Raw genomic sequence first — 144,179 nt, 5'->3', positions numbered from 1 at the left:
AGGCAAACATACAAAATCAGTAGGGGATCGAATACTTTTCCCCACTCACTGTAGGCTGTCAGATCAGCCTCTACATTTTCTGCACATTGCCAATAGAGTACAACGGAGAATGTGCAGAGCAGGGTGAGACAGCATTACTGGATTTTAAACAGTAGAAGCACTTTTTTGTTTTTCATAGCTATACTGATAGGACAAAGTGATCTTCATTTTCCACTTTAATATCCATTGCAAAAGGGGCAGGGATGGTGCATTAGATCGCAGAAGAGGTCGGAGGGGGATTATCTCCACCCTGGTGTAATCCCGGCCTCAGACAGTGCAGAATATACCAGTAACATGGAACGCATTAAATACTAAACAATAAAACCCCAATGTTTCCCAGATGAGCAATATAAATTAGACAAAGTGGTTCTAAATGGGAAGTAAAAACAGTACTTTAGTGTCGAAGTACCCGGTAATGTATCTTGGGCACCACAGGCGGAGTGAAGATCCCCCCTGTGGTCATCCAGACAGCAGAGAAGATCATAGAATGTATATATTCAAGTGTCAATAAGGGACTTTCATAATCCAAACACCAAACTATGGAGTGCGATTCCACCCATTGGTCACTAATGCAGGAGGAATATTTCACCCCAGACTAATGCCGGGCATTTTTCTCAATCGTTGACAACAAAATGTAATTTCTACTCCCACTGATGCCGAGTCATTTTGTTACTCCCACTTTCCACCATTAGAAAGGGCATTTTTTAAGTTTTTTGCTACCACCAACCACAGTGAGAACAAACTGCAGTTTCAGGACCCCAGTCCACAGCAAAGCATACCGCTCACTTGTGAAAAGATCATCCGTAATCAAAAGAAGGGGCAGAACTTACTTGGAACACTTGGAAGAACGGAAGTCTTCATTTCCTCCCACATTGAGGCCTGAATAGGAACCTTGTAAGCATCTTGGCTCAGCTCCTTGTCAATGACGGTGTTCCCAGGTGACAAAGCCTCTTTCTTCTGATCCTGACACCTGAAAGAAAAGGGGAAAAGGGCTTTATAGAAGGTGTTAATCGGTATAGGGGGTGTGGAGATATATACATAAAACAAGAAAAAGGGCGCACCACCATAAACCTTTAAAGTAGGTAGAGAAAAGAAACACCCCCTTTAAAATAATCACATTTTGTTGCTTTGTAGCCTGAAATGAAGAGACAGTTTTTGCTTTATCCTGCTGCATTTACGCTGCAACTTATAAGTAGCACTGGTGTCCTGCTATGTCTAGCTGTCGGTATAACCACAAAGCAAAGAATGATGTGAGCATGTGAATAAATAAATGAGTGAGTGAAGTGCTGCTACCACCAAATCAAGTACTCAAACTTTGAAAAAAAACAAAACAAATAGTGTTACTCTGTTCACACTGGGGCGGCACGACTCCTTCCTACCGGGGGGCGACTTGTGCATTACATTGCACTACGACTTTGGCGCGACTTGCATGGACTTCACATAATGGAAGTCTATGCAAGTCGCTCCGAGGTCGCCCCGAAGTAGTACAGGAAACTTTTTCTAAGTCGGGGCGACTTGTGTCGCTCCTATTAGAACGGGTCCTGTAGCAGTCGATGGACCGCGAGGGAGCGCAACTTGTCAGGCTGACAAGTCGCCTGACAAGTCACGGTAGTGTGAATCGAGTCTTATAGTGGTGTGCTATTCTGTGTAAGCAACAATGTAGGACAGTGGTCCTCAACCCTGGCCTACAGGGCCCACTAACAGGCCAGATTTTAGGTATTACCTTGGGGAGATGCAGACTAGAGTACTGCAATCACTGAGCAGCAACTTATATCACCTGGGATGTATTTCAGTTATCTTGCAAATCTGGCCTGTTAGTGGGCCCTGTAGGTCAGGGTTGAGGACCACTGATGTAGGATATTTATAAACCCATGATGGGGTTACAAATACAAACATTAATGAAAGACCGAATACAATAAGAATGAAGAAATAAAGGGCGGGTTGGTGCTCAACGTGTACCGTGGAACAAAAATACCAAAAACAATGTGAAAAGATAATCTCAAAAAAAAAAAATATGAACTATATTTAAAAATAGTGAAAAAATATGAGAAAATGTTCTTCCAGTGATAAAAATGATAAATCCCTGAGTCTTTTTAACATGCAGTGCTTCTTCAATCAACTTCAGTGCTCCATATCAAGGATCTATCCACCGGCTATCCACATTTGAGTGCAATGCACGCTCACCTGCAGCACATTGGTATTGTACAGTACATAATTAACCAATCCACCTGGTGGAGTCCAACAGCTTCCTTTGAATTCTACTTTATTCAGAGTGTAAAATCTCCACATTTGTACTGTATGCGGACAAACTAAGGGATTTCATGGTGCAGTATGTTTAAAAACACATTAATTAAAAAACAACTTCATCCGATACACTCACATTGAGAGAAAAATTGCCCCTCACAGCACCAAATAGGATTTATCCGATTGGATTCCATGCGATTATTATACTGCACAAAACATTGTGCTGCAGGTGAGCGCGCATTGCACTAAAAAGGTGGATAGCAGGTGGATGGATCTTGCATATGGAGCACTGGAGTTTATTGAAGAAGCACTGCTTGTGCAAAGACTCACGGATTTATCATTTATCACTGGAAGAACATTTCTTCTCTACATACATTTATATATACACACACGCATGCATACGCGCGCACGCACGATCTCCCTGGGAAGACAGTATACCTTCCTGTCACCTTTGGTTGGATCGCTTTGATGTGAAGTATCAATTACTCAAAATTGTTATTCAAATGTTGTGTACCTGTTCATTATTCCACTAGTAATGTAACTGCCAGAATCGTTTACTCTGTACCAATATGTCTCCCTCTTTGAATGTGATGGTACATTGTTTTGTTCTTTTTTCTTGATGTTTTTATACATACTATTTAATAAAAATGTTATATTTTTAAGTACCCAGTGCCTCTAAAGTCCACGTTTCTTTCCATTTAGTTTTTTTTCAAATCTTCCAATAGGATGTGTCATTTATTACGCTAGACGCCCAGGATACCGCTACCTGGGAGCGTACTTAGTCCATTTTTTTCATTGAAGGGTACACATCTTCATTCAAATGAAAAATCAGAAACCAACTTGGGAACGAATGACGGACAGGGGTGGAGGGGGGTGAACGAAAGGATAAGGCCGTCAGGTCCGGCACCTTGCGTGCAGAGGTGATCGCCACCAAAAGGCCACCTTCTGGGACAGCGTAAGCAGGGGAAACTCCCAAAGATTCTCAAAGGGAGACTCCTGAAGAACCGAAAGAACCAAATTGAGGTCCGAAGGCGGCAGAGGAGACCACACTGGAGGGACCAAGTGCCGAACACCCTGAAGAGAGGTACGCACCAAAACTGTAGCCGAGGGTCATTGGAAAATGACCGCCAAGGTTGACACCAGGCCCTTGATAGTACTCAAGGCCAACTTCTGCTCAACCCCCTCGTTGAAGGAAGGTCAAGATCTGAGCCGCTGATCGCTCGGTTCTCACAGCTGCCCAAGCAGAAAGTTGGTGAATGTCAGTCACCGCTGTCTGCTCTGCTCCCTGCATCGCTTACTGGAGTGCTGGGTTTGGAGGGGGCGGTAGCAGCTGGCTCAGGCTCTGTGGCTCACTGGGAGGCTGAGCTGGGTTGCACGTCCAGGCGTGTGGGCGAAACCAGATTTTTTTTTTTTTAGGCAAAGTTAGTTTCAAAGCACATCAAGAACTAGTATAGTAAGAGTAGACTTTAAATCAGTATTGCTCCCGACAGGATTCAAAGCAAACATTACCTTTTTACTTTGAGTTTTAGAGAGCTTTATTATACCCCCCTGTGTTGGCCACTTAAAGAACAGGACACCTTAAAGTGGGCAAAGCTGAAAAGGGGATGAAACCAGATTTTATTATAGCAATCTTGCTCAAGCCTAGGCCGGCTCTGTGACTTCAGCTCGCCGTCAGCTGAAAACAGCTCAGAACGAACTGTACTCCTGTGATCCACAGAAGTACAGGTAAACAAGCTTTGGCTGTACTTGTCCTTTGATAGCATTAGTAAATAGAAAGGTCTATCACATCCTATTTACTCTTTTTAAATGTTTTTATTTTTTTTTTACATTTTAGTTACTTCCTGGTTTCCAGGTCTAAGCAAATTACGTCATTCATCCCAGGAGTCTTCTGGAGGGAAGGTGGGGATTGCTGAGCTAAGCACACCCCCCCTGCCTGAGCTAAGAGCAGGTGGATTTCAGAATGTAAATGCTACATAAATCATTTGTTCTTATCAAAGATGATCGCAGCCTGAAATGCTAGGGGGGTATTATTCAAAGTGATTTCTCAGCAAAATAAAGCATGGGGACATGGATGGAGGAGTTTGCCATTAATAACAAAAATTTATTAAATAAGGCTTTTGATTTGTGGTGCTCAAATACAATGTAGTTCGCTTTAAGACATAGCAAATAGTTGCTGCCCTACTTCAGGCTGAATAATCATCATCTACCCCTATTCTTGAGCCCAGGGAAGCAGACACTGCTTAAACTGAGCTTTATATGGGTCCAATTTTTTTTTTTCCCCCTGGGAGTTTGACTTAATAAAAAGAAAAGTTATTTCAAAATCTAATATTCCGTTTTAACATCTACCATGTCTGGTTATGATGCTCAGGATGTTCTCAGAGGCTCCTGTGCACATCACTGGATCACGATAACGCTCAGGCAAGTATTGGGGGGAGGATTGCGGCACACAAGATATTTTACCTTCATGAATATAATGCACGAATGTAAAAAAAATAAACTTGAGACTTTACACTTTAAAGAACATTTTTTTTTATCAAGTTGTAATGGGTAAAATTCCACTTTAAAAGTAGAAGTTCACCCGAATACGAATATCTCTAAATCTACAAGCATCCACAATCTAAAACTAACCCATCTAGCCCTGTAAAGAAGAAATCACTATGGTTTCCTTTACTGAAAAACACACAACCAAGTGCTGAAAATGTGATGCCCTTCCTTAGCTACTAGAGGAAGTGGTGTGCACAAATAGATATGCAAGATGCAAATATGAAATAAATGAATGGGTGATTTTGTAAAGTGCCAATGTGCTATTAAATGGAATAACTCTAAAATCTATTAATCCACTGGCATTTTAAAGGTGCTTATATAAATAAAAATAACCAATACTATACACTTAAAGTGACCTATATGAAATAAATAGTGCTGGTTCGTGATGGTGTTAAAACAGTCCACACAATGGTAATCCTGTGTAAATTGCTGCTGATTCCAAATAGCTGTAAAGTGCCTGTGCTTCTTTAATCCTTATACGAGTGCTCGAGACCAATGTGGAGCCTTCCCCGTGATCCTCTGCTGTGAAATGTATTCAAACTTGTGGTGATAGAGCTTTCATCCTCAATGCATCAAGGCTCGTGCAGGTGCTTATCCCCTATGGTTATGCACTCACCACAGATCCTTACCCCTGCATGGGGTATGTAGCCTTTGCTGCAGTAAGGATGTATCCCTGGACTTCCCACCTTTCCTACCGACTTCCTATATAGCCATCGCTCACATAAGGAGAAAATATAGTGATACGCACATAGCTTAGTATGTTAAATTTTTTAACTACAAGACAAAAATCCACTCAGATTAGCAACGAAAGATGCGATTCAGCAGACATCTGGGTCCATGCATTGCATGGCTCTCAATACCCTTTAGCAGAAGTGAGGCAACTGGGTAGAAATTCCCACAACTGGGTAGAAGATCCCGTGATGGCTACACAGGAAGTCGGTAGGAAAGTTGGGAAGTCCAGGGATACATGTGATGTTCTCCTCAGTTATTTGTACATTGCATTATTTATCTTTGTTTCTCCATGTTGTTCCTATGCATTGTTGTACTGCTGCCATCTGCTGGCCAGAATTTGCATGCCGCACGCCTTGTTCTTGTCAGTAAAGTTTATTGTATAATGGGCGTGGTTTTTTCACACTGTTTCACCACACGCAGCAGCCATCTTCAGTTCATTAAGTGTGACTGGAAAACTCTCCTCATTTTTGGACTTGTGAAAAGGCATCAGTTTTTGACCAGCAGTTAGCCTCAGGATAGACACCAACAGGACAATATTGATACCACTACTACAGGACAGTATTGTATCACCGTTTATTTCTGTATCTGGATTGAATAAACCCACGTTTGATTTCATCCTCATGCCTAAGTCTGGATTCATCTAACCTGAGCCGGTCCGGTCTGCCCCACTGCTTGGATACGAAGGTAGGAAGTCACACAGCTATTATCAATTATACCTTCAATCGCCTTCATGTGGGGACAGAACAATACATCCTTACTGCAACAAAGGCTACATACCCCTGCAGGGGTAAGGATATGTGGCGAGTGCATTACCATAGGGGATAAGCACCTGCACAAGCCTTGATGCCCTAAGAAAGCACTATCACCACAAGTTTGGATACATTTCACAGCAGAGGATCACGGGGAAGGCTCCACATTGGTCTTGAGCACTCATAAGGATTAAAGAAGCACAGGCACTTTACAGCTATTTGGAATCAGCAGCAATGTACACAGAATTACCATTGTATGGACTGTTTAAACACCATCACGAACCAGCACTATTTATTTCATATAGGTCACTTTAAGTGTATGTTATTGGTTATTTATTTATACAAGCACCTATAAAATGCCCGTGGATTAATTGATCATAGAGGTATTCCATTTAATAGCACATTGGCACTTTACAAAATCACCTATTCATTTATTTCATATTGGCATCTTGCATATCTATTTGTGCACGCTACTCCCTCAAGTGGCTAAAGGGCATCACATTTTCAGCACTTGGTTGTGTTTTTTTACTCAGCACCATGCACTCATCAATGTATGAATATTTATTGATTGGTACTCAATGGTATTGCATTCATTTTTTGACTTCGGTTTACCATTTCAAAGAAAACACACCAGAGAGGCGCCAACCCCACCCCCCTCTTTAATCATTTTAATATTTCCATTGGAAATATAGAGGTGGCAGCACACTTCAACACATTGGATATCACACATACCTACAGAATTTCCAGAGCGCGGGATAGGCCCAGACCTTTTCTTCTAACCAGACACTGATAGAAGTCACAAGACTGCTATATACTGCTGATGAGATAATGGGATTTCTGTACTTACCATAAAATCCATTTCTCTGAGTTTGGACACAGCGCTCCATAAATCCTAAATACTGGGTTCTATTGCCTCCTCCAGGATTAGGACTAGCCAGAACAAAAACACCTGGCTTTGCCCATGGACCGTCCTCAGCTAGTATATAACCCCGTTCTCTACTCTAGGTAATCAGATTAGTAGCAAGCAGAATTAAAAGTATCAAAACTCCTTAGAGGGTGGGTGCTGTGTCCATCTATGAACTCAGACATGGATTTTACGGTAAGTACAAAAATCACATTCTCTTTCATTCTAAGGACACAGCACTCCATAAATCATAACTAGTGGGACAGCCAAAAGCAGTGCCAAAGGGAAAATGAGGGGTGGGGAAAATATTTCAAGGCTAAACATAAGCGCCCATATCCGGGTCACAGGAGCCCCGTGTGAAGAAATAAAGTTTAACCACTTGCCGACTGCCGCACGACTATTTACGTCGGCAGTCAGCCCCTCACAGGCAAAGCGACGTAGGGCTACGTCGATAGCCTGTAAGGGTGTGGGGAGCGAGTGTGCGCCGCCAGAGGCACGCTCCCGCTCTGTCATGGACCCCCCACGCGTGTGCCCAGTGGACCCGATGTCCGCCGGGCACTTGCGATCGTCTGTGACAGCGGGAGAAAGGCAGCCGGCTAATGTAAACAAAGCCGCCTGTCATTCTCCCCTGTGTAAGTATGGAGATCATACGGTTCTACTATGTAGGACCGTTGATCACTGTTCTTGCACTAGTAGCCACATCCAATCACAGTTAGAAGCACGCCCCTAGGACACACTTAACCCCTCCCTCTCCAATACAGTTAACTCCTTCACTGCCAGTGTCATTTTTACAGTAAGAGTGCATATATGTAGCACTGATTACTGCAGTAATGTCACTGGTAACCCCAAGTGTCAAAAATGTCAGTCAAGGGTCCGATCTGTCCGCCCCAAATTCGCAGATCGCCACCATTACGCGTTAAAAAAAAAAAAAAAAAAAAGGACAAAAATCTTTCCCTTTGTTAATAAACGCAATAACTTTTGAGCAAACATGGTAAAAAAAAAAATTGGCCTAAAATGTTAAAAATATTTTGCTTTTTACATTTTTTGGGGGGGGAAAAATTTCATAAAATGTGAAAAATATTGTTATTTTTGCAAAATTGACACTTTTTGTTTATAGCGCATGATCAAAAAAAAAAAAAATCGCACAGGTTATCAAATACCACCAAAAGAAAGCTCCGTTTGTGGGAAAAAAAAAGGATGTCAAATTCGTTTAGGTACAGCGTTGCACGACCGCGCAATTGTCCGTTAAAGTCACGCAGTACCGAATCGCAAAATAGGCCCTGGTCAGGAAGAGGGTAAAATCTACTGGGCTTAATTGGTTAAAAAAAAAGTTTGAAGGAAAAAAAAAAAAACACCCCTCAAGAGGGAACATCCCCCTCTTTAAACAGCAGCCTGCAAAACTTTGCGGCCAAAAGAAGCAACAGATGCCAAAGTATCCCCCTTATAGAATTTTGTGAAGGAATGCACCGATGACCAAGTGGCCGCCTTGCAAACTTGCGCTCATGAAGCCTGATGACGGAAGGCCAAGCAGCACTCAGCGCCCGAAGAGAATGCGCCGTGACAGGGAAAGGTAGAACCTGACCTTTAAAGGAAAAGGCCTGAGACACCCTCTGTCTGATCCATCTGGAGATGGAAGCCGAAGAAGCAGCCAGCCCATTTCTTGGTCCATCCGTAACCACAAAAAGCGAGTCTGACCTCCAAAAAGACTCAGTAGCTGCCAGATACACCCGAATCGCACGAACCACATCCAAGGTACGCAAAAGCAAATTCCTTGTGATGACCCGGCTTGGGACACAAGGAAGGCAAACACAATGTCCTCATTCAAATGGAAGTCAGAAAACTCTGGGCAGGAATGGACAGGGACAAAGAACCACTTTACCCCTATGGACCACTAAATAGGGACTGAGAGAGGATAATGCCGCCAATTCTGATACCCTGCGAGCTGAGGTAATAGCCACCAAGAATGTCACCTTCTGAAACGTAGGCAAAGGAATCTCACAAATATTCTCAAATGGAGGTTTCTTTAGAACCAAAAGCACTCAATTTGAATCCAACGGCGGCAAAAAGAGACCGTACAGGTGGAGCCGTGTCGAACCCCCTAAACAATGGTACGAAACTAAAGAGTGCGTGGCTCAGCTTAGACATGCCTTTCACGCCCAAATCCCGCTAGCTATGTCCCCATTGGAGTCCCTTCCAGTTTTTGAGATAGTTAAGAGCACTGAACCTAGCCACCTGACTTACATACTCTACTAAGAGCTGCACTCGCCCTCCTCCACTTCTATAGCGTATGCTCTTAAGGCTGGCTGGGAACTGGAGGTGGGCGACATTGAAGACGAGGACTGGAGTGATGTTCTGTAGATATGTCAGAAGGTGTCTCCCAAACTGTCTGACAGACTAACACAGCTGTTTATAGTCCACCGTACCTACCTCACCCCAGTTAGGCTAGCGAGATACAGACCTAACCTCTCTCAGGATTGCCCTACGTGTCATTCCTCCCTGGGCACGTTTTACCATCTACTCTGGCTCTGCCCCCAAATTCAGATCTACTGGCAGCAGATAGTGGCCTTTCTGCAGGACACTATGGGGTCCCCCCTCCAGTAAGACCCTAAGCAGTGCTTACTGGGCATATACCCAGAGGAAGACATGAATAAAGTTTACGAAAGTCTTTCTACAACACTTTTTGTAGCCAGGCAATGGATGAGGGAAAACCCCCCAGATTCTCAACACTGGCTGACAGAAGTTCACGCCGTTTTGCCGTATCATAGAATCATGTATATGAACCGGGGATGCCCCACAAAATACAATAAGATATGGGACAGGTGGCTTCAGAACTCGGCCACCTGTGACTAGCAGTTCCACCACTCAATACTATGTATGCGCCTTGTACCTTGTTGGGACTGCATTGCCTGTACTGCTCGCTCCCTCTGCGTTTGTAATCTGTTATTTTTTGATTGCAACGTACAGAATGTTTTCATCTACAATTGAATCTCTGTCTGTAAAACGTTGGTTTATTTTTTCACAATAAAATCTGTTTAAAAAAAAAAAGTGCATGGCTAGGGGGGGGGGGGGGGGTCGCTGAAAGAAGATTGCCAAGGCAGACACCTGGCTCTTGAAGGTAATCAAGGCCAACTTTTGATCAACTCCCTGTTGAAGGTTAAGATCCGAGCCACAGAAAGGATCGAGGATGAGCGCCAATCGACTCGCACCAAGAAATGTACACTTTCCACGTACGATGGTATATCTTGCTGGAAGACGACTTCCTCCCCTTCACTATAGTAGGGATCACTGATCCAGACAGACTTCTATCCCTCAGTACCTGGCTTTCCACAGCTAAGCCATTAAAGCCAAAGAAGGATGGTAGATCAGCCCTTGGGACAACTTGTCTTTTCTAAGAGGAAGTCCCCCAAGGGACGTTTACAGTCATCAGGATGATTGGAAAATCCTCGCTCTTGATTCCTCGCAGGAACTGCAGAAGAAGACTTAGCCGAGGAGGATACTGACCTCACCGTGCCCCTTAGACGAGTGCGGCGTCTGTCGGAGGACCCCCCCCCCCGACCTCGTCACAAACCTTGGTATCCTCCTGTGGAGCCCAACCTGTTTAAGGAGCTGCATGTAGGACTGTGCAAACAGAATTGTCTTGACGGTGGATACCACCAGACACAGAACCTGTATGCAAATCGGGAGAGAACCAATTGTGTGTAAGCAGCCGGTGAATCACCTGTGGTTCCTGAAATTTGTCCAGAGGAAGGACCACCCTTGTCAGAATTAAAATCAGACCTAGGTAAGGGCAGGGATAGGGGGGAACGTTAGATAGTTCGGACATTACCTGAACCTTTCCCGAAATTAAATCCGCACAAAGACTCAGGACCTGAAAAGAACAAGCTTTGCCCACCATTCTGGATACCCCCAAAATACATTTTGCGAATCTCAACGCTCAAAAAACAAGTCCACGGGGCTGGAAACCAATAATGGGTGAGGGCAGACCTTCATGCTGAAGGGTCTTGTCTGCAGGTCCAGAGAAGCTAGCTCTACCAGACCAAGGTTCCTTGTAAAACTCCCAGGAAATATTTAAAAAATCTATTTCCCTTAATCTCGGTCCCAGAAGCACAAAATCATTTTCTATGGGGTGAGATGGAGAGCTCCCATCCGCAACGAGGCTTCTTCCCTTTCCTGAATTGTGGCAGGAAAGTACTCTAGCCCCCTCCCCCCTAGTTACTAAAATAATTGCATTTCCATGTTCTGTGGGAGACTAGATATAGTCAAAGCAGGTTCCTGGGTTTGGAAACACTTTAAGGCTGACAGAAGCTTCACAGTGCAGGAGTTAGAAAGCTACTGGAGAGAATATCAGGGAGAGAAGATAACAAATCTCTTCAGTGTTTCCCTAGCAGCAGTTTATCCTGTCACCTCTCCTGCTTTTCTTTTTTCCTTCCTAATCTGTTCTCTTTGAAAATTCTGTTATTTCTTCCCCCTTTAGCAACACTAAACCCTAAAAAGCTGTCAGCTGCCTCTAGTGCATGGGTGTCCAACCTTTTGGCTTTTCTGGGCCACAGTGAGTGTAGAGAAATTTTCTCGGGTATATAAGTAATAAAATGCCGCCGCGCCCCTTCCCGCCCTGCCGCACCCCCCGCACTAATTTAACACAACTAGAGGATGATCAAATGAAATGGAATCAGTATACAGAGGTTTACTTCTTCTGAAGAATAATAAAGGAACACTTTAACCACCATGACCTCTTCAGTGATTTGAAGTGGACATTGTGGTAGGAGTCAAACACTGCACATGCTCCTCTCCCCACTCTGAGGCAGCCTCTGCCTACCGTTAGTTGGAAGCTGCTGTGGGGCAGTGGGCCGCATTGCCTGAGGTTCCGGGCCGCAGGTTTGACATGCCTGCTCTAGTGGCTCAAATTTTAGGCAGAGTGACTAAAAATGAAAAGCAACCAGGCATGTGCAGAGCAGGGTGAGACCATATTACTGAGTTGTAAACAGTATAAGCACCTAATGTTTTACATAGCTATACCTACAAAAAAGGGACAAGCCTGAAGAGATCAGGACTTAATTTTTTTGACTAAAGTTACACTTTAAGGAGCTCTGTATGCAAACGCGGACTGCCAAGGAATGCAAATTCCTCCAGACTGACACCCGCCCATTAGGGTATTTTGGTATAACTCTTTCCAAAGCCAGACGACTCTACTGTCTTCATCAGGGATGATGGCTCTTGAAAGGCAGGGTGCTGAGACATTTACCAAGAAGTTATGTATGTGGGCAGAAGAATGGCTAAATGGTTATTTCCGCATGGCAGCACTAGGATTGTAGTGTCGAATCCCAACCACAGAACTACCTGCCTGGAGTTGGCACGTTCTCCCAGTCCCCACATGGGTTTCCTCCAGGTACTCCCGTTTCATTCCACACTTCAATTGACCTACCAGCATGTCCTTGACCCTAGTATGTTTATGAATGCGAGATAGGGAATGTGAGATGTGTAAAGCGCTGTGTAAATTGACAGCGCTATTAAAGTAAATGTTATATAGCACCAATTCAGCAGCCATGACCTACCTGCACAGGGAGAAGCACAGAGATCCAGTGATAAAATGCATGGGTATAAAATATCACTAATCTGTCTACCTAAATAAACGATTTAAAGACAGAATAGGAAAAAGGATAGAAAAAGAAAAAAAAAAAAAAGCACTTACTTCTTAATGAATGATTTGATATCCTGCGAGGGAAAAAAAAAAAAAAAAAAGAAACCCATCATGGTTAGATTCAAAGAGAAGAAATGATAAACATTCCAATTCAAAGTAGCTGCAGCACTTACCGTCAAGAAAGAAATGGAGTCTCCGTCGTTTATTTTTTCGCTGGCTGTAGCAATGCTCTCTTTGATGCTGTCTATATTCTCTTGTATCTTGGCGATATTGGCCTCCATTTCAGACAGCAGACTTTCACCTTCATCCTGGAGTTTACTCAGCAGTTTCTCCTCTCGCTCCTTCAGGAAATTGTGCAGCTTCACAAATTCAGATTCAATGTGCTCCCGGTACTCCTTCATGGTGCTCTGCGAAGGAGAAGAAATGTTACAGTTTAGTAAAAGAAAAAACAGGACTGGTTATGAGCACGCAACATTCGTGTCTAAATGGTTTGACTGCTTCCCGTCCGGTGTATAGTGAAATGACGGACAGGCGAAAGCACCCGCGTTCTGGGAGGACGTCATATGACGTTCTCCAATTCTTGCCGCGCATGCACACCCGCAGCGATCAGGGGTGCGTTGTGTCCCTCTGAGCATATGACGTAGGCTCTTTACTATGTGATCAGCCATGTCCAATAACAGCTGATAAGAGTAAAAAAGGAAACACGGGCTATTCACATTCCTCAGCGGGGACATCTGCACTGCCAATTAGGGCCATCAGCACCCATCAGTAAAAGGAGAAAAATTTTATTTACAAAATTTATAACTAAAAAATTGTCCCACCGAAATTAAGTCCGTTTAGCAAGAAAAAAAATTAATAAAAAAAACCCCAGTGGCGATTACCACCAAAAGAAATCTCAGTCACAAAAACAATAAAAATTTTGCTTTGGTAAAGCGTTTGACCGCGCAATTATGACAGCACTGAAAGCTGAAAATTCGCCTGGACAGGAAGGGGGTGAAAGTTTCCTGCAGACAAGTGGTTAGAGTGGAAGTTTTATCATACAGGTGCATGCCTGACATACCAATATACAAAATGCCAGGGTGTCCTTTACTTACTCTGTGCTTCACAATCTTCTCGTTCTGCTGTTTGGACATCTGTTCAGCCACCTTCAAGGCTTCCTCCAGTGGAGTTACCATAGAAGACAGCTCTGTCTGTAGAGAACAAAAGGTTAACGAGTTAAACAGGTTATAGCAACCATAGTTGACCAAATAAACTTCAACATATCAAACAATATACAGTGAACCCCCACTCCATCGCGGTTCAGTTTTTGCGGTCCCGGTATATTGCGTTTTGTAATGTTATTTTACTATATAAATCATTAAAAATGAAATATTTTTGTGTTTTCCATAGCTCTTGCTCTGTCTCTCAGTATCTTTTATGTGTTTAAATGAGTTTCTATCGTTTTAAAAGTGTGTTTAAAGACCTTAAAATGCTTTTACACGTACAGTGACAGTAAAAAAAATCATGCCTACAATGCATTTTAATAGGGTTTTTCTATTTCGCAGATTTTCACTTTTCGCAGCTGGGTCCGGAACGTAACCCCCGCAATGGAGGGGGGTTTACTGTATAGCCAAAATTATGTGGACATCCCTCCAAATTACTGTACTGGTGTTCCCAGTAAAGGGTACAGTTAATGCTACAGCACACAAAAATATCTTCGCCAACTGTACGATTTCAACCTTGTGGAAAGGGTTTGAGGAAGGGTATAATCTGTTCCATCCTGACTCTACCCCTGTGCAAAAAAAAGTAAACTCCATAAGAAATGGGAGTAAAATCCATTTCTCTGAGTTCGACACCGCTCTCCAGGATTGTGAACCATTGGGTTATATTGGCCCCTACAGAAGTGGGACACTAGGCAGAAAAAATACTTGCCTACGCCTATGGGCAGTCCTGGGTGGTATACTCCCTCTCTCAGCTACTGATCTTAAGTTACGTAACAAGCAATGTCAGAAGTAATACACTCCATAGAGGGGTGGGTACTGTGCCTGACAAGTCTGTCAAAATAGGAGGGATAAGGAAATACCTTTGCCGCGCGAGACAGCTTGTGAGTTATAAAGAGGACAGCCACCTCCACCGCAGCTTCATCCTCCATTTTTAGAGTTTCACACAAAGGTACAATCAGTGCATACACCAGCGCCTTATCGTGCGCAGCTACAGGTGTGGAGGAATCATCCTCACTATCTGATAATTAAGGGCACGTGGCCACAGACACCATAGGGTGGGTCACATCGGTGGCAGCAGAGTTAGATTTAGGATCTGATGAGACAGATGAGGCAAGGGGGCTTTTTGCTACCCTCGCCGCCCAAGCGCCACCTCCACTCAGGACACAACTCCAGAACCACCGTCAGTGCATCAATAGATGGTTGGGACACCGAGGGACCTGCAGCCTCAGAGGGGGTCATGCTCCAAAGACTTCATCATTAAAGAGGGGGACCCCCACAAAAATGTCTAGAACTGCAAATTGATTATCGAAATTGACAGCCAGAAGGAACGCTGCGACTCAGGCCTAGACCGGGTCTGATTGCGATCTCGCGAGGCGTTTAACTCCCAGGCCAGCCACCATCCAGTGGGGCTATATCGTAGCCGACCTAGTGCGGAAGTGCTGAGCTGTGGTTTGCGTGGGCCAGACTGGGGTGACCAATGGATCTAGCTTATACAGCCAGTTGCCCAGTCCGGCAGTTGATTGTAGAACTCACAGGAAGGAAAAAAAAAAAAAAAAACATTTAAAAAAGGAAAAAATTGCCAGGACAGAGATCCCGCCAGGGAATTAAATAGAAAAACCTGAAGACATAGCAGGGAGGGGAGTATACCACCTAGGACTGCCCATAGGCGGGAGCAAAGTTTTTTTCCCTACTGTCCTACTCCTGTAGGGGGAAACTTAACCCAATGGTTCAGAATCCTGGAGAGCTGTGGCCCTCAATGAACAAAAGAAAATCTGGTTTGGCCCATTCAAGGTTGAAGAAAGCGAGCGGCCTGCACAAAGCAATGACCTCAGCCCTACTGAACATCTTTGGGATAAGCTGAAATGCTGATTGCCATCCAGATCATTTCATTCAACATCACTACCTAACCTCCCAAATGTTCTTTTCCAAAGTCTTGTAGAAAGCCCTCAAAGAAGGGCTGACCCCATTAGACTCAAAGGGTGTGGGAATTCCATATGACAGCCTGATGGTCAGGTACACAAACTTTTGGCCATATAGTACATGTAAAGATTATTAGTACCAGAATACATCTTACCTTGTAAACACCCATTGCATCCAGGATGGGAAGGAAGTTGTGGTTGGCATGTTTCAGAGACTCTCTACAGATAACACATCCCAAGTCTCCATCATCCTTACAAAAAAGTTTCAGCCTCTCCTCATGCACATGACAGTTCTCAGGAGGTACAACCTTTTCTTTCACTATGGTCTTTCCCGGAGTCGTTAAGGGAGACAACAAGCCAGCGGAAGCACCACCAGCAGTCTTCTTCACAAGGTTGGCCAGGGCTCGGTTGCTAGTGTATCTCTTCTCAGTTATTTCTTCCTCACAGTCGGGGCATGTGAAGGAATCCTGACCCTCCCAAGCCTTGTCGATGCAGTTGCGGCAGAAGTTGTGACCACATTCGACCACGACGGGGTCTTTGAAGATCTCTTTGCACAGCAGACAGGTCAACTCCTCAGCCAAATCCTCAGAGACCACAACTGAGCTGTTTGCTGGAGCTTCGTGAACCTCCACTTTGATTTTCTTGGAGAGAAAGAAGAGAATGACCATGGTTATTATGTGTGATAAACAAGCCTTTTCGTAATCCAGGGTTAAAGTGGAACTTAACCCATGACAACCTGATCTAAAAAAAAAAATAAAATGTTTAGCAAGAAGATGCATTCCACAATAATTATGCTACCAAAAATTAGTGTGTGCTGTAAATTGCCATCAGCAGTGTTGCTGCTTCTTTTTGCTGGAGCCAGCCATTTTGTTGAAGCCCAGAGCTACTGAGCAGCAGTAAGTCTTTAGAGCGTCAGCAGATCAGCCTCTAGTGGCTCTAAATTTAGGTACAGTGCTGAAAAATAGAGAGAAACTGAGCAAGCAGATAGTACTGCGATATGCGATCAAACTGGGGGTGTTAACATTTAATTGACACCCCCTGCGTATCGCATAATGCAGTGTGAACTGCCAGATGCGATGATGGATCACGCTGCATATTCGCAGCCTTGCCGCATCGCACAAGTGTGAAACGAGCCTTAGGTGCTTTGGTGTTTTTTGTTGCCCAAGCCTCTGAACTGAACTCAGTAAAACGCTGTGTGTCCATGTACAGTGCGCCTGGAAAGTATTCACAGCGCTTCCCTTATTCCACATTTTATGTTACAGCCTTATTCCACAATTTATAAATTCATCGTTTTCCTCAAAATTCTACAAACAATACCCCATAATGACAATGTTAAAGAAATCTTTGCAACTTTTTTTAAAAGAAAAGGAAAAAAAACACATGTACCATGAGATAAGTATTCATACCCTTTGCCATGACACTCAAAATTGAGCTCAGGTGCATCCCGTTTCCACTGATTATCCTTAAGGGCTCTTTCACACAGCCCGTCCATCGGACGGATTCCGTTTATCTCAGCGGGGGGATCAATCCGCGGATCCCCCACTGAGAAGGAGGATGACAGCTGTGTCTCCGTGCTGTGTGCAGAGACACAGCTGTCAGTTCCCCATACATCTCTATGGGGAAATCGATGGAAACGGACCATCGGTCCGGACGGAAACCACTCTGTAAAAAGCACATGACAGCCCACCTGGAGTTTGCCAAAAAGGCACCTGAAGGCGATGAGAAACAAAATTCTCTGGTCTGATGAAACAAAGGTGAGAAACTCCAAAAAGGGAAATCACGTCTAAAGGGACACAGATCCTGCCACTTTCCTCACTCGAAACCTTGCAGGTACAGCAGCTAATTATAAAATCACTTCCATACAGATCCCTCTGCACATAGACACAAAACGCTATTTCTTCAGAACCCAAAAAAAAAGGAATCTGCAACAAAGTATGTTAAAATCCCTGCAATGCACATAGCGCGCCCAGATGGAAATTTTTTATATTTTTTTTTTCCAACAAAAGTGGAGTTATTCTTTAGGACCATTAAATAATTCCCAGCTGTGATCAGAGCTACCTGGATGGATAGACAGGATTCATGTTTTGTATTACCTTCGGTTGAGGCTCATCCTCCTCTTTTTCAAGCTCATCCTCATTTTCAGGCTCATCCTCTTTTTGGGGCTCATTTCCATTTTTAGAGGTCTCCTGATTGTTTTCATCTGCTGCGTCCTCTTCCTCATTCGCTGCATCATCTTCCTCATTTGCTGCATCTTCTTCCTCTTTCTTGTCTACTGGCTTGACCAGCACCAAACGGGTTTTATCCACCCACTCATTTTGGCGGCAGTTCACTGTAAAGTTAGCAGATAGTTTTATAATGAGACGAGGAAAAGGCTACAACCGGATGTTATACAAAAATAGAAAAATCGAAATTCAATGAAATGAAAACAATTTAATATTTACTTTTTAATCCTTAGGGTTAATGCACACTGCAGCTCAAAGAAGCGGCTCTTACAGGCTTTTAGGAGCTTATTTGGTTTGCTTGGAAAAAATCCTCCATGTTAGCCAATGTGTCCATGCACACTATGGGCATTTTCAGGAGTTTACCCGCACATGCTCTTACAAGCAGTAAGGGAAAAAAAAAAAAATTGCGAGGAGCTTTCGAGAAGAAAAGACACCCAAGTGGCCAATAACGCGCGAATGAGCATGAAAAAGCTCAAAGAAGCTCAAAAACACACAAAAAAATAAGAAAATTGGCTGGGGAGAGGGTTTGTGCAAAAACGCTCACGCTCAAAAAATCTCAATAAAAACATGCAAAAAAGTAAAAGCTTCTTAAGCTGAAATAAAAGCTCAAAGCAGCTTTTTCATTAGACTGCATTGTGCATGAGCCCTTATGCTGCTAGCATTTGTCAACACATCAACTAGATCATATTGACTTAATATTTTACATTTCTTCAGTATCTTCCTGGTTTCTGCCCTAGGCAAATGATATCGTACATCTCAAGGCTTTAGGTGGGGCTATCAGTTAAGCACAGCCTCTTGCCTGCATGTGTGAGCTAAGGGCAGATGGATTCCAGGAAGTAAATGCTACATGAATCTAGGGATGCACCGATCCGATATTTGGATCGGATATCGGCGCCGATATGGCCATTTTAGATGGATCGGGGGATCGGTAACATTGACCGATCCACTGGCCGACCTGGTTTTTGCTTGGTAACGGCTCAGCCATCCCTTACTTGGTGCAGTAATAGTATGGGATGGGAGCCGCTACTTCCTGTATAGTCCAGCTCACAGGCAGAGTGATATCAGATGCACTGCGCCTGTGAATGGAGGAGCCGTACACATGAAGCAGCGGCTTTGCCCTGTACTGCAGGCCGCTTGCTTTGTGTGTAGCTCCGGATCGGTTCCGGTATCGACGATTTCACAACGCCAGATATCGATATCAGTATCGGGTCCAATAAAGTTGGATCGGTGCATCCCTACATGAATCTGCCTTTACTCAAGATGGCCATGGCCAAGAACGTAAGGGAGGTGTTTTTCAAAGTGAATTCTCAACAAAGCAGAGACATGGATGGATGGATGGGGACTGGGTGGAAGCTTTCTTTGAAAATTAAAAACGAAATAGTGTTTTTAGTTTGTGGTGCTCAGATGCAGCATAGTTCCACTTTAACCTCTGCCGAGAACTCCAACTATGCCACTTTCGGTGACTGTACAGGAGGAATGATTGGAGATTTCGACCACTTGATGTTTTCACAGAACATGCGGCAGCGTATAGACGGTTCACGCTATAATGAGTGGACATTTTCAGTCTGCCCAGTAGTAACCAACAAGGCTGCCTGCAAGGCGGGGATAATTAACGGACAGACCAACCACGTCCACTCCTAGCGTGTTCCGGAGTGTAAAGGCTGCCATGTTCTGTAAAAACACCAACTGGTCAAAATGATTCCTGGTGTAGAGTCACCAGAAGTGAAGTGGTTGGGAGTTTCCGGCAGAACACCGACTGCATGCAAATATGCAGCCTCTCTATGGGTGGGCCTTTACGGTGAGCAGCCGTATATTTGTGTGCATCAGTGCAAATACAGATGTGCTGAGAGCATGCGCTCCCGGCAGTCACCAGCAGCGGAAAGCTCAAGATCACTGCTTGCAATCAGAAGCTTTCCAATCATGTGACCACCATGACAGTAAATCTTGGCGGTCACCTGGTCATAAAGCCCGTCTCGCCTCCCGGCGTCCTAAAACCCTAAAGGCTCAGGAGGCGCCGGCTCCAAGGGGTTAAGCATGTCCATTCCATAGCTTTAACATACCACTTTGAAAAATGTATCTTTTTTTTTTCACAACGGGCATTAAAAAAGGTTTTAAACCAAAAAAAAAAAAAAAACCCCACATTATAAATAATTTGTCTTTCACATTGCACAGTGGATGTGCAGGTGATGATTTAAGGACACCCAAAGACTGAAAAGAACTTTACTTTTTGGCTTCGAAGTGCAACTCTGTTTTCATATTACTTATCTTGGCTAGCAGAGGGTGTACTGACTCTTCTCTGCATGGCAAGCCTTTTCTATTACATGCAGAGATCCTCTAAAATTCTCCCCAGCTACAGCCGTTTTCTGTCCTGGCAGACTGTCTTTTTGACACCCTCTATGCTTCTACAGGCCACAGGGGTCACAACACCCCAAACTCTGCTAGCGGGTGTTACTAATTGCTGGAGAAACGTTCCTGTTGCCCACTAACACTCACAGGAGAGGTAAATAAATGTTTGATGGTGCTTATGTTAGGTCTTTACTTACAGCCAACGTAATGGACGTAATATTCCTCCCTTCCGGCACGCTTATTCATTCTGGTCTTCACCACTTCAGCATCATCTACAAGACAAAGAACAATGGGCATTAATAGGACTCCTGATAAATGGGTTGAAGGGAAGGTGTAATAGGTTGTTTGCATGTTGTATTTTATTTATTATAGTCAGGATTAAAGCTGTATTTACTTTGGTTAATTGGGAGGGGGGGGGGGGGACTTCAATACTAGCATTCTATTAACCCTTTTGATGCCATATGTTTTTTTACACACTTAAAAAAAATTGGATTTTTGTCTTACCGTAAAATCCTCTTTGCTGATGTTCATTGACATAGCTGCAAAATCTTCTAGACCATTGGGTTATGCTGCCCCCTACAGGAGTAGGACACTAGGCAGTAAAAAGCTTTACCACGCCTATGGGGCAGTCCCATGGGATATACTCCCACTTCCTGCAATAGGCACACTCAGATGGTCTGGAGAGGTAGGGCAAATGTGCTAGTAGGTAGTGTGGGCCTACCCTGAATGCAATCCCCCGGGGGGCATACTTATTTCTCTGGTCTTGCATGAATATTGTACTTTTGAACGGCCTATGTTATGTTCAACTCACACATGTTGCTTACATCTTCCACGCCTTAAGCGCAAGTTTGTTACGGTTACCTTTTTTTTTTTTTATTTGTTATCTTTTCCTTCATGCAAATGTTGTGTACTACGCTGTATGCTTGAATAATTCTTCAATAAAAACTGTTTTGCTGCAAGCAGTGACAGAAGAAATATAACCCAACTCAACAGGGGGGTGGGTGCTGTGTCGGTCAATGAACAGAGAAAAGGGTTTTACGGTAAGAAAAAAAAAAAAAAAAAATCGAATTTTCTCTTTCATTCATTGACGGACACAGCTCCAGAATCTTGACCATTGGGACGTCCCAATGCAGTAACAAAACATAAGCGGTAGGAAAAAAAAAACAAAGCAGAAATAAATTCCCAAAGGCTAAACCTAGCCAACCAGGCAACACGGAGCTCAACCAGTAACAACTGGAGCTCACCTGAAACATACACCCTCAAAGAGGACTGGTCCTCTCAAAGAGCAGCCAGCAAAACCTTACGGCCAAACCAGCATCCGCAGATGCCAGCAAATCCACTTTGTAAAAATTTTGTGAAAGTGTGCACAGACGACCAGTGGCCACCTTTCAAACCTGCATCACTGAGGCCTGAAGGCCCAGGAGGCACTAAGCACCCACATAAAATGCGCCTTAACAGGGAAAGAGAACCTGACCCTTGATTAAATAGGCCTGCACCACAATCTGTCTGATCCATTTGGAAATGGTTGCGGCAAATGCAGCCAAAACCCTTGGAAGGTACATCCATATGGACAAATAGCGAGTCTGATTTCCTAATCGACTCAGTCACCGCAGGTATATCCCGGACGCTCGAACCACAGCCAGAGAATGCAAAGCAATCTCCTTAGTATGCCTAAGCTTAGGACACAGGGAAGGCAATACCATGTCTTCATTCAAAAGGAAACCAGAAACAAGCTTAGAAAGGAACGACTGACAAGGACGAAGCACCACTTTATCTCCAGGAACCACCAAGAAAGGTAGGACAAGACCAAAGCTGCCAGCTCCGACACCTTACGTGCAGAAGAAAAATCCACCAAGGCGGCTACCTTCTGGGACAATGCAAGGAGAGAAATTTCGAGAATATTTGTTCCTGAAGTACCGACAGCACCAAGTTGAGATCCCACGAGGGCAATGGAGACCACACACTGGGGGAGCCAAGTGGCGAACCCCCTGTACACAGGTAGGTAGGGGAGAACCTTTCTGGAGGAGTAGCCTTGAAACTCGATCTTGTAGCTGGACCGAATCAGCTCGTGGACCCACTTGTCTTGAATCAGGGAGGTCCCCGGTCCCAGGGACTCACTGTTCTAGTCTCCAGGCCCTATATTTTCTATAGGTGATGCCTCAATTGCCCCCCTATAGGTCATCAGTTACAGAGGTGTTCTTGTGCTAGTATTATTGCTCTCAGTCGTGCGCCAGGATATGCTACATGCATTGCAATCAATGATTTTACCTGGCGACACCCCCGATGCATGCATTTACATTTGTACATGCATATGTGGTGGGGGGGGGGGGCCTTAGACTTATTTTTTTTTTGGGGGGGGGGGGGGAGAGAGAATCATGTGCTTGGGTGTAACTTTGCAAAATATATACATTATATATATATATATATATATATATATATATATATATATATATATATATATATATATATATATATATATATATATATATATATATATATATATATATATATATATATACCAGGGCTTGACAAATTTGCCTGAAATCTAGGAGCCAGCTAAAAAAGTTAGGAGCCAGTTTTTTTTTTTGTTTTTTTTTTTAAACTAACAACCAAGCTTTATTTAATAAAACGGATACTAAATTTACACATAAATAGGACTAGAACCCCACTCTCCTCTATAGCGCAATTGGATGGAAACAGACTGTCGGTCTCTTTCCATCCGATGCCATCTGATCCGATCCACGGGATGGATAGAAAATAGAACCACCATCCGTCTGTTTTTGGCGGGCAGAGTCAGATGGCGGCAGATTACTGCTCCATAGAGGAGACTGAACGGTCCGATCAGGTCTGCCTGAAAAACTGACAGGCGGACCTGATCAGACAGCCCGTGTGAAAGGGGCCTTCGGCTGTGGCACGGCGATGAGGAAAAAAAATTAAAAAAAAAAAAAGAAAAAATTATTATTTATTTTTTTACATTTAAAAAATAAAATAATAATAACCACACTCCCTGTCCACTTACCTTTAAGCAAAGGTAACTGGACAGAGAGATGAAGCCTTAAAAAAATTCCCTCTCTTCTCCTCTTTGGCATTGAGAACATGCATTACTCCCGGCCACCACAAGAGGGCGCCAGTTCCCATAGCTTCTCATCTCACAGAAGAAAGCCGAAAAGCCGGGGACTAAATTTTTGGACGCCGCGGAAGTCCGTGAACTCGAAGAGGAGGTGGGGGGTGCAAAAGGGACAGGACACATCCTGCAGGGCACCCCAGGCGCCAGGTCGCTAATTCTAGTCGCAAATGCGACCTGGCGCCCGGGATTTGTCGAGGCCTGATATATACACATTTTTTTTTTTTTTTTTTTTTAGATCACATAGGGGACAGTTTCTCTTTAAATGACAAGCAGGATCTAAAAGACCCTGCATGTCTCCCTTTGGGCTCCACTGAACGTTTAGCAGTGCAGATCGTGGTACCAGGGGTGTGTGGAGGGAATCAGGCGGCTGCCTGTCAGTTTCACACAATCCTGGTGTTTGCACCCAACGGATTGTGTGTGAAACCCCCCTGCTGTCAGGTCTATAAAGACCCAGCAGTAAAATGGTTAAGCCAGTAGGCAGAATTTTGGGCTCTTTCACGTTTTCTTTATCTGTGCCTCAGTGAGAAAGCCTGTTTGAAAGCACGCATTGTTCAGGATGAATGTTAAAGAGGAACTGCAGTCTGCTCACATAATTTGTAATAAAAACTTTTTCCATTCTGAAGCTTCCCTCCAACCACTTTGCATATTATATACTGATTCTGTACTTGCCATATATGCTGTAGTAATCTCCCTCCACAAAGTCTGGCGGCAGCCATTTTAACTGTGGGCAGCTGAAGCTGCTGCCTGTTCACTTCCTGGATTACACACAACTGCTTGCCTGCACATTCCTCTTCTCTCGATAATTCCACATGGATCTCTGCAGTCTCCTGTTATAACCGCCCTCATTCAGCCCCCTCCAGCTCTGCAGCTCTCATTGGGCCCTTCTATGACTCACCCCTCCTCCCTTGCTGGCAAACTCACAAAACAGAGCTGTGCATGATGTCTTTAGCCTAGGCTAATTACTCCTATGGAGAGGAAGTCAATACCCATTGGTGAAGACTTAATTAGTGGGCGGCGACTGTCTGAGGACGTAAGAGAAAAGGGGTTTTACTTTCCAAAGTTAAAACAAGGGCAGCAGATTTAATAGTGGAAAGAAAAAATACGACTGAAGGTCCGCTTTAATGCACAGGTGAATGAGCTAATTGGAACAGATCAGTCTGCGGTTTCCATGAGTGCCATTCGGCCTAAAAAAATGCATACCAAGATGTCTTCTCAATTACAGCCAACACTAAAGTAGGCCATAGGTGGATTGAATCGGCTGGTTCATCGTCATCGCTCAACTATAGTAAAACCATCCTGTCTGTCCGTAAATCTAACCCAAGGAGGAGAACAAAGGGGTTTGTATTCAATGTTATATGGGATAAAAGCATACACTGGGATAACTTTCCTGATACCGCCCCCTCCCCACATCAAAGGCCACACAAAATTTAAAGTAGAACTATGGGCAAAACTTAATTTTGGACAGAGTAAAGACGCGTTCCAACCCGTCAGTTTTTTTCGCCATGGGTGTCCTACTGCAGAGGTTTTGCATCACTTCCTGTCCCACAGCCAAACAGGAAGTGAGAGGAAATCCCTGCAAATTAAGGGAATTCCTTAGGGACACCCAGATCTAGTGTCCCCATTGGAAAATTTCCACTTACTTTTTGGGGATAACCCAAAATTAAGGATTTGCTTTTACTTTCAATGATTATAGTAAATAAGAACAACAGAGAGGCTAAAACTTCTTAAAGGGGGCACAGAGAGCAATAAAAGACACGTGTTCTACGCTCTCCACTATCAAAAGCAAAAAAAAAAAACTGGATTTTTGACATGCCGTAAAATCCTTTTCTCTGAAGTTCATTGACAGATGCAGCAGCATATCTTGACTATTGGGTTATGCTGCCCCCTACAGGAGTAGGACTAGGCAGGAAAAAGCTACCACAGACACCTATGGGGCAGTCGCTGCAGGAATACACCCACACTCTGCTACAGCCCTCAGTTTCATTGCAAGCAGTGAAAAAAACCCATCGCACTCATAATTAGAGAAGCAGGTGCTGCGTCTGCCAATGAACTTCAGAGAAAAGGATTTTACGGTAAGCCAAAAATCCAGTTTTCTATACCATTCATTGACAGATGCAGCTCCATATCTTCTTGACCATTGGGACATCAAAGCAGTATTTGCATGAGGGGTGGGAAAAAACACAAGAAATAAATGTAATTCCAAGGCTAAAATTAGCCAACCAGGTAGCATGGAGCTCAACCAGGAACAACTGGAGCTCACCCAGTAAAAAAAAAAAAAAACAAAAAAAAAAACCTACACCCTCAAAAGAGAAAAAAGTTATTTTAGACAGCAGCCTGCAAAACCTTGCAGCCAAAAGAGGCATCCAAAGATGCCAACACATCTACCTTGGAGAATTTTGTTAACGTGTGCACAGACAACCAACTTGCCGCCTTGCAGCACTGACGCCTGATGGCGAAAAGCCCAAGAGGCACTCAGTGCTCTAGTAGAATCCGCCTTCATAGGGAAAGGAGGAACATGACTCTTCACAAGACCAAAGAGCTGTCCAAGGAGGTCAGGAACAAGATTGTATACTTACACAAGGCTGGAATGGGCCTACAAGACCATCGCGAAGCAGCTTGGTGAGAGGGTGACAACAGTCGGTGCGGTTATTTCCAAATGGAAGAAACATACAATAACAATCAATGTCCCTCGGTCTTGGACTCCATGCAAGATCTCACCGCGTGGAGTTTCAATGATCATGAGAACGGTTTGGAATCAGCCCAGAACTACATGGGGGAATCTCATCAATGGTCTAAAAGGCAGCTGAGATCATAGCCACCAAGAAAACAATTGGTAACACTACGCTGTGAAGGACTGAAATCCTGCATAGCCCACAAGGTTCCCCTGCTCAAGAAAGCACATGTACCGTCTGAAGTTTGCTAATGAAAATCTGAATTATTCAGAGAACTGGGTGAAAGTGTTGTGGTCAGATGAGACAAAAAACAAGCTCTTTGGTATCAACCCAACTCTTGAAGGAGGAATGCTGCCGATGACCCCAAGAGGGGGGAAACATAATGCTGGGGGATGTTTTTATGCTAAGAGGGCAACTTCACAGCATGAAAGGGGCGATGGGACGGGACCATGTCCTGACAAATCTTAAGTGAGAACCTCCTTCCCTCAGCCAGGGCACTAAAAACAGGTCATGAATGGGTATTCCAACATCACATGGCCAAGGCAACAAAGGAGTGGTTCAAGTACAAATCACATTAAGGTCCTGGAGTGGCCTAGCCAGTCTCTAGATCCTAATCCCATAGAAAATATGTTGAAGGAGCTGAAAGTTAAAGTTACCATACGTCAGCCTCAGGAGAGGAAAAAAGAATAAATCAAGCTCAAGAAATTGTCTTGTGCCTGAATTCTCTCCATTTGGTTCTTTTTTCTATGTGCTAGTAACTACCTTGATTGTTTTTTATTTTAACACCGCCTCCCTTCCCTTTTTGGGGATGCATGTTAGAAGAAAAAGTATATATACACACACACATTATATTATATATATATATATATATATATATATATATATATATATATATTACACACATACATACATACACAGTAAAACCTTGGTTTGAGAGTAACTTGGTTTAAGAGCGCTTTGCAAGACAAGCAAAATTTTCAAATAAATTTTGACTTGATATACAAGCGATGTCTTGATATACAAGTAGCCTCAAGTCACAGCTGAGTATAAAAGAAGAAGAGAGGCGCTTCTAAGTGTAGCAATATGGTTACATTTAATGAAGGTACAACATTTAGCAAATCACGTGGTTGATGATTAAAACAGGCACATCTAAGTATGCAGGCATCCGGGGTAAAGCTGTCCACATAGACCATCCTCCGCACCACCATCTACGTCATCCCTTCCATGCTGCCCCTCGCTATCAGATCGCTTTACTCCAGGGTGGTCTTCCCAGTCAGGATTACAGACTAGCAGCCGGTGGTTCAGAAGATGGTCTATGTGGAGAGCTTTACCCCGGGTGCCTGCATCCTTAGATGTGCCTGTTTTATTCATCAACCATGTGAGTTGCTAAATGTTGTACCTTCATTAAATGGAACCATTTTGCTACACTTAGAGGCGCCTCTCTTTTTTGATACTCTGTAGCTCCTGCTGGATTTTGCTTCCAATCCCCTTGTGGAAGCGGCTATTTGTGGATGGACATTTTATGGTTACACCACCTATCACATTGCTATAATCTTTTTATATGGACTATAAATTGAAGGATTTATGAATAAATGGTTGTGGAACGAATCATCTGAGTTTCCATTATTTCTTATGGGGAAACTTGCTTTGATATAAGAGTGCTTTGGATTACAAGCATGCTTCCGGAACGAATTATGCTCGCAATCCAAGGTTTTACTGTGTGTGTGTATATATATATATATATATATATATATATATATATATATATATACACACACACACACACACACACACACATATACACATATACACACACACCCCATCATTTTAAAGATTTTTGTATGCTATTGGGAAGGCTGCAAAAGCAGCAACAGCTATAATTCTAATATCTACTACCTTGGGAGTTGAACGCCCCAGCCAGAGCACTGAACTCCAGCTCCTGGATATAATATATAGCGGCTGAGCTTGGGTTAAAAAAAAAACTTTTATAATAGACTGAAGAGGAAGTACTCATACGCAGACTGATCTGCAGGCAGAGGATACTAAAACCCAGTCAGTGGTGGTGTTGTCATTAGAAGTGACAAGGCCCAGCCCAATACACAGAGACAGAAGCTTGCGCATCCAAAGGGCTCATGATGTACACTGCAACTTGTAAACGGCCGTTTAGGAGCAGTTGGGCGTTTTTTTTTCAGAAGCCCCTGAACCCTACTGCATGTTATCTTATCTGTCCATGTACACTGAGTCGTTTAGTCATTTACAGGCAGTTGAGTTGAGGGACGTTTTTTGGAAAGCAATTTGCGTTCGAACGTGTGATTCTCTGCGTTTCAAACGCAAAAATGCGTTCACCCGCGTTTAGCGCTTGCGTTTTCAGGAGGCCTTTTTATATATGTACAATATATATATATATATATATACACACATACACACACACACGCACACAGTAAACCCCCCTCCATTGCGGGGGGTTACGTTCCGGACCCAGCCGCGAAAAGTGAAATTCCGCGAAATAGAAAAACCCTATTAAAATGCATTGTAGCCATGATTTTTTTTTACTGTCACTGTACGTGTAAAAGCATTTTAAGGTCTTTAAACACACTTAAAACAATAGAAACTCATTTAAACACATAAAAGATACTTAGAGACAGAGCAAGAGCTATGGAAAACACAAAAATCTTTCATTTTTAATGATTTATATAGTAAAATAACATTACAAAAAAAAACGCGAATTACCGGGACCGCAAAAACTGAACCGCGATGTAGCGGGGGGATTACTATATATATATATATATATATATATATATATATATATATATATATATACACACACACACACATACACACACATATACATAAACACGCACACACCACATACACCCTAGCATGTACCTGGGAGCTTGCCAGGGGTCTGCACAGTACAGGGACCACTCCAGGAGAGAGTCAGTGGACAGAAGGTCAGCACACAGAGTGAGAAATGGGTGCCAAGTTAAACCCTGAAGCGTAATTAAAGTGCAAGTCCATATTCTTTGCTTCACCTTGCCAATGAAGTGAAGATAGAGGCCTTGCAGCATTTTGCAGTCAGTTGTCCTTAGAAACTATGCATAGTTCATAGTTTAAGCATCCCACTCAAGTTCTAAAATAAAATACCAAAAAAAAAACACATCCCTTGGACTGTTCATTGTCTAAGCCAAGAGTTAGTGATAAGTTTTAACGGACTGTTGCTATGGGTAACCCAGGGGAATCCAATCTCAGCAGCTCCCTAGGGGCAGTGCTACATTCTGTATCTATTTACCTGGTGTTATATCATCTTTACCCCATATTAAAAAAAAAATATGGCTGTATTTTTTTTTAAATGCATTGAAATTTATTTTTTCCCCAAAAAAATGCATTTGAACGACTGCTGCACAAATACCACGAGACAAAGAAATATTTCAATGACCGCGATTTTATTTTCCAGAGTCTTTGCTTAAAAATTATATCTCTATCTTCCAATCTCCATCCATCCATCTATATATATATATATATATATATATCTTTCATTAAGGTGTCTTCCTGTTCGATAATCTATGACATGGTATTCTATCATTTTTACAGAAAAACAAAAACAATATTCAATGTTTTCTATTTTTTTCCAGGCCTTTCCATCTCTACTCCAAACAGAGAACAAAATCTTGATATCAAAATTCAGCTGTCTTCTTACCAATTAAAAGGAAGAATTTGAAACCAGTGAGGAGCACATTTTGGGAGTAGAGCACAACTGGAGTGAAAGAGACCATCTACAGCAAACTGGAACAACAACTAATAAGCACAAGTGCAAGACCGTTTATCACACACACACAATGTGTTTTCACATCTCTACACCAGCATTTCGACAATTCACACATTCAACCATGTAAAGTTAAGGAATAAACAATAAAAAAAAGGTAAAAGTTTTTAATTAAAGTAATAATTGATTAAAAGTATAAAAGAGATTAGAAGAGCATTTTCAACCATGACACCTTGCAGTGCCTTCTGGATTCTTTAAGGGAACCTTGCCCCTGAAAATGCCTAAACTTCCCAAACATCAACAAACCAGCAGGCGGATTAAGCCTGTTTTTTTTTTTTTTTTTTTTTTTTACACAAAGCTGCAGGTTTTTAACGTGCAGCATTAGAACCTTGGGCATTGTGCCAGCCAACTGCTGTTGTCCTAACAACCAATGACATCACAGGCTGATTAGAAGGACATTGGATGCCTGAAGATGTACCTCCTCCCTCAGCACTGGAGTCACGGTTAGATGAACGATGAGGAGAAAAGCTGGAATACTAGTCAGTACCAGTGTGCCAAGATAGATTTCCTTGGTAGGAATAAATCACCTGCAGTGTTGGGTCTTCTACTTGTGTAGATGCTTCTGCATCATGTAAAACTATTAGTTTCATCTTAGAATGGGGCGATTTAAGATTGAGCATCATTATGAAGGGTGCATATTTTTATTGCTGGCCTCATAAGGGAGATTCACCCTTGTGTACTGCTAGAAAAGTGAAACAAAATCCCAAATTTTGGGTTGTCCCTAGAACAAGACTAGAGGGGAATCTACCAATGAAGACAGTTCTGAAGGTCTGGTGAAAACCAGGGATCCTCGCTTCCTGTGGTTGATATGGGACAGAAGTGAAAGGCCTTCTCCGCAATAGGAGATACAGTGCATCCGTAAAGTATTCCCAGCGCTTCACGTTTTCCACATTTTGTTATATTACAGCCTTATTTCAAAATGGATTAAATTAGGAATGCACCGATCCGACTTTTTTGGACCCAATACTGATATCTGGTGTTGTGAAATCACCGATACCGGAACACAAAGCAAGCGGCTGCAGTACAGAGCAAAGCCGCATGTGTACGGCTCCTCCATTAAAGAGGAAGTAAACCCTCCTCAGGAAGTTGTACCTATAGGTAAGCCTATGTTAAGGCTTACCTATAGGTACTGTAAATATCTCCTAAACATGTACCGTTTAGGAGATATTTACATTTGATGCAGCCAGTGAGGTCACTGGCGCATGCGCTCTGAAGGAACGGCAGATCGTGCCGTTCCTTCAGAGCCCTGTGCCGTGACCGTCTGCTCCCGCGCACGTGCGCGGGAGTGACGTCACCGCGGCTCCGGCCAATCAGATGGCCGGATGCCGCGATCCCGATAGACGGGCGACTGTACATGTCGCCCGTCAGAGGTGAGAGCGGCGCGGCAAGGGCTCGTTCTAAGGTAAGTATTTGATAATGAGCTAGTATGCGATGCATACTAGCTAATTATGTCTTTATCTTTCAGGATGTAAAGAAAAGAAAAAAAAAATTATCCGTTTACAACCTCTTTAACAGATTGAGTGTATCTGATATCACTCCGCCTGTGAGCCAGGACTATACAGGATCACTCCGCCTGTGAGCCAGGACTATATAGGATCACTCCGCCTGTGAGCCAGGACTATATAGGATCACTCCGCCTGTGAGCCAGGACTATATAGGATCACTCTACGCCTGTGAGCCAGGACTATATAGGATCACTCTACGCCTGTGAGCCAGGACTATACAGGAAGTAGCGGCTCCCATCCCATACTACTACTGCAGCAAAAAACAGATCACCAGTGGATCGGTCAAGGTTACCGATCCCCCCAAACCAGCTATAATGGCCATATCGGCGCCGATATCCGATCCGAATATTGGATCGGTGTATCCCTAGATTAAACGCATTATTTTCCTCAAAATTCTTCACACAAGACCCCATAATGACAACGTGAAAGAAGTTTGTTTGAAATCTTTGCAAATGGGATTTTTTTTTTTTAAACACATGTACATAAAGCCCCATACACACGATAAGAAAATCTGAAGGGAAATTTCATCCGACGACCAATCTGCCGATTTTTGGATTGTTAGTATGGTGCTTTCAACAGCCAAATCAGACTTAATCGGCAGAAAAAATCCTGATGTGCAGGCTATAAAATTTATCGTCCGTCAACACAACGTTCGATTTCCGTCTCATTAGTACAGTTCTCAACATAAAAAAAATTTAAGAGCAAGACTAGGCATGCTCAGAGATGAAAGAAGACATACAAAACAATCCAACACATGACATCACTTCTGAAGTAGAATTCTGTCGTACGGGTAAATTTGTATGAAAAAAAACCTCTTCACTTTCCACATCAGACTAGCATGCCACAAAAAACGGATGACAGATCGTTCGATAATCTGATTGTGTGCTTTTGCCATGACACTCAAGATTGAGCTCAGGTGCATACTGTTTCCACTGATCATCATTGAGATGTTTCTACAACTTGGAGTCCACCTGTGGAAAATCCCGTTGATTGGACATATGGAAAGGCACACACCTGTCTAAAGGTCCCACAGTTACCGATGCATGTCAGCACAAACCAAGCCATGAAGTCCACGGAATAGACTGTAGACCTCAGACAGGATTGTATGGAGGCACAGATCTGGGGAAGGGTATAGAAAAATTTCTGCAGCATTGAAGGTCCCAATGAGCACAGTGGCCTCCATCATCCGTAAATGGAAGAAGTTTGTAACCACCAGGACTCTTCCTAGAGCGGGCTGCCTGGCCAAACTGAGTGATTGGGAGAGAAGGGCTTTAGTCAGGGAGGTCATCAAGAACCCGATGGTCACTGACAGAGCTCCAGCTTTTCTCTGTGGAAAGATGAGAACCTTCCAAAAGTAAAAACCATCTCTGCAGCGCTCCACCAATCAGGCCTGTATGGTAGAGCCGCCAGACGGAAGCCACTCCTCAGTAAAAGGCAGGTGCATCCCGCCTGGAGTTTGCCAAAAGGCACCTGAAGGACTCTCAGACCATGAGATACAATTCTCTGGTATGATAAAACAGATTGAAGTCTTTGGCCTGAATGGCAAGCGTCATGTGTGGAGGAAACCAGGCACCACTCATCACCTGGCCAATACCATCCCTACAGAGAAGCATGGCGGTGGCAGCATCATGATGCTGAAGGGATGTTTTTTCTACGGCAGAAACTGGGAGAGTAGCCAGGATCCAGGGGAAGATGAATGCAGCAATGTACAGAGACATCCTTGATGAAAACCTGCTCCAGAGTGCTCTGGACCTGGGGGCAAAAGGTTCATCTTCCAACAGGACAACAACCCTAAGCACACAGCCAAGATAAAGGAGTGGCTACGGGATGTGAATGTCATTGAGTGGCCCAGCCAGAGCCCAGACTTGAACATCTCTGGAGAGATCTGAAAATGGCTGTGCACTGAGCCCCCCCCCATCCATCCATCCAACCTGATACGGCTTGAGAAACCCTGCAAAGAATGGGAGAAACTGTCCAAAAAAAGACTTATAATGCAAGATAATTATGTACATGGGATGATTTTCATTTTTTTTATTTTTTAATAAATTTGAAAAGATTTCAAACAAACTTCTTTCATGTTGTCATTATGTGATACTGTTAGTAGAGATGAGGAAAACAATTAATTTAACCACTTGCCGACCGGTCACATTGACTGTACTGCGGCAAAGTGGCTCGATTCCGTCCAGCGACCTACGTCGCTGGACTCCTCCCCCTGTAGGCGGCGCTCGCGCGCCGCTGGAGGCGCGCTCCCGCCGCTGCTCTTCCCCGATCGTCGGGGAATCAAATTTGGAGATCCGCCCGCTTGTGTAAACAGAGCGGGCGGATCTCCTAAGTGACAGGCAGGGTCAGATTGCAGGGTTCAGCATAGCTGAACATCCGATCTGTCCCTGACTCACTCAGTCATCTCCCCCCACACACGTTAGTAAGCACCAGGCATACATTAACCCCTCCCTCTCCAATAAAATTAACCCCTTCCCTGCCAGTGTCATTTTTACAGTAACAGTGCATATGTATAGCACTGATTACCGCAGTAATGTCACTGGTACCCCCAAAAGTGTCAAAAATGTCAGTCAAGGGTCCGATCTGTCTGACGCAATCCAGAAAAAAAAAAAAAGAAAAAAAAAAAAAAAATCGCAGATCGCCGCCATTACGTGTTAAAAAAAAAAAAAAAAAAAATACCAAAAATGACAGAAATCTTTCCCGTAGTTAGTAAACGCAATAATTTTTGTGCAAACCAATCAAAATACGTTTATTGTGATTTTTTTTACCAAACATATGTAGCAGAAAACAAATTGGCCAAAAACGTAAAAAAAATTTGATTTTTAGATTTTTTTGGGGGGAATTTCATATAAAAATGTTTTAAAAATATTGTTATTTTTTCAAAATAAACGCTCTTTTTTGTTTATAGCGCAAAGAAAAAAAAAAATAATAAAAAAAAAAAATCGCACAGGTGATCAAATACCACCAAAAGAAAGCTCTGTTTGTGGGAAAAAAAAAGGACGTAAATTTTGTTTGGGTACAGCATCGCACGACCGCGCAATTGTCAGTTAAAGTCGCACAGTGCTGAATCGCAAAAAGTGGCCTGGACGCAATACAGTAAAATCCTCCGGTGGTAAAGTGGTTAAACAATTTTGGAATAAAGGCTGTAACATAAGAAAATGTGGAAACAGTGAAGCGCTGTAAATACTTTCCGGATGCACTGTACGTGGCAGCTAAAAATAAAATGCTCTCCATTACTCAAAAATAAAAAAAGGTTTTGCCCTCAGTCCTACATGTTAATATAAAAAGGAGGACTGAGTCCACTTAAAAAAAAAAAAAAACCTACATCCTGCTCAATTATAAAAATTGTAATTATAAATCCCACAGCTCATTGCACAATAAACCATTTCCGGCAGTAACAAAACCTGTTTTAATCCTAAAATGTCATTCAAAATCTTCAACATGAATCCAAAGGATTAAAAACCACCAATAAAATTGGAGAAGAGAGGCAAGAGGATACAATAGTGTACACAGTACAATATATATGGTGTATACTCCCATTTACAGTACATAAACAGATTTGTGGAGGGTTTACATATTACATGAAATACAGACAGATCTGTAGAAGGTGCGTATATTACATGAAATACAATATACAGACAGATCTGTAGAAGGTGCGTATATTACACTGCTCAAAAAAAAAAAAAAAAAAATGAAAGGCGCACTTTTTATTCATTAACCACTTAAGCCCCAGCCCCATTTCGGACACTTTTTGTTCACAAGTTAAAATCAGTATTTTTTCCTAGAAAACTACTTAGAACCCCCAAACATATATATTCTTTTAGCAAAGACTCTGGAGAATAAAATGGTGGTCATTGCAATATTTTTTGTCACGCGGCATTTGCACAGCGGTCTTTAAAACGCCATTTTTTTTGGAAAAAATTAGAAAAATCACATTTCACTGCATTTAAAAAATACTAAACAGTAAAGTTAGCCCATTTTTTTTGTATATTGTGAAATATAAAACTACGGTCAATAGAGATCTCAATCTGCGACGCTTTAAATTTATTTAACGGTTTCCAGTTTAGAGTTAGAGTGTAGCTCTTTTTTTTTTTAATTATTGCTCACGCTCTGGCGATCGCGGCGATACCTCACATGTGTGGTTTGAACGACGATTTCATTCACAGCTCGACTTCCGTATAAGTTTTCTTTTGTGCGCAGGCTAACGGTGACGGCTAATTTTTTATTTTTTTTCCTATTTTTTCCTTTAAAAAAATAATAAAAATCTGATCACTTTTATTGCTGTCACAAGCAATGTAAACATCCCTTGTGACACCAATATGTAGTGACAGGTACTCTTTATGGAGGGATCGAGGGTCTAAAAGACCCAAAACCCCTCCACTACATTTCCCTGTATGTAAAACGCCGAAAACTGCGTTTTTGCATACAGCCGTTTTTTCAAATCTGCTGCCTTTTGTAGCACAGTAACCCGGAAGTGACGTCATGGACGCCTCCGGGTTACGTCAACTGAGACCCGATCGATGCCGTTTCCGGCATTCATCGGGACTCCATCCAGCCGGCGGACGTGTCGACTGGGTGCCCGGGGCTCCCGGTGGGACGAGGGCCCTGAGCAAAGCCACGGAAGGCGGCGGGAGGGGGGGAGGGACGTCCCCTCGGCGGGAGGGGGGGAGGGACGTCCCCTCCCACTCACCCGGGTAACGATCGAGCGGCTCCCGAGCCGCATCGGTCATTACAGACGGAAAGCCGACCGTCGGCTTCAAACCACAGTACCGGGATGATGCCTCTAACTAGAGGCATCATCCCGGTATGACCCCGCAAAGTTACCCGACGTACCGGTACGTTAGTATGCGGTAAGTGGTTATAGTTTTAAGTCAAATAAACTGCTGGGATATTGATCTGATCAGTTAAGTAGCAGAGGGGGTTGTTATTCAGTTTCAGCTGTTTTGGTGTTCGATTAGCAACAGGCACTAACGATGGGCAACAATGAAACAACCTCCAAAACCGGAATGGTTTTACAGGTGGAGGCCGCTGCCATTTTTTCCTCTAACAGTTTTTCATTAGTTTTGCACTTGGCTAAGGTCAAATGGCCCGATATCCTCTTAGGCACCCCTGTGCTCACTGCCCGGCACCGCAGGGAGCAATTGGAATTTGCCACTGAACACCAGAATTGGCAGGCCCTCCACTGGCACCTTGTGCTTTTTACAGATGAGAGCAGGTTCACCCTGAGCACATATGACAGACGTGAAAGAGTCTGGAGAACGTTATCGGGATGAAACAATTGAACCCATTGTCAGACCCTACGCTGGTGCATTGGGCCCTGGGTTCCACCTGGTGCATGAGAATGCCCGGCCTCGTGGTGAGAGTGTTCAGTCAGTTCCTGGAGGATGAAGGAATTTATACCATTGAATGGCCCCCCACACTCGCCTGACCTAAATCCAACAGAACACCTCTGGGACCTCCATCTGATGCCTCCAGGTTGCACCTCAGTCTGTTCAGGGCCTCTGGGATGCGCTGGTCCACATCCCATGACGCCGCCCGTCCTCTCATGAAGAGCATGCCCTGATATTATCAGTCATGCATACAAGCACGTGGGGGGGGGGGGGGGGGGTCACACAAACTACTGAGGACCATATAGAGTTGCTGCAATGAAATTTCAGCAAAATAGACTCCGGGGTGTCTTTGAATTCTGCCCTCTGTAGGGTGATAATTTTCATTTCCATCAACCGATGTGGCATCCTTTCCTTCCTAACACATTACCCAGTCCATACCAGTATAGATCCTAACACAATACCCAGTCCATACCAGTATAGATCCTAACACAATACCCAGTCCATACCAGTATAGATCCTAACACATTACCCAGTCCATACCAGTATAGATCCTAACACAATACCCAGTCCATACCAGTATAGATCCTAACACAATACCCAGTCCATACCAGTATAGATCCTAACACATTACCCAGTCCATACCAGTATAGATCCTAACACAATACCCAGTCCATACTAGTATAGATCCTAACATTACCCAGTCCATACCAGTATAGATCCTAACATATTACCCAGTCCATACCAGTATAGATCCTAACACATTACCCAGTCCATACCAGTATAGATCCTAACATTACCCAGTCCATACCAGTATAGATCCTAACATATTACCCAGTCCATACCAGTATAGATCCTAACACATTACCCAGTCCATACCAGTATAGATCCTAACACATTACCCAGTCCATACCAGTATAGATCCTAACACATTACCCAGTCCATACCAGTATAGATCCTAACACATTACCCAGTCCATACCAGTATAGATCCTAACATTACCCAGTCCATACCAGTATAGATCCTAACATTACCCAGTCCATACCAGTATAGATCCTAACATTACCCAGTCCATACCAGTATAGATCCTAACATTACCCAGTCCATCTTGGACGGGGCGGAGTTGGAAAAAGGTAAGTTTGGTCAGTAGCAAGAAGGGTGAAGGTGTATTTTTTGCTAAATACATGTAAAAAATTTTAAAGAATGATGAGGCCGCCCCTTGTAAGGCGCAGATGAGACTGCCCCTCCCCACTTAACACATCAACAAAGAAAACCAACCTGGCAGCGCGAGTTGGTAGGTACTTGGGGGGAGGGGTGGTGTATAGACATACATGGGGAGAGTACTCACGGTAGGTATAGAGATGAGGGTAGGTGGTGGGCACCACTTCCTGCCTCCATGGAACACACTTCCAGTACGTGGAACACACTACCTACCGGAAGAGCTTTACCACTACGGCGGACCCTGACTGGACACTTGCCTTACTGTTCTTTTATCTGCTTTGTTAGCGAGTACCTTTTCATTTATTATTGATTTTAAAATGGTACTACCCCCCCCCCACAGATTCCACACACACCCCCCTCCTCCTACACACACTCCTACACCCCCCCTACACACACTCCTCCTACACACACCCCCACAGATTCCACACACACCCCCCCTCTTCCTACACACCCCCCCCCACAGATTCCACACACACACACACCCCCCCCCACACACACACACCCCCACAGATTCCACACACACACCCCCCCCCCCCTACACACACACACCCCCACAGATTCCACACACACTCCTCATACACCCCCCCTACACACACCCCCCTCCTCCTCCTACACACACCCCCCCTCTCCTCCTCCTTCTACACCCCCCCTCCTACACACACCCCCCCTCCTCCTCCTCCTACACCCCCCCTCCTCCTCCTCCTCCTACACACACCCCCCCCTCCTCCTCCTACACACACCCCCCCCCCTCCTCCTACACACACCCCCCCCCCCCTCCTCCTACACACAACCCCCCTCCTCCTCCTCCTACACACACCCCCCCCCTCCTCCTCCTACACACACCCCCCCCCCTCCTCCTCCTACACACACCCCCCCCCTCCTCCTCCTACACACACCCCCCCCCCCTCCTCCTACACACACCCCCCCCTCCTCCTCCTCCTACACACACCCCCCCTCCTCCTCCTCCTACACACACCCCCCCCCTCCTCCTACACACACCCCCCCTCCTCCTCCTCCTACACACACCCCCCCTCCTCCTCCTCCTACACACACCCCCCCTCCTCCTCCTCCTACACACACCCCCCCTCCTCCTCCTCCTACACACACCCCCCCTCCTCCTCCTCCTACACACACCCCCCCTCTCCTACACACACCCCCCCTCTCCTACACACACCCCCCCTCTCCTACACACACCCCCCCCTCCTCCTCCTACACACCCCCCCCTCCTCCTCCTACACACCCCCCCTCCTCCTCCTACACACCCCCCCCCTCCTCCTCCTACACACACCCCCCCTCCTCCTCCTACACACACCCCCCCTCCTCCTCCTACACACACCCCCCCTCCTCCTCCACACCCCCCCCTCCTCCTCCACACCCCCCCCTCCTCCTCCTACACACCCCCCTCCTCCTCCTACACACCCCCCCCTCCTCCTCCTCCTACACACCCCCCCCTCCTCCTCCTCCTCCTCCTACACACCCCCCCCTCCTCCTCCTCCTACACACCCCCCCACACACACACCCCCCCCTCCTCCTCGGATGATTGGACTGTTCATCTTGTGCAATTCCATAAGCACTGATTACTTTATATGGTTTTTTGGTCATCATTTACACCATTGTATTAATCTTTTACCTTGCGTCATCACCAAGCCTTCTTCTGAGTGCAATTCATAGAATTCTCACATTTCATGTTAGACACGCCCACAACTTCATTTACCAACACTTCACTTCTTATACCTGGGATCCGCACATCACTATGGGGTACAAACACTTCACCTCCTCCATATCCCCTTATTATACTGGTATGAGGTATTCATGCCGTCCTGCTTCTTAAAGGAGTGGGGGGGGGAGATGATGGAGGGGTGAGGTAGGTAGGTGGTGGGGGAGGGGTAATATTATAGAGATATGAGGTAAGTACTCACAGTAGGTGGGGTGAGGTAGGTAGTAGGTGGGGGGAGGGGTAATATTATAGAGATATGAGGTAAGTACTCACGGTAGGTGGGGGGAGGGGTGAGGTAGGTAGATGGGGGAGGGGTAATATAGAGATATGAGGTAAGTACTCACGGTAGGTGGGGGGAGGGGTGAGGTAGGTAGGTGGGGGGAGGGGTAATATTATAGAGATATATGAGGTAAGTACTCACAGTAGGTGGGGAGGGGTGAGGTAGGTAGATGGGGGGAGGGATAATATTATAGAGATATATGAGGTAAGTACTCACGGTAGGTGGGGGGAGGGGTGAGGTAGGTAGATGGGGGAGGGGTAATATATAGAGATATGAGGTAAGTACTCACGGTAGGTGGGGGGAGGGGTGAGGTAGGTAGATGGGGGAGGGGTAATATATAGAGATATGAGGTAAGTACTCACGGTAGGTGGGGAGGGGTGAGGTAGGTAGATGGGGGAGGGGTAATATATAGAGATATGAGGTAAGTACTCACGGTAGGTGGGGGGAGGGGTGAGGTAGGTAGATGGGGGAGGGGTAGAATTATAGAGATATGAGGTAAGTACTCACGGTAGGTGGGGGGAGGGGTGAGGTAGGTAGATGGGGGAGGGGTAGAATTATAGAGATATGAGGTAAGTACTCACGGTAGGTGCCGTCGCTCCTCTTACAGGAGTAGGTGGCCCCGATCTGTACGGTGAATTCCTCCTCCATGGTCTCCTCTTCTTCTTCCTCCTCCTCCTCCTCGGGGAAGCTCCCCTCCTCCTCCTCCATGCTCTCTGGCTCTTTCGCTGGGCTCAGGGCGGCCATGTTGGAGGGGTCACGTGGTGTGTGTGAGGCAGAAGAGCGGGAAAAGTGTTCCGTACGGCGGGGAAGGTTCTCCTCAGACAGAGGTCGGTGGTGGAAGGGTAGCGGTAGAGAGGTCGGAGGTGATCGGTATCCGGGGAAGGAAGAAGCTCGGACTTCTCACACAGAACAACGCAGACAACCGACACACAGCTCCGCTCTCAGCGACCACACCGGAACACACCACACACAGCCGGAAGTGAGGTCAGCTAAGGGGGCGGGGAATAGCATATGGTGCGTTCTCATTTCCCCCGCCTCTCGTGACATCACTTCCGGTCTTTGTTCGGAATCGTTAGGAGGACGTTTACATCCGCCTCCGGGTTCAACGTCCTCTTTGTCCCGACTCCCAACCATGTCGATATAAAGGAAGTTTAGGGACAGGGAGCGGGGGCAGGGCGCCAACCGCTTCCCTCTTTTGTAAAGTATTAAGAAAGTTTTTTTTTTTATTCACAAATGCTGGGAGCCGCCATTTTCTTGGAGACCAATTAACATTTTTAGATATAGGGGGTGTTTATGACGAAACTGTGCCCCCATTGTGGGGGGGGGGTCACAGGGGATGGGCGTGTTTCAGTCCACTTGCAACCAGGGTACATTATTACTTATAGGGATGGGCACCGGTAGTGATGGGATGAATGCTCTGTGTTTCCAGCAATCTGGCTCCTTATCTTTCCAATTCAGGCCAGTGCTGGTTGCGGATTGGAAGCAGTTGGTCATGTGATCCTTTGCGTCTCTAATTGGTTGGAGTAGAAGCTAGGGATCCACCGATATCAGTTTTTCATTGTCGATACTGATATTTTGGTCATCGCGTATCAGTGTCGGCCAATAATGGCCAATTTCTTTTGTACATTTAAAAAATATATATATATTTTACTTGGCATGTACTCTTGTGGAGGGATCTGGGGTCCTAAAAGACCCCAAACCCCTCCTCTGCACTTAAAAGCATTAAAAACGCCAAGTTTGGCTGTTTTGAATGCTGTGTTTTTTTTAAATCTGGCGCCGAGTACTCGGAAGTGAGGTCATGACATCACTTCCGGGTTTTTGCATGGAGATCCGATCAGAGCCGAATGTGGCTTTGACCGGGGCTTCTCTTCGGCGGCAGTGCAGGCTGGTTGCCCGGGTCTCCTGGTGGGACGGGAGACCCGGGCGAGCCAGGGAAGGGGGGGGGGGGCGTCCCCTCCCGCTCCTTGTAATGACAGCTGAGCGGCTTCTTAGCCTCATCGGTTGTCATTACAAGACAGCCGACCGTCGGCTATGGACGCCGGTACCAGGGTGATGCCTCTAGCTACAGGCAGCACTTTCCCGAAAAATGGGTAACCTCAGGTGCCGATTCCGATATATCGGGGAAAGTGCATATCGACTTTGCCGATAATCGGTTGATCCCTAATAGGAGCAGCTGTCTGTGTGCTTATTATTAGTGATGGGCTCCGGCGTGTTCGGATTAAACCCACCAGGAAGCCCTCACTGCACACTAGTGATGGGAAGTTTGTATCTTTTATGTGAATCCGTTCATTTCAAGCTACTCATTGAAATGAAAATGGCAGAAGTGCTGCGCCAAAATACATGGTATACAATATGTGAACTAATATAATGCAAATGTGAATAAACTAATTTAAACCCGCGCTACTGGATAAATATAGTGAATAAATGAATAAAGTGCAAGGAGTGTGTGCAGCTGCTGCAACACTAAGTAAACCTTAGGAAAAAACAATGAAAATCAAATTTATGCAGCGCTAGCATCAGTGACATTAATCAAGTGAGAATAAATAATGATAAATATTTAAAGCGGAGTTCCACCCTATTTTTATACTTACCTCCATCTTCTCGCTCCGGGTCACCTGAAAAAGAAATGGATAATTGCATATTTTTTTTTTTTTTACTTACCTCGTAGCGAAGAAAATATACTTACCTTACTTCCTTCTTCCTCCTTCCTCGGCCGCGGCCCGTCGTCACTTCCTGGCTCTGCAATGATTCCTGGGAGCTGGACGTCATAGCTCCCAGGAATCATTGCGCCTGCACCGGCCCCGACGTCAGTTCCGGGTCGCGCGCGTCATCCCCTTCTAAACAGCTTCTGGGCATGCCCAGAAGCTGTGGAGGGATGACGCGCGCGACCCGGAAGTGACGTCGGGGCCGGCGCAGAGCATCGTGGGACCAAAGAAGGCGGAAGAAGACGCCGAAGAGGACGCGCTGGCTTCAAGCTGCCCACATCTGAGATGGCAGCGCTGGACAAGACGTTTGCAAGGTAAGTATTTGTCCTAACAGGTAAGTGCAACCCGGGACAGATCAGAGGCTAGCCATTGTGGAATGCACTAGCCCTGACTGTCCCGGGGGTATTAAAAAAAAAAAAAAAAAAAATCCAGGGTGGAACTCCGCTTTAATTCATCACACACAAACTAAATAAATAAACTCTAAAAGTGATCAAAGTAAAGTGCTCAAGTGCTGTAAATTATTATAAAAGTCCATATAAAAATTGCTGCCACGTGAATATATAAACAAATAGTCCTTAATCATGATCCAAAATAAGGTGCTGAGGTGCTGAAATATATAAAGTGCTTCAAAGTGATAGGTGCCCCTCTCGGTTCCCCACTCACCAAATTGCCAATAATTAGAAGCCTTGAATAATATTGCACAGAAGCCTTGAATAATATTGCACAGTAGCCCTTGTTGCCAGGATCTTTAAGGAAAATTCTCCATACAACCTTCAATGTAAGTAAATGGGTCCGCTTCCACCATTAAATAAAAGAGAGGCCGTACATGGTGAAGTAAGTATGAACTATTTTATTCCAACCACACAGCCAAAGGACTACTTACAAACGAATAGATCGTTAAGGCATATACAGAAAATCTCGTGTTCGCAGCGCTCGGCGTGCGTTCCACGAGCAGGAAGTTCCTGACTGGAAGTGACGTTCCGTCCTGTCCGTAACCGGAAATACATCAACGCGTTTCGCCATCAACCACAGCGTTTTTATTTATTCTCACTTGATTAATGTCACTGATGCTAGCGCTGCATAAATTAGATTTTCAATATAATGCAAATGATGAATATATCAACTAAAAAGTTCAGAAAATAAACCGTGCTATATCAACTCTAATATATAAAGTACAAGTGTCTCTGCGTCCAGTCCCTGTGTCCGTGGGATTGCGCTACTGCGCATGTGCCCCACGGACAGCCGTTGGGACTTGGAGCGCAGAGACTTCTGGCGGCCGGGCAAAACTGTTGAAGCGGCGGGTGTGCGCGGGCACGCGGAGGGTGCGCGCTCGCGTTGACTTCTAAGCGGCATCGGCCATTACAAGTGGTGGTGAGCGAGCGATGTCAAGCGAGAGCCGCTCGGTCAGCTTTGCGCGTGTCCCCGATGTTGCTAGGGCAACAGGGACGCTATGCGCAGAGCTGGCTACGTCATGCGGCTCTCGCGTTGTTATAAAAAAAAAACGAGATAAGCGAGAGCCGCTCAGTCAGCTCTGCGCATGTCCCCAACATTGCTAGGGGATGCAGAGCTGACAAAGTCATGCGGCTCTCACGTGATTTAAAAAAAAAATGTTGCAAGGGAGAGTGGCTCAGTAAGAACTGCGCATGTTACCGAGGTTGCTAGAGCAACAGGGACGCAGTGCACAGTGCGTGACAGGTCGGACAAGGAGGCTGATGAGGGAGAAACCTAAAGATATTAACCGGTTGCCGACTGCGCACAGTATATTTACTGCGGCAGTCGGCCCCGGCCAGGCAGAGTGACGTAGGTCTACGTCGCTCGCCTGTCACTCCTTCTAGAGCCAATAGCGGGCGGGCGCGCGCCCGCTGAGGCGCGCGCCCGCCTCGGCTCGTTCACGGAGGAGTGCGGGAGTGTGACTAGCGGACCCGATGTCCGCCGGTCACACTACGATCGCCGGTACAGCGGGAGAAAGACAGAGCGGCTTATGTAAACAAGCCGCCTGTCAGTTCTCCCTGTGTAAAAGTGAAGATCAGACAGTTCTACTATGTAGAACTGTTGATCTTTGTTTTTACACTAGTAGACCTGTCCCTGCACAGTTAGAATCACGCCCCTAGGACACACTTAACCCCTCCCTGTCCAATACTGTTAACCCCTTCCCTGCCAGTGTCATTTTTGCAGTAACAGTGCATATATATAGCACTGATTACTGCAGTAATGTCACTGGTACCCCCAAAAGTGTCAAAAATGTCAGTCAAGGGTCCGATCTGTCCGCCGCAATGTCGCAGTACCGCAAAAAAAATCGCAGATCGCCGCCATTACTCGTTAAAAAAAAACCACCAAAAATGACAAAAATCTTTCCCTTTGTTAGTAAACGCGATAACTTTTGCGCAAACCAATCAAAATATGCTTTTTGCGATTTTTTTTACCAAACATAGGCAGCGTAAAACAAATTGGCCGAAAATGTTAAAAAATTTTGATTTTTACATTTTTTTGGGGGGGAATTTCATATAAAAAAAAGTGAAAAATATTGTTGTTTTTGCAAAAATTACGCTCTTTTTTTGTTTATAGCGCGTGATCAAAAAATCGCACAGGTGATCAAATACCACCAAAAGAAAGCTCTGTTTGTGGGAAAAAAAGGACGTGAAATTCGTTTAGGTACAGCGTCGCACGACTGCGCAATTGTCCGTTAAAGTCACGCAGTAAAAAATCGCAAAAAACCCCCTGGTCTTTTAGCAGGAAAATCCTCCGGTGGTAAAGTGGTTAAAAGGACATTGTATGAGGAAACTTATATTTGGAATTGCATGAGGAAACTTATACTTGATAAACCCTTTGACTGTAAATATTTTGGTGAAAAAAGCGAATAGAGCCATGATTAAGTTTTAAAGGAAAAAAGCTGTTGCTGTCAGGAAAAGGATCATTTAACCTGTCACACTCAGCAAAGCAAATCTGCGACTGTAGAAATGCTGCTAAAGGGACATTGCCTGATTGAAATCTGCGACTGTAAGTACATTACTGTAAAAAAAAATAAAATAAATAAATCGCAGAACATAGACACGCTACTAAAGGGACATTTATAAGCAAACTGACTTTAGTAGCAAAGTACGTCTTACTGGCACAAGTCTGTTTTTACAAATGTTTGACCACACATGTTCTAGCGCCCGTTAATTTAACTGGGCTTAATGTCTAGTAAGTCCATAAAGTGCAAAAGCAATAATAAAAAAAAAAAATGTAATACACGGTGAGTGAACTAATATACTGATAGTGAATAAACTCAGCACAAAAAATGCATATGATTAAAGATGCATAACCAAAGAAAGTGCAAAATAAGCAATGTGTGCTAAAGGTGCAATATACAGTACATAACCCAATATAATGCTATTGATAAAAAAAAAAAAAAACAACAGTAAAATTTCACATAATAAACCAAGCAATATCAAAAGAGTCCATAAAATGCAAAATCAGCAAGATATGTAGTATGCAGTAAGTAAACGAGTATAATTGCTGATAGTGGATGAACTCAACTAAGGAAATTCATAAGATGAAACGTGAATAGTCAGAAAAGTCCATAAAGTGCAACAATGAGCAACTTGTGCATAAGGTGCAAAAACAAGGTGCTGTTCAGTGCTGGACAAAAAGTGCTTGTGCTATCCATGAGAGGCACATAAGCTGTACAGGCTGGAAAGGCGAACTAAGACTGGGTGTCCGTGAGGTGCATGTGATGTAAGGCTCCGCCCCCTATACACGTTGCATCACACGTTAACTTTTCAGTAGGGGTGGAGTCTACCCCTACTGAAGAAGTCAACGTGTGATGCAATGCTTATTGAGGGCGGAGCCTTACATCCAATGCACCTTGTGGACACCCAGTCTTAGTTCGCCTTTCCAGCCTGTACAGCTTATGTGCCTCTCATGTAAGTGCATCACTGTTTTACTTTGGTCGAATACAGAGGCGTAACTAGAACCTCCAGGGCCCCGGTGCAAGAAACCATGAAGGCCCCCAGGATCCCTAGCCGGGGCCCTTCCCTTTCAGCCTGGGGCTCTTCCCACTGAACCTGGGGCCCTTTACTCTCATTGTGGGGCCCTTTATTATGGTTCCGCAGCGGGAACCTTTAACAAGTTCTGCCGTGGGCCCCCTTCCTGCCATCTTGGGGCCTCCCCACAGTGGTAGATGGCCAAGGCCCGGTCGCAAGTGTGACCTTTGTGATCCTGGAAGTTCACCCACTGCTGTGAGTAGTTTTTATTTTTTGGTATTTTAATTGTATTATTTTTTATCGTTTTATTTTATTTTTTATTCAATGTCACTGACTATGACTCTGTCCATTCAGAAAAGGAAGGAGCTGGTAAATAACATATTTACATATCCCCTGCAGCAGACGGCAGGAGAGGGGAGGGAGCACAGTGGGGGTGGGGGACCAGGGGAGAACACAGGGGCCTAGAGACAGTAGGACACAAGTGAACTGGATAGGAGGAGTGGCGGGGGCAGCATACAGAGGAACCAATCTCCTCCATTTTCCTCCTGCAGCTACAGGAGGAAAAAGGAGGAAAGTGATTTCTCTACATGCTGCCCCTCCAATCCAGGTGTACCGGGGAGCCGCAAAGGGCCTGGAGCTTGGGGCTAGGTTGCATTTGCAACCCCTGTAGTTACGCCCCTGATCAAATACATTTTTTAACTGAGAGCACTAGATCTTGTTATTATTTTCCCTATACCCACACTGAGGACTTTGAGAAATGGAGAAGACAGATCTGCCTTTGGTTTCCTTCAATTTAAGGATATTGGATCACTTTCATCCCTTGCAGGAAAATGCTGGTTCTTACCCGCTGGTAGGACGGGAGGAGAGCGGCCATTTTTTCCAGTGGAGGATAGCACAAGCACTTTTTGTCCAGCACTGAACAGCACCTTGTTTTTGCACCTTATGCACAAATTGCTCATTGTTGCACTTTATGGACTTTTCTGACTATTCACATTTCATCTAATGAATTTCCATAGTTTAGTTCATCTACTATCAGCAATTATACTCGTTTACTTACTGCATACTACATATCTTGCTGATTTTGCACTTTATGGACTCTTTTGATATTGCTTGGTTTATTATATGAAATTTTACTGTTTTTTTTTTATCAATAGCATTATATTGGGTTATGTATTGTATATTGCACCTTTTGCACAAATTGCTTTGATTCTTTGATTATGAATCTTTAATCGTATGCATTTTCTGTGCTGAGGGTATTCACTATCAGCATTTATATTAGTTCACTCACTGTGTATTACATTTTTTTATTGCTTTTGCACTTTTTGGACTTTTTTTGATATAGCACGGTTTATTTTATGAACTTTTTAGTTGATATTTTCATCAATAGCATTATATTAGTTCGCTCATATCATGTATTTTGACACAGCACTGCTGTTGTTTTGATTTTCTACCTGCTGCATGCAGGGAAAGCATAATTATTGGCTGCAGCCTTGTTTATCAGTTAGATTTTATTATTGGTGTTGGTTGCGCTGATTTTTATAGTTTTGATTTATTTACTCATTGAAATGAACCGATTCATGAATCTATTCTTCAGTTCGCTTGCTGAGTCTGCCGACAAGCAAGTTAACCGAAGCTCTGGATCTGACCCAACCTTTTTAAATGATCTTAATCAGAAGACTATGATTCACAGAAGGTTGCCAGATCTTTGTTAAAGTGATTGTAAAGTTTTTTTTTTTTCTTAAATAACAAACATGTTATACTTACCTGCTCTGTGCAGTTGGTTTTACACAAAGCAGCCCGGATCCTCCTCTTCTCGGGTCCCTCGTTGCTGCTCCTGGCCCCTCCCTCCTGTTGAGTGCCCCCATAGCTTGCTATGAGGGCACCCGAGCCAGGTCGCTGCTCCCTGTGTCCATTCAGACACAGAGCTGCCATTGAGCCCTGCCCCCTCTCTCTCCTGATTGGCTAACTGACTTTGATTGACAGCCACAGGAGCCAAGGGCTGTGTCCCAGCTAATCAGAAGGGAGAGTCCCCAACGGCGGAGGGACTCATGGACATCGCTGAACTGAGAAGGACCTCAGGTAAGTATTAGGGGGTGCTGCTACACATGGAAGGCTTTTTATCCTAATACAAAGATTGCATTAAGATTAAAAACCTTCTGACTTTACAACTCCCTTTAGTGAAGAAAAAGAAAACAGTGATAAAAAAGAAAAAAATTATAAAATAAAATCTAAAACAATCCCCATCGACCCCAATATCTGCATGTGAATAAACGTGCATAGGAAATGCACGTGTACATAAACGACGATTGCTTCACACGTTAGGTGTCGCTACAAACGTCAGGGTGAGAGCAATAATTCTAGAAATATAATTCATGGGTAATTCTAAACTGATGTCCTGTACATGCTTTTAAATCGTCACCTATGGAGTGTTTAACCCTTTCCTTTTTTGATCAGTACGATCAGAGTTGTAAACAATCAGATGATAGGGTTCTGTGTTATAACTAGTGCTAATGCCTCGTACACACGTGCAGATTGTCGGCCGAAAATGTTCGGCCGCCGAACGATCGACCGATTTTCGGCTTGTTAGTATGATGCTTCCGACAGCCGACAGCTTACTTTCGGCCGAACAGAATCTGTCGTGCAAGCATTAAAATTTTTGTATGCCGACACCAGAGCGGCCGATTGTTCGCCAGTCAATACAGAATTCGGCCGACAGACAGCAGATTTGCAAGACTGGGCATGCTCAGAAAAGAAAAAACACAGGGAAAGTTAACCATCACATGACATCACTTCTGCAGTCGGCTGTAGTCGGCGGACAAAATTCTTGTGCAGTCTTTTGCACTTTTCAACAGACACGACAGCCCGGGGACAAAAGACGGCCGATCGTTCGGCCGACGATCTGCACGTGTGTACGGGGCATAAGTGTCCCATAAGGGCCCTTTCACACGGGCTTTCCAATCAGTTTTTCAGGTGGACCTGATCGGATGCTCCATGCAGCCCTATGGAGCGGCGGATGTCAGTGGTCACATCTCCGCTGACACCCGCTGCTATCCAATCCGATCCTGTCTGTGAAATCCAGACAGATGGAAACCCTTTTTTCCTTCTGTCTGGAGGATCAGATGAAAATGGACAGGTGGTCCGTTTTTATCCGATCTCCCATAGAGGACAGCGGGGCTCTGACAGGTCCATCTCTGCACACAGAGCGGCAGATCGATCCTCGCTGAGCAAAACGGAGTCCGCCGCGGGGAAAGCCCGTGTGAAAGGACTCAAAGGATTTATTTACTGTTTAATTAAAAAAAAGAAAACCCTCACTTTTTAAAACAAAGGGTGAAAGAATTAATCTGAATGAGGATCTCCTCTCATCCAGACTCTGCATCTCCGCGTCTTTAAGGCTCCGTTCACACCATGTCGTTCCGGATCGTGGGTGGAAGTTCTCTTTTGGGCGACAGGCATTCCGCAATTCTGTTTGCGGAATTTTACCGCGATCCGTCAGGCAGCAAAATTGCGCTGCGATTAGGGTTCCATTGAAAGTAATGGGGATCACAAGTGCATCCCGCAATTTTGCGATGATTTGTGATCTGGAACGCCATGGTGTAAATGGAGCCTAATGCCTCGTACACACGAATCGATTATTGGCTGGGAATTTTCGGCCAACGTCCGATCGGCCGATTTTCGGCTTGTTAGTATGATGCTTTCGACAACCGACTTTTCGGCCAAATAAAATCTGGTGTGCAGGCTTTAAAATTTTTGTTGACTGTCAACACAACAGCCGATTTTTCGTGCAGTCAGTACAGATTTCGGCAGACAAAAATCTGATGAGCAAGACTGGGCATGCTCAGAGGAGAAAAAACACAGGGAAAGTAAAGCAGCACATGACATCACTTCTGAAGTAGATTTTTGTTGACCGAGAAAATTCGTGTGCAGTCTAGGCACATTCCAACCAACAAAACACCACTCTGGACAAAAGTCGGACGATCGGTCGGCCGATAATCGTTGCGTGTGTACGAGGCATAAGGCTGTCTGTACCTTATCACTGCTGCTACCTGATCATTGATTTATTGTATTGTTTTACAGTTGGATTCATGATTCTTTGATTCAGTGAACTGTGTTCTGACTGAGACTCAAGATTCTGTGACTCAGTGTACTGGTGTACTCTAGACTGTTGTAAGTTTGAGTCAATTCAAATTAATTCGTTCAGTCAGGTGAATCGATTCATCCAGTTCACTGAAAATAATCAATTCAAAGGAACGATTTGTTCATGAACTGGACATCACCACTGCACACCGCCAATCACGGGCAGTGAGGCCTCCCCCAACCGGCAGCTTCACATACACACGCTGCCTATGATTGGTGGTGTGCAGTGCCGGTGTTTCGTGAAAAAACCCTACCCGTGAAAATTCCCTACCCTCCTCATTTCCTGTGCATCTACGTCATGGAACAGCTGAGCAGCCTACCACTGCGCATGCTCATAGCTCCGGAGGGTTGGGAATTTTCACTGGGTACTGTTTTGTAACGTTACACCGCATCAGCTGTTGCCGCGGGTACATTAAATCATCTCCACTGCAACATTAAATCATCTCCGCTCCAACCTGTCACACTTCCCTGATCACGGAGCCGAGATCTCCGTGATTTATATTTTCATAGACCCACCGCCGCTTTTATATTTTGGAGCCGAGATCAGGGAAGTCACAGGGGTAGGAGCGGAGATGATTTAGTGTTGAAGCGGAGATGATTTAATGTACCCACGGCAACAGCTGATGCGGTGTAACGTTAAAAAACACTACCCTGTGAAAATTCCCTACCGTCCGGAGCTATGAGCATGCACAGTGGGAAGCTGCTCAGCTGTTCCATGACGTACGTGCACAGGAAGTGACGAGGGTAGGGAATTTTCACGAGGTAGGGTTTTTTAACGTTACACCGGCTTCCTGGTGGGCAAGATGTGAACCTGCAAGGGCCCTTTGGTATCTGTCATTTTTTTTTTTTTTTACCAGAAATAGTGATACTACGTCTTTCTCCAAAGTTCAATTTTAAAGTGGTATACAGTTTCCAGCAAAACTGGAAAGTAGTCCCTCCGATTTTTCGCACAAGAGTCACTGGATGCACAGCAGAAAGACTTCAGTTCCTTACACATGGTCAAGTTACTAACAGTTTACTTGGTCAAAAAGGAAAGCGGACAATCTTTTCATTTAGCCATCAGGTCCTCAAGATGGACTGTTGGATTTCCAGGGTGATTAGATTGGCATGTAGGAAGTAGGCCTTTTTGACTAGATGGGTGGAAGCCTTTGGGGCGAATATGCCAGGATTGCTTGAAAGATCTATTTAAGACAGCTAGTTTGAAGTTCTTATGCGGCCTTCATTCAACCTTACAAACTAGATGTGCAGTCAGCAAGTTTTGGACAAGAGAGATCAATTCTTTTTGGCTTTAGCAGCTTTTTCTTTGATGGTCATTGTCTCTTTTCATGTGTTGTCTCCCGCCCTATATTTAGCTATGGTATATCCCGTTGTGTGCTGACTTGAGTGGGCCAGGAAAACTGAAAATTCTTATCAGATACTTGCCATTATTTTTCTTTCCTGGCCTATCCTCATGTCAGCACAGGACTCCCTCTCTTGTGGCATGTTGCAGGCTACATTATCAAACACTTCAGTTGGGGGAGGGGCTGTCTTTTATTTAGCTGGGAAGAGGTACTCCTGTGGGCTCCAGAGGAGGTGTTAACCCATTGTGTGCTGACGTGAGGATAGGCCAGGAAAGGAAAATTACAGTAAGTATCTGATAACAATTTTACGTTATCTGGTAAATAAAACTACAAAACTAGTACGGAAATGCAGTTTGGGTTTTTAGGGTTTTTAAGGTGCTATCACAAAAATTTCCTTACAAACAGTTTGAAAATTCAGAATTTTTTTTATTTATTAATCAACATATTAACCACTTTACCACCGGAGGATTTTGCTGTCTTACGTCTGGGACACTTTTTGCGATTCGGCACTGTGCGACTTTAACTGACAATTGCGCGGTCGTGCAACGCCGTACCCAAACGAAATTTACGTCCTTTTTTTCCCACAAGCAGAACTTTATTTTGGTGGTATTTGATCACCTGTGCGATTTTTACTTTTTGCGCTATAAACAAAAAAAAAACGACAATTTTGAAAAAATAACAATATTTTTCACATTTTTTTATATGAAATTCCCCCCCCCCCCAAAAAAAATGTAAAAATCAAAATGTTTTATCATTTTTGGCCAATTTGTTTTCTGCTACATATTTTTGGTAAAAAAAATAGCAATAAGCGTATTTTGATTGGTTTGCGCAAAAGTTATTGTGTTTACTAATTAAGGGAAAGATTTCTGTCATTTTGGTGGGGTTTTTTTTAACGAGTAATGGCGGCGATCTGCGATTTTTTTTTTTGCGGGACATTGGGGCAGACAGATCGGACCCTTGACTGACATTTTTGACACTTTTGGGGGTACCAGTGACATTACTACGGTAATCAGTGCTATAAATATGCACTATTACTGTAAAAATGACACTAGGCAGGGAAGGGGTTAATTTTATTGGAGAGGGAGGGGTTAATGTATGCCTGGTGCTTACTAACGTGTGTGGGGGGAGGTGACTGAGTGACACAGGGACAGATCGCAGGTTCAGCTATGCTGAACCCTGCAATCTTTCCCTGCCTGTCACTTAGGAGATTCCCCGACGATCGGGGAAGAGCGGCGGTGATCACCGCCACTCCTCCCCTGGCCCGACTCCCGCTGTGACTGAATACAGCGGGAGCAAGTCTCCGGTGGCGTGTACGTGCCGCCGAGAAAGGGGAGTGTCTGGCGATGTAGGTCTACGTCGCCAGACGATAACGAACCACTTTGCCGCAGTAGAGCTCTAGTGAGCAGCGGTAAAGTGGTTAAAATTCAACATAAAATGATTCTTATGCATATGTCAATAAACCAAACTTTTCTCGACATGTTTCGCTAGCAAGTCATAGTTTCTTCAGGAGACTTTGTCTGGATATTATCCGCATAAGATCTATTGGATTTACCCACAGAACATTGCATTCCGCTCAGTCAACTGCACCTTCAAATTTGCAGGAAAAGGCCCCCTGAGGACCACAAAGACCCAAGAAAAGGACAACTAGGGGTTTTGACCCAATTAAGTGCCTATTTGGATATCAGTGTACCATAAGAAGCACTGGGAGTCAGATTCTGAACACCTTTAATTGCTAATGCCCACTCAACAGGATTGCACAAGCATCTCTCTGGTCCGCCTCAGAACAACAGCAAAAACAACAGCTGACTTTTAATTATTAGAGAGGTATCTTTTCCTTCTATAATGGAGGGCCAAAAAGCCCTTCCAAGCACCTAGATTGTCCTTTCCTTTAGCACAAGCATTTCCCCAGGTGCTACTAGTTAAAAGTAGTACGATATTTGGCAGTTTTTGATAAATTAAAACATCAATATCTGGTTGGATGGAAGTAGTAGCAACTCTCACTGAATTCTCAAGGCGTTTATCAGATATTTTGGTCTTCGTATGCTCCATCCTTAAAAATAGTTGCTCAGAAATATAGGTGCTGATTGTGAATCAGTGTGGGAGATTTTTCTTTGGGAGGATAAAACGTATATAAAAGTCCAGTAAAGAGCCTGTCACATTTTTCTTTGGCTGCATGTGTTCACTAAGTGTAAATTAATTTTTACAAAAAAAAAATAAAAAAAAAGAAAATCAACATTTTTAAGAAAGTTTACACTTTTGTATTGGGGCTGCATTCATAGCCATCATGGGCCGCAATTTGGACATACCTGTTTTAGAATGTTCCTATGTTTTTTCTCCATGGTTCCACTGTTTATTGAAACATAGCTACCTTCACTCACACTTGTATAAAGTACTCGAAACCCATACTTGAGTAAAAGTATAAGTGCTCGATCAAAAAGTGACTTGAGTAGAAGTGGAAGCGCTATATCAAAAAGTGACTTGAGTAGAAGTACTAAAGTATTCAACATTTTTTGTACTTAAGTATTGCAAGTAGTTTTTTTTTTTAATTTTGCTACTCAAGTACTGAAAGTAAAAGTAGCAGTAGTTTTTTTTAAAAAAAATGCTACTCAAGTACTGAAAGTAAAAGTACAAGTACTGTGTTATTTAGTTATTAAAGAAAGAAGTCAAACGTTTGAACATCATATTGTTTTTTATTATTGCAAATGATTAACCTAAAGGAGAATCACAATCACAATTTTCAAAGGTGCAGGAATCAAACAGGTGCTATTCCAAATAATAGGTGCAGACTCCCACCACCTTGTGGATTTCCCCCTTCCCCGGGGGATGAAGGTAAGTGCAAAATAATCCAAATAGACTATTCCAGTGAAACAAAACTGCAAAACCTGTGCTCTCAACTTCCAGTGAAAAAAGCAAAATCAGCCTCTTACCAGAAAAAAGGTCTATGTACGCTTGTGACTCTCCTTGGTTGGGGGAGGTTCTCTTTCCCCTTAACAGCAGATTTGTAGACCATTTTATTTATACATACAGTAGCATTTATTTTCGTATGCGCTGATTTACACATGACATTATACACATTTTTTTGAACTTCATGAAACCTGCCATCTACTGTTCTGGCAGTGGTAATTTTTATAATTGTAACGAGTAACTATGCAGCACAAAAAAAAAAATATCGGAGTAGAAGTATTGAAATCATCGAAAAAATGTAGTGAAGTAAAAGTGGAAGTAGGAGAAAAAAAATTCTACTCCAGGAAAGTACAGATACCGCCTTTCGGTACTTAAGTACAGTAGTGAAATAGTGCGTGGGAATCTTCGCCTTTAAGTACGGGCGTACGCCACATGGAGGGCATGTTCTAACGCAATTGCCGTGCACGTGGATGCCACGTGCCACTCCGCACATGCATAATTGGGCGCGTTCTGCAAGGAACTGTCTCCAACACACTAGCCTCTGTCACAGGCTGAAAGGGACACAGAGCAGCAGCAGCTGGGTTGCGTGAGTCACTGTGGGTGTATGTTACTGCCACAAACAGGTCCTGTATATGGGGATAATCAGTGCTGTGTGCATTAGGCTGTATAAGCCTGGCACTAGCCTTGAGTACACTTCAAGATAGTACCTCAAGTTTGTCTTGCCCAAAAAAGGGTCAGGGGGGCACAATTGGAAAAGGCACTGTGATGCCACCTTCAGGCCTTGAAGGTCCTAGCCGTATTTCCACTGTGTCTACTCCTCCTGAAGAGCCAGAGGCATCTTGCCAATCTGAGCCTTTACGGTTGTCAGGCATAGTAGCTACTCCTACTGTAGTACTTCTGCCGCAACCTACGTTACTAAGGACGATTTGGCTGTGGCATTGGCCAGCCTTGAGAGTAGGATTGCTGGTATCATTCCAGTATCTCAAGGGAAGAAACGTGATAGATCTCCCTCACCTGAGCCACCCCCTGAGTCAGTTCAGGATTGGGCAGAGGATGTGGAAGAAGTAGCTGATGGTGACCCTATGGAAGGTCAAGCTGAGGTTTCCACTTCTGGGGAGTCAGGGTCAGAGGAGTCTCTATCTACCCCTCAGACTCAGAGATTGTTTATTCAGTCTCTTACTGAAATGGTCCGGTCTGGATACAAATTTCCTCCCCTAGAGGCAGCTGAAGTCTCTTTTTCTTCTCTAGGCTCATTGTGTCTTACTCATAGTTCTCAGACATTTCCCATACATCTGCTCTTGGAACAAGAAATGTATAAAGATTTGGACCATCCTGATAGGATTTTTGTTCCTCCCAAAAAGGTTTTCATTATTGTATCCTATGGATGAAAAGTTTACTAAGAAATGAAATATACCCTCTGTGGATGCTCCTATTTACATAGTTACATAGTTAGTGAGGTTGAAAAAAGACATCAGTCCATTCAGTTCAACCTATGATGTGTGTGTGTTTGCTTTTAACCGTACATTGTATACCCCTGTATGTTGTGATCTCTAAGGTTTTTTGAAACTATCAATGCTCCCTGCTGATACAACTGCTTGTGGAAGAGAATTCCACATCCTTACCGCTCTTACAGTGAAGAACCCCTTACGCATTTTAAAGGTTAAACCGCCTTTCCTCTAGTTTTAGTGAGTGGCCACGTGTCTTATTGTATCTCCTTTCTCTGAATAGTTTGTTCCTTATGCTAGGGTCGCCAGTACAGTATTTGTACATTGATATCATATCCCCCCCCCTCAATCGTCTCTTCTCCAGAGAGAATAGGTTCAATGCTTGTAGTCTTTCCTCATAACTGATGTCCTCCATTCCCCTAATTATTTTTGTTGCCCTTCTCTGGACTCTTTCCAATTCCAGCACATCCTTCCTGAGGACCGGTGCCCAGAACTGGACAGCATACTCCAGATGTGGCCGGACCAGAGTCTTGTAGAGCGGGAGAATAATCTCTTTATTTCTGGAGTGAATCCCCTTTTTTATACATCCCAGTATTCTGTTGGCTTTGCTTGCAGCTGCTTGGCATTGCATGCCACTGCCAAGCCTGTTGTCTACCAGTACCCCCAAGTCTTTTTCCATCCTAGACTCCCCCAGAGGTTCCCCCCCCCTATTGAGTAGCTTGCTTTCTGGTTTCTGGCCCCCAAGTGCATTACTTTACATTTGTAGTTGCCCACCCCGTTATTTTGTTCAGGTCCGCTTGTAAGGTTTCCACATCCTGCATAGAAGATAATGGCATGCTTAGTTTAGTATCATCCGCAAATACTGAGATTGAACTAGATATCCCCTCCTCTAGATCATTTATGAATAAATTAAACAGGATTGCTCCCAGGACCGAACCCTGGGGGACCCCACTTTCCACACCCGCCCAGTCCGAGTACTCCCCATTAATCATCACCCTCTGGACTCTCCCCTGGAGCCAGTTCTCTATCCAGGTACTCACATTATGGTCCATACCTACCTTCCTTAGTTTGTACAGTAAGCGTTTGTGGGGAACGGTGAGGTGTCAAAGGCCTTTGCAAAGTCCAGATACACCACATCCACAGGCTTACCTTTATCTAGGTGGCAGCTCACTTCATCGTAGAAGGTTAACAGATTGGTTTGGCAAGAACGATTTTTTATAAATCCATGCTGATTACTACTAATAATACTGTTTTCATTACTAAAGTCTTGTATGTGGTCCCTTAACATCCCCTCCAAAATCTTGCAGACTACAGATGTTAGGCTGACAGGTCTATAGTTACCCGGGATACACCTCGGCCCCTTTTTAAATATTTGTACTACGTTGGCCTTTTTCCAATCGGCTGGCACCATACCCGTCTGTAAACTATCCTTAAATTTCTGTGGTTAACAATAGTTTAACCTGTCCTGGGGATAATGCCCAGGTTTTTAAAGATCCAGCAGATAAGAAGTTGGAATCTTTATTTAAAAGCCTCCTTTTCAGTTGCAGGTTCTGCGATACAACCAGCAGTAGCAGCCATAGAAGTTTGTCAGTCTTTGAAAGACTGTATGAAGCGAGTGGTCAAGGAGAGTCTGTGGAAGATTTGTTAGATCTACCTCTCACTTTATGTTTTACAGTGGATGCTCTTACGGACTTCATAAGGCAAATGTCACGATTTGCTCTGATATCAGTGCATATGTGCAGAATCCTTTGGTTAAAAAAATTGGTCTGCGGAAATACCATGTAAGAAATTACTGGCTGGCTTCCCTTTTTAGGGAGAACGCCTTTTTGGTGATGATCTGGATAAGTATATCCAAAAGATCTGGGGGGGGGGGGGGAGACTACGTGAAGGGGAAGAGCAAGTGTCCTTCTTTCAAAATCCCCAGCACTCAGAATATCAGTGCTTCTACTTCCAGACAGTGGCGACGGCCTCAACCATCTGGATCTGGAACCAAGCCTTCAGGGCAGGGTCAGAAAAATCCCTGGACCCAGAAATCAGCCAAGTCTTCTACTAAGCCTTCTCTGTGAAGAGGCGCCCCCACTCACGTGGGTGGGAGGAAGGCTGCGGCAGTTTTCAAAGGTTTGGGTGGAATTGATCCAAGACAACTGGGTTATCTCCACCATTTCACAGGGGTACAAACTGGAATTTTGGGTGTTCCCGTATCCCCAGTTTATAAAGTCAAGTTTACCGATAGATCCCCTAAAAAGAAGGTCTCTCTTTCTGGCATTGGACCAGCTGAAGGCTCAAAAAGTGATAATAGAGGTTCCGGAGGACGAAAAGTTCAAGGGTTTTTACTCAAACCTGTTCGTAGTCCCCAAACCAAACGAGGATGTGAGACCTATTCTGGATCTCAAAGCTTTAAACCAGTTTCTGAACGTTCGTACTTTCCGGATGGAGTCAATTCGTTCAGTCGTAGCCTCCCTGCAGGGGGAGGAATTTCTAGCATCCATAGACATCAAGGATGCATATTTTCACGTGCCTATATTCCAGGCTCATCAAAGGTTCCTACACTTTGCAATAGAGAACCATAATTTTCAGTTTGTGGCCCTGCCCTTCGGGTTAGCACAGCTCCAAAAGTTTTCACAAAGATCCTAGCTCCAGTATAGGCTGTTCTAAGGTCTCAAGGGATATCTATAATAGGATATCTGGACAATCTATTACTAATAGATCAATCTTTTTCTGCTCTAAACCAAAGTGTCCATCAGACAGTACAGTTCTTGGAACATCTGGGTTGGATACTGAACTTGGTAAAGTCAGCATTACAGCTGGTCCAGCGTCTGGAATATCTGGGTCTTCTTGTGAACACAGCACAGGCAAAGATAGGAAGGTTTGTTCCGTAGTAAGGCTGAGATATCCTTCTATACATCTTTGCATGAGATTATTGGGGAAGATGGTGTCCACATTCGAGGCAATTCCCTATGCCCAATTCCATGCCAGACCCTTACAGAACAACATTCTGTCTGCCTGGACCAGAAAGGTTCAGTTTCAGGACAGATCCATGTCTCTGGTACCAAGAGTACGTCAGAGTCTAAATTGGTGATTGTTGACCAGAAATCTGGAGAAAGGGAAATCCTTTCTTCCAGGGACTTGGAAATTAGTCACTACAAATGCCAGTCTCTCTGGCTGGGGAGCGGTTCTGGAGGAAGCCACTGTCCAGGGGAAATGGTCTTGGGTAGAGAAAAGTCTCCCCATCAACATTTTGGACGTCCAGGCTTTGTGGTCACCCTGTCATGGTACAATCCGGCAATGCTAAGGCTTTGGCTTATATCAACCATCAAGAAGGCACAAAGAGTCGGTCAGCCCAGAAAGAGGTGGACTTCATCCTGCCTTGGGCAGAGAAATTTGTGTCATGCCTGACAGCAGTTTTTATTCCGGGAATAGAGAACTGGCAGGCAGACTTTTTGAGTCGTCAACAGATGTTTCCGGGAGAATGGTCCTTACACTCCGAGATTTTTCAATCAATTTGCCTACACTGGGGGGTCCCAGACGTAGATCTGTTGGCATCCAGGTTCATCAACAAGATGAAGAAATTTGTGTCCAGGACCAGGGATCCACTCGCAGTCGGAGTGGATGCTTTGATGACTCCTTGGCTGGAGTATTGCCTGATATATGCCTTTCCTCCGATGCAGCTGATACCGCGTCTGTTGCACAGAATCCAGCTAGAGGGCAAACCAGTGATTCTGGTAGCTCCGGAATGGCCGAGAAGGGCCATCCAATCGGTAGGGTGAGTACTTGGGAGTCCCTGTTATCTCTTTGCCGATAGGTCTCCTGAGCCTTAAGGGGATCCTTTTGTGGTGCCAAAAGATAGTTTTTGTACGGCAAGGTCTTCCTTTCCTTATGGAGCCTCAGGTTCACATCTCCCCCACTGACCCCCTCATGGAGGTGGTAGGTCCCTCTGAATCCCAGCTTCCCATGGTTGCACTGACAGCATTGCTGCAGTCCTTAGTGTCCCGGGTGGAAGTGGCGTGTGGACAAAGGCCCAGGAGGAAGCGTCCCCCACCTTTACCTTTCGTGCCTTATTTTGACAGGTTTTCCTGTAAGGAACGGGAACAACCAAAATTATCCTTTGTAGTGCCCAAACATTTTTCTATACGTTACCTGTTTTGAGGAGTCCCTTTAAAAAAAGTGGATTAGTTCACCAGTGGTGGACCCTCCTGTTTTCAGGTTGAATAAAGCAACCATGATCCCAGTAGAGGAATCCCCATCCTTTAAGGACCCGGCTGACAGGAAAGCGGAGGCTGTTGCACGCAGCATTTTTACTATGGCTGGTTCGGCATTGCGGCCAGTCTTTGCCTAAGCCTGTCTCAGACCCTAACTGAATGTGTCAAACTTTTGCTCCAGGGACTGGGGAGTGAGCAGGTCCCCACTGCTTATGTTGATTTAGCGGACCAGTTGGTCCATGGGCTGCAGTTTATTTGTGATGCAGCTTTGGATACAGCTCTTGTGCTGTCCAAATTTTCTGTTTCAGCGGTGGTGATTAGGCACGTTCTGTGGCTTAAGTATTGGTCCGTAGACCAAGCCTCTAAGAAAGCTCTCATTGATCTGCCCTTTCAAGGCGACTGCCTGTTTGGGGCTACCCTGGATGACATCATTAAGGGTATCACGGAGGGGAAGAGTACCGTCCTGCCACTGTCCAGGAAAGGGAAGGAGCCTCATTGCAAACCGGGGCCCTCCTTCTCAGCCCACAGAAAATAAATTTGTGCTTCTGGGACGAAGAAGGAAATTAGATCTTTTAAATCTTTCCTGGGAGGTTCCAAGCAACCTTGGTCTGGTAAGCCTAGAGCTAGCTTCCCTGGACCAGCAGACAAGACCCCTTCAGCATGAAGGTCTGCCCTCACCCGTTATTAGGGTGGGGGGCATCTTCGCTGGTTTCCAGCCCCGTGGACTTCTTTTGTGAGCGTAAAGGAGATCCACAAAATGTTTCTGTTGGGGGGTACCCAGAAAGGGGGCAAAGTTTGTTCTTTTCAGGTTTTTTAGGTCCTGAGTCTCTTTGTGCAGATTTAGTTCCTGCAAAGGTTCAGGTGATGTCCGAACTACCTAAGGTTCCCCCTGTCCCTGTCAAGGGAATTGATTTACCTAGGTCTGATTTAAATTGTGACCAGGATGGTTCTTCCTATGGACAAATTTCAGGAACCACAGGCCGTGATTCACCGGCTGCTGTCACATACACAGTTCTCTCTCCCAATTTGCACACAGGTTCGGAGTCTGGTGGTATCCACCTTTACGACAGTTCTGTTTGCACAGTCCTACATGCAGCTCCTTTAGCAGGTTCGGCTATACAGGAGGATACCCAAGTTTGTGACAAAAGTCCTCTGACAGACGCTGCAGGCGTCCAAGGGCCACGATAAGGCCAGTATAAGGCTTCTTCCGCAGTTCCTGCAAAGAATCAAGAGCAAGGATCTTCCAATCATCCTAGTGGCTGCAAACGTACCTTGGGGGCTTCTTCTCAGAGAAGACCAGTTGTCCCAAGGGCTGATCTACCTTCCTGCTTTATAGTTACAGGTTTTATTGGCCTAGCTGTTGAAAGCCAGGTACTGAGGGATAGAGGACTGTCTGGATCAGTGATCCCTACTATAGTGAAGGCGGGGAAGTCATCATCCAGCAAGATTTCCAATCGTACGCGGAAAGCGTACATTTCTTGGTGTGAGTCGTTTGGCGTTCATCCTCGATCCTTTTTTGTGGTTCGGATCTTAATCTTTCTTCAACAGGGCGTTGATCAGAAGTTGGCCTTAAGTACCATCAAGGGCCAGGTGTCTGCCTTAGCAATCTTTTTTCAGCGACCCTGAGCCACGCACTTTTTAGTTTGTGCCTTAATTCAGGGGGTTCGACATGTGGCTCCATCTGTACGGTCTCTTTTGCAGCCATGGGTTTTAAATTTAGTACTTTCGGTTCTTAAGAAACCTCCATTTGAGAATATTCAGGAGATTTCCTTGCCTACCCTATCCCAGAAGGTGACATTCTTGGTGGCTATTCCCTTGGCCCCCAGGGTATCGGAATTGGCAGCATTATCCTGTCGCAGTCCCTATTTAGTGGTCCATAGGGATAAAGTGGTTCTTTGTCCCTGTCCATCATTCCTGCCCAAAGTTTTCTCTGACTTCCGTTTGAATGAGGACATTGTGTCCCAAGCTGGCTCATCACAAGGAATTTGCTTTGCATACCTTGGGTATGGTTCGTGCGATTCTCGTGTATCTGGCAACTACTGAGTCCTTTTGGAGGTCAGACTTGCTTTTTGTGATTACAGTCAGACCAAGAAAAGGGCTAGCTGCTTCTTCTGCTACCATTTCCAGATGGATCAGACAGAGGGTGACTCAGGCCTATTCCATTAAAGGTTAGGTTCCACCTTTTCCTGTCACAGCGCATTCTACTCGGGTGCTGAGTGCTTCTTGGGCCTTCCGTCATCAGGCTTCAATATCGCAAGTTTGCAAGGTGACCACTTGGTCGTCTGTGCCTACCTTCACAAAATTCTTTAAGATAGATACTTCAGCATCTGCGGATGCCTCTTTTGGCCGCAAAGTTGTGCAGGCTGCCGTTTAAGAGGGGCTGTTTCCTATTGAGGGGTGTTTTTTCTTGAAAACTTTATTTTTAAGATGGGGCTCCTGTGACCCGGTTAAAGCTCCTGTGTCTGGGTTAAGGGCTCCTATGTTTAGCCTTGGGTTGTTTTCCCCACCCCTCATTTTGCTAGTTACGATTTATGGAGTGCTGTGTCTGTCGATGAACAAAAGAGAAAATGGGATTTTTGTACTTACCCTAAAATCCATTTCTCTGAGTTCATCCACGGACAGAGCACCCACCCCTCTATGGAGTTCTGATACTTCTAACACTGCTTGCTACTAAACTGATTACCTACAGCAGAGAGGGGGGTTATATACCAAGCTGAGGATGCCCATGGGCGTAGCTAGGTGTTTTTTTTGTTCTGTTTAGTTCTACTCCTGGAGGAGGCAATATAACCCAGTAGTTATGATTTATGGAGTGCTGTGTCCGTCAATGAACTCTGGAATGGATGTTTACGGTAAGTACAAAAATACAATTTTTTGTTTATCAAAGACATGTAGCTAAATACATTTAGGCCGAAATGTATGACAAAAATTTAGTTTATTGGATATTTTTTTATAAGGAAAAGTAGAAAATTTTATTTTTTTCTCAAAATTTTCAGTCTTTTTTTGTTTATATCGCAAAAAAATAAATAAATTCCAGTGGTGATCAAATACCACCAAAACAAAGCTCCATCTGTGGGGAAAGAAAGGACATAAATTTAATTTGGGTACAGCATTGCATGACTGCGCAATTACCAGTTAAAATTACTAAGTGCTAAATTGCAAAAAATGGCTTGGTCATTAGGGGGTGAAACCTTCCAGTCCTTAAGTGGTTAAATATCTCAGAAACATTAAAAAAAGCATGTTGAGGTGATAGGCACTTTACCACACATTAAAGTGGAAGCAATTGTAAACAAGCCCTTAAAAACAATTTAATGAACAATAGATTACAGGGCCATTAAGTAGAGAATGTGTATACATTATTTTTTGGGTGCGAACAGTTGCAGCTGTCAGATTTGGACTCTGTATAAATCAATGGCCAGAACCCCTGCCAAGCAGTTACATGCAAACAGATTCTACAACTAAGGACACCGACAGTGAGTTTTAGCACGAATACAAGCTGCTAACATCAGCCCTAAATGTGTTTTGGTATTGCAGGCAATGTACCTTAGTCCCCTTTCTCAAGGACTTTCCGATCAGGTCCGCTTGTCAGATTTTCAGGCAGGCATGATCGGACACTCTATGCACCTCTAAGGAGCAGAGGTGACATGTCTGCTGACACCCGCTGCTATCCAATCCGATCCTGTCTGTGAAATCAAGACGGATGGTAACCCTATTTTCCATCCATCTGGAGGATCGGATCAGATGAAAACGGACAAGCGGAGAGCGGGGATCTGACAGGTCCGTCTCAGCACAGAGACGGACCGGACCTGTCATCCACCTGCTCAGTGGGGATTGATCCCGTCTGAGCAAAACGGAGTCGGCCGGGCGGAAAGCCCCTGTGAAAGGACCCTTAATTTTGTAGCACTACTCCCTGGGGAGCTGCTGGTGAAGGGTTCCCCTGGGTTACCCATAGCAACAGTACAATAGTTCAGCGACTTTAAAGTGCCTGGCTCAGTCAAGAAACAGTCCAGGGGTTTTGTTTTTTGTGGTTTTATTGAGAACTTGGATAGGAGAAGGGAATGAGTGGGATACTCCAACTTGAATAAACTATGCACAATTTGCTGGGACGTTCAACTGTACTTGAGTGCGGCAAGGCCGCTACTTCACCTTGTCAACAACAGCGATGAAGTAGTAATAAATGAACCGCTTTAGATAAGCTGTACTGTACTGCAGAACACTCTTCAGGGCCCTTCCTGGCACCCCCTTTGTTCCTACTCTTCAAGGCTTTCTACATGGCACCCCCTTTAGTGAAATACTCTCCGTGTGAGCTAGCTCGTTGATCCCCTGACTTCACTGGAGTGGTCCCCCTTCCCAGGCCAGACCCTTTTGCAGGTCCCTCAGTACTCAGGGACACTGTTTTTCCCAAAAGACTCTGCCAGCAGCTCCACCGTCAGTTACACCGGATCCTCTGCAGCTCAGCTCCACACTTGGTTCACTAGACCGACCGCTTAAGACCACTTTCCTCACACACTACAGGAGAAGAGACAGCCGTCCACCTCCTCCCGGGACTCTGCTTCCCGCCAAAGACACCCTGTCACATGCCCCCTCCGCTTCTATGAGCAATCTCAGTATGCTTTGCAAGAATGCCTTCCCACTGGGACTCCCATAACAGCTAATATGTCACTGGCTGGGTTTCCTCCACTGTCCAACAAGCTCCCTCATAGAACACAGTGGGGACACTCCCTCAGACCCAGTGAATCACACCTGGAAACATGTGACAAGCAACCCAATAGATCAGGCTCCCCTGATAAGCAGGAGTATGTATGCATTTACCTAGCACCTACCTAACTAGGATGGTGCTACAATTTTTTTTCCTGGCGCATTATGGTTGCATACAATGGGTTGTGGTTCGGCCCCCCACAACCTGATAGGACTGGTTAACTATAAATCAAAGACAGACCCAGCTCGCAGCATTCTCCTTTTTGTCCTCACCTGATCAGGACTGGAGTTGCGAGGTATCCCTTCCTTTACCGTTTGTCGCCCCAGCCAGGTTTAGCCTCTCCTGGGTGGAAGTCCTTCCTGTACAGTCTCTAAATGAGCTATATGGTTGGAGCCCCATTCTGGTGCTCTGGGGGGCATAGTTCATCCTCTCCTGGGTGGAAATCCTTCCTGTACAGTCTCTAAATGAGCTATATGGTTGGAGCCCTATTCTGGCAGAGCAGGCCTGTCAATGAAAGCTTTAAACAAGCTTTGACTTAAGTGGCAGCGTTTTCCATTTGCTTTCTACCTTTTTTTTGTGGGCATGCTCAGGCACTGATATCATCACTAATGGCAAAATGTGATAGTTTTAAATGGTTTTATGGCCTTTTTGGGCAACACATGGTGGAGCGCTCTACTCATGCATGCTGGATGCTTATGTGGTCATTGTTTGCAGGTATGTTTTAATTTTTTTGGCATTCACCTGGGCTTCTGCTTTCTCTCAGTGTTGCTCTAGGATCACTGTGCTGTTTATGGCATTTTACCTTGGCTCTTCCTATCCCCTTCTCAATGCTTGCTCACTGTGTCATGCTGTTTTTCATTTCAGTCTGCTGCCTTGTTCTGTTTCTATGGGAACGCTGCTCCGTCAGACCACCCATTGAATTTAAGGTACAGGGATTAGGTCAGTAGTGAAGATTGAGAAAAAGAGAGCCAATATCTACAGCCCTGTAAGGACCTCAAGATGAAGGAAGCCCTCTAAAGGTCAAGACAAGTCACCATCTAAGAGCAGACATCCAGGCAATGTTGATCAAGGTTATCATCTCGCCACTCATCATTGCTCCGCATTTACAAACATCACAGGCTACCAGCCCTAATAGTTGCTGCATTTGTGGTGGAGAGTCATTGCCCGCCAAGCTAATATGTCAAGTCTGCTTGGAACAAGCAGGATACAGCCCTGCAAGGGCCTCAAGATGGAGGGCGCTTTCTAAAAGCCAGAACATTTACCATTTAGGTGCAGACATCCAGGCAACATTGATCAAGGTCAGCATCTCGCCCTACATTATTATTGCTCCCCATACCACAGGTTACCAGCCCTAATGGTTGTGGCGTTTGTGGTGGAAAGTCATTGCCTGACAAGCTAGTATGTCAAGTCTGCTTGGAGGAAGCAACAATTGACAAAGAAGGGGATGTCTGGAAAGTAGCCGTCTTGATTAAAGAATCAGCCAAGGAGTTGATACATGAAGCCTGTACTTCCTAGTCAGTGGCTGAATTGCCTAGCACTTTCAACAAGAGCAAGTAGGTGGTGTTCAAATTGGAAAGCTTGTCGGAAGAAGGCATTAAAGGGGCCACGGGTTTTAACGATTGCCCAATAGAGCCTTTTGCATGGGAAGTTAAGGACACAATTGCCTGGAGTGAATCCAGGAAGAATGTAAAGGGGTCAGACAAAAAGACCTGTATAAACAGGTTGTCAAAACTGTATACCCAGATAAAGCTAAAGGTCAGCCGGCTGCGGTCTCCTCCGATGGTGGATGCATCATTAATGGAGCTGGCGAGACACGTCACCTTGCGGTTTTGTTTAAAGCGGAGTTCCGGGCAGAGAAACGATTTTTTTCTGAACATACCCCCGGGACAGTCAGGGCTAGCACATTCCACAATGGCTAGCCTCTGATCTGTCCCGGTTCGCACTTACCTGTAAGAAGAAATACTTACTTAGAAATTTTCTTCCACAGCGTTTCCATCTCGGTTGTGGGCAGCTGAAGCCGGCGCGGTCCTCTTCTCTGTCTTCTTCCGCGTCTTCGTGTTCCAGAATGCACTGCACCGACCCCTCTCGTCACTTCCGGTGCGGCGCCGCATTCCTAAACAGCTTCTGGGCATGCCCAGAAGCTGTTTAGCAGGGGAATGCGGCGTCGCCCGGAAATGACGAGCGGGGCCGGTGCGGCGCATTGATTCCTGGGAGCTATGACGTTTAGCTCCCAGGAATCATCGCGAGGCAGGAAGTGACGGGGTGAGCCTCGGCGCTGGAGGAGGAAGCTGTCATAGGTGAGTATTTACGATCTTCAATAAAAAGGTGAGTAAACAAAAAAAAAAAAAAATAACTATCCAATTCCTTTTCAGGTGAGGCATACCTAGCGGAGGGGCACAAAAAAAAAAAAATCTTTTTTTTGCCCGGAACTCCGCTTTAAGGAGGCTCTAGTCCAAAAATTAGACCCAGCTCTGAAGTGCTCCTACGTACTGTAGCATCTGCAGACCAACAATAACCAGTCCATGTGCTTAGTGAGTCTAGTGGAATTGGTTTCATAATTATCAACCAGCTGCTGCACCTGCAAGGACTCTGAGGAAAGTGACAGGGTCTGCATCCCTTTAGAAGTGATTTCCTATTGGGAGTATCTTACCAAAAATTACATTTTTGTTGCAGTGGATGCCAGAAATCGAACCTGTATCTTCGGGCAGACTTCTGGAAAAATCAGTTCGCTAATCACTCAAGCAGGAAATGATGTTTCTGTATACAGAACACTTCCAGATAGCCTTATTGTCTTGCATATTACAGAAAATGACAGTGAAGTGAGACAAGGTGGTAACAGCTTTGTAAGAGCTGAAATTCACGGGAGACTCTGCGGCAGATGTGTCAGTAGACGTCAATTGATGTTTTTCAAGAGCTGTGTTCCCCGCGTTCATGACAAGGACGGCATTATGGCTGAAGCCATGGTCAGCGGATCCCACCTTAAAAATAAAACTGGTGCAAGATACCAGAAAACAGATCCAATCTATTTGGGAGTAGACAGGATACAGCCATCTCAAGGGTGACAACGACTAGCAGGTCAGGGTGAATATCATCAGACAAAAAACAGAAACAAATCAGAAAAGGTCCAGCATACAGGTGGCAACTCCCACAGACCAGGAAAAGGATTAGTAAAAGAACTGGATAAGTACCCAATCTTCATTGTTGAAGCCTTAAAATTCTAAGTCATCTGTCCTGGGAGAACAGCAAAAGTCCTTTTAAGGGTGCAACCATCCAAGGGGTGACTGTGTAAAGTTTTGCAAACAAACCTGGATGGAAAATATTCAGGATCAGTGGGCCACATCAGCTATATTGGTGTGACCTTGGTGGAAGTTTAAGGGCTGTACACCTTTTGATCTCTTCCAGTCACCCAAGCTACCAGATTTGATGGAAAAGTGTAACACTGGGATACTCAAACTACAGCTCTCCAGTAGAGATGTATAGAACTGTTTGCCGGCGAACAGTTCCCGGCGAACTTCGCATTTTCGCGTTCGCCGCTGCGGGCGAACATATGCGATGTTCGGTCCGCCCCCCATAATACATCATTGAGGCAAACTTTGACCCTGAACCTCACAGTCAGCAGACACATTTCCAGCCAATCAGCATACCTCCCTCCCACACCCTCCCTGTCATTTTTGATAGAGAGCCAATTATTGAAAAAAAAAAAAAAATAAAAAAAATAAAAAATTTCTTTGGATTTATTGTCTGGGGGGTCTAAAAAGTGTACCTGTGAAGTTTCAGCTCTGTAGCATGTCCAGAACCAGAAAAAAAATAGAATTAGGGTTAGGGTTAGGGTCAGGGCTAAGGTTAGGGCTAGGGTTAGGGTCAGGGCTAAGGTTAGGGTTCTTTTTGGTGCTTAGGGTTAGAGTTAGAGGGGTAGGGCTACTAACTCTAACCCTAAGTATCTCACCGTAACCCTAACCCTAGCCCCTAACACTAAACCCTAACCCTAACCCTCTAACCTTAACCCTAAGCCTAGCCATAAAAATAACCCAAACCCTAAACCTAACCCTAACCCTAGCCCTAACCCTGATTCTATTTTTTTTCTGGTTCTGGACATGCTACAGAGCTGAAACTTCACAGGTACACTTTTTAGACCCCCCAGATGCTAAATCCAAAGAAATTTTTTATTTTTATTTTTTTTTTAATTTTTCCAATAATTGGCTCTCTATCAAAAAATTACAATTTTTAAGAACTTTTTTTTGTGTGATCCCTCTCCGGCATGCCACAGTCCAGGTGTTTGTCCCCTTGAAACAACTTTTCCATTACTATTGTGGCCAGAAAGAGTCCCTGTGGGTTTTAAAATTCGCCTGCCTATTAAAGTCTATGGCGGTTCGCGAACATTTGCCGATGTTCGCGTTCGCGAACGGCGAATTTTAGGTTCGCGACATCACTACTCTCCAGCTGTTGCGGAACTACACATCCCTATGAGGCATTGTAAAACTCTGATATTCACAGACATGTCTAGGCATGATGGGAATTGTAGTTACCAAACTGGAGGGCCATAGTTTGAAGACCCCTGGGTAACATTTTGGTCCAGCTTGTAGCTGGATTAAATGAAAAAATTAGCAATTGTGAAGGTTCCAAGTGCCCAGAGGAGATGAGGATTAGGTTCACCCTCTGTTCTTGGCAAATAAATAAAATCAGGTAATCTGTACCCAGTGCTAAACTTGAAAAAACTCAAAAACAGAAAGCTGGAGTCGTGTAAGATAGAGAACCTCCAATCAATTATATTATTGATAAATCTGGGAGACTGGATGCTCTGTAGGTTTATCAGGCACCTACTCACTTGTCCACTAATCCATCCTAAATTCCTCTACCAGTTTCAGTGCTTCCCCCTCGGTCTATACACCTCTCCAAGGGCATTTACAAAGCTCTTACTGTCTGCAATAGCGACAAAAATCAGTAGAACTTCTACAAGGGAAGATCCGTCCTCTGATAGAGAAAGTCAAAGGTGATTTGGGAGCGAAGTCTCTTCCAGCAAAACAGTGCCTGAGTATCCTTGGTTCTTTTTAACTGACCAATTGTGGTTTTCGAATGGAACATTATCACATCAGACCCCAGCCAAAAAGGTTGGGGGACGCATTTCAAAGAGCAGGCTGCTCAAGGTCATGGGATGTTCAGCTTATGAGGCAAAGTATGCTCTCAAACTGAGCGCAGTGTTCAAAGTCCTTGTCATTAACTCCTTTTATAAGAGAAGCAAGAGTTGTACTGTGCATATACAGCAGTGGAACGGTATAATTCTTAGGCTGTCAGTGGAACTGCCTGTATCAATAATTGCAATTATACCATTTTAGCTTAGGAGGCTCTAATAGTGTCTCTCTCTCCTACAGTTAAGCACTCTGCCAGTCATGACGGATCTGCTCTCTCTTGGCCAGTTTTGCAATCCAGCTCCAAGAGACTATTTTTGATGGCAGGGCAGTTGAGAGGCAGAGACTACCAACTGAGAGTGGGTTCACACTGGGGCGACACGACTCTGCACGACTTGGGGAGGCGACTTGTCAGTCCCGAGCAACACGACTTTGGAGCGACTTGCTGGGACTTCACATAATGGAAGCCTATGTAAGTCGCTCCGAGGTCGCACCAAAGTAGTACAAGACCCTTTTTCTAAGTCGGAGCAACTTGTGTCACTCCTATTAGAACGGGTCCTGTGCTAATCAATGGACCGCGACCGAACGCGACTTGTCAGGCTGACAAGTCCCGCTAATGTGAACGGGGTCTAAAGGGTGCTCAGTGCAGGTAGTGGCTACCTTGTATCAAGCCAGAAAAGTTTCCATAATACTTACCAGAGAATAAGGGTAAATTATGCAGATTTCACACAGCAAAAGCTTGGAGTCCTTTATTATCTAAACCAGCCAAGGTTCTGCAGTTCTTACACCTGGGACAGAACAGGGGCCTAGGTTCAAATAGGATAAATGTTCAGCCTTGTCTGCACTTACAGAGGTTTAAGGATTCCTTAATCCTTTAGTGATGCAATTCCTAAAAGGCTTGCATTAGGTTATAGACCTGCCTGGAAACCATTGTTCCCTATGTGGGACATGCTTATAGTCCTCAGCTCTATCAAAGCCTCATTTCTATCCTACATAATTGATTACACTCTGCAATCTAACCCTGAAGACCATATTTCTGGTTGCTACAACCTCTGTGAAAAGGGTGTCAGAGCTGCAGGCTTTGTACTGGAGCCTCACCTAACGTTTTACCCAGATCGAACAGTCCTAAAACCCGACTGCTTTTTATCCATGGGGTATCTTTCTCCTTCCACTGTAACCAGGAAATCAATTTAACATCTTTCTTGGATAAGTGAAAGAACCACATCCCCTGGATGTTGATCTAACTCTGATGGCCTGCTTGGCAGCTACCTTTTCATTCAGTAAAGCTGAAATCTGTGCTTGGTTCCAGCACGGATTAAGGCAGGGTCAGTCAGCATAAACACGTAGTCATTTCCTTGTTAATACAATTAAAGGAGCCTACTCTTCACAAGACCCTCCTGTTTCGGATGACTTAGGAGCACATTCAACTAGGGCAGTGCCGAGTGTCTCGTGAGGTGATTTGCAAGTCAGCAATATGGTCCTTCTAGGACACCTTCTTTACACTTTATTAGGTGAAACCAGCTCACGACAGTAAAATTTGGAAAATGCACACTTGCGCTACTGACCATTCCAAAATTTTTTTTTCATCCTCCCGTATGGCAAGTTAGTTGCCATTATATGCTGCCATGCTACGCTAGGAAAAGTGAAAATTGTATGCTCACCTTTCCATAATTTTCCTTTTCTGGTGCATCTTCATGACAGCATACAGATTCCCACCCCAATGGTGAGAGTTACTGAGAAGGCTGCGAGCTGGGTCTGTCTGTTTTATAGTTAACCAGTCCTATCAGGTTGTGGGGACAGAGCCACAACCCATTGTATGCTGCCATGAAGACGCACCAGGAAAAGAAAAATAACGGATAGGTAAGTATACAATTTTCAAGCCTGCAGTGCAATATTTGAACCCAAGAAAATACACTAGGTTGTGTCATATGGTCCCATCCAGAAGGACCCTTCCCTGATCCTCCGGGGCCAAAGACTCCTTATGGGAGTCAGGCACACTGGTTCACCTAGGCAGGACCGACCCCTCTCCTCATGATCAGCCGATGCCAATCACTAAGTGCTAAGGTTAAAGGGACTTTTCCAAATAAAAACCCCCCAAGGCAGAGGAGGTAGGAACCTAAAGGCCGCACATTCACCTAGACGTCATAGTAGGTCTGAACACCCACACACTTTAATCCTGAATGTAAAAGACACACTAAAAAGTGCCATGACAGTGGGGGGTTAATTTAGTAAAACTGGAAAGTGCAAAATCAAGCTCATTTCTGCATAGAAACCAATCAGTTTCCCGGTTTTATTGCCAAAGCTTAATTGAACAAGCTGAAGTCAGAAGCCGATTGGCTGCCATGCACAACTGCACCAGATTGAGTGATCCAATTTTAGCAAATATCACCGCCATGAAAACATTTCCCCGATCCTGGCCTTAGGGCCAAACCCGAGGTGTAGTGCACAACAAACCTGTGGCATTGTGTCCGAATGCTCTTAGTGGGGTCCCAAACCTGAATAGTAAAAGCACCCCTGACCTGCAGATGCTGCGACTTGTTAGTTTAGTCAAAGGTGCAAATCATGAAGAGACCCAGATCCAAGTAGGAGTGCAACAGACTTGTATGTAACACTCTTGGGAGAGCAGATATGCAATGACAAAAAGCTTCTGCATAAATTGAATTGTGATTTTTATTCTAAGGGGGGGGGGGGGGACGACAGACACTGGAATGCATTGGTAGTTGTAGTGGAAAGGTGAACTATTCCCTTAGTTCACACATACAGTATCTCACGTGAGTACACCCCTCACATTTTTGTAAATATTTTATTCTATCTTTTCATGTGACAACACTGAAGAAATGACACTTTGCTACAATGTAAAGTAGTGAGTGTACAGCTTGTATAACAGTGTAAATTTGCTGTTCCCTCAAAGTAACTCAACACAGCCATTAATGTCTAAACCGCTGGCAACAAAAGTGAAAATGTCCAATTTGACTCATGTTACAAAGTCACAGGTGTGAATGGGGAGCAGGTGTGTTAAATTTGCGGTTATCACTTTCACTCTCTCATACTGGTCACTGGAAGATCAACATGGCACCTTATGGCAAAACTCAGAGGATCTGAAACAGAATTGTTGCTCTACATAAAGACAGCCTATGCTATAAGAACATTGCCAAGATCCTGATACAGCTGCAGCACAGTGGCCAAGACCATACAGCGGTTTAACATGACAGGTTCCACTCAGAAAAGGCCTCACCATGGTCAACCAAAGAAGTTGAGTGCACGTGCTTAGCGTCATATCCAGAGGTTCTTTCAGAAATAGACGTATGAGTGGTGCCAGCATTGCTGCAGAGGTTAAAGAGGTGGGGGGGTCAGCGCGTCAGTGCTCAGACAATTCGCCGTACTGCATCAAATTGGTTTGCATGGCTGTCAGCCCAAAAGGAAGCATCTTCTAAAGATGATGCACAAGAAAGTCTGCAGTTTGCTAAGGACATGGATTACTGGAACCATGTCCTGTGGTCCGATGAGACCAAGATAAACATATTTCTCTTACGTCCTCCGACAGTCGCCACCTCCTCTAAGTCATCACTATTGGGTATTGACTTCCGCTCCGCAGGAGTAGCTAGGCATAAGACTTAGTCAAAAGAATAAAAGCATTTGCATAGACACACCCATGGGGGCTGTCCCACTGGTCAATACCCCCCTGCAGTGATCACTCCCAACTCAGTTTGTTTCTGCCTAGCGTCAGGAGTAGTTAGGCTTTCCCTGTGCTGGGGCTACAGTCTCAGCCTTTCTAATCTTTTTTATTTGATTTTCTTTTGAAAATGTCAGTTTTTTTCTTATTATACTAGCTGTTTATTTTGTCAGCTTTAGTTTTTAGTCGACTCTTCGGATGAAGATGGATTCATGCAGAGCTGGGAATCCAGGGCAGAGGGACCCCCAGCCCGCCATCGAGCGTTCAGCCATGGTTCGTCCTGGCATTATGAACGACCCATCCCTGCTCGCAGCAGGGATGCAGTTGTGAGGTGGCTACCTCACTGGACTCATCTGCGATGCTGCAGTGTAAAGTCCTTGGCTAACGGCATTCCCTGTCAGATGAGGACAGCGGCTTTCCGTTCTGAGAGGCTCCCCACCCCATCTGGTACAGGTAAGTACTTCTGTGTGGGGCCTCTGTCTGGGCTGGCAGTCCTGTGATGCTGTGTGTCCCCCATGTCTGTGCCAGTATGGGGCTCCCTGTTGCGGTCCCTGCGGGGGTCTTTTTTCATACAATGCGCTGCGGTGCTGTGTATGTTTTGGGGGGCCCCTTCCCCTGTGTCACTTCGGTGTGTTTTCTGGGGGTGCAGACGATGTGTGTGGCGGCCGCAGCGGGGGAAAAACCGTGCGGTCTGCCATCTTTAATTTGGGCAAGCATGTCTGGCTTCACTGTGGGATACTTTACATGCTGTTTTGGCGCCATCTTGCGTGTGGCAGAACGATCATTTTTTTGGGTTTTTTTGCAGCTATAGTTCAGCCTCTTATGACCTCACTTCCCTTTCCTCTGAAGCAGCGATCGATGTGGTAACACTCTGTGGGGCTCTGCAGACTGTCTCTCCATAACCTTCTGTTTTGTCATTTCTGGCTCAGTTTTCTTCTCCTTTTGTCACTGTACATATAGCGGTGGGCTGCGCACTCCGCATCGGTTTTAAAGGGACAGTACCTTTTATTGCACTGTGGTTTTCTACCTTGGGCGATGGAATCTCAGGACAGCAAATTCCCTACAGATCTGGTGGGGGACCCCAGTCCTGCTGGGGCCCCTGTTGTGCCTGATTTAGCCGCTGTAGTGGCCTCTTTAGTGACCAAAATGGAGGTGCTGATGGCTGAACGTGCTGCTAGGAAAAGGCCCAGATTATCTATCTCCTCTGATTCAGATGGTGATGTGGCTGCTGCGGCGGGCGTGCCCTTTTCAAGGTCTCGCTCATCCCTGGACCCTCTGGGGTCTGAGGGGGAGGCGGAGGTGGTTGATGTTTCTCCCCCGGGGTCGCCTGAGGAACGCACAACTATGGATGAATTTATTTACTCTGTGAGGGAAACGCTACACTTGGAGGATGAGCCCAGTCCTCCGGACATTGTGTCCTCTTTTGGTACACACAGGACCCGCAAGTCGGCGCAGGTTTTTCCCTGCCCCACTGAGTTTCATTACACTGTAAATTAACTTTGGCGCACTTTAAAACGTCCATTCATAGTACCTAGTCGGTTTAAGTTGCTTTATCCCTTTCACCGGCTACGGAATCGCGGCGGTGTGCCTCCACAGGTGGATCACACTATGGCTGTGTTGAACAAGGCTACTTTGATTCCTACTGAGGAGACCCCGATTTTTCGGGATCCCACGTACAGGAGGTTGGAGTCGCTTGCCCGCCATTCCTACACGGTGGCGGGTTCCTTGGTCAAACCTGTTTTCGAGTCCGTTCTGGTGGCTCAGGCGGTGGCTGATTGGACTAAGGTGCTTAGGCGCAACCTCGTGTCTGATTCTACCCCACCTGCCACGCTGGCTATGGTGGATCAAATTCACCAAGAAGTCATGTATTTGTGCGATGCGGCCTTGAATGAGGCCCCTTTAGTCGCACGCCTATCTAGTGTTGTGGTGCTTAACTGTCGTTTGATCTGGCTGAAGAGCTGGTCGGTTGACCAGACGTCACGGAAAACAGTTGCTGATTTTCCCTATGCAGGTTCTCGCCTTATTGGCGAGGCGTTGGATACCTTGGTAAAAGGCTTCACGGGGGGTAAGAGCACCATGCTGCCCCAGAACCCCAAAAACAAGTCCTTTCGTGGCAAACAGGGTTCCACCTCTCAACCCACTCAGGGGTCCTTTCGGAATCAAACCAAGGGCAAGCCCTTCAAGGGCCAAGGTAGCCAGAAGAAGCCCTGGGCGGGCAAGCAGAAGTACGGCAATGCCGGCTCGGCGGGTCAATCCGCCTCTGCCTGAAGGGGCGCCCTCACCCGTTTCAGGGGTGGGGGGACGTTTGCGCGGTTTCCTCCAACCTTGGCTCCGAATTCCGGACAGGTGGGTTCAGGAAATCATTCGATCAGAGTACAAGATCGAATTCCTTTCCCGGCCGGCGGACAGATTTTTTCCCCTCAAATCTTCATTTGACTCCAGGGCATCTGCAGGACCTGCATCAAGCGGTGCAGGACCTCCTTGCTCAGGGGGTGATTGTCCCGATGTTTCATCGAGACAAGTTTCGGGGGTTTTATTCAAATCTGTTCACTGTGCCCAGAAAGGAGGGCAAGGTACGTCCTATTCTGGACCTGAAAGTGCTGAACCGCTTTGTGCGCGTTCGGAAGTTCCGTATGGAATCTCTCCGTTCGGTGGTGGCCTCCCTGAGTCCAGGAGAATTCCTGGCCTCTATAGACCTGAAGGATGCGTATCTACACATCCCAATTTCCGAGGGTCACCAGAGGTACCTTCGGTTCGCTATCGCGGAGGACCACTATCAGTTTGTGGCGTTACCTTTCGATCTCGCTTCGGCTCCAAGGGTCTTTACCAAAGTGCTGGCACCTGTTCTGGGCCTGCTAAGGGCACAGGGCATTGCGGCCTTGGGGTATCTGGACGATCTCCTCCTAAGATCGAGTGTCAGCCAGGACCTACTGCGCAATCTGTCCACCACGGTACAGACGCTCCAGGAGTTCGGATGGACCATCAACGTACAGAAGTCGACCTTGTCTCCATCAGTTCATCTTCCCTATCTGGGAATGATCCTGGATTCTGCTCAGACAAAGGTATTCTTGCCGGAGGACAAGCTCCGGACCTTGCAGGACGAGATCAGGTCCCTCAGGGACAATCCATCCTCGTCTCTCAGGGCAGTATGTGGGGCCTAGGGTTGATGGTATCGGCCTTCGAGGCGATACCCTTTGCTCAGTTTCACGCGCGGTCTCTTCAAGCGGAGATCCTGGCCAGGTGGGACAGACTACCTCAGTCCCTGGATCTGAGTGTCTCACTGAGTCGCTGGACCAGAATGGATCTTCTGTGGTGGCTCCAGTCCCCGGCAGGGGCGGAAGGAAAATCCTTCCGTCCGTTGCTGTGGACGGTGATTAGCGCGGATGCCAGCCTGTCGAGCTGGGGTGAAGTCCTAGGCAACCTGTCTGCCCAGGGCACTTGGTCGGGGGAGGAATCCTCCCTTCCAATCAACATATTGGAGTTATCAAACTCTGTCTCTTCCAGTGGTCGGATCGACTTCGGGGGCGTCCTGTTCGGGTACAGACGGACAATGCTACCGCGGTGGCTTACATCAACCACCAAGGGGGCACCAGGAGTGCCCGGGCGGTGACCGATATTCTGTCTTGGGCCGAGACTCATGTCCCGGCGATTTCAGCAGTTCACATTCTGGGTGTGGAGAATTGGCAGGCCGACTATCTGAGCCGCCAGACCCTGGACCAGGGGGAATGGTCCCTTCACCCGGAGGTCTTCCAGATGCTGTGTGCGAAGTGGGGATCCCCGGACGTGGATCTGTTCGCGTCTTGGCTAAACCACAAGGTGGAAAGGTTCGTGGCAAGAATGCGCGATCCTCTGGCAGACGCCTCGGATGCGTTAGTGGCCCCGTGGCATCAGTATCGTCTGATGTATGCCTTTCCTCCGATTCAGTTGTTGTCCAGGTTCCTTCGCAGGTTAGCCTCGGAACCACACTTGGTGATTCTGGTAGCGCCGGACTGGCCACGCCGGTCCTGGTACGCCGACATTGTTCAACTGGCAGTGGCACCTCCTTGGCGGCTGCCACTGCGGGAAGATCTACTGTCTCAGGGACCGATCTTCCATCCTGCTTTTCAGTCGCTGGCTTTAACGGCCTGGCTGTTGAGACCCAGGTCCTGAGAGACAGGGGTCCCACCCTTGGTCATTCCTACTCTAATCAAGGCTAGGAAAACCTCATCTGGTAAAATCTATTACCGTACATGGAAGGCTTATTTTGCCTGGTGTGAGTCCAGGGGGTTCTCCCCTCTCTCGTACTCGGTGTCGAGAGTGTTGGCTTTCCTCCAGACTGGTGTGGACCAGCACCTGGCGCTGGCCACGATAAAGGGCCAGGTGTCTGCACTGGCTATTCTTTTCCAACGCTCTGTGGTGTCTCATTCCTTGATTCGCACCTTCATTCAAGGTGTGCAACATTTGGCCCCTCCTAGGAGGGAGCCTTTACCTCCGTGGGACTTGAACTTGGTTCTGTCCGTGTTACAGCGTGCTCCCTTTGAAAACATCCGGGAGATATCGTTGCCTCTGCTGTCTTAGAAGGTTGCCTTTTTAGTGGCGATCACTTCGGCTCGCAGAGTGTCAGAGCTGGCGGCGTTGTCTTGCCACTCTCCCTACTTGGTGATCCACAAGGATAAGGTGGTCTTGCGACCTCATTCGTCTTTTCTTCCTAAGGTGGTCTCCGAGTTCCACCTTAATGAGGACATTGTCCTGCATTCCTTGGATGTTGTCAGGGTGATCAGGGTTTACCTGTCGTCTACAGAGTCCTTTCGGAAGACGGATTCCCTCTTTATGCTTCCTGAGGGACCTCAGAGGGGCATGGCTGCGTCTGCAGCGACCATTGGCAAATGGATCAGACAGACCATTGAACAGGCCTATGCTTTGAAGGAACGGGTCCACCCTTCCCTGTTAAGGCGCACTACCAGATCTTTGAGTGTGTCCTGGGCCTATTGGCATCGTGCCTCTGTGGCCCAGGTGTGCAAGGCTGCGACTTGGTCGTCGGTGCACACCTTTTCCAAATTCTATAAGGTGGATGTTTTGGCATCAGCTGATGCCTCCTTTGGCTGCAAAGTTCTCAGTGCGGCTGTGCCATGAAGGACCCTTGTGTTTTTTTTGTGGGTCCCTGGCTGTTGGGGTATTATCCCCTGGGTTATTTGCTTTCCTGGGCTGTTGCGCCTTGTTTTCTGTTTCCCAGAAGGTTCCTTTCTCTGATGTGGGTACTGTGTTGCCTTTTCTACGGTTGCGTCTCCCACCCCTCATGTCTACACTGCTTTGGGACACCCCAATAGTGATGACTTAGAGGAGGCGGGGACTGTCGGACATAAGAGAAAATTTAATTTTTGTAAAATCTTACCTGTAAAATTCCTTTCTCTGTGTCCTCCGACAGTCGCCGCCCCTCTTTTGGGGTTTTCTTGTACACTTACTGCTATGCTACCAAACTGAGTTGGGAGTGATCACTGCAGGGGGGTATTGACCAGTGGGACAGCCCCCATGGGTGTGTATATGCAAATGTTTTTATTCTTTTGACTAAGTCTTATGCCTAGCTACTCCTACGGAGCGGAAGTCAATACCCAATAGTGATGACTTAGAGGAGGCGGAGACTGTCGGAGGCCTCAGAGAAAGGAATTTTACAGGTAAGATTTTACAAAAATTCAGTTTTGGCTCAGATGGTGTCAAGCATGTGTGGCAGCAACCAGGTGAGAACTAAGACAAGTGTGTCTTGCCTACAGTCAAGCATGGTGGTGGGAGTGTCATGATCTAGGGGTGCCGGGACTAGGGTGCTAGAGTTCATTGAGGGAACTATAAATGCCAACATATACTGAAGCAGGACATAATCCCCCTCCCTTCAGGGACTGGGTCGCAGGGCAGTATTCAACAGAACGGCCCTAAACACACCTCCAAGATTACCAGAGCCTTGCTAGAGAAGCTGAGGGTAAAGGTGATGGATTGGCCAAGCATGTCTCTATACCTAAACCCTATTGAGGATCTGTGGGGCATCCTTAACTGGAAGGTGGATGAGCACAAGGTCTTCAACATCTCCACCAGCTCTGTGATGTCATGGAGGAATGGAAAAGGACTCCAGTGGCAACCTGTGAACTCCGTGCCCAAGAGGGTTAGGGCAATGCTGGAAAATAATGGTGGCCACACAATATTAACACTTTGGGCCCAATTTGGACATTTGCACTTAGGGGTGTACTCAAAATTGTTGCCAGTGGTTTAGAAATAGCTGTGTGTTATTTTGAGGGGACAGCAAATGAACACTTATATAAGCTGTACACACTACTTTACATTGTAGCAAAGTATAATTTCTTCAGTGTTGGCACAGGAAAAGATATAATAAATGATTTACAAGAATGTGAGAGGTGTACTCCCTTGTTTGATACTTGTTAGACTTCCGGTACGAAATAGAAATACATTTTTCCTATTACAGTTCAAGAATTGTGAACTTTAAGGCCTCAAATGACCTTGTTACAAATTCAGTCAAAACCCCTTCAGTTTGAAGCACACATTGCGTCCATTGTTGAAATTGATTTACATGTACTTTGAGATGAGAAGCTGTCATCTGCCCCCAAAAGGAAATTGTGTGGTATAAACTTTGAATATAATGCTCTGGAAAGGCAGGCAACTAAAATGCTTATCCCAGGTGGAACGGCCTTGGGGGGGGGTTTACATACAAAACGGACCTCAAAGGATAAAAAGCCATTTTTCCCCTGGTCGTGAAAAGAGAGAAACTAGAGGGATCATAAAACATTATGTTCTGGCCATGAGACGTTTTATAACACAATGGCCAAAACTCAAATTCAGGATCACACCTGTGTTCACCCATTCACTAGTAAATAAACTATTGTTTCTACCCTGAGAAGTCAAACAAACGGAAAACAGCCTGGACAAAGACTAGAACCTGTAATTCATTTACCTACACACCAAGAAGGGGGTAGAGATTATGTTATACAGACTACATGGTGTCAAATAAACATTGTCACTTAGACTGATGAGAACTGCATCTTCAAATGAAATATAAGCTTAAACAGCCTTGTCCCATCATATACAAAAGGGGGGGGGGGTGGAACTTATAATTTTATGATAATCTTCTATTGAGAATTACATGATAATTATTTAGTAGTGTCAAATTGTCAGAATTTCTCCCTTATTTTATAATCCAGTCCCAAATCATGACTATTGTTAACATAATAATCCCTTAATGGATAATATTCTGATTGGAAATAACCCATGTGTAGAAAAGTTTAAAATATACAAGTTGTGTAGCATATATATATATATATATATATATCTATATATGTATCTATATAATTCTTACTGCTACTAAATGTAAAGTATGTGGGTAAATCAGTCATTTCCAATATATTGTATTAGTAATATTCTTAATTCGATTGTGTTACCAGGTCCAATCCTTACTTAGATACATGGTGGATATTAGATGGACATGTATAGCGGATGAGAGTATGGATAAATTATGCTGTTTTTATGATAGTCTTAAATGGAGGAATTATATAGTTTTAATATCCATATATTGGTCAACCAAGAGGTGTCACCCAATAACTTCACCAGTTGAAGATAGCCCAACCAATGGGGATGAAGTTACTCCCTCTGGGCTTAACTTATGGTAATTTTAATAGTCCTTTGTTCAATACAGTATAAAAAGGGAAGCCCAGATGAGAGACAAGGACATTGCCCAACATACATTTACACATACAACACACGCTACTACAGCCACGCATAAACTCTCATCTATACAGACTCCAACTTGCTCCATCATGTATCTGAAACTTTGAAGGATGCCAAACGAAACTCCTCCCTAACTGACCATCTTGGGAAGGCAGCCATCTTAAGGACTCCGGTAACAACCATTCTAAGCTAGCAGCCATTTGGTAAATATGCCTTGCTGTTTATTTGATTAATATACAATATCGTTTATTTCTTCCTTATGTTTTATATTTCATATTAAAGGGTAACGAGATTAGTCCCAGCCGTATTAACCATATGTAGATTTTTCTCTGAGACGATTTTTGTTTATACATTTTTATTAATATCAGATTTAGCGCATATTGGCGTATTAAGTCTCTCGTTTTGCATGGCCTATTCTCGCTTCATCTACAGTGAAGTGACTTATCGGCTGCTCATTGCGCAGACAATTGTGGTCTGATTATATAGCACACTATCTATGGTTTATGCTACTACATCTGGGAAAAACGTAATCTTGCTTTATTTTACTTTCATCGTCTAGCTAAATATCACATTGCATTTATCGTTTTAAGTTTGTATTTTATGTAAGGTTCTTTGTGTCAAAGTCTGATCATTTATTGTGAAGACATGTCTTGTGAATACATATTCTTATATATTCCCTACTGTAGACTGTTTCACCAAGATTGGTATATGCTTTTAAAAAAGAAAATCAAAAAGAACTCGTTATACTCGTTCAGAATAATATTCTCGAACGTATAAAAAGCACAACATACTGTATGAACCCAGCCTTAGTGTGTGGTTTCCTCTACAGCCTCCAGTAGTGCCCTGGAATCCAATACACCAGGGAGAGGGAAAAAAAAAAAAAAAAAAAAAAAAAAACACAAGTTTGCCTCAAGTGTTTTTTTGCAATAAAATTTTGAAAAGCAAAGTTTAATAATTTCATCCTGAATAAGCTGTACTTTTTTTTTCCAAGCATAATACTCCTATTCACTGCATTTTATGCTCCCAGTGTAACAAAATTAAACGTTCGACTATTCAGCTGAATTTTTCTGGAAGAATAAAAATCATGGCTTCAAAATCTTACATTGTTATCTAGGATCCTTAAAGGGACTGTAAAGTATTTTATTAAAACATGTTGTACTTGCCTGCTCTGTGCAGTGGTTTTGGACAGGGAAGCCCGGATCCCTCTGCAGTGCTCCTGACAACTGCCCCTACAGCAAGCAGCTTGCTAAAGGGGGGGGGGGGGGGACCTGAGCCGAGCTGCAGCTCCGTGTATCCATTCAGACATGGAGCAGGCATTTGGCCACGCCCCATCTCATGATCGGCTGAGTTTGACAACAACCCTCCCCCTTGTTATTTCCTCTGGCTACTTTTCCTCCTCCCCCCCCCTTTTCTTTTTTCTTATTCATCCCCCCCCCCCCCCATTTTCCCCTCCCTCCTCCCGCTACTTCTGCTCCTTCCCTCCCCCCCCTTCCTCCCATTTGCCTTCCATTCCCCTTTTCCAATTCCTCCCCCCGGGGCCTTAAAACAATTAAGAAACTAAAAATCAGAAAAAAGCAACAGAACGGCTACTTTGATTAAAACAATTTATTAAGAAACTAAAGAATAAAAAAAATGCACAAGAACATTAACAGAAAAAAAACTGTCTAAGCATCACTGGAAATTGATTAAAAAAAAAAAAAGTTGAAATTACAGAACTGCGGCAGAGTGTTCCAACTCCTAACATATTACTCATGAACAATACGCAAGGGTTCAGCATTGCGCCCAGATTCGTGTAGGAACGGAGACAGATACGGGTACAGCTTCTCTGTGAAGGTGGCATTGAAGGTGTAGATGGCAGTCATGTCATCGGCATTGTAGAAGGATATCTGGCCTCCTTCATAATCCACATACACTCCAATTCTCTTCGGTTTCACATTGAGAAGCAGATTCTTGGATGGTGACTCCAGGGCCTTGTAAGAGTTGCCGTTCCTCAGCCAGATGGCCCAGTAGCCGTTCTTGGGATTCAGCTTGATCTTACCCTTGCGGTTGCTGGACTCGCTGGCCATACCGACATCCCAAGCGGTCTTGTCTCCCACATCCACCTCCCAGTAATGGCAGCCTGAATCAAAGCCCTGAGAGCCGAGCACAAGGATACACTGGCTGAAACGCTTTGGATTGTCGGGAAGGGGGAGCTTGTTGTCACCATATTTAACACTGGTCAGCCCATCAGCCAAGACCAGATTGGGGTGGGCTGTGCTGGGATCCAGCAACATCGGAGTCAGATCTGCACAAGAACAAACAAAAAGTGTTAAGAGCTGATTACTCCACCATTTTAAAGCTTAAGACAAGATTAGTGCTTTCTCCTAAAGAGCGGACGTGCTGCAAGTTACAATTTCTTAAGCAGGGCATCTGGAAGAAATATGTAAAGCACACCAAGATTCAAGAATAAACGGCTCTTGTAAATTACAATATTTGCTCATCTCAGATTTAGGCTGTAAATGTTCTTTATACCGACAAAATAAACTTACCAGTGTTTGGGGGAATTTTAATTTATTGAGTTAACAGACTTTGCATTTTGGTACATTCAAGGCCCCTTCACACTGGCGGACCAATTGGGTCTGCCTGTCAGTTTTTTTGTGGACCACCCATTGTCTTCTATGGAGTGACGGATGTCAGAAGTCTGCCGGCACCCACAGACATGTGATCTGCTAAAAACAGACGTATAGGGGATTGGATCAGACGACCGCCAGTCCGTTACCATCCGACTGCCTATAGAGGAGAGCTGGCTGTGCGTCCCCTCTGCATAAGCTTTCATCCACCTGCCCAGCAGACAAATTACCTGCTGAGCTGGTGGAGTCTGCCCCACGTGAGAGGGGCCTTAAACAAAATTTATAGAAAAGTTGAGTAATATTCAAAGAGCCTGTATGAGCAGAGCAAGTCTCAGGAATGGATTGGTTTATCTACAAGACTATCCCGCAGTTTTTACAGTACAAGGGGCTCCCATCTGTATTCTGACATTGACCAGAGGGCCGCAAAAAAGGTCTGTATATATAGTAGCCCCATTTATCGACTTACATTACCCAGAGGGCCACAAACCTTAGCATTTTGTATAGAGGCCCAAGCTATCCCCCTCCCCCAAACATTACCCAGGTGGCCGTAAGTGTTCAGTTGGGGTCCCCCCTTACATATACTGTACATCCCCCAAACATAACCAGAGGGTTATGTTGAGTAACTATATATTGCTACAGAAAGCTGCAGACACTAGGGAGGAAATTCTGGCCAAAAACTACAGAAATGCGACAGGCTAGATTGAAGACCTGTTGCAGAAGCAATCAAGTCAACGCTCCCACTACAGACTCAGGGGCTCTGATACCACCCAAAAACAGGATTTTCCAAAATACAGCCCTGCAGCTGTTGCAGAACTACACGTCCCATGAGGCATTGTAAAACTCATGACATTAAACACACATGACAGAATTTGTAAGTTCACCAACAACTGGAGGGCTGTAATTTGGGAATCCCTGACCCAATTTAACAAATCATGTGGCCCTGAGGCTGCAGTCTTGTCTCCAAAGAGTATCCTTTCAAGAAGTGAACCCAAAGAAAGAAAAAACAGTCATGTTGGATGTACAAGCCTGTACTTACATGGAGCAATGAAGGATTTCATCTGCTTCCACATAGCATACTGAATGGGTCCCTTGAAGGTGCCCTGGCAAAGGTCCTTGGAGAGAAGCGTATTCCCACCAGATGTGACTTCTTTCTGCTGCTCCTGGCATCTGGTAAAGGAGGGAAAAATAAATGATTAAAAAAAAAAAAAAAAAACCTTGTGTACACGCACCCACCATATTTGTTTAATGCAATCAAGATTCATGCAGCTAGAAAAGTGAAACTTACTTCTCAATGAATGACTTGATGTCCTGTAGAAATTAAAGGGGGGAAAGATAAAGAAAAAAAAAAAAAAAAAAAAAGTTATTTACTGATCGCAAATACCACAATAGACTAAAACGCTCCAATAGTAAAGCATCCCCACCATACCCCAGTTTCCCTTTTAAACTATGGAACACGAAGGGGTAGTAAGGATAGGTGATCATGTGACCACTGTCAAGAGTGACAGTTCAGTCTTTATGCTGAGAGCGCACTCAGCACAAACATCGGCCGCCTAGGGATGCATACATGTGACATGGACATTAAAGTCCACCCTTTTGCTGCTGTACAAGTGTTAGGCAGTTGCGAAGGGGCTAAAGCAGGAAAGATCCACTTACAGTCAGGAAAGAAATGGAGTCTGTATCGTCCATTCTCTCCTTGGCCACACCGATTGTCTCCTGGATGTTGTCTCTATTCTCCTGCATCTTCACCAGGTTGGTCTCCATATCTTTCAGGAGACTCTCGCCCTGTTCCTGGAGCTGCTCCAGCAGTTTTTCCTCTCGCTCCTTCAAGAACTTGTGCAGCTTCTCAAACTCAGACACAATGTGGTCCTGGAACCCATTCAGGTTGGTCTGTAAAGGAAGTAGGGTGAAATTCTACTTTTTAAACAGATTTGCAAAAGTCTGCATCAACCACAATAACCAACATATGGAAAAGTTGGTTTACCTTATGCTGTTCAATCTTCTCATTCTGCTGGTTGGTCAGCTGTTCAGTCACCTTCAGGGCTTCTTCTAGGGGAGACACTATAGCAGACAGCTCTGCCTGGAGGATACACAAGGCTAACATGGTAAATAAAACACTCAACCTCAGTGTCAGGATAAGCAGTAATATTACATATCACTTACTCTGTACACGCCCACCGCGTCCAGGATGGGAAGGAAGTTATGACTTGCATGTTTCAGGGAGTCACGACAGATGACACAGCTCAGGGTCCCATCATCCTTACAATACAGCTTCAGCCTCTCGTCATGCTCAGGGCAGTTCTCAAGGGGACGGGCCTTTTCCTTCCCAGCAGCTCTTGCGGGAGTTACAGCAGCACCAGCAGTCTTCTTCACCAGGTTGGCCAGGGCTCGGTTGGTGGTGTATCTCTTCTCAGTTATTTCTTCCTTACAGTCGGGGCATGTAAAGGAATCCCGACCATCCCAGGCCTTGTCAATGCAGTTGCGGCAGAAGTTGTGGCCACATTCGACCATGACGGGATCCTTGAAGAGCTCATTGCACAGCAGACAGGTCAACTCATCGGCAAAATCCCCAGCACCACCCTGAGGGGCTTCATGGACCTCCACCTTGGCTTTCTAGAAGGGAAAAAAAAAAAAAAAAAGTCTAAGGGAAGGCAATTTACTGCAGTTAGGAATGAAATGGGGTATTAATGATAGACGCCCATGTGAGAATCTAGATCAGGTAGTCATTTTTAACAAATTTAGAGAAAGTCAAAGAGCATGTTGTCACAGGAAACGATCATCCAGCTAAAAGGAATTGGAGAAAAATTGGTTTAAGAACACTTCACTTCCTAAAATACACGTATTTATAGACCAAGTCATAGACAAAGAATGGAGAACTTCTAATCAGACCTGTAAAGTCAAAAAGGTAGATTAAAAAACACATACAAAGCGCAACTGATTTCCCAACACAGAATGGCAAGAGAACTATAAAGCACCATCCCAAACACCAACGTAAATATTTTTTTGGGGGGGGAAGGATCTAACAAAGGTTTTTCATATGTGCAATTTTTTTTTTTTAATAAAAAAAGTGCCAATTTGTTTTATAGCTTTAGTCTGGCATGGTCAGATGTAGGACGACCTTATCTGGTTGTCTTCATCTATGGCTAGCTCAATATTTATTCTGTACTGGACAGCCAAGGAGCCAAATATATGAAAAAAAACAATGAAGTCTATATGGCAAACAGACCAGCGGAGACCACGGTAGGTCCTTTCGAAAAACTGGAACAAATGGCAAAGTCTGCTCTTCTCCAGTTCAATCACCAGGTCATTCCAGCATTAAAAAAAAGGCAGTCCACATTTGGGGGGGGGGGGGGGGGGGTAAGCTAGTTATTATCCGAACACCTTTTCCAGGAATCCTCCAGGACTGTAGACCCCCACCCTTATTGATGTAGGATACTAAGTCCATATGCCAGCACATTCGTGTTTGAGAACAAGGCAATCTTTGTACAACTGAGGGGGCAGCCTAGGGCGGCCCGTTTTAAATTTGTTTTGCTTGCGTTTCCTGCAGGAGGTGGAGCCTCTCTCATGTGACTGTCCTGGAGGATGACTGGGGAAAAGTGCATCAATTCATCTGCACTGGAGCCTGTGGAACACTGCAATTGTGATTGTGCCTGTGCATTACATCTGCAATGCAGCATACAAATTCCTCCCAGCCCCAAGTGCATACAGTGGTATGGAATTTGGTAGCTGGAGACATTAAGGAATGGACTGAATGCACTGTCATCACTGCACATGTTAAGATTTACAAGTCCCTCTGCCATGGCAGCAGATGAAACTTTCCTTTCCTGTAAACAGATGAGTTTACAGACCTGAGTGCATTTTCACATAAGGCTTACTTAAATTTCTCTGGAATTGGAACTTCTCCATTCTATCAGGGGTTTCAGAAAAGTAGAGAAAAAGTCAATACTCCGTGATTACACAGAACATGGCAGCAGCTCTAACATCTGCAGAGTGATGCACACCAGAGATCCCTGTTCACACAAAGAAAGGCATTGCCTTTGTAAAATTCTGAAAATCTGAAGCACTTGTTCACACAAAAGGCTGAGGGGTGGTAAATATCAGATGTTTACCTCCCCCCAACTGCTCCCCTTTAGCTGCAGAGGCTGGGGACATACATATGCCGCAGCTGCAATTTGCGACCATAATTATACCCAGGTCACTACACCTTGCCAAATGCAGCCCATTCAAGTAAATAGGGCTGCTATGCAAGGACCTTGCAACTAGCATGACACAATTGCATGCAATGTGGGGTTCAAGTAGATGAGTTCCAGCACCTCCTCGCTATCAATCGCTCTCCAAACAGCGATCCCCCATTTAAAAGGTTAAAGCAAGCGCGAATGATTCTCAAGTGTTCCCCCAGTTTGTTTAATTACACTCCACAACTATTTTTCTTTGAGTGTTACATGTTTAATATCGGAGTCGGTCAAACCACCAGAAATTCACAAATTATATAAATATACGCTGATATTTGTCTGTAAATACTGTGGAGCACAAAAGGTCCACACAGAGGGACTTGCTTTGCATGTGTGAGCGCGAAGAGGTGTTCTTATCACCCCAACCAGTAAGGCTTCAACATACATAATTTATGTGGGTAGTGCTCTGTCTGCAGTGCAACACTCAGCAAGGATGTCAGCTTGTTTCAGCCTTGCAATGCATGTTCACAAACCAAAAAATAACAGCTGAAAATTACCATTTGATTACAGGTAGCTAGAGAGCTGATTAAATGATCCATAAAAAGTGTGAAGTCTTCACATATTCCTAAAAAGAATAAAAGCAGGCCTAGGGCTGCTGCTAGAGAGTAAGCATGCACTGAACTACACATTTGACATCTCCAGTAATAAACGCATTTTATAAGAATGTGATGCCCAAAAAAAAAAAAAAAAGTTCAAACGTATTTCAATTTTAAACTTAAATTCCCCTTTAACACAGGCAGACTGATTGGGACCACCAATCAATTTTTTAGGCAGGCCCGATAAGACCTTCCATTGCCCTCTATTGAGTGGTAGATTTAAAGGGACATGGATGCGATGACACCCACTGCGCTAAAAAAAAAAAAACAGACGGATTGGGGGGGGGGGGGGGGGGGGGGGGGTTGGACGGGACATTGGTAATCAGATGTAGACAGGCAGGCGGTCTGTTCACATCCAACAGCCCATTGTAGAAAGCTGGCTGTGTCCATATTATCAGCGCACACATGGACCTGTCATCTGACAGCTCAGCGGGGATTCGAGAGATCCCACACTGAGCAGGCAGATCCACTGGCCAAGTCCGCCAGTGTTTAAGAGCCCTTGGTGGAAAGTTTTAAATGCAAAAGCATTTAGTGCGCAACATAGAGTTTGGTTCAGTGTTCCAAAAAAATAAAAACCGCTGAAGGACTTGCTTGTCATTTGCATTTAACATCCTACATAGGTGTGTTTGAAAATAAAACCTCTACACAACACAATAGTTTATTCCAGAAGGGCGAAATATCCCAGAGGACAATAGCAACCAGAATTCTGCTCTATTTTAAAGGCATAGTCCACCTTTTGAAAAAAGTTGGCAAATATGCCAACGCTGAAAAAAAAAACCAAACAAGAATTTACTGCTTTAAATGAAGCCTGCAGAGCATTGCAAATGCGATCACTGGGTCACAGGTGCAGGAAAAGTTCATGCAAGGTTTTCACACAGCCTTGGGTCTGAATTAAGAAGTGGTCTGAGAAAAACCACTGAAGTACAGCAGTGAGAGGAGGGATTGCCACTGTGCTCCCTACATGACACAGTGGCAGATGTGACCGCAAACAAAAAGCTGATGTGGCTGTGCAGACACACACAACAGCAAGTTAAAAATAAACAGCATTCCCCTTGAGGATGCTCTCGGCAATTCAGGCCAAGTGGGGCAGTGTGGGTTTTTGGGATGTAGCACCCCAAATATGTGAGGTAGACCATGCCTTTAAAGCAAACCTGCAAGAGTAGAGCATGCAGTTTGTGCATGGCATCTGTCCGGATGTTTCATAATATTACAGGAATTACTTTTCTGCAGACTAGCAGAGTTGCAATTCAAAGCATAAGCTTCTTGAAACGCATGAAAAAGAAAGGACATTTATAAATGTTGCAGATAGCGGGAAAAGAAAAAAAAAAAAAAAAAAAAAAAAAAAGACTGAAGAGCTCAATATGTAAGCAGCATTGAGCAGAAAAAAAAAAAAAATATTTGTCTAACTGTATCGAACTTCCCAAAAGAGAAAGAAAACCCTAAAATGTAGTATAATCAAGAACAAAAAAAAAAAAAAAAAAAAATATAAATAAAAGGGCAGACAGATAATGGGCCACTTGGTTGTTTTTCTGCCATCACTCCATTGCACTTCCAAAGTGCAATTAAAGAAAAAGTTTAACTTTAAGACGCCGTTCAGACAGGGGCGACGCTACTTGCTGGGGCGACCTAAGAAGTCGCGGTGCACAGCGACCTCGGCACGACTTGCATGGACTTCATATCATTGAAGTTAATGCAAGTCGCCTCCAGGTCGACCCAAAGTAGTACAGGACCCCTTTTCTAAGTCGTCGCTCCTATTAGAACGGGTCCTGTACTATTCAATGGCGAGCGACCCACAGCGACTTGTCAGGCGACCAAGTCGCCTGACAAGTCGCGCTAGTGTGAATGGGGACTTGGAGCTTGTTTACACAGAGCAATGGCCTGTTTCTGCACTGCAGCAACACAGATCATTGCTGGGAAACAAATTGTTTTCTAAGTGCCCCATTCACACTGCAACACAGCCGTTCAGAAGGTACAAACATGCAGCCTTTTACGGCAGTGCACTGAAAAGGATCACCTGTCACCAATGCGGATTAAGTGTCACTTTGTGAAAAAGTAAACCATGCTGAAGCGTCAATGTTGCTGAACGGACAGCAGTTCACCCATTAGCGTGGGGTGCTGCTTGAATTGAGCCCTTAAAAAGGCAAGTAGAAATAGAAAAGTGGGATCAATGTAGGGCTCTGTTCTTCAGAACTCTACTACATGTCCTGGAGGTGCCTTTAAATAACAATGAGGCACCCTGTAAAAGCTGATGAACTTCTCAGGAGCCTCGATAGACTGACAAGACACCCTTAAAGAGGAGATTCTGAAAAATCATAAAAATGTGTTCCCGGTCTAACAGCCGGTTACAGTGATGATAAAGAACAAATGAAAAAAAAGGCGCCAATGTTTCAAAGGCTTCGATTTAGGCGGCGAGAGTTTGACAGCCCGCGTGCGTTACCTTCGCTTCAGGTTCGTCCGTGTTTTTCTGGTCTGTTTTTTCATTTTCGGTGGAGTCTCCATTAGGCACGTCCTCCTCATCTTCCTTCGCTGGTTTCAGCACCAATCGGGTTTTGTCCACCCACTCGTTTTGACGGCGAGCCACTGCGGAAAAAGCGAGCTCACAATAGGTATTTTTTCATAAACACAGACAAGATGAGAAGGCGGGGGAGGGAGTGTGGCTCGAACCCCAGCTTCTACTTACCGCAGGATCCCAGGACACTAGAGGAAAAGGTGGATAAAGTTATAAATGTTTAACAATTAAACCTGTAGACTGGCATTTCCTTCACACGCCCTCCATTTTACAGGAGAAGACTGAACGCAGCAACACTGATCTCACCAATCGACGTGCATTAACCCATCTTTACAATGTTACCTGCAGGATATCGTAACGGATTGGTGCTTCTTGGGTGCAATACACAGGCTCTCCTTTCCAAGCCTGAGATCTGTACAGAGGTACAAACCCAAGGCTGGAGGAAGTGCTGCTGAACTGCAGAGCATTATGGGAGGGGGCGAGATGTGCACGTTCCATGAGACCAAATAAGACAGTTTTAGTAGGTCAACAATCCCAGCCCTGGATGCAGCTGTGTGGGATGTTGTATGTAACCATGCTTCATGTTACTCCCCAAATATCAGCATAACATGAAACATGGTCACAAAGATGGTCTAGGGCTTTTTAGGTGCCAAAAGATGCCATGTGACCAGTCTTAGCTTGTGAGGCACTCCACCACAAGATAGGGGGCAATTACCAGAAAGTTGAGAATCCTGACAGTTGCTGCCCCCCCCCCCCCCCAGTAGGCTGCAGCAGACTCATCACTCCTCTGCATAGGATAAAAACCTTTACCTACACAGATGGTAAAGGGTGGTCTGATCAGCCTAACCAACCTTATTCAAGGCTGGCTACAAGCCCATCAAAACAACTGCTCATTATAGAACATAATTGTCATTTGCCAGTTTTAGATTACATACACACCATTGCCCCAGGGAGTGCAGAAGTCCTCCCCTGTTATTTGGTGTGCTGGGTCTATATTAAGTGCAGAGCTGAAATGAGCGCTGGCTCAAGGCTCAGTCTGCAATGACAGCCATTAACCTCCTTTGGATGGGTCCTAAAAAGAAGGGCCCCTTGGATTGGCTCTAGGAGAGCACCAATATAACTTAGCACAGGACATTAAGTCCTTAGCCTTGATATCCACACCTCTGCATTTTAGGTGCAGTGAGTATTATACATGCATTACCATTCAATGCTGGGATTGCAGGAAAACTTTTTCCAAACAACCTGCACCAAATTGCATGGAGAAAGAAAACAAAAACCCCATCACGCAGCTCAACCCCCAACCATAAGAGTCATGCAACCAAAAGATGGAGGTAGCTGACCCTTACAGCAAGAGGACAGCCTGTGCACTTTATATAAAGACAATGCAAAAGGGAGAGGCTGCCATTGCTGAATAAAAATGCTAGTTGCTTGGCTGCGTGGGCTAAATACTTTTTCCAAAGACTTAAAAGCACAAACTGAGCATGGCAGGAGGATATGACCAATAAAGTTTTGTTTTAAAGAGGAACTAAACCCATTGATTTACCAGTGTCAAAAGTTACATTCCCAGCATTTGCCAGTAATGCAACTGACAAACCATCAGCGACTGGAGTCATAACCAATCACATGATCAGCACCATAGCAAGTCAAAGATCAAAGGTCAAGATGGCCGCTTCTTTGGCTGAAAATGATAGGAGGGGTTTGGTTCCTCCAAGCTCTGATAAAAGCATTTGTGTGCAAAAGCCATGCGACTTTCATTTTCCAGTCCAGCAATGGCAGCCTACAAAGACGTATTCCTTTAAGGGTTTTACACATTGACCCAAACATTGGAGTCAGTCACTTTCAATGGACAATCTAGATCGAATGCCTTTGAAAATTAACACAAGGGAGAGGCTCACACAAGAGCTTTATACATGGACTAATTTTTTTTTTTTTATTGACCAGAAAGCCAATCATTGGAGGAAAACAGGGAAACCATCCAGATGTCAGACCAGCCAATTTCACACATTCCTCATGTGAACGGATCACAGCCATGAAAAGCTCCTGGGTGCCCCCAGCCTACAGCTGACCAGATACATTACACCTGGACTGCACAGCCCTTTACAGTTGGATTCTATGTCTGCACATCTCGCTTGTAGTCACACAAGACCAAAGCCAATATAAACTGAGTTGGACATTCCAACCATCCAAAAACAGGTCTGTTTTCTTATGAGAATTGTACAATCCTTGTGGGCAGGTGCTGTTTTTGCAATCACCTTCAATGTGTCCCCGTCCCCCCCCCGGCCTAAATCACACTTATATTTGTGTTCTAACAAGTGATGTGCAGCGCATTTCTTTCCTATGTGGTCCTAACCCACTTTCTGCCAGCAGGAGCCGGCCCTTTAAGGGCAGCCTTAGCACCAGAGGGGTTTCCTGATCATGTGATCACTGTACTCTCCTCTCAGTGGTCATGCATCAGGAGCTTATCCTACCAACAGCACATCACAACGGCCGACCGAATGGCAGTGCTAGGGGCGTGCAATCGAGCAAACAACCAACCCCAGCAGTACGCATGTGGCAGCATGGTGTTAAAAACCATCACCACGCTGCCATATTTATGTGCAACTGGAAAGACTAGCCAGCTGTAACTTGCCAAAAATGGTTACAAACCCATTTATGGCCAGCACACCTCAATGTATAGAGGTACACTTGTTTATTGGGGTATATTGAAAATTATCAGGGTGCCTCCAAAGTGCATGAACATACGTTACCAGATTGCATGCATAGGCATGGAGCCGGCCTAAAGGTTGTGTGCAGACAATAAAGACTGTAATGTATGTGGTCAGCTGTAGTAGACAGGACCCTGCAATAGCCAAGAAATATATACATTCTGTAGAAAGTATAAAAAAAAAAAGCTTGAAGTGTCTGTGAGCGTTCTGCTTCTCAATCACTTCCTGATTTAACTATGGCAGATACCCCGTTCCACATCAGATGATACAGGGAACTTATTACACATCCTAGCTGAGGTTACTGATCGCTCGTTATAGGAGGGTCTGAAAACAAAGAACTGCCTTAGGAAGCAGTCAATTCATGCAGTGAGAGGACAGAAAGGAAATGGAGGTTTCCATCGTTACTTACAACCAACGTAATGGACGTAGAACTCCTCCCTGCCAGCCTGTTTATTCATCCGGGTCTTCACAATCTCTGCGTCATCTGCAACAAAATACACACATTGAATATACACCCAGACGTGGAGCCAATGGGAGCAGAGCAATAAACACACTGAATATACCCAGAGAAGAGCCAATGGGAGCAGAGCAATAAACACACTGAATATACCCAGAGGGGAGCCAATGGGAGCAGAGGAACAAACACTGAATATACCCAGAGAAGAGCCAATGGGAGCAGAGCAATAAACACACTGAATATACCCAGAGGGGAGCCAATGGGAGCAGAGGAACAAACACTGAATATACCCAGACGGGGCCAATGGGAGCAGAGGAACAAACACTGAATATACCCAGACGGGGCCAATGGGAGCAGAGGAACAAACACTGAATATACCCAGACGGGGCCAATGGGAGCAGAGGAACAAACACTGAATATACCCAGACGGGGCCAATGGGAGCAGAGGAACAAACACTGAATATACCCAGACGGGGCCAATGGGAGCAGAGGAATAAACACTGAATATACCCAGACAGGGCCAATGGGAGCAGAGGAATAAGAAAGCTGCGAGCCAGGCCTTCTCTCTATCAGTACCTGTCCTCAAACATTCCCATAGACACTCCTAAGCCTTGTAGACGGCCTTCCCAGAAGAGTTGAAGCTGTTATAGCTGCAAACGGTGGGCCAACCCAATATTAAACCCTACAGACTAATGCTGGCCATACAGAATACGAAAAAGTGAAAATTTGGACAGTCCGTTCCTTTTTCAGCCAGTTAATGGGCAGAAATCGGTTGGGGGGGGGGCACATTATGGGTCCTGTGTGTGCATAGGACTGGGTGGGGGGGGCACATTATGGGTCCTGTGTGTGCATAGGACTGGGTGGGGGGGGCACATTATGGGTCCTGTGTGTGCATAGGACTGGGGGGGGCACATTATGGGTCCTGTGTGTGCATAGGACTGGGTGGGGGGGCACATTATGGGTCCTGTGTGTGCATAGGACTGGGGGGGGCACATTATGGGTCCTGTGTGTGCATAGGACTGGGTGGGGGGGCACATTATGGGTCCTGTGTGTGCATAGGACTGGGGGGGGCACATTATGGGTCCTGTGTGTGCATAGGACTGGGGGGGGCACATTATGGGTCCTGTGTGTGCATAGGACTGGGGGGGGCACATTATGGGTCCTGTGTGTGCATAGGACTGGGGGGGGCACATTATGGGTCCTGTGTGTGCATAGGACTGGGGGGGGGGGGGGGGCACATTATGGGTCCTGTGTGTGCATAGGACTGGGGGGGGGGGGGCACATTATGGGTCCTGTGTGTGCATAGGACTGGGGGGGGCACATTATGGGTCCTGTGTGTGCATAGGACTGGGGGGGGGGCACATTATGGGTCCTGTGTGTGCATAGGACTGGGGGGGGGCACATTATGGGTCCTGTGTGTGCATAGGACTGGGGGGGGGGGCACATTATGGGTCCTGTGTGTGCATAGGACTGGGGGGGGGGCACATTATGGGTCCTGTGTGTGCATAGGACTGGGGGGGGGGGCACATTATGGGTCCTGTGTGTGCATAGGACTGGGGGGGGGGCACATTATGGGTCCTGTGTGTGCATAGGACTGGGGGGGGGGGGGGGGCACATTATGGGTCCTGTGTGTGCATAGGACTGGGGGGGGGGGGGGGCACATTATGGGTCCTGTGTGTGCATAGGACTGGGGGGGGCACATTATGGGTCCTGTGTGTGCATAGGACTGGGGGGGGGGGCACATTATGGGTCCTGTGTGTGCATAGGACTGGGGGGGGGGCACATTATGGGTCCTGTGTGTGCATAGGACTGGGGGGGGGGGCACATTATGGGTCCTGTGTGTGCATAGGACTGGGGGGGGCACATTATGGGTCCTGTGTGTGCATAGGACTGGGGGGGGGGGGCACATTATGGGTCCTGTGTGTGCATAGGACTGGGGGGGGGGCACATTATGGGTCCTGTGTGTGCATAGGACTGGGGGGGGGGGGCACATTATGGGTCCTGTGTGTGCATAGGACTGGGGGGGGGGCACATTATGGGTCCTGTGTGTGCATAGGACTGGGGGGGGGGCACATTATGGGTCCTGTGTGTGCATAGGACTGGGGGGGGCACATTATGGGTCACATGTGTGAAAGGTGTCCCAATACTTCTGGTAATACAGTGAAGTTGCTCCCTTTGTTGTGGGAAACAAGGAAGGAGTTTCCCGCACCTTTACAAGATGGCAGCCGCACCAAAACCACCATGTGCTTTCCTAGGCCTGAAAATCATCAGATGGGGGAGGTAGTAGATGGGGGGGAGGGGTAATATTATAGAGATATGAGGTAAGTACTCACGGTAGGTGGGGGAGGGTGAGGTAGGTAGGTGGGGGAGGGGTAATATTATACTCACGGTAGGTGCCGTCCTGCCTCTTACAGGAGTAGATGGAGCCGACATTTACGGTGAAATCCTCCTGGTCGTCTTCCCCTCCCCCCTCCTCTCCGTCCTCCTCCATGTTCTCCTCCTCCTCCTCCGGGTTGCTCTCCATCTCCTCTCCTCCCTCCTTCACCTCCAGCTTCTCATTCTCCGGCTGCTGGGACACGGCGGCCATGGCGGATGGGAAGGTCACGTGACACGGAGAAGAGCGGGAAAGGCTGTGAGGGGGCGCTGCAGAGGTGGGATCCCGGGAATAGAGTTGGATGTGTTGGGGGAGAAGGAAGGGCCGGGTTCCCGAGAGAGCGCCTCACGCAGGCCGAGGGAAGAGCGGAGAGTGCGAAGGGCGGACTGCAACCTGCCGAGACAAGATGGAGACTGCACGATGCTGCGTGTACCGCTCTCCTTTACACTGCGCACAATGACCGGGCGGAGCTCCGCTGTCCCGCTCCTCCTCTTCCTCCCGCTGTGACCAATGATTGAGCATAGCTGCGCTTTACGGTTCCTCCCTTTCCTCCCCCTGCGCCCAATCACTGGACATAACCACGCCTCCAATGACTAAGCGAAACTTCGTTTTCATGCACCTTTCCTTCTGCGCACAATGACTGGGCGGAGCTGCGCCTGCCGTTCCCGCCATTTCCTTTTACTTCCTACAATGAGTGGGCGGAGCTGCACCTACCACTGCTTCGTATGCTTGCCCGTACTAAATATGGCCACCGGGCTTTTCACGTAGTCGGTGACGTATTTCCGATTGTTGGTAGCGGCCTACTCTGAGGTGACGGTTTCGGCTTTGGAAAGCGCCGAATTCGAGTTGGCGGGTGGTCAGAGCGTCCGTAGGAGTTGGCGGGGTCCCGCTTTCCTTTCCGTGACGACGGGGTGACGTCAGAGGAGCCGGTCATGTGATTGGCACGGTGAGGTCTGGGATGGATTGTTATGGTGAGGGAGGAGAGTGTGCTGACAGGAACTACAGAGCCCAGATAACCCTCTTGTGTCCCCTCATCCCCCTATAGACGGATTTGAGCCCCCTCACCCTTCTGTACGCGGGCCAGCGTCCCCTCGCCCCTTCCGTACGTCCCCTCGCCCCTCTCCGTACGCGGGCCGGCGTCCCCTCGCCCCTCTCCGTACGCGGGCCGGCGTCCCCTCGCCCCTTCCGTACGTCCCCTCGCCCCTTCCGTACGCGGGCCGGCGTCCCCTCGCCCCTTCCGTACGCGGGCCGGCGTCCCCTCGCCCCTCTCCGTACGCGGGCCGGCGTCCCCTCGCCCCTCTCCGTACGTCCCCTCACCCCTTCCGTACGCGGGCCGGCGTCCCCTCGCCCCTCTCCGTACGCGGGCCGGCGTCCCCTCGCCCCTCTCCGTACGCGGGCCGGCGTCCCCTCGCCCCTCTCCGTACGCGGGCCGGCGTCCCCTCGCCCCTCTCCGTGCGCGGGCCGGCGTCCCCTCGCCCCTCTCCGTACGCGGGCCGGCGTCCCCTCGCCCCTCTCCGTACGCGGGCCGGCGTCCCCTCGCCCCTCTCCGTGCGCGGGCCGGCGTCCCCTCGCCCCTCTCCGTGCGCGTGCCGGCGTCCCCTCGCCCCTCTCCGTGCGCGTGCCGGCGTCCCCTCGCCCCTCTCCGTGCGCGTGCCGGCGTCCCCTCGCCCCTCTCCGTGCGCGTGCCGGCGTCCCCTCGCCCCTCTCCGTGCGCGTGCCGGCGTCCCCTCGCTCCTCTCCGTGCGCGTGCCGGCGTCCCCTCGCTCCTCTCCGTGCGCGTGCCGGCGTCCCCTCGCCCCTCTCCCTACGCGGGCCGGCGTCCCCTCACCCCTCTCCGTACGCTGGCCGGCGTCCCCTCACCCCTCTCCCTACGCGGGCCGGCGTCCCCTCACCCCTCTCCGTATGCGGGCCGGCGTCCCCTCGCCCCTTCCGTACGTCCCCTCACCCCTCTCCGTATGCAGGCCGGCGTCCCCTCACCCCTCTCCGTACAAGGGCCGGCGTCCCCTCACCCCTCTCCGTATGCGGGGAGGCGTCCCCTCGCCCCTTCCGTACGTCCCCTCACCCCTCTCCGTACGCGGGCCGGCGTCCCCTCGCCCCTTCCGTACGTCCCCTCTCCGTATGCGGGCCGGCGTCCCCTCACCCCTTCCCTACGCGGGCCGGCGTCCCCTCACCCCTCTCCGTACGCGGCCCGGCGTCCCCTCTCCGTACGCGGCCCGGCGTCCCCTCACCCCTCTCCGTACAAGGGCCGGCGTCCCCTCACCCCTCTCCGTATGCGGGGAGGCGTCCCCTCGCCCCTTCCGTACGTCCCCTCACCCCTCTCCGTACGCGGGCCGGCGTCCCCTCGCCCCTTCCGTACGTCCCCTCTCCGTATGCGGGCCGGCGTCCCCTCACCCCTTCCCTACGCGGGCCGGCGTCCCCTCACCCCTCTCCGTACGCGGCCCGGCGTCCCCTCTCCGTACGCGGCCCGGCGTCCCCTCACCCCTCTCCGTACAAGGGCCGGCGTCCCCTCACCCCTCTCCGTATGCGGGGAGGCGTCCCCTCGCCCCTTCCGTACGTCCCCTCACCCCTCTCCGTACGCGGGCCGGCGTCCCCTCGCCCCTTCCGTACGTCCCCTCTCCGTATGCGGGCCGGCGTCCCCTCACCCCTTCCCTACGCGGGCCGGCGTCCCCTCACCCCTCTCCGTACGCGGCCCGGCGTCCCCTCTCCGTACGCGGCCCGGCGTCCCCTCACCCCTCTCCGTACGCTGATCTCATCAGGATTCTTCGTACGTTCCCTGATTTTGTTGCTGTGAATAAAAACCTGAAGCGGGTACTTCCCGCCCAGGCCAATTCTGCCATATCTCCCCTATATTTGTAAAAATCATTTTTTTGTTGGAAAATTACTCAGACCCCCCAAATATAATAATAATAATAATAAAAAAAAAAAAAAAAAAAAAAATGAATATATATATATATATATATATATATATATATACACAGTAAACCCCCCTCCATTGCGGGGTTACGTTCCGGACCCAGCCGCGAAAAGTGAAATTCCGCGAAATAGAAAAACCCTATTAAAATGCATTGTAGGCATTTTTTGTTTACTGTCACTGTACGTGTAAAAGCATTTTAAGGTCTTTAAACTCACTTTTAAAAACAATAGAAACTCATTTAAACACACAAAAGATACTAAGAGACATAGCAAGAGCTATGGAAAACACAAAAATATTTCATTTTTAATGATTTATATAGTAAAATAACATTACAAAAAAAAAAAACGCAAATTATCGGGACTGCAAAAACTGAACTGCGATGGAGCGGGGGATTACTGTATTAAAAAAAGAATAGCGCACACATGCAAAATAAATGACTATCAAATATGGAGACAATCCATAAATAAAAATGGGGATTTAGTCCCACCATATGGCCATATCGTGCTCAAGCCCATCACTGCGTCAAAGTACCCCATTTTCAGTGGGTCCTACACTATCCATAAAAAAGGATGAATCCAGCCTCTCTAACCCTTGGAGACAACACTCCTTGCTGGGATAGATGTGCTAATGCACTACAAGAGACTCCTTCTGTATTTACTTGATAGTGGACACTGATAGAGTACAGGTGTGTGTGGGGGGTGGGGTGCTCAACCTCAGAAGTCTGGTCAGACCGAATACATAATAAACAAGCAAAAAGTTGGGGGCGCAAACCCTGAACATGTATTTCTAAAGCTGGTGTCTCCAAGGGTTAGAGAGGCTGGATTCATCCTTTTTTATGGATAGTGTAGGACCCACTGATAATGGGGTACTTTGACGCAGTAGTGGGCTTGAGCACGATATGGCCATATGGTGGGACTAAACCCCCATTTTTATTTATGGATTGTCTCCATATTTGATAGTCATTTATTTTGAATGTGTGCGCTATTCTTTTTTTAATATGCATGTCGCTTGGTTCATAGCTGCACCAGCTTTAGAAATACATGTTCAGGGTTTGCTCCCCCAACTTTTTTTCTTGTTTATGTGTGTATATATATATATATATATATACACACACACACTGCTCAGAAAATTAAAGGAGTATAGCATCAGGGAAATTAAACTCCTGGGATACTGATCTGGTCAGTTAAGTAGCAGAGTGGGTTAATCAGTTTCTGTTGCTTTGGTGTTAATTCAGTTATTAGCTGCACTAGATGGACAACAATGAGGCAACCTCCAAAACAGGAATGGTTTCAGGTGGAGGCCACTGACCTTTTTTTTTTTTTTTTTCTCCCCCTACTCCTCTTTTCTGACTATTTCTCACTAGTTTTGCATTTGGCTAGGGTCAGTGTCACTACTGGTAGCATGAGGCCATACCTGGACCCTATAGAGGTTGCACAGGCAGTCCAACTCCTCCAGGATGGCACATCAATATTTGCCATGGCCAGAAGGTTTGCTGTGTCTCCCAGCACAGTCTCAAGAACATGTAGGAGATTCCAGGAGACGGGCAGTTACTCTAGGAGAGCTGGACAGGGCCGTAGAAGGTCCTTAACTCATCAGCAGGGCCGGTATCTGCTCCTTTGTGCAAGGAGGAACAGGATGAGCACTGCCAGAGCCCTACACAATTACCTCCAGCAGGCCACTGGTGTGACTGTCTCTGACAAAACATTTTAGAAACAGACTTCATGAGGGTGGCCTGAGGGTCCGACACCCTCTAATTGGCCCTGTGCTCACTGCTCGGTACCACGGAGCTTGATTGGCATTTGCCATTGAACACCAGAATTGGCAGGTCCACCACTGGCGCCCTGTGCTTTTCACAGATAGGAGCAGGTTCCCCCTGAGCACATGTGACAGATGTGAAAGGGTCTGGAGAAGCCGCGGAGAATGTTATGCTGCCTGTAACATCGTTCAGCATGACCGGTTTGGTGGCGGGTCAGGGATGGTCTGGGTAGGGATATCCATGGAAGGACGCACAGACCTCTACAGACGAGACAAAGACACCCTGACTGCCATTAGGAATCGGGATGAAATCCTTGGACCCATCATCAGACCCCTACGCTGGTGCAGTGGGTCCTGGGTTCCTCCTGGTGCACGACAATGCCCGGCCTTATGTGGTGAGAGTATTCAGCCAGTTCCTAGAGGATGAAGGAATTGATACCATTGAATGGCCCCGCGCTCGCCTGATCTAAATCCAATAGAACACCTCTGGGAGATTATGGTTGAGATCTTAACAGTGCAATCTCATCTTGCATGTCTTCTGAATCTGTTTCATGTGCATCTAGGACCATGGTGGCCTCTTACATTCTCGCCTTCATTAGGGCAGTGGCCTAGATCTTCAATATTTCTTTTAAGTTCAGTGGCTAGTCTCTTGGCTATGACAGTCAGCTCCTCTCTCACTATATCGTGGATCTTGTCTAGCTATCCAGGGTCAGGAGCAGCTGGTTGACACTAGAATGCTGAGGAAAATTGCTGTAGGCTGCTAGGGAACCCGCAAGAGTCACTCAGTGGTCTTGTCCTGCGGCCGGCTCTGCGCCATCTTGGAAGTAGTGCGCCGCTGAGCCTTCAGATCTGCCATGGTCCGGGCTTTGTTTTCTCGATCTGCCCCATAGCACTTGGATGTGCTCCGATCCGGGCCCTGACCCGAGGAGACTGAAGCTATTGTGTAGCTCGCGGGGTAAGAGGAAGTATCGTCCGGGTGTGCGGAGCTAAGCTAGAATGCTGCCATTCCAGTTCGCTTCGCGCATGCACCCTTCGCGGCTTTTGGTCTTAATGCGTAGAATCTAAATGTAAAACCTTCTGCCTTTACAACTTCTTTACAAATCTCTATGGGAGATGCTTTAAAATGTTTACAGGTTACTAGTCTGGTACACACCATGCATAAAAAAAAAGCATGGCAGCTCCCCCTCTGAGCTGTTGTTTTCTGACAGGAGGACGCGTCCCTCCACCAGATTACTCCGTCCCTCCACCTGATAACTCAGATCAGCGCTCTCAGCCATTGGTTAAGAACGCTCATCGGGAGTCGGTCGGCTGCTGGCTCGTCCAACAGAGGCCAGCTTCTGTCCAAAAAGGTGGCATACACAAGGGCTGAATGTCGGCCATTTCTTTTTTTTTTTTCTTTTTTTATATACCAGCTGATCTTTTTCGACATTCGGGCTGTATATGGGGCTTTATAGAGTAGGTTTAGAGCTAGAATTATCTCTCTCGCTATAACTTTTGCGATAATACTGCCCACTGAATCAAATTGGTCTTCATGGCTGTCGTCCCAGAAGGAAGCCACTTCTATAGATGATGCACAAGAAAGCCTGCAAACAGTTTGCTGAAGACAAGCAGACGAAGGACATGGATTTTTGCAACCGTGTCCTGTGGTCTGATTAGAGTAGACCAAGATAAACGTATTTGATTCAGATGGTGTCAAAACGTGTGTGGTGGCAACCAGGTGAGGAGTACAAAGACAAGTGTGTCTTGCCCTACAGCCAAGCATGGTGGTGGGAGTGTCGTGGTCTGGGGCTGCAGGAGTGCTGCCGGCACTGGGGAGCTACAGTTCATTGAGGGAACCATGAATGCCAACATGTACTGTGACATACTGAAGCAGAGCATGATCCCCTCCCTTCGGAGACTGGGCAGCATTCCAGCATAAGGGCCCTTAAACACACCTCCAAGATGACCACTGCCTTGCTAAAGAAGCTGAGGGTAAAGGCGATGGACTGGCAAAGCATGTCTCCAGACCTAAACCCTACTGAGCGTCTGTGGGGCATCCTCAAATGGAAGGTGGAGGAGCGCAAGGTCTCTAACATCCACCAGCTCAGTGATGTCATCATGGAGGAGGACTTTTAGTGGCAACCTGTGAGGGTTTGGTCAGAAAAATGAATGGTGGCCACACAAAATATTGACACTTTGGTCCCAATTTGAAAATTTTTACTCAGGGGTGTACTCACTTTTGTTGCCAGCGGTTTAGACATTAATGGCTGTGTGTTGAGTTATTTTGAGGGGACAGCTAATTTACACTGTTAGGGTCCTTTCACACGGCCGCTCCGTGTGTCCGCAAATCATCCAATCCGTTTGCGGATGATTTGCGGACATAATGTAAGTGAATGGCACTGCGGGTGTCAGCGGAATACCATCCGCTGACACCCGATTTTCGTCCTGTCAGTTCTGTTCCGTTTTTACGAATGGAACAGAATCCCATTTTTCCTTCCGTGTAAAAAAACGGAAAAGAAGGAAAATCGGATGTCAGCGGTGTCATCCGCAGTGCCCATATACTTACATTATGTCCGCATATCATCCGCAAACGGATGGGATGATATGCGGGCACACAGAGCGGATGACAGAAATGTCATCCGCTCCGTGGAAAAAAAAAAAAAAAGTCCCACAGCGGAGCTCTCACACGGAGCGGCCGTGTGAAAGGAGCCTTATACAAGCTGTACACTCACTACTTTACATTGTAACAAAGTGTCATTTCTTCAGTGTTGTCACATGAAAAGATAGAATAAAATATTTACAAAAATGTGAGGTGTACTCTCTTTTGTGAGATACCGTATGTGGTTGCGGCCTACATATGCCTTCACTTCTGCGTGCAAAACCTTTTTTTTTTTTTTTTTTTTACGCTGTCCTATTTTAATTTTTTTTTATCACTTTTAATCGTATCACAGGAAATGTAAACATCTCTTGTAATATAAATAAGGCACAACAGGTCTTCCTTTATGGAGACATCTGGGGTAGGGATCGACCGATTATCGGCAAAGCTGAGATATTTTGAGGGCCGATATGCACTTTCCCCCGATATATCGGGGAATATTATCGATATTTCGGGAAAGCGCTGTACCGGAGTGATGCCTGCAGCTAGAGGAATCACCCCAGTACCGGTGTCCATAGCCGACGGTCGGCTGTCTTGTAATGACAACCGATGCGGCTGAGAAGCCGCTTGGCTGTCATTACAAGGAGCGGGAGGAGACGTCCCCCCCCCCCCCCCCCCCTCACGCCACCTTCCGTGGCTCGCCCGGGTCTCCTGTCCAACCAGCCTGCCCAGCCACCGAAGACCCGATCAAAGCCGCATTCGGCTCTGATCGGGTCTCCATGCAAAAACCCAGAAGTGATGTCATGACCTCACTTCCGGGTACTGGCGCCAGATTAAAAAAAATGACCGCATTCAAAACAGCCAAACTTGGCGTTTTGAATGCTTTTAAGTGCAGAGGAGGGGTTTGGGGTCTTTCTGACCCCCAGATCCCTCCACAAGAGTACCTGTCAAGTAAAAAAAAAATGTTTTTTTTTTTAAATATACCGATATGCATTGACCAAAATATCGGTATCGGCAATGAAAAAACTTTATCGGTCGATCCCTAATCTGGGGTCTATAAGACCCCAGATTTTATTCCCTAGAAACCATAGGATAAAAAAAAACCCCCATTGATCTCATGCTTTCCAGAATAAAAAAATGGCAGTGTTTACATCTGGCAGAACCATCAGCGACATCATGATGTCCCTTCTGGCCTCCCTGAACCATAGAGATGGCAAGGGATTGTCTGGTCCACGGCCAGCTCTAGGATAACCTGGTGGCACCGCCAGATTGGACCCCGGGCTCCCCAATCGCTTAGGAGATGTCTCCCTCCCGACACCCACAGGCACCTCTCCGGGCTGTCCTGTGCGGACGTCCCCACCCACCACCATGTAAAAGCAATTCAGTGGCTAATTAGCTGCTAGGATGGCTTTTACTCAAAAAAGAATCGCTGGCTGATAAAAGCAATATTGGGATGATGCCTGCAGCTGCTGTGTATTCTCTGATTATTGAATTACCATTTCTGGGGGGGGAGGGGGGGCAAGTGAGAGAGATGTCCTGATTGGGCAGATGGGGGGGGAGGAGAGAGTGACGTCCGGGAGGGGGGGGGGCTGAGGAGTACAACATCCCGAGGAGGGGAGGAGGAGTGAGATTGACGCCCCGAGGGGGGGGGGGGTGAGGGCCGGAGGAGCAAGAGTGAAGGCCTGATGGGAGGAGGAGGGGGTCTTGCTGTAGCACTTCTCAGCTCACCTATCCAAGAGAAGAAGAGTGAGAACCTTAGCCCTACGAAGGATGACGGGAGAAGGGACACCAATGGAAGAAAGGTGGGGCAGCGAGGGTAGGATAGTACAGTAGGTGTGTCTAGAGTCCAGGTTTAGACTGACATGCCATGTTTTCAGTCGGTTCCTAGGCTCTGACGATTTCTTAGTGTTTACAAGCTGTGTACTGTTAGGTGATTTTGGTCGGTAATTAGCAGGGATCTCCCGGTAGCGTGTGTCGTGTACATATTGTGTGTGTTGATGGCGTGCGTTTCTCTTCCCACACTCCTCAGTGTGATCTAGATTAGCTTGTTATAGTCTGCTATCCCAACATCCTTGTACAGTTGTTAAGTCTGTGTTTTTTAAGTAAATATTAGTCTGTTCTTTCTATGGGAATTGGAAGTCTTCCCGGCTTTTCTGATTTTGTTTGTCTAATCAGAATTCTTTGAAATAGTCTACAGGGCGCTGATTGCGTGTTACATGGAATTTGCCATCGCCTGTTTTATTGATACTATTGAAGAGTAGAAACCTACAGTATCATCCAACAAAATTCTCTTTATTTTTAACAACTTAAGCCTCGTACACACGCAACGATTATCGGCCGTCTTTTGTCCAGTGTTGTTGTGTTGGTTGAAATGTGCTCTAGACTGCACACAAATTTTCTCGGCCAACAACAACCAACTTCAGAAGTGATGTCATGTGATGGTTTACTTTCCGTGTGTTTTTTCTTCTCTGAGCATGCCCAGTCTTGCTCATCTGATTTTTGTCTGCCAAAATCTGTACTGACTGACGGAAAATCGGCCGTTCTGGTGACGGTCAACAAAAATTTTATAGCATGCACACCAGATTTTGTTCGGCCGAAAAGTCGGAGTCGGTTGTCGGAAGCATCATACTAACAAGCCGAAAATCGGACGTTGGCCGAAAATTCACGGCCAACAATCGTTGCGTGTGTACGAGGCATTATTGTTAATGAAATCCTGTCCTGGGAAAAACATGAAGGCTACCATAGTTGACCCCATGAAATAGATCATTGTTTGGCTTTCTCCCTGATCCTCCAGATTTAGTATTTGGCATACTCGCTGTCTCTGCTATAGGTACTCCATTTTTTTTCTGTCTAGTCAGGAGTAAGGACCTAGTTCCTTGCTGGGATCTCTGGTCCTGGCAAATTTTTTTTTCTTTTTTGATATATTTTTTTTCTCCTGTTGTTGTTTTTTTTTTTTTCTTTTCCTGTGAGATCTACAGTTAACTGCCAGACTGGGGGACGGGCTGGATAATCCAGATCCAGTGGTCACCCCAGTTTGGCGAGCGAGCGCCTGCAGACCTCAGCTCTGCGCTAGGTCGACCACGACATAGCCCAACTGGTGGTTTTTGATCACCTCCTTTTTTTTTTTTTTTTTTTTTTTTTTTTTTTCTCTAAGGCCTCTTTCACACGGCCGCTCCGATTTTTTTTCTTCCACTGCGGCACTTTTTTTTTTTTCACTGACACGGATGACACTTGTGTCATCCGCTCCGTATGTCCGCATATCATCCCATCCACTTGCGGATGATATACGGACATAATGTATGTCTATGGGGATTGCTGATGTCAGCGGATGACACCGCTGACATCCGATTTTGCATCCGTTCCGTTTTTTAAACGGAAGAAAAACAGGGTTCTGTTCCATTCCAAAAAACGGAACAGAACTGAAAGGACGTGTTAGCTCAAATCTCGTCAGGAGGCGATTTCACGATGATACAATAAAAAATTTTTAGAAATTCTTCTTCTATTTATAATTTCACGATGATATACGGCCCTTCAGTTGCTAACCCCCCCTAGATAGTGAATTTTCCCTCATCCGGCCAGGAATTGTGACGACACATAGCACTCAAACTTAGCGCAGACACAACTGATTTTATTGCAAGTTTAGCTTGTATTTAAAGAGGAAGTAAAGTCAAAAAAAAAAACAAGAAAAAAAAAGCCCTGTAAAGAGAAAGGCATAATGAGCTAGTATGCATCGCATACTAGCTCATTATGTAGTACTTACCTTAAAACGAAGCCCCCGCCGTGCCGCCACCTCAGCGACAGGACGGCGACATGTCCTGCCGTCCCGCTTCCGGGTTCGCGTCCTGCGGCCATCTGATTGGCCGGAGGCGCGATTACATCACTCCCGCGCATGCGCGCGGGAGCCGCCGTTCACGGCACTGAGCTCTGAAGGAACGGCACGGGTGGCCGTTCCCTCAGAGCGCCTGCGCCGATGACGTCATCGGCAGTTTGCGCTGTAAATATCTCCTAAACGGTGCAAGTTTGGGAGATATTTCTAGCACCTATAGGTAAGCCTTAATATAGGCTTACCTATAGGTAAAAGTTATACAAGAGGGTTTACAACCTCTTTAAGGCAAGTTTGAGCGGGAAAAAACTGCTTTAAACTGGTTTACAATTTCTCAGTCAATTTGACAATGGAACATGTCTCACAGAAACAGTACATGAAAGGCTTTTGTTTCCCTATGTATCTGTGTCAATATGAGGTGTTCTTGTATCTGAATCTGTGTTTTGTGGGACTAGTCGCTCTGTCTGTGTTCAGTTGTCATGTGTTAATGTAAGCAATTGTCAAATGTGTTTAGGTGGTGTCAGTAATCTCTATGCGCAGACTTAACTTTGTCAAGTGTCCAAATGAATGAATGGAAAGGTGTTTAACATTTCGTCTAAATGCAAAATACAGCTGTCTGATGTCCAGGGTTGTATGAATGAGTGTCAGTCTGGCTTGTTACTATGTAAATGCAAGGGCCCACATTCCATCATAGAATGAGCATAAGCTGAAATATATATGAAATATAATAAGGCATGTTAATACAATCTTTCAGGACGCAAATCGGATGTCAGCGGATGGTCATCCACTGACATCCGCGATCCCATTGACATGAATTATGTCCGTATATCACCCACAAACAGATGGGGGGATATATTGACATATGGAGCGGCCGTGTGAAAGAGGCCTAATATTTTTTTTATTTTTATTTTTTTTGCTAAACAAACAAAAAAGACAGAAAATTTTGAAAGAAAAAACATTTTTTTTTTCAGGTTTCTAAAATTTTGCTAACAGGTACTTTTTGTTGATGATTCCTTGTGACCGCAATAAAAGTAATCAACCTAAGAAAAAAAATTAAAGCAAGTGTAAAAATAAAATAAACTAAAAATTATAAATAAAAGAAAAAAAAAGAAAATTAAAGTGCCCCTGTTCCCCCATGCTCTTGCGTGTCTGTCCCGCACGCATACAAACAAACGTCCCACACATGTTAAGTATCACCACAAACATCAGATCATGGGCAGTATATGTAGCCCTAGACCTGCTGTAAATCTGAAGTGGGGTAACCTGTAAAGACTTTTAAAGCATCGCCTATTGATAGTAAAATGTACGTAGTTTGTCACAGTTTCACGGGTGTGTGCAGTTTTAAAGCGTGACATGTTTGGTTATCTATTTATTCGGCGTAACATCATCTTTTTATATTTTACAAAAAAATTGGGTTATGTATTTTTTTTTTTTTTTTGCATTAAAATTTTAAAAGGTGTGTATTTTTTTTCACAAAAAAATTGAATTTGAAAAACCGCTGCACAAATACTGTGAGACCTAAAAATTTGCAAAACCCACCACTTCATTCTCTAGGGCCTCTGCTATAAAAATATATAATGTTTGGGGGTTTTAAGTAATTTTCTAGCAAAAAATACTGATTGTTACATGTGCCAGAAAAGGCCTGGTCTGGAGGTAGTTGAGGGGCTAATACCTCAGCTTAGGGCAAAGAACGTGAACTTGCATCCAAGTAGCTCATAGTCCTATTTCCTCAGGTCCTGGTGGAGCTATGGACAATTCCATTCCTGAAGAACACAAGTTAGAGACCATGGCGGTCGGTGAGAATCAACATGACTCCCTCCCCTCCCAAGAGGATGGGCTGGAGCAAGAAAGTGTTAAAGAGGAGGAAGACTATGACGTTCTGTCCAGAGGGGACACCGGTGCCTCAGCCGGAGGGGGAAGAGATCAAGAGGTGACCGTAGAGATCGGGGAGACTTACCTGTGCCGGAGAGCGGATAACACTTGGCGTAAGTGTCACCATACCACCGATCTGCTGCACAATGCATTGTCTTCCCCATGTCTGACTGGTGTGTCTTCTCCTCAGATTCCGCAGAGGTCATCCAATCCCGGCTGAATGAACAGGAAGGGCGAGAGGAGTTCTATGTACATTATGTGGGCTGTAAGTATTGCTGACTTGTATCTGATCTGTTTTCACCTCCTGCTGCTCTGTTATTTTCTTGGCCTGGGACTTGACCCACACTTGCAGAAAGAGTGTGTATGTCTGTCTGTCTGTCTATCTATTCTAGCCTATCTATTCTAGCCTATCTATTCTAGCCTGTCTATTCTAGCCTGTCTATTCTAGCCTGTCTATTCTAGCCTGTCTATTCTAGCCTGTCTATTCTAGCCTGTCTATTCTAGCCTATCTATTCTATTCTAGCCTATCTATTCTAGCCTAGCCTATCTATTCTAGCCTAGCCTATCTATTCTAGCCTAGCCTATCTATTCTAGCCTAGCCTATCTATTCTAGCCTAGCCTATCTATTCTAGCCTAGCCTATCTATTCTAGCCTAGCCTATCTATTCTATTCTAGCCTATCTATTCTATTCTAGCCTATCTATTCTATTCTAGCCTATCTATTCTATCTATTCTATTCTATCCATTCTATCTAATCTATCATGCCTGCATGTATAGCTACAGAAGTCTTTCTGTATCTGTCAGTGAGTCTCTTGAAACAGGATTGCAATCTAAGTTTGAGTTGCAAGGAAATGGGTGCAACACATTACCTTCTATGAAAAGGGATCATTCAGGTTTCCCAGCTAGACGATAGGCCATACCCAAATTCTTGCCCAGACTAGTAGATTTATTATCAACTGTGTACAAGGTAAATCAACAGAGCTCATTATTGGAAGACTTTATACAACTTTCATGTTGATTATATACCTGTTTTGCCATGCATCTAATAGATATTATCTTGTTGTTTTTATGATCTGACAAATACGATGTCTACACTTGTGGTTGGGAGGGGCAGTGAAAACACACACACACACACACACACACACACACACACGTGCGCGCGCTACAAAGGCAGCAGGAAGGGGTGCACACATTGCATAATTATCCCTTGTTCGCACTCCTCGGGCAGGTGGCGCTTGCTGCATGCAATCCATTCTCCTAAGTGGGGACTGCAATCACGTGCAATGCACTCAGATATGGCATGGTGCTGTGCTTCTTTACCCGGTAAACAAAAATATTTGTCAGCAGCTACAAATCCTTTAGCTGCTGACTTTTAAAAAAACACACACTTGCCTATCCCAAGATCCAGCCATGTCCTCACCCAACATGGCTCTTTGCCGGTCTTCAGGTCCAGGTGTCGGCATCTTAACCGTGGGCAGCTGACTATGACTCATTGAAGCTTCACAGCTGGCTACCCACTGCACATATTTGAGCCGCGCTGCACCCAGTCAGTGGTCCCGCAGTCTCCTGGTACCTGTACTGTGTCCCAAGAGGCTGTGGGGGGGAAATGGCCAAACTTCCATCTGACCGGATGTGGGAGCTGCCTGGTACATGGTACCTGTCAAAATCTGGTATCCTCACTCCCCAAATAAGACATTCCAATTATAGGAGGGGGGGGGGAGAAAAGTGGAACTTTCCCTTTTGGATTAAATTATTATGATCGATCCATGCCGAGCTTCACCATCAACCTCTAAGATACATGGAACCAAAAAATGTGCAGATATCCCTAAACTATCTAAAAATATTCTCTATATGGTCATAAAACATGCATGCTTCGATATGAAAACGAAAAATATGAAAATTTCTTTTTTTTTTTTTTTTTTTACTATATAGAGAATATTTAGGGTATTTTAGGGATATCTGCACATTTTTTTTTTTTTTTTTTTCCCCATGTATCTTATGTTGATGGTGAAGTGCGGCACGGATCAATCTTTATAATTTCACATAGCACATGATAATTGCCGTTCCTGCGAGCTACTATGTGAAATACTGTGTTAAGCTGCCTGCACTATTCACTCCCCTTGTGGTAAGTGTGTATGAAATAATTCTAAAAATGAGGCGCTAAAAATAAATTAAAATTTCCGTGAATGCATATGAAGTGTGATGTTGAACATTAATATAAACAGCTTATAAAAGTGCAAGATTAATAGTGGGAAGTGGGAAATTAAATTATATTAAAAATGGGTGAAAATAAAATATCAAATTAAAATGGTTTGTGAATACATACTTGACTGGCCTGCACAGAGGTCTGACCTCCAACCAGATAGAACACATTTGGGATGAATTAGAGAGGTCATCTTCTCGTCCAACATCAGTGCCTGACCTCACAAATGGGCTTCTGGAAGAACGGTCAAACATTCCCATAGACACTCCTAAACCTTGTGGACAGCCTTCCCAGAAGAGTTGAAGCTGTTATAGCTGTAAAGGGTGGGCCAACTCAATATTGAACCCTATAGACTAAGACTGGGATGCCATTAAAGTTCATGTGCGTGTAAAGACAGGTGTCCCAATACTTTTGGGAATTCACTGGACATTTTTGGATATACAGTGGGTACGGAAAGTATTCAGACCCCCCTTAAATTTTTCACTCTTTGTTATATTGCAGCCATTTGCTAAAATCATTTAAGTTCATTCTTCTTCCTCATGAATGTACACATAGCACCCCATACTGACAGAAAAACACAGAATTGTTGACATTGTTGCAGATTTATTAAAAAAGAAAAACTGAAATATCACATGGTCCTAAGTATTCAGACCCTTTGCTGTGACACTCATATATTTAACTCAGGTGCTTTCCATTTCTTCTGATCATCCTTGAGATGGTTCTACACCTTCATTTGAGTCCAGCTGAGTTTGATTATACTGATTGGACTAGATTAGGAAAGCCACACACCTGTCTATATAAGACCTTCCAGATCACAATGCATGTCAGAGCAAATGAGAATCATGAGGTCAAAGGAACTGCCTGAAGAGCTCAGAGACAGAATTGTGGCAAGGCACAGATCTGGCCAAGGTTACAAAAAGATTTCTGCTGCACTTAAGGTTCCTAAGAGCACAGTGGCCTCCATAATCCTCAAATGGAAGACGTTTGGGACGACCAGAACCCTTCCTAGAGCTGGCCGTCCGGCCAAACTGAGCTATCGGGGGAGAAGAGCCTTGGTGAGCGAGGTAAAGAAGAACCCAAAGATCACTGTGGCTGAGCTCCAGAGATGCAGTCAGGAGATGGGAGAAAGTTGTAGAAAGTCAACCATCACTGCAGCCCTCCACCAGTCGGGGCTTTATGGCAGAGTGGCCCGACGGAAGCCTCTCCTCAGTGTAAGACACATGAAAGCCCGCATGGAGTTTGCTAAAAAAAAACACCTGAAGGACTCCAAGATGGTGAGAAATAAGATTATCTGGTCTGATGAGACCAAAATAGAACTTTTTGGCCTTAATTCTAAGCGGTATGTGTGGAGAAAACCAGGCACTGCTCATCACCTGTCCAATACAGTCCCAACAGTGAAGCATGGTGGTGGCAGCATCATGCTGTGGGGGTGTTTTTCAGCTGCAGGGACAGGACGACTGGTTGCAATCGAGGGAAAGATGAATGCGGCCAAGTACAGGGATATCCTGGACAAAAACCTTCTGCAGAGTGCTCTGGACCTCAGACTGGGCCGAAGGTTTACCTTCCAACAAGACAATGACCCTAAGCACACAGCTAAAATAACGAAGGAGTGGCTTCACAACAACTCCGTGACTGTTCTTGAATGGCCCAGCCAGAGCCCTGACTTAAACCCAATTGAGCATCTCTGGAGAGACCTAAAAATGGCTGTCCACCAACGTTTACCATCCAACCTGACAGAACTGGAGAGGATCTGCAAGGAGGAATGGCAGAGGATCCCCAAATCCAGGTGTGAAAGACTTGTTGCATCTTTCCCAAAAAGACTCCTGGCTGTATTAGATCAAAAAGGGGCTTCTACTAAATACTGAGCAAAGGGTCTGAATACTTAGGACCATGTGATATTTCAGTTTTTCTTTTTTAATAAATCTGCAACAATGTCAACAATTCTGTGTTTTTCTGTCAGTATGGGGTGCTATGTGTACATTCATGAGGAAGAAGAATGAACTTAAATGATTTTAGCAAATGGCTGCAATATAACAAAGAGTGAAAAATTTAAGGGGGTCTGAATACTTTCCGTACCCACTGTATATTTACCATAGCTGCTCACAAGGATTTATTTACATTTTTACACTTTTAGTTGAAGTTCTGCTTCAAAAAAGCAATGGGGGAGGTCATCTAACGTCTCCTCGCCATCTGTCAAACACCTTTTGAAGACCAATCCAGCATAGATCATTCTTCAGAGGGCAATGCCACCCATACAATAACAGAAATGGGGAGCTCATAGAACTTGCCAGTAATACATTTGGAATTGCATGGCACAGTTGTGCCTTTGTGGTTGAAGCCCATCTGCAGACTCCCCCCTATGCTCCTCTTCCATCTTCACGGCATAAAGAAAAAAAACAAAAAATTCTCTTTTGCTTGCCCAAAGCTGCCATTATCTAACATCCAGTCCAGAACCTTTTCTCTTTTGTTTGACGGACGCAGATCCTGATTTTTTTTAACCATTGAGTTATTCTGCCCCCTACAGGAATAGGACACTAGGCAGAAAAAATGTCTAGCTACACCTATGGGCAGTCCCAGGGGGGTATACTCCCTATCTTTGCTATAGGTACTCAGTTTTTTAGGTGCTAGTCAGGACCTAGGTCCTTGCTGGGATCTCTGGTCCAGCATATTTTTTAATGTAGATAGATTTTTTTTTTTTTTTAGATTTCTTTTTTTCTCCTTTTTTTTTCTTTCTGTGAGATCTACAATCAATTGCCGGACTAGACGACGGGCTGGATAATCTAGATCCAGTGGTCATCCCAGTCTGGCCACCAAGCGCGCACAGACCTCGGCTCCGCTAGGTTGACCCTGACATAGCCCCACCGGACGGGGGCTGGCCTGCACGATAAACCCCTCACGAGGTTGCATACGACCAGTTCTCGGCCTGAGTTACAGCGTTATGACTGGCTGACAGCCCCCGCATTTCGATGATGAGGGGTTCTGTCTGGAGCGGTGCCTGGATCCTTGTATAGGGAGTAGCCATCCCCCCCTCTCCCCTTGGAGGGTTATGGGGTGGACATAGGCCCCTCCATGGGATGGTCGGACCCCCTGCTTCCTGTCAGCCACCCCCATTCCACTTAGGCTGGGGCTGTGTGGATGGTCTGGTCCACCTTCTGGGGTGGGTGCAGAGCGCAATGCTGCCGATTGGGGGTGGGGGGGGGGGGGCGGTGTCGGCGACCAGTTGATCGGCTGTGCTGAGGGGGGGGGGGCTGTACCTGGTGGGGGCTTCCACCAGGGCCCCCCTCTTGCCTGGGCCTGTCCTTGAGGCCTACTGATCCCTCCTGGGTCCCTGGGAGCCTCATGGTGCCACACGGGGCCGCCATTTTGTTGTAGCCTTGTGCTGCAATGCACAGAGGTCATGTTTATGTAGTCCAGTGGCCATTTTGCGGTGGTTTAGCAAAGAAAACAGCGGAGGCCATGTCTGTGGAGCCCTCTGGGCGGCATTTTCGGCGGTGGGAGCCCCTCCTTATCCTCTGGTGCTGGCTCCTGGATCCTTTAATTTTCTGATCACCGCTCCTGCAGTGCAGATTCCCCTGGTGGCTGTGGTGCCTGGTTTCTTCGGGTTGGTGAGTCTGGTGGGGTCCTCTCCCTCTCTGCTGAGGATCGATTTGGTGCTCTGTAAATGGCAACTGGGTGGGCTGCCAGAGCAGTGGGGTTGTCCCTTAGCAGTGGTTTACACTTTTTTATGGGGTCACTCATGAAGTCTTTGGAGGACATCTCCCCACCTGATCCTCTCTCTGAGGCTGCGTGGCCCTCTGGGTCCCATCAGTCCTTTGATGCACTGATGGGCGGTCCTGGAGTCCTTTGTGTCCCAGGTGGAGGTAGCTTTTGGGCAACGGGCTGGTAAAAAGCGCCCCCTGCCTCATCAGATCCTGAATCTGATTCGGCGGATGTGGGTCACCCTGTTGGGTCTGCGACCACACGCCCTGTATCCTCAGATAGTGAGGAGGATTCCTCCTCTTCTGCAACCACGTAAGAAAAGGCGCTGGGGGACGCATTGATTGTAGCTGTGCGTGAGACCTTAAAGATGGAGGACACAGCTGTGGCAACGGCGCAGGTTCCCTTTGGCACTCACAAGCCATCTAGAGCGGAAAAGGTGTTCCCTTTCCCTCTAAGGAGCTGTGTCCATCAATGAACGAAGGAGAAAATGGGATTTTTGACTTACCCTAAAATCTAATTCTCTAAAATTCATTGATGGACACAGCACCCATCCCTCTGTGGAGTTGTAATTCTTCTCACACTGCTTGTAAGAAAACTGAGTACCTATTGCAGAGAGAGGGAGTATACCCCCTGGGACTGCCCATAGGCATAGCCAGACTTTTTTCTGCCTAGTGTCCTATAGGGGGCAGTATAACCCAATGGTTAAGAAGATCAGGAGTGGTGTCTGTCAATGAACATCAGAGAAATGGATTTTACGGTAAATCAAAAATCCCATTTTCTCCTGTTCAGTTTACATCAGGTGGGATCTTTCATCAGGTTTACATGTCACTGCCTGCATGATGTGGATAGTTCTTATTGGCTGTCCAACTGCGTGGTCCTCTGAAGATAAAGAACAGGTATGACATTAGCCCCTTGAAATGGTGCTGGCCGGGAACCTGGCAGACTTAGGTGAGTATATCTTTTCTTTACAAGGGGGAAAAGAAAAACTCCAGGAGAGGTGGGAGGGGGTTCATTTTTTGCCAGAGATGAGCTTTAACTTCTTCCGGCCCGCGCTATAGCCAAAAGATGGCTACAGCGCGGGCTCTAATTTCCGGAAGGCCGTCAGTGCCGCCTATCAGTGCTCATCAGTGCGGCATATTAGTACCTCCTCATCAGTGCCACCTCATCAGTGCCCATCAGTGCCACCTCATCAGTGCCACCTCATCAGTGCCCATCAGTGCAGCCTATCAGTGCCCATCAGTGCCGCCTCATCAGCGCACATCAGTGAAGGAGAAAAATTTATTTATTTTCAAAATTTACTCACAGAAAATAAGAAAAACTTTTTTTTTTTTTTTTCAAAATTTTCTCTTTTTTTCTTTTTTTTTTTGTAAGAAATAAAAGACCCAGAGATTATTAAATACCACCAAAAGAAAGCTCTATTTGTGTGAAAAAAAGCTGAAAATTGGCCTGGGCAGGAAGGGGGTGAAAGTGCCCGGTAGGCAAGTGGTTAAAGTAATACTAATGTCTTGTCGTTTGTGTTTAAAAAAAAAAAAAAAACATGTTATACTTGGTCTGTGTAATCGTTTTGCACAGAGCAGCCCAGATCCTCCTCGGGTACCTCTTTCGTCACTCTTTTCCCCTCCCTCCTGTCAAGTGCCCCACAGCAAGCAGCTTACTATGGGGGCATCCGAGTCAAGCCACAGCTCTGTGTGTCCATTCAGACACACAGCTGCAGTTCGGCCCCGCCCTCTCTCCTCATTGGCTAACTGACATTGACAGCAGCAGGAGCCAATGGTACCACTGCTGAGTTTCAGCCAATCAGGAGGGAGAGTCTGGGGTGGCTGAGGCACTTGTGCACATTACTGGATCGAGATGGGATTCAGGTAAGTATTAGGAGGGGCTTAGGGGAGCTGCTGAACACTGAAGATTTTTTTACTTTCATGCAAAGAATGCATGAAGATAAACCTTCTGCCTTTTGGAACCCCTTTAACTAACTACTTCCTACAGAACCTAAGAAATACAAGAATAAGGGATTAACGAAAGCTCAATAAACTAAAAAAAAAAAAGTAATTTAAAAACACGGTCTGCAGTATATTCTTATTCTAATCTTCTTTTCATGAATCCATTTGATCTCCTAGCTAAAGGTCTAAGATTTCTTTCCACGTGTCTCAGCCAGTCTTTGTATCCTCTGTAGTTAACAGGCGGTTGGATGAATGGGTGGACAAGAACCGGTTAGCGCTGACCAAGACGGCAAAGGACGCTGTTCAGAAAAACACGGACCAGTACCTGAATGAATTGTCTGAGCAACCGGAGAGGAAAATCACCAGAAATCAGAAGAGGAAGCACGATGAGATTAACCATGTTCAGAAGGTGAGGAATCCGTGCCATAGAGTCGCATTCCTGAAATGCAGCGGACAGAGGGCCTGTGTTTTTCTTGGAGGAAGTGTCCTTGTTAACCACTTGACCTCCGGAAGATTTACTCCCCCCCCCCCCCCCCCTTTCATGACCAGGCCATTTTATGCGATACTGCATTACTTTTAACTGACAATTGATCGGTTATGCAAAGCTGTCCTGAAAAAAATATTTTTCCCACAAATAGGACTTTCTTTTGGTGGTATTTGATCACCACTGCGTCTTTTTTTTTTTATTTTTTATTTTTTTTTGTGCTATAAACAAAAAAAGAACGACCATTCTGAAAAATACAAACAATATTTTTTTACTTTCTGCTATAAAACATAAAAAATTAAAAATCGAATTTCTTCATAAATTTAGGCCAATACGTATTCTGCTACAAATTTTTGGTATGGAAAAAAAAAAAAAACAATCCCAGTAATTGATTGGTTTGTATTGATTATTAATAATAATAATATTATAAGCCCGCATTCACACTACCGCGGCATGACTCCTACTACTACTTCGGGGGCGACTTGTGAAGTCCCGTGCACCGCGACTTCGGAGCGACTTGCACGGACTTCATATAATGAATGTCTATGCAAGTCGCTCCGTGGTCGCCCCGAAGTAGTACAGGACCCTTTTTATAAGTCGGAGCGACTTGTGTCGCTCCTATTAGAACGGGTCCTGTAGCAGTCAATGGACCGCGACTTGTCAGGCTGACAAGTCGCCTCACGAGTCATGTTAGTGTGAATGGACTCTTTTATTATTGAGTATTGATTGGTTTGTGCAAATGTTATCACATCTATAAACTATGGGATATATACTCAAATTTGTACTTATTTATATTCATTTTTTATACTAGTAATAGCGGTGATCAGCGACTCATAGTGGGACTGCGATATTGCGGTGGACAATCGAACACTAACGGACACTGTCACTGTACTAATGACTCTGGCTGGGAAGGGATTAAACCTCTAGGGCGATCAAAGGCTTAAAGTGGAACTGCACTGTATCTGAGCACCACAAACCAAAAATGCTATTTAATTCATTTGTATTTTTCAAAGCGGTCTCCTCCCCCAATTATCCATGTCTCCATGCTGTATTTTTCTGAGAAATAATCTTGAAAAACACCCCCCCCCCCCCCCCCCCCCCAGCATTTCTGGTCATGGCCATCTTGAGTAAGGGCAGATGATTCACGTATCATTTACTTCCTGGAATCCATCTGCCCTTAGCTCAGGCATATGTTGAGCTGAGAACCCTCCCTGCCCTCCTGAAGACTCCTGGGATGTATGACTTCATTTGCCTAGGCATAGAAACCAGTAAGGTAACTGAAGAAATGTAAAAAAAAGTTTAAAGCAAATAAATATGATAGGAAAGTTTATCGGTTTACTAATGCTAGCAGCATAAGGATTAGAATTAGTCCATGTTGATTGAGAGAGTGAAGTTCCACTTTAAATGTGTGCCTAACCAGTGTTTGTGTGTGCTGTATGTGCTGCTTTTGCTAAGGGATGTGATGGATTTATTCCCTGCAGGAACACACAATCCATAACTCCCCCGTTAGAACGGAGCTCTTCCTTGTTTACATAAGCAGAGCTCTATCCTATGTCTCTGCCCGACGTGTGTGGGTGGACATCAAGTGCCATACCGGAAGATCAGCTTCTGCAATGTCTAATCACGGCAGATGTGCCCCCCCACAGGAGAGGGTGCAGAATCAGCCGTATATCTGCTGGAGGGCGCTCCTTAACTGGTTAATATGGGGCAGTTGTCACCACCCACTGGAAGATTTCCCCTCTATTCCTGTTCCATTGACATTTGTTATTCCTGTTCCTTTGACATTTGTTATATTTCTCCATTGCTTTCTGTCCCTGTAACATTGGACTGCAGGACAAATCAAAAAAGTGAGTCTCCCTAATGGGGACACAGATAACAATAAAAACATGTCGGAGGTTCTAATCTGTCGGAGGTTCTAATCTGTCGGAGGTTCTAATCTGTCGGAGGTTCTAATCTGTCGGAGGTTCTAATCTGTCGGAGGTTCTAATCTGTCGGAGGTTCTAATCTGTCGGAGGTTCTAATCTGTCGGAGGTTCTAATCTGTCGGAGGTTCTAATCTGTCGGAGGTTCTAATCTGTCGGAGGTTCTAATCTGTCGGAGGTTCTAATCTGTCGGAGGTTCTAATCTGTCGGAGGTTCTAATCTGTCGGAGGTTCTAATCTGTCGGAGGTTCTAATCTGTCGGAGGTTCTAATCTGTCGGAGGTTCTAATCTGTCAGAGGTTTAGAAAAGTGCACGTCATAAATAGTGTAAAACTTTGTTGGTGCCTCACCACTGACTAGGAAGGGGGCAGCGCTAATGAATGTGTCCGATCTCTTTGCAGACCTATGCAGAAATGGATCCCACCACGGCTGCACTGGAAAAGGAACATGAAGCGGTAAGTTTTATAGGCCAATGACTTCTGAATGTGTTGGAGTGCTGCCTGCTCCCTCACCTCCACTCAGTCTGCAGCAGATTTTAAGCCTTTTTTTTTTTTTCTTATTTTGTCAGATCACAAAAGTGAAATACGTGGATAAGATTCACATCGGCAATTATGAAATTGACGCATGGTACTTCTCTCCCTTCCCGGAGGATTATGGAAAGCAGCCGAAGCTCTGGGTGTGCGAGTACTGCCTAAAATACATGAAGTTTGAGAAAACTTACCGCTACCACCTGGTAAGAGTTTTAGGTGGCCTGGAATACTATCCATGGCCTTTTAACAGGCTGCCGGTCACCTGGAATACTGTAGATATCCCTCGATAGGCTAAAGGTTACCTTAAATACTGTTTGTAGCCCTTAATGGGCTGTAGGTGGCTAGGAGTACTGTCCTTGACTCTTTTTTGGCTGTAGGTGGCCTGGAATACTGTCTGTAGCCTTTGATGAGCTGTCAGTGGCCTGGAATACTGTCCCTGGCCCATTATGGCCTGTAGGTAACCTGGAATTCTGTCCTTTTCCCTTTGTGAGCTGTAGGGGATGTGGAATACTGTCCTTGGCCTCATTTGGACTTTTGGGGGCCTGGCATATCATATATGGCCCTTTAGCGAATAGATGGCCTGGAATACTGTCTGTAGCCTTTTATGTTCTGTCGGTGGCCTGGAATACTATCCCTGGCCCTTTATGGCCTGTAGGTAACCTGGAATGCTGTCCTTTCCCTTTGTGAGCTGTAGGGGATCTGCAATACTATCCTTGGCCTTTTTTGGACTTTAGGAGGCCAGGCATATCATATATGGCCCTTTAATGGACTGTAGGTGGCTGGGAATATTGTCTGTAGCCTTTGATGAGCTGTTGTGGCCTGGGAATATTGTTTCTGGCCATTTATGGAGCTGTAGGAGCCTGGAATGCTGTATTTTCCCGTTGTTGGCTCTAGTGGGCATACAAAACTGTGACTCTTTTATGGGCTGTTAAAGGGGCTGGAATACAAGCTGTGGTCCTTCATTTGCTTTAGGAGGTCTAATATATAGTCTGTGACTCTTTATGGGCTTTTTTTAGGGGCCTGGAACACCACCTGTGGCCCTTGACTGTAGGGGGCCTTCAAATCTTGTCCATGACCCTTAATGGGCAGTAGGGGGCCTGGAATACTGTCCATGGCTCTTTATGGGCTGTAGGGGGCCTGGAATACTGTCTGTGGCCCTTTTAGCAGGCTATAGTTCAAATGAAATACTGTCTGTCTCTTTATGGCTTGTAGGGGGATTGCAATACTGAATTTTCTCTTTGTTGCCTCTAGGGGGCATAGTCTGTGGCCTTTTATGTGCTGTAGGGGCCTGGAATGCTGTATTTTTCCTTTGTTGGCTCAAACAAAACTGTGGCTCTTTTATGGGCTATTGAGGGGCTGGAATACAATCTGTGGCCCTTCATTGGCTTTAGGGGGTCTAATATACCGTCTGTGACTCTTTATGGGCTTTTTTTTAGGGGCCTGGAACACCATCTGTGGCCCTTGACTGTAGGGGGCCTGCAAATCTTGCCTATGAACCTTAAGGGGCAGTAGGGGGCCTGGAATACTGTCCATGGCTCTTTATGGGCTGTAGGGGCCTGGAATACTGTCCATGGCTCTTTATGGGCTGTAGGGGGCCTGGAATACTGTCCATGGCTCTTTATGGGCTGTAGGGGGCCTGGAATACTGTCTGTGGCCCTTTTTAGCAAGCTATGGTTCAAATTAAATACGGTCTGTGTCTCTTAATGGCTTGTAGGGAATTGCAATACTGTATTTTCCCTTTGTTGCCTCTAGGGGGCATAGTCTCTGGCCCTTTATGGGTTGTAGGGGTCCTGGAATACTGCCCATAGCTCTTTATAGGCTGTAGGGGGCTTGAATACTGTCTGTGGCCCTTTAGCAGGTTATGGTTCAAATTAAATCTTGTCTGTTGCTCTTTAAAGCCTGTAGGGGGACTGGAATACTGTCTGTGGCCCTTTAGCAGGCTGTAGTTCATTTAAAGTACAGTCTTTGGTAGGTTACAAGCTGTAGGTGTGATAGAATACTGGACACCTCCCTCTACAAGACTGTAGGTGACCTGTACCTTGTGTGGCCCTTTTATGAGCTATATGGGTTGGGAGTCTGAATCATTTTTATGCAAAAGAATGTAGTGGCTTTACCTAGACAAGAAAATTCTCAGAAAAATGGTAGATGGCAAACTCAGTGTGTTGAATGGGATTAGTATGCATTCTTTAGCCAGCAGGTGGAGCTTTTGGCTTGTGCACTGTCATCTCAGCCCCTATTGTAGAAAGCCTGATGTTTATGAAGTTCAACAGCTCAAGCTGGAGTCTACACTCAAGCGAATCAGAGTAGTGACTTTGTTGGAGCCCCCTTTTACGAGTTCTGGTGCATTTTTTTTCCCCCATATTTTCTTAAATAGAAATACATGGAAACGCTTCCAAACACATCAATGTGTTTTATTTTACAATAAAACACACAACACATCAGCGTACAATAAAACACATTGGCGTGTGTTTCCATTACACTCAGTAGATGAAAAGTTGTGAATCTGGTCTTCTAGATTCCATTTGACACATGGATTGTTTATTCTTTTGGTCCCAGGGCCTGTGTCAGTGGAGGCAGCCGCCAGGAAAAGAGATCTATAGAAAGAACAACATCTCTGTGTATGAAGTGGACGGGAAAGACCACAAGGTCTACTGCCAGAACCTCTGCCTCCTGGCCAAGCTCTTCCTTGATCACAAAACCTTGTACTTCGACGTGGAGCCGTTCGTGTTCTACATCCTGACTGAAGTGGACCGGCAAGGGGCCCACATCGTTGGCTATTTCTCCAAGGTAATTGTAACCCATAATCCACTTCTATATTCTTACTCTGATTTTCATCTTTATTTAAATTTTAATATTTTTGCTATCAGGCTGTAATTGATCACTGCATGTATTAACCACTTCAATACCGCGCGATTTCTGGCACTCCGCTCCTACATGTACAAATCATCATTTTAATTGCTAGAAAATTACTCAGAACCCCCAAACATTATATATAATATATAATATATATATATATATATATATATATATATATATATATATATATATATATATATATATATATATATATATATATATATATATATATATATATAAATATAATATAATTTTTTTTTTTTTTAACGGAGACCCTAGGTAATAAAATGGCGGTCATTGCAACTTTTTATGTCACACAGTATTTGTGCAGAAATTTTTCAAACGCATTTTTTTTTGGGGGGGGGAAATTGAATGTGAATTAAAACAAAACACTAAAGTTAGCCCAATTTTTTTGTATAATATGAAAGATGATGTTACGCCGAGTTAATAGATACATAACATGTCACGCTTTAAAATTGCGCACACTCGTGGAATGACACCAAACTTCGGTACTTAAAAATCTCTGTAGGCAACGCTTTAAACTTTAACATTTTTTACAGGTTAACAGTTTAGAGTTAGTGGAGGTCTTGGGCTAGAATTTGCTCGAACGTTCGATACCTCACATGTATGGATTGAACGCCGTTTAAATATGTGGCCGCAATGAACGTGTGGGTTTGCTTCCGTGTGCGGGCAATTTAAATTTTTTTTTTATTATTTTATTTATATTTTTTTTTTTTTTTGTTTTTACACTTTCCCTTTTTTTTTTTTTTGATCACTTGTATTCTTATTACAAGGAATGTAAACATCCCTTGTAATAGGAATAGTGAATGACGGGTCCTCTTTATGGGGAGATCTGGGATCAATAAGACCTCAGATCTCTCCTACAGGCTAGAAAGCCTGAAATCCAAAAAAAAAATCCAGCCGAGATCAGTGCAGTATTGAAAACTTCCAGGCCGGGCCAAGCAGTCATAGACTGCTTGGGACCATCTGGTCCGTGCAGTGTCTATGGTGAACTTTCCACCGGCGGCCGATTCCTTCTCCGGCTCGTAGATCGCATGGGCAAGCCAGTAGAAGCACCGGAGGGTGGTGGGAGGGGGGGTGTCCCCTCCCGCCGCCTGTAAGAACGATCAAGCGGCTGAACAGCCGCTGTGATTGTTCTTATGGTGAAGGGAATCGCCGGCGGAAAATAAATTATATCTGAATGCCTGCAGCGGCTTAAAGCCCAGGATGTCATAGGACGTCCAGCGGTAAGGAATAGGTCTGCGCATCTTCGCTGGTCTCTTCGATTAGATTACGATTATCATGTGAACGATTATCGATGCATCACGATTACTGCCCACAGCCCCCATTTACATAACATTACACAGCCCCCCCATTGACATTACACAGCCCCCCCCCCATTGACATTACACAGCCCCCCCCATTGACATTACACAGCCCCCCCCCATTGACATTACACAGCCCCCCCCCCCCCCCATTGACATTACACAGCCCAGCCACCCCATTGACATTACACAGCCCAGCCACCCCATTGACATTACACAGCCCAGCCACCCCATTGACATTACACAGCCCCCCCCCCCATTGACATTACACAGCCGCCCCCCCCCCCCCCCATTGACATTACACAGCCGCCCCCCCCCCCCCAATTGACATTACACAGCCGCCCCCCCCCCCCATTGACATTACACAGCCCCCCCCCCCCCCCATTGACATTACACAGCCCCCCCCCCCCATTGACATTACACAGCCCCCCCATTGACATTACACAGCCCCTCCCCCCCCATTGACATTACACAGCCCCTCCCCCCCATTGACATTACACAGCCCCTCCCCCCCCCCCCCATTGACATTACACAGCCCCTCCCCCCCCCCCCATTGACATTACACAGCCCCTCCCCCCCCCCATTGACATTACACAGCCCCCCCCCCCCCATTGACATTACACAGCCCCTCCCCCCCCCATTGACATTACACAGCCCCTCCCCCCCCCCCATTGACATTACACAGCCCCTCCATTGACATTACACAGCCCCTCCCCCCCCCCATTGACATTACACAGCCCCTCCCCCCCCCCATTGACATTACACAGCCCCTCCCCCCCCCATTGACATTACACAGCCCCTCCCCCCCCCCATTGACATTACACAGCCCCTCCCCCCCCCCCCCATTGACATAACACTGCCAATTTACATTATATCTTTACTAGGTTAGGTCCCTGAAACGGAGTCACTGACACTAATTTGTTTTATCTTTTGAGTGCACTGGCAGCCGGCAGGGCTGTCCTGGGGGGGGGGGGGGGGGGAGCCGGGATGATGTCATCAATGCGGCTGTTCCTCAGCATCGTATTCAAATCGTTAATTGTTGCATTGATGCATCCTTAATTTTCAACACCCCTAGTAAGGAAGTAGTTAAGCATGATGTTTTTATGACTTATACCACTTAGGATTACAGTCAGCTTTATTGTAAAGGTCTGACCTTAATTCCACTTGAATTCTTTACTATTTTGTATGTTTCAGCTTTTAGTTTGAAGCGCAGCACAATTGTAGTTTGGTATTTGCACAGCACTTTTATATGAGATGGTGATTAGTGCCCGCAGCTTCATATTGTTATGTAACTACTTCTAGTATCTCCCAGGATCCTTTGTTATGTAAGATGCTGTATAATTTCAGGAGAAGGAGTCTCCGGATGGAAATAACGTGGCCTGCATCCTAACACTCCCCCCGTATCAGAGACGCGGCTATGGAAAATTCCTCATCGCTTTCAGTAAGTGACTTCTTTCTCAGTGGTGCCACGTATACAGTTATCCGAAATAAAGATTTCTCTGCACCTCTCACCATAGGAAATGGGGGACACTGCAGATGGGGACACAATACAAGCCAGTTAGAAGACTTGCATACTTCAAAAAGGAGCTGATCTTACTCATATGACATACATCTATGTTTACTCTTCTGTTGGCCAAAGAGTTTGTCATTTTTGACTTTGCAAATTGCAGGTCAGTAAGATCGCTCTGCTACTTTCTGGTATGCAGCTGCTCGGGTCAGTTCATTTCTGATTGGACAAAGGGGGATGATGCGGATTCACTGTCCAATGAAAAATCCGTGTATAGCAAGTCAATTACACTCCTGAGATATTGATCTGGTCAGTTGAGGAGCAGAGGGGGTTGTTAATCAGTTTCAGTTGCTTTGGTGTTAATGAAATTAACAAGTGCACTAGATGGGCAACAATGAGATGACCTCCAAAACGGGAATGGTTTTACAGGTGGAGGCCACTGATATTTTTTTTCCCTACTCGACTTTTCTTCTTTTTTTTTTTAATTAGTTTTGCATTTTGGCTAGGGTCAGTGTCACTACTGGACCCTATAGAGGTTGCACAGGCAGTCCCAACTCTTCCAGGATGGCACATCAATACGTGGCATTGCCAGAAGGTCTCAAGAGCATGGAGGAGATTCCAGGAGACAGGCATATACTCTAGGGCAGTGGTCCTCAACTCCAGTCCTCCGGGTCCACTAACAGGCCAGATTTTAAGTATTACCTTGGGGAGATGCAGACTAGAATACTGCAATCACTGAGCAGCAAATTATATCACCTGGGATGTATTTCAGTTATCTTGCAAACCTGGCCTGTTAGTGGGCCCTGAGGACCAGGGTTGAGGACCACTGCTCTAGGAGAGCTGGACAGGACTGTAGAAGGTCCTTCACCCATCAGCAGGACCGGTATCTGCTCCTTTGTGCAAGGGGGAACAGGAATAGCACTGCCAGAGCATAACATTCTCACAGCTTCTCCAGACCCTTTCACGTCTGTCACATGTGCTCAGGGTGAACCTGCTCTCATCTGTGAAAAGCACAGGGTGCCAGTGGTGGACCTGCCAATTCTGGTGTTCAATGGCAAATGCCAATCAAGCTCCACGGTGCCGGGCAATGAGCACAGGGCCCACTAGAGGATTTTGGGCCCTCAGGTAACCCTCATGAAGTGTGTTTCTAATTGGTCAATGACATTTACACCAGTGGCCTTCTGGAGGTCATTTTGTAGGGCTCTGGCAGTGCTCATCCTGTTCCTCCTTGCACAAAGGAACACATGCCAGTCCTGCTGATGGGTTAAGGACCGTCTACAGCCCTTCTAGAGTAACTGCCTATCTCCTGGAATCTCCCCCATGCTCTTGACTGTGCTGGGAGACACAGAACCTTCTTGCAGTGGTATGTATTGATGTGCCATCCTGGAGGAGTTGGACTACCTGTGCAATCTCTATAGGGTCCAGGTATGGCCTCATGCTACCAGTAGGGACACTGACCCTAGCCAAATGCAAATCTATTGAAAAACCGTCAGAAAAGATGAGAAGGGGAAAAAACTATTAGTCGTCTTCACCTGTAAAACCATTCCTGTTTTGGAGGTCGTCTCACCGTTGCCCATCTAGTGCACCTGTTAATTTCATTAACACCAAAGCAGCTGAAACTGATTACCAACCCCCTCGGCTACTTAACTGACCAGATCAATACCCAGGAGTTTAACTTGATGCTATACTCTGATTAAAAGTGTTCCTTTAATTTTTTTGAGGAGTGTATATAGTGGTTATAGAAAATAATCGCCCCTCCCTCTTTAAAATCACATTTTGTTGCTTTGCAGCCTGAAATAGACAGTTTTTGTTTTATACAGCTGTATTTAGTAGCTGTATTATGTGCAACCCTTATAACATCCAAGTAAAAAATAGAATACCAACATGTCAGGGGGAAAAAAAATCAAAAACGGATTCACTGAGTTGGAAAAAGGATCTCCCCCTTACGTCAGTATTTTGTTGAACCATCTTTTGCTTTAATTACAGCCTTTAGTCTGTTGGGATATGTCTGTCTAACTTTGCATATCTAGACTTTGCAATATTTGACCGCTCTTCTTTGCAGAACTGCTCAAGTTCAGGTAAACTCGATGGTGACCATTTGTGGACTGCAGTCTTAGTCACTCCACAGATTATCCACTTCAGCCCCGGAAGATTTTGCCCCCTTCCTGACCAGGCCCTATTTTGCAATTCGGCACTGCGTTATTTTAACGGACAATTGCTTGCGTTGCGATGCTGTACCCAAGCAAAATGTATATCCTTTTTTTCCCCACAAATAGCTTTTTTTTGGTGGTATTTGATCACCTGTGCTTTTTTTTTTTTTTTTTTTTTTTATTGCGCCATAAACAAAAAAAGAGAGCAACAATTTAAAAAAAAAAAAATAATATATATATATATATATATATATATATATATATATATATATATATATATATATTTCACATTCTGCTATAGGACTTTCCCAAAAAAAATGTAAAAATCAAAATTTATTAACATTTTAGGCCAATTTGTTTTCTGCTACATATTTTTGGTAAAAAAAATCGCAATAAGCTTATTTTGATTGGTTTGCACAAAAGTTATTGCGTCTACAAACTAGGGGAAAGTTTTTGTCATTTTTATTTTATTTAAATTTTTTTTTTTTTTTTACTAGTAATGGCGGCGATCTGCGATTTTTAGCGGGACCGCTACATTGCGGCGAACAGATCAGAACCCTAATTTACATTTTTGACACTTTTGGGGGAAACAGTGACATTACTTCAGTAATCAGGGCTATAAATATGCCCGGTTATTGTAATAATGTCATTGGCAGGGAAGGGGTTAACCCTGGGGGTGATCAAAGGGGTTAATGTAAGCCTATATGCTTACTAACTGTGAAGGGGAGGGGAGGGTTCTGTGACAGCCACAGACAGATCGCAGTTGTAGCTTAAGCCTCGTACACACGCGTCGATAATTGGCTGTGAATTTTCGGCCAACGTCCGATCGGCTGATTTTCGGCTTGTTAGTATGATGCTTCCGACAACCGACTCCAACTTTTTGGCCGAAAAAAATCTGGTGTGCAGGCTATAATATTTGTGTTGGCTGTCAACACAACGGCCGATTTTCCGTCAGTCAGTACAGATTTCGGCAGACAAAAATCTGATGCGCAAGACTGGGCATGCTCAGAGAAGAAAAAACACACGGAAAGTAAACCAGCACATGACATCACTTCTGAAGTAGATTTTTGTTGGCCGAGAAAATTCTTGTGCAGTCTAGGCACATTCCAACCAACAAAACACAACTCTGGACAAAAGTCGGACAATCGGTCGGCAGATAATCGTTGCGTGTGTACGAGGCATTTGCTGAAACTGCTGATCTGTCCCTTGCCTGTCTCACAGAAGATCCGCCTGCTTTGTTTACATAAGCAGGCGGGTCTTCTCTCTGTTTCCCAGACGATCGCGGGAGGAAGGCAGCAATCGCCTCTCCTCCCGTGGCCTGAATAAACACAGCGGGTGCGCAGCTCCCGCCGAGACCACATGCACTCCAGTCATGTAGTACTACATGACTGGACGCAGCTGAGCCGCTCTGCCGCAGTAATACTGTGGGCGGTCGGCAAGCTGTTAATAATGGGGTTGAAGTTTGGGCTCTGACTAGGTCATGCAAGGACAATTCACCTTTTTTCTCCATCAACCACTGTGTGCTCATTGTTGCTGTGTGCTTTGGGTCATTGTCCTGTTGAAAAGTAAACCACCTTCCCATTGACAACTTTCTGACAGCAGATTTTTCCCAAGAATTTGATGGTATTTTGCCCCATCCATTTTTCCTTCTATCCTGACAAGTGCTTTAGTCCCTGCTACAGAGAAACACCCCCCATAACAGGATAGTACCAACCCTCATTAGGGGATTTTACCTTCTCCATGCCTTACTGTAGGAATGCTGTTATTTGGATGGTGAGCTGTATTTTTTTTTTTTTTGCTATACATATAGTTTTGGTGTTGAGGCCAAATAATTAAATTATGGCCCATTTCACACAGGGGAGTCCGTCGACCGTTTTTCTCAGCGGGGGATCGATCCGCCGATCCCCTGCTGAGCAGGCAGATGGCAGCTCTGTCTCCGCTCTGTGTGTGGAGATGGAGCTTTCAGGTCCCCGCTGTTCTCTATGGGGGAATCGGATGGGAACTGACCGTCTGTCCGTTCTCATCTGATCCGCTGGACGGATGGAAAATAGGGTTTCCATCCATCCAGATTTGACAGATTGGATGTCAGCTGACATGTCTACGCTGACATCCGATGCCCCATAGAGATGGATGGGGCATCCGATCAGATCCGCCTGAAAAACGGACAGGTGGATCTGAATGGGTCCGCCTGTGTGAAAGGGGCCTTAAGCCTCGTACACACGCAACGATTATCGGCCGACCGATCATCCGACTTTTGTCCAAGTTGTGTTTTGTTGGTTGGAATGTGCCTAGACTGCACACGAATTTTCTCGGCCAAAAAAAATCTACTTCAGAAGTGATGTCATGTTCTGGTTTATTTTCTGTGTGTTTTTTCTTCTCTGAGCATGCCCAGTCTTGCTCATCAGATTTTTGTCTACCGAAATCTGTACGGACTGACGGAAAATCGGCCGTTCTGTTGACGGCCAACAAAAATTTTATAGCCTGCACACCAGATTTTGTTCGGCCGAAAAGTCGCAGTCGGTTGTTGGAAGCATCATACTAACAAGCCAACAATCGGCCGATCGGACGTTTTCCGAAAATTCACGGCCAACAATCGTTGCGTGTGTACGAGGCATTAGTCTCATCTGACCAGAACACCTTTTTCCATGTGGCCTCAGAATCTTCAAGGTGTGTTTTTTAGCAGAGGGGTGACTGCATGTGGCCTTTCTTGAGGAGTGGCTTTTTTCTTGCAACCTTTCCATACAATTGTGGAGAATTTGTGATATTGTTGTCACATTCACACAATGACCACCCTTTGTCATAAATTTCTGCAACTGCTTCAGAGTTGCTGTAGGCCTCTTGGTGGCCTCTCTGACCAGTTTCTTCCTGGCTCTTTCATTCGGAGTGATATCCTGATCCAGGGAGGGTCTGTGTACCGAATACCTTCCACTTCTTAATAGACTTCACTCTGCTTCTAGGCATTGATAAAGACTTTAACATTTTTTTCTCCTGACTAGTGTAAACAAGGAGTGGGAAGCCCCGGCATCTGAGTGCTGTAGATGGCGGCAGCATCAGCTCTGCCATCCCAGGCCGCTGGCAGGACTACCATCCCTGCGCTGCACCCCGCTAGCCGATTTGTTACAGACTCCTGCCGCCACCGCCACGTGACTGACCAGCCGCCATTCTCAGAGTCTCTATGAGCGGAGTCACTGCAGCCTGCCAACAGGAACTCCATCCCCCACGGTACACCCCTTCAGCTGGCATCCATAGTCATCTGCTGTCTCCACCTTGTGGCCGACTTGCTGCCATCTACAACACCTTTCCAGCCAGACAGATGTCTAAGCTCAGCAGCTCCTAGAGCCTGATCGTAGAGACCCAGCCGTGACCCTGTCAAGCTCTGCATACCTTCCACCGGGATACATGATTGAACACTTTTTAGACTAACTGCACTTAGATGGCGTTTCCCACTCCTTCTTTTTCACACAGATCCTAAGGTTTCCAATTCTTTCTTGGGACAGCTGCAGTCAGAATCTTAGTGATATCTTATTCCGGATGCCCCTAAAATGCCTATTATCTACCAGGTACATAAAGTACATAAAAATTCCACAAAGCCACCAGGGAGACCCATCATAAGTGGTGTGGAATCTTTGTTTTCCAGAATTGGTGAATATTTAGATCATTTTCTACAGCCCCTAGTGCAAAAATCTACTTCCTATCTTAGAGATAGTAAAGACGTACTAAATTTCATTGAAGGACTCACTATCACGGAACACCCCATTTTAGCAAGTGTGGATGTAGATTCACTGTATACTAATATTAACCACTTGTCGACCGCCGCACGACTATTTACTGCGGCAGTCTGGCTCTCCTGGGCAGGAGTAGGGCTACGTTGCTCGCCCAGGAGCCTCTAGGGGGCGAGCGCGCGCCTCCCGCCCCCGCTATCCCCGCGCGCGCAAACAAAATCGCGGGACGCATGACGTCCCAAGGAAGCTCTTGTACCTTTTTTGGGTGTCATGTGTCCTGCGATTTTGTTTGCGCGATGTTACAGCGATTCGGCAGGCGGAAATCGCGGCAACATCGCACAGCGTTTGGGGTGCCATTGCAAATCAACGGCAACGCACAGGCGTCCCGCGATTTGCAATGGTTTCCGGATTGCGGGCAGAATAGCGGTGATTCTGCCCGATATCCGCTAAGCCAACATGTGAACGTAGCTTTAGGGATCCGATATATAAACATATATTACCCAACAAACCGAAATGTATTTATAAAATGCCCCCCCACCTTGAAAAACAAGATAGTTAAAAGTATTCCAGATCCACCAATGAAAACTGTCACGTTTTTAGACCAAATAGGCTTTTTTCGATGTGGCAGATGTGTTATTTGCCGTACCTGTAGGACTAATAACAAAGCAAGAAAGGTAACCCATTTTAAGTCCAATAACACACAACAACAATATGAAATAGAGAAGTTTATCACCTGTGGAAGCACACACGTGACTTACCTTCTTGAATGTGAATGTGGACTCCAGTACGTGGGTAGAGCCATAAGGGAACTAAGGGTTAGACTCAGGGAACATGTCAACATCAAAAATGGCTTTCGGAAACCTAGCTTGTCCAACCATTATAGGTTGTACCACAATAGAGACCCAAGAAAACTTAAATTGTGCGCAATAGACAAAGTAGAGAGACACTGGAGGGGAACCAATATGAAGAAAGCCATCTCTCAGAATGAAACAAGGTGGATTCATAGATTAGGAAGTATGACACCCAAAGGCTTAAATGTGGAGATAGATATTAATTGTTTTATAAGTGATTTTTATTTATTCACATATTTAAAGTTTTTATGGATGAATTTAATTTATTTTTAGTTTGTTTTGTCTTGAGACTCTTATAAGAGGGCAGATAGAGCAAATATACTTATTAACCACTTAAGCCCCGGAAGATTTTACCCCCATTCCGACCAGGGTTTTTTTTGCGATTCGGCACTGCGTGACTTTAACGGATAATTGCGTGGTCGTGCGACGCTGTACCTAAACGAATTTGACGTCCTTTTTTTTCCCACAAACAGAGCTTTCTTTTGGTGGTATTTGATCACCTGTGCTATTTTTTTGATCATGCGCTATAAACAAAAAAAGAGCGTACATTTTTCAAAAATAACAATATTTTTCACATTTTTTTTTAATATGAAATTCCCCAAAAAAAAAAATTTAAAAATCAAAATTTTTTAACATTTTCGGCCAATTTGTTTTATGCTACATATGTTTGGTAAAAAAAAATCGCAAAAAGCGTAGTTTGCGCAAAAGTTATCGCGTTTACTAACAAAGGGAACGATTTTTGTCATATTTTTTTTTTTTTTTTTTTTTTTTTTTTTGTGGTACTGCGACATTGCGGCGGACAGATCGGACCATTGACTGACATTTTTGACACTTTTGGGGTTACCAGTGACATTTCTATAGTAATCATTCCTATACATATGCGCTGTTACTGTAAAATTACACTGGCAGTGAAGGTGTTAACTTTTTTTTGAGAGGGAGGGGTTATGTGTGTCCCTAGGGGCGTGATTCTAACTGTGATTGGCTGTGGCTTGAGGTGTAGGAACAGTGATCAACGGTCCTACATAGTAGAACCGTATAATCACTATTCATACACAGGGGAGAATGACAGGCGGCTTGTTTACATCAGCCGCCTGCCTTTCTACCTCTCCACTGACGATCACCGAGTGACCGGCGGACATCGGGTCCGCAGGTCACACGCGCGGGGGGGTCCGTGACCGCACCTCCGGGGGCGCGCGCTCGCTCGCTCCCTAGACCCTTACAGGCTAGCGACGTAGTACTACGTCGCTCTGCCTGTGAGGGGCTGACTGCCGCAGTAAATAGTCGTGCGGCGGTCAGCAAGCGGTTAAGTAGGTTTGGGAATAGTTTAGGAACTTGGGGCGATTAGAATATTTAATTATGATATTAATTGACTATTTTATTATTGTCTGATATAGAGATGTAATGATGCTATTGGAAATGAGTGCAGTTTGTCAGAAGCCCACTAGGGGTCGCTGCTGTTTTAAATGTAGCATGATATAAGAAAACATAAAATATCTATAAGATAATGCTTATAAGTAAATATGTAATCGATGAGCATTTAATGGCCCATTACCAATGGCAAGACAAGTACAAATATTTAGAATAATGATCTCTGGTATAGCTGAGTAATATGGAGAGACACTTCCTGGCAGAGCGGAGGCTGTACAATTGGATCAAGGAGGAGTAGGAGGAGCTGTTTTAGATATATAAGCTAATCACACGCTCTCTATGCCAGCTATTGATAACGCCCATTGGGAGGGTGAAACGCAGCGTTTAGCAAGGCAGAGAGCGTACAACCTCATTTCCTGTCACAGGCACTTCCGGTCGATGGAACGCACGCTGCGGAAGCAGTATCCGTCAGACCTTATACAAACAGTGCTCATCTGTTACATCTTCTTGTAAGTGCAATATATTATTTTTCCTAAAAAAAAATTGGTTTTAACGTATTTCACCATGGCGAGATCTATTTTCTTTAATGTATGAGGGGAGGCCGATAATCGATTCTGGTTTTTTTTTTTTTTTTTTTTTCTTTTTCTGACATGTTGGTGTTTTATCTTTCACTTGGATGTTATAAGTTGCACTGAGTGAATACAGTTGGATAAAACAAAAACTGTCTGTCTTCATTTCAGGCTGCAAAACAACAAAATGTGATTTTTTTAAATGGGGGGGATGATTGTTTTCTATACTCATTGTACATAAATCCAAAACAAGTGTTATGTATGTATAATATATTAATAGACCATTAAGTAACCCCTCCCTCTCTTCTAGCATGGTTTACGCTCAGTCCTTTGGTCACAGGCTGCCAACAAGCATGCAGGCAGTGTTCTTTTAGTAAAAAAAACAAGCAGTTAGATTTTCAGAAAGATCTTCAACAATAGAAGGAATTGTGTCCTTTAAACCAGCCTTTAACAGTAAGGAGATGGTTCTCTTTATCCGGTTCCCTTTGGGTTTTTTTTCTCCAGGTTATGAGCTGTCCAAGCTGGAAAGCACGGTGGGGTCACCAGAAAAACCGTTGTCTGATTTGGGCAAATTGAGCTACCGCAGCTACTGGTCCTGGGTGCTGCTAGAGATCCTGCGGGACTTCCGGGGGACGCTGTCCATCAAAGACCTCAGGTAAAGTTTGCAGGAATGGTGGGTCAGTGGTCCGATTTCCTTTTTTATGTATGGGGAAACTGACACTTTTATCCCTCCCTTTCAGCCGAATGACCAGCATTACTCAGAACGACATCATCGGCACTCTGCAGTCGCTGAATATGGTGAAATACTGGAAGGGACAGCATGTCATATGTGTCACCCCCAAACTGGTGGAGGAGCATCTGAAGAGCGCGCAGTATAAGAAGCCCCCGATTACAGGTCAGCTTCCTGCAGTCCTTTCTTTAAAAAAAAAAAATATATATATATATATAATATCCAAAGTAATCGCATTCCTTATTACAGGATTTCTTCTGATGTGGCTCTCCTTTGCTTCCACCAGACATGTATCCAAAAATTGGAGAGGCAATCTCTGTCTAAGGGTCCTTTCACATGAGCGCTCCGATCAGATCCGCCTGTCAGTTTTTTTGGCGGATCTGATCGGATGCTCCATGCATCCCTATGGGGCAGCGGATGTCAGAGGTGACATGTCCGCTGACACCCGCTGCCATACGATCCTGTCCGTGAAATCCGGACGGATGGAAACCCTATTTTCCATCTGTCCAGGGGATCGGATGGGATCCAATGAGAGCGGACAGGCGTTCCGCTCTCATCCAATTCCCCCATAGAGATGCATGGGGCTCTGACACCTCTCTCTCCACACACAGAGCAGAGAGGGAGCTGTCACCTTCCTGCTCAGCAGGGATCTGTGTTTACCTGTGACCCTCGGTCAGGTTCTTATTGCTGTCAATTTTTAAATAAAGCTGGCCATTGAGGGTTCAAATCTTTTTTTCAGTCCCGGCTAAACTGGCCATCTATAGATCAGTGGTCCTCAACCCTGCCCTACAGGGCCCACTAACAGGCCAGGTTTTAAGTATTACCTTGGGGAGATGCAAACTAGAATACTGCAATCACTGAGCAGCAAGTGATATCACCTGGGATGTATTTCAGTTATCTTGCAAACCTGGCCTGTTAGTGGGCCCTGTAGGCCAGGGTTGAGGACCACTGATCTATAGGACAGGCTGATTGTACCTGAGTTGATCCATCAATCAGCATTGGTACAACCAGCATGCTGGATTTTTGCATGTGCTTATTATAAGCCAGTGGCTATAATCACTGTGTTCTGGCACGGATGGCTCCCCTGGCCAGGAGAACACAATAGTGCCGCGAGAAGGATTCCCCCATCCGTGGAAATAAAATTACAGCATGTATACAGTGCAATGAAAAAGTATTCATATCCTGTGAAAATTTCCACATTTTGTCGTTTTACAACCAAAAACCTACATATATTTTATTGGGAGTTTGTGATAGACCGACACAAAGTGATAAAAATTATTTTTTTACAAATATGTGAAAAGTGTGGCGTGCAATTCTATTCAGCCCCCTTTACTTTGATACCCCTAACTAAAATCGAGCTTAACTAGTTGCCTTCAGAAGTCACCTAATTAGTAAATAGTGTCCACTTGTGTGTAATTTCATCTTAGTATAAATACAGCTGTGCTGTGAAGCCCTAGAGGTTTGTTAGAGAACCTTAGGCTCCTTTCACACACTATGTCCATCAAATGGACTCTGCTTTTCTCAGCGTGGGATCGAGCCGCCGATCGCCCGCTGAGCAGAAGGATGACAGCTGTGTCTCCTAAACGCTTTCAACTTGTATTCAATCAGGCAGGCCCTTGCACCACATAGTTGAAGGTACTGATCGTCGGCCATACGATCGGCCGTCTTTTGTCCAGGGCTGTCCTGTCTGTTGAAAACTGCAAAAGACTGCACACGAATTTTGTTGGCCAACAACAGCCGACTGCAGAAGTGATGTCATGTGATGGTTAACTTTTCTTGTCTTTTTTATTTTCTGAGCATGCCCAGTCTTGCTAATCTGCTGTCTGCCGGCCGAAATCTGTACTGACTGACGAACAATCGGCCGTTCTGGTGTTGGCCAACAAAAATTTTAATGCCTGCACGACAGATTCTGTTCGGCCGAAAATGCGCTGTAGGAAGCATCATACTAACAAGCCTACAATCGTGCGATCGGTCGTCGGCCGAATATTTACGGCCGACAATCGGTACGTGTGTACGGGGCTTTAATCTAAAGGAAATCGAACAACAAAAGTTGTATAGTGCGTATCCAAACAGCATCATGCAGGTCAGGGATAAAGTTATAGAGAAGTTTTAAAGCAGGGGTAGGTTATAAAAAAAAAAAATATATATATATATATATATAAAATCAAGCTTTGAACATCTCACGGAGCGCTGTTCAATCCATCATCTGAAAATGGAAAGAGTATGGAACAACTGCAAACCTACCAAGACATGGCCGTCCACCTAAACTGACCGGCCGGGCAAGGAGAGCATTCATCAGAGAAGCAGCCAAGAGGTCCATGGGAACTCTGGAGGAGCTGCTGAGATCCACAGCTCAGGTGGGAGAATCTGTCCACAGGACAACTATTAGTCATGCACTCCACAAATCTGCCCTTTATGGAAGAGTGACAAGAAGAAAGCCATTGGTGAAAGAAAGCCATAAGAAGTCCCATTTGCAGTTTGCGAGAAGCCATGTGGGGGACGCAACAAACATGTGGAAGAAGGTGCTCTGGTCAGATGATTTTGGCCTCAAAGCAAAACGCTATATGTGGGGGAAAACTATCATTGCACATCACCCTGAACACACCATCCCTACTGTGAAACATGGTGGTGGCAGAATCATGTTGTGGGGGATGCTTTTATTCAGCAGGGACAGGTAAGCTGATCAGAGTTGATGGGAAGATGGATGGAGCCAAATGCAGGGCAATCTTAGAAGAAAACCTGTTAGAGACTGTATAAGACTTAGGACTGGGCGGAGGTTCACCTTCCAGCAGGACAACGACCCGAAACATCCAGCCAGAGCTACAATGGAATGGTTTACATCAAAGTATATTCATGTATTAGAATGGCCCAGTCAAAGTCCAGACCTAAATGCAATTAAGAATCTGTGGCAAGACTTGAAAATTGCTGTTCACAGACGCTCTCCATCCAATCTGACAGAGCTTGAGATATTTTGCAAAGAAGAATGGGCAAAAATGTCCCTCTCTAGATGTGCAACGCTGGTAGAGAGATCCCCAAAAAAAAGAGCAGCTGTAATTGTAGGGAAAGGTGGGTCTACAAAGTATTGACTCAGGGGGGTGAATACAAATGCACACCACACTTTTCACATATTTGTTTGTAAGAAATGTTGAGAATAATTTATAATTTTCCTGCCACTTTTTTTTCGACTGTTAGATAAAATCCCAATTAAATACGCTTGCGTCTTTGGTTGTAACATGACAAAAATGTGGAAAATTTTAAGGGGTATGAATACTTTTTCAAGGCACTGTATATCCTGCCTAAGTTTGGGGAAGAAATGATTTGCCTCTGAAAGTGCAGCTCCAGCTAGACGGGACACTTTGTCTCCGTTCCCACTATTCCACATCTCAGATCTAGACTGTGTTTATGTAAAGTGTCAGCTGACTAATTCTGCTTCTTGTTTCTGTCCACAGTGGATTCCCTGAACCTGAAATGGACTCCCCCAAAGCATAAAACCATAAAGACCGCCAAGAAATGACCCCAGAGCCCACACCAAGAATCGGAACAGTCACAGGATGGCGCCTCTGCCTCACTTTCCATAACCGGGAATAGCCTCAGGTGCCGGTTTTGTATCACCACAACTCAGAAGTGGAGGAGGCGGAGGACGTCGTCTGCCGGTTGTAGGAACTTTGTACATTGGTTTGTCGTTACTGATTTTCTAATGTTTTGTAGCCTAGAAACAACCTGCTGTACTTGGGACAGTCCTATTTCTGTTTACAGGACTTCAAATTTTTAATTATTCTATTATAAGAATACGGCGGAAGCAAGACAAGCTGTTCATGTTCTGGGGAGAGGATTCCTTAAAGGGTAAGGTCTCCTTTTCACAAAAAAAATAAAAAGATGAACTAATGCTGGCCGCTTCTGGACAGGGCGACCATGATGCCGGTGTACACCGCAATGCACATTCCAAGAGCGGATAGATCAGAATGCGCACCATTTGGAAGCACACCTGTCGTGCCTTCTTCTGGTATGGTGTCTAAGAAGGAAGAAGTGTTTCTCATTTGTTGGTTGGGTCTTGCTTTCCATTGTGAGCCTTTCAATGGAAATTCAGTTTCCTTGCTACACTTACAGCAAGGCCACTATATGCAGCGGGGTGGTCAGGATTTTGTGAAAAGGTGAACTTACCCTTTAAGGTTTAAAGAGACTCTGTCATGATTTTAGGACATGGCCCTTGCGGAAGGAGACCTTTTACACTAGTCTTTCCTTCTTCATTATGTTTAATACAGTCACCTGAAGAATCTTCACGTCTGATACCGGACACACCTTCCTGGGCACCGGGGTTCTTTCTGGCTCCTGTAGTAGCCATCAGGATTTTTATCTTTAGTGGTTTGCCTGGAGTTCAGCTGTAGAAATAACTTTTGTACATAGTGCCAAACCCCCTAGCTGAATATGCTGCAGCAAAACAAGCCCCGTGCATACTTATTATTTTTTTTTTAAATGTATTATTGTTACAGGTTCTCTGTATGTGGCTTTTACTTGTTTGCAGGGCCGCTTTGCTCTGAGAAGTTATGGAGAATTTCCTACAGTCTCATTCATGGCTGTAGAAAAGATAAGCTAACAATATATTTTCAGATACAAAAGATGTGGAGAAACTTTAAAAAAAATAAATAAAAATGTGATGTCACACTGATGCAGTTGAATGCCTTTTCTTGACCCAAATTCTTCTGTACTTCGCCTCACTCTAGGATAAAGCTGTTCTGCGTTCCACCATTACTTCTTTGTACTGTGCCCTATGGAATACAGCCATTCAGAGTCTAAACTGTGCCACCACTATAGGATCCAGCCACACTAAACCCTACCATGGAATACCGCCATTCGGAGTCTAAACTGTGCCACCACTATAGGATCCAGCCACACTAAACAACAGTATGTTGTTTACCGGGGCGCCTGAGTTCGGCACATTGCAGATCTGGCAGACAGATTATTGTGCGTGGCTGGGGATGACCCAGCGGTCATGGTGCATGTGGGCACTAATGACAAAGTAAATGGAAGGTGGAGGATCCTAAAGAACGATTTCATAGACTTGGTTAATAGATTGAGGAATAGGACCTCCAAGGTGGTTTTCTCTGAAATACTGCCTGTACCTCGAGCCACACAAGAGATGCAGAAGGAGATTAGGGAACTTAACAAGTGGCTGAGGAATTGGTGTAGGAAGGAGGGGTTTGGGTTCCTGGAGAACTGGGCTGACTTCTCAGTCGGCTACTGGCTCTTTAGTAAGGATGGGCTGCACCTTAATGGGGACGGTACAGCTCTTTTGGGGAGAAAGATGGCCACCAAGTTGGAGGGGCTTTTAAACTAGGAGACGGGGGGGAGCAAAGGACAGAAGGTAGTATTAGAGACAGTAGGGCCATAACATTAATTGGTAGGTCTGTGCGGGAAAAACAGGAATAAACATAACCACCAATCACGTTTAACTTCCGTAAAACTAAGAGGGGTATATGCGAATGCCAGGAGCCTAGCTAATAAAATGGATGAGTTGGAAATGTTAGTACATGAGGAGGACATAGACCTTGTGGGAATAACTGAGACTTGGTTCGACCCCCTCACATGACTGGCTGGCCAATATCCAAGGGCATTTGGTGTACCGGAAGGACAGGGTAGGAAAAAGAGGGGGGAGGGGTATGTGTCTCCGTCAAGAACAATGTAAGGGTGATAGAGAGGAGTGATATTACGGATGAGTAGGAGTTAGAATCCGTGTGGGTAGAACTCCATAGGCAAGGAGAAAAGGGAAAGGTAATTGTGGGGGTTTGCTATAGGCCACCTAAACAAGGGGAGGAGGTAGAGCTGGAATTTTTAGCACTATTGGGTTAAGTGGCAAAACTAGGATCAGTCATCATATTGGGGGACTTCAATTATCCCGACATTGACTGGGAAGAGGGGACTACACACTCACAAAAGGCCCGTCTATTCACGGAAACCTTACAGGATAATTACATGTCACAGTTGGTGGACTCTCCGACTAGGGAAAATGCAGTCCTGGATCTATTGATCACCAATGACCCAGACCTAATCTCGGAGGTGGGAGTCCAGGACAACCTGGGCTCTAGCGATTACAGGATGATCACATTCAGCGTAAATAACAAGGCAAGAGGGGAACATAAGAACCCTAAACTTCAGAAGGGCAAACTTTCCAAAATTATACTCATTGATGGAAAGGGTAAACTGGGACCAAACCTTGGGATCACTGACCACAGAGGAAAAATGGGAATGCTTTAGGAACATATTAAGCAAATGCATCTTGCAATGCATTCCTATGGGAAATAAATTTAGAAGAGACAAAGCCAAACCTGGCTGGCTAAACCGTAACGTTAAACTTATTAGGGGGAAAAATGACCTTCAAGAAATATAAATCAGAGGGCACAGTATCGGCTTTCGACCAATACAAGGAGGCAAATAAGAAAAGTAAACATGAAATCAAGATGGCTAAAATAAACTTTGAGAGACAAATAGCAGAGGATAGTAAAAAAAAAAGAAATTCTTTAAATATATCAACAGCAAAAAAACTAGGGCAGAGCATATTGCACACATAATTAACGATGATGGGAGGATGGTTACAGAGGACACTGAAAAAGCAACCGTGCTGAATGCTTTTTTCTCGTCAGTCTTTACACAGAAAAAGGAGGGGTACACTGACCATGACTGTATGGTTAGCAGTAATACACAGGACTTGCCACTATGGCTAACAGAGGGTGAAATTAGGGAAAGGCTGGATAAACTTAACACAAACAAATCACCAGGTCCGGATGGCGTACATCCGAGAGTACTCAAGGAACTCAGTAAGGTTATATCCAGACCACTGTTCCTGATCTTTGCTGACAGTATTAGGACAGGAGAGGTACCAGGGGATTGGAGGAAAGCTAACGTGATTCCGATATTCAGAAGGGTCAGAGACATATACTGGGAAATTATAGGCCTGTTAGTTTGACATCAATAGTATGTAAACTTCTGGAGGGGATGATAAGGGACTATATCGTAGAGTTTGCTAAAGACAACAGCATCATCCGCAGTAACCAGCATGGGTTTACAAATGGGCGTTCTTGTCAAACCAATCTCTTAGCATTCTACGAGGAGGTGAGCGGCGAGCTAGATAGGGGGAGACCAGTAGATGTGGTGTACCTGGATTTCGCTAAGGCGTTTGATACAGTTCCCCACAAGCGCTTAATTTATAAAATAAGGTCTGCAGGTATCAACAGCAGGGTTTGCTCTTGGATACGGAACTGGCTAAAAGGGCATGTCCAAAGGGTGGTAATAAACAGCGCATACTCAGACTGGTCTGAGGTAGTAAGCGGGGTGCCCCAGGGCTCAGTCCTGGGACCAACCTTGTTCAATTTATTCATAAACAGCATTGAGGACGGGATCAGTAGTTCGATATCAGTTTTTGCAGATGACACAAAATTGGGCAGGGCAATAACTGCACAGCATGAAGCAGATATCCTACAGAATGACCTGGACAAAATAACGAAGTGGGCAACGACATGGCAAATGAGGTTTAATGTGGAGAAGTGTAAGGTTTTGCACTTGGGGATTAGAAACATAAAAGCACAATACACATTAGGAGGGGGGAGTCAAAAATGGAGAAAGATCGGAGTCTTGGTTGATGATAGACTAGGCAATAGCATGCAATGTCAAGCGGCAGCTGCCAAAGCCAGCAGAATATTAGCATGCATAAAGAAAGGGATGTATTCCAGAGATAAGACTATAATCCTTCCACTTTATAAAACTCTGGTCCGACTGCATCTGGAGTATTCTGTCCAGTTCTGGTCGCCAGTCC

At 45.5% G+C, this 144,179-nt stretch overlaps 3 protein-coding genes across 3 annotated transcripts in view; 1 reads left to right on the top strand and 2 right to left on the bottom strand.

Annotated features, from left to right (window-relative positions):
- Positions 1–40,998, bottom strand: part of LOC309558506 (nuclear factor 7, ovary-like) — a gene marked incomplete at its 3' end in the record, with an annotated part of 54,191 nt that extends 13,193 nt beyond the window's left edge. The window contains exons 1-8 of the mRNA XM_082261586.1: positions 40,793–40,998; positions 20,737–20,811; positions 18,065–18,300; positions 16,127–16,612; positions 13,945–14,040; positions 13,024–13,257; positions 12,902–12,924; positions 870–1,009 (exon numbers count right to left, since the gene is read on the bottom strand). Coding sequence (XP_082117712.1) covers positions 870–1,009; positions 12,902–12,924; positions 13,024–13,257; positions 13,945–14,040; positions 16,127–16,612; positions 18,065–18,300; positions 20,737–20,811; positions 40,793–40,955 — 1,453 coding nt within the window. The 5' untranslated portion in view covers positions 40,956–40,998. The remainder of the gene's footprint in view (positions 1–869; positions 1,010–12,901; positions 12,925–13,023; positions 13,258–13,944; positions 14,041–16,126; positions 16,613–18,064; positions 18,301–20,736; positions 20,812–40,792) is intronic.
- Positions 40,999–83,768: 42,770 nt separating this feature from the next.
- LOC309557936 (nuclear factor 7, brain-like) lies at positions 83,769–97,819 on the bottom strand. Its single transcript, XM_082260809.1, has 9 exons — positions 97,596–97,819; positions 95,160–95,234; positions 91,974–92,116; positions 86,872–87,321; positions 86,693–86,788; positions 86,365–86,598; positions 85,997–86,019; positions 85,748–85,878; positions 83,769–84,386 (listed from the first exon to the last, which is right to left on the bottom strand). Exons 1-9 carry the CDS (start codon positions 97,792–97,794, stop codon positions 83,848–83,850), a joined length of 1,890 nt encoding a protein of 629 aa, XP_082116935.1. The 5' UTR covers positions 97,795–97,819; the 3' UTR covers positions 83,769–83,847.
- Positions 97,820–98,426: 607 nt separating this feature from the next.
- Positions 98,427–140,130, top strand: KAT8 (lysine acetyltransferase 8). The gene is made up of 11 exons (XM_082261975.1): positions 98,427–98,527; positions 110,382–110,633; positions 110,711–110,785; positions 118,595–118,770; positions 121,166–121,219; positions 121,333–121,497; positions 123,851–124,081; positions 126,823–126,916; positions 136,147–136,297; positions 136,383–136,537; positions 139,822–140,130. The coding sequence occupies exons 2-11, from the start codon at positions 110,396–110,398 to the stop codon at positions 139,884–139,886; spliced, it is 1,404 nt and encodes a 467-aa protein (XP_082118101.1). The 5' UTR covers positions 98,427–98,527; positions 110,382–110,395; the 3' UTR covers positions 139,887–140,130.
- Positions 140,131–144,179: the final 4,049 nt, after the last annotated feature.

This window comes from Pelophylax lessonae (assembly GCF_965119305.1).
Source record: "Pelophylax lessonae genome assembly, chromosome: 6".
Lineage (NCBI taxonomy): Eukaryota > Metazoa > Chordata > Amphibia > Anura > Ranidae > Pelophylax > Pelophylax lessonae.
The sequence above is the reverse complement of the archived record's forward strand: the minus strand, read 5'-3'. Positions and strand labels throughout refer to the sequence as shown.

What these genes read in the sequence shown, in the direction of transcription:
- KAT8 (XM_082261975.1), top strand. Translation starts at nt 110,396, where the DNA reads ATGGACAATTCCATTCCTGAAGAACACAAGTTAGAGACCATGGCGGTC. An exon ending in GAGAGCGGATAACACTTGGC is followed by an intron (nt 110,634 to 110,710) that starts GTAAGTGTCACC and finishes TCTTCTCCTCAG; the next exon opens with ATTCCGCAGAGGTCATCCAA. An exon ending in TGGAAAAGGAACATGAAGCG is followed by an intron (nt 121,220 to 121,332) that starts GTAAGTTTTATA and finishes TTATTTTGTCAG; the next exon opens with ATCACAAAAGTGAAATACGT.
- LOC309557936 (XM_082260809.1), bottom strand. Translation starts at nt 97,794, where the DNA reads ATGGCCGCCGTGTCCCAGCAGCCGGAGAATGAGAAGCTGGAGGTGAAG. An exon ending in GAGGCAGGACGGCACCTACC is followed by an intron (nt 95,235 to 97,595) that starts GTGAGTATAATA and finishes ATTTTGTTGCAG; the next exon opens with ATGACGCAGAGATTGTGAAG. An exon ending in ACGCGGTGGGCGTGTACAGA is followed by an intron (nt 86,789 to 86,871) that starts GTAAGTGATATG and finishes TGTATCCTCCAG; the next exon opens with GCAGAGCTGTCTGCTATAGT.